The sequence below is a fragment of the Semicossyphus pulcher genome, unplaced genomic scaffold (genome assembly GCF_022749685.1).
Source record: "Semicossyphus pulcher isolate SPU_LCO1_2020_fin unplaced genomic scaffold, fSemPul1.0.p SCAF_7, whole genome shotgun sequence".
Classification (NCBI taxonomy): Eukaryota; Metazoa; Chordata; class Actinopteri; order Labriformes; family Labridae; genus Semicossyphus; species Semicossyphus pulcher.
In genome coordinates, this window is record NW_027211748.1 from 1,285,070 (window position 1) to 1,428,746 (window position 143,677).

General features: G+C 40.0%; 6 protein-coding genes across 12 annotated transcripts in view; 3 read left to right on the top strand and 3 right to left on the bottom strand.

Annotated features, from left to right (window-relative positions):
* Positions 1–5,688, top strand: part of fam151a (family with sequence similarity 151 member A) — a 10,498-nt gene extending 4,810 nt beyond the window's left edge. Inside the window, 5 exon segments of the mRNA XM_069685564.1 lie at positions 1–88; positions 1,521–1,691; positions 2,919–3,025; positions 3,650–3,829; positions 5,368–5,688. The exon segment at positions 1–88 is cut by the window's left edge and continues 49 nt beyond it. Of these exon segments, the coding sequence (XP_069541665.1) occupies positions 1–88; positions 1,521–1,691; positions 2,919–3,025; positions 3,650–3,829; positions 5,368–5,688 (867 nt within the window).
* Positions 5,689–9,485: 3,797 nt separating this feature from the next.
* On the bottom strand, positions 9,486–25,609 carry acot11a (acyl-CoA thioesterase 11a). Its single transcript, XM_069685460.1, has 17 exons — positions 25,571–25,609; positions 24,196–24,401; positions 23,973–24,042; positions 23,802–23,862; positions 23,108–23,212; positions 22,786–22,921; positions 22,229–22,320; positions 20,815–20,876; positions 19,643–19,762; positions 19,159–19,297; positions 12,545–12,600; positions 12,351–12,417; positions 11,071–11,154; positions 10,844–10,977; positions 10,442–10,609; positions 10,218–10,344; positions 9,486–10,137 (listed from the first exon to the last, which is right to left on the bottom strand). Exons 2-17 carry the CDS (start codon positions 24,392–24,394, stop codon positions 9,904–9,906), a joined length of 1,854 nt encoding a protein of 617 aa, XP_069541561.1. The 5' UTR covers positions 24,395–24,401; positions 25,571–25,609; the 3' UTR covers positions 9,486–9,903.
* An 8,833-nt stretch (positions 25,610–34,442) lies between these two features.
* On the top strand, positions 34,443–73,947 carry LOC138611116 (contactin-associated protein-like 2). Its single transcript, XM_069684049.1, has 25 exons — positions 34,443–34,524; positions 51,303–51,413; positions 53,157–53,350; positions 56,318–56,465; positions 57,069–57,272; positions 57,429–57,613; positions 59,037–59,180; positions 59,450–59,708; positions 60,198–60,347; positions 62,960–63,122; positions 63,246–63,352; positions 63,441–63,560; positions 64,469–64,584; positions 64,904–64,988; positions 65,444–65,600; positions 66,251–66,378; positions 66,554–66,724; positions 66,821–67,039; positions 68,820–69,056; positions 69,203–69,436; positions 70,168–70,301; positions 71,070–71,163; positions 72,498–72,728; positions 72,820–72,894; positions 73,112–73,947. The coding sequence occupies exons 1-25, from the start codon at positions 34,443–34,445 to the stop codon at positions 73,309–73,311; spliced, it is 3,948 nt and encodes a 1,315-aa protein (XP_069540150.1). The 3' UTR covers positions 73,312–73,947.
* A 4,086-nt stretch (positions 73,948–78,033) lies between these two features.
* Positions 78,034–95,840, bottom strand: tgs1 (trimethylguanosine synthase 1). The gene is made up of 15 exons (XM_069685074.1): positions 95,609–95,840; positions 95,369–95,436; positions 94,348–94,460; positions 94,161–94,248; positions 93,457–93,534; positions 92,157–92,681; positions 91,443–91,569; positions 90,871–90,957; positions 90,449–90,605; positions 88,861–89,149; positions 88,576–88,740; positions 87,128–87,274; positions 85,857–86,075; positions 83,558–83,634; positions 78,034–78,455 (listed from the first exon to the last, which is right to left on the bottom strand). Exons 1-15 carry the CDS (start codon positions 95,722–95,724, stop codon positions 78,342–78,344), a joined length of 2,370 nt encoding a protein of 789 aa, XP_069541175.1. The 5' UTR covers positions 95,725–95,840; the 3' UTR covers positions 78,034–78,341.
* Positions 95,841–96,289: 449 nt separating this feature from the next.
* tmem68 (transmembrane protein 68) lies at positions 96,290–111,901 on the top strand. The gene is made up of 9 exons (XM_069683920.1): positions 96,290–96,394; positions 96,828–97,008; positions 98,295–98,468; positions 99,933–100,032; positions 102,074–102,241; positions 105,773–105,966; positions 107,099–107,159; positions 107,834–107,973; positions 108,378–111,901. Exons 2-9 carry the CDS (start codon positions 96,949–96,951, stop codon positions 108,480–108,482), a joined length of 1,002 nt encoding a protein of 333 aa, XP_069540021.1. The 5' UTR covers positions 96,290–96,394; positions 96,828–96,948; the 3' UTR covers positions 108,483–111,901.
* A 14,601-nt stretch (positions 111,902–126,502) lies between these two features.
* On the bottom strand, positions 126,503–140,036 carry xkr4 (XK related 4). Of its 7 annotated transcripts, none has more exons than XM_069684878.1 (5): positions 139,155–140,036; positions 138,907–139,037; positions 130,435–130,634; positions 128,190–128,544; positions 126,503–127,778 (listed from the first exon to the last, which is right to left on the bottom strand). In XM_069684878.1, the coding sequence occupies exons 1-5, from the start codon at positions 139,599–139,601 to the stop codon at positions 127,178–127,180; spliced, it is 1,734 nt and encodes a 577-aa protein (XP_069540979.1). In that variant the 5' UTR covers positions 139,602–140,036; the 3' UTR covers positions 126,503–127,177. The 7 variants fall into 7 exon arrangements, with proteins under 7 accessions (XP_069540979.1, XP_069540980.1, XP_069540978.1 ...); XM_069684879.1 differs by having other exon boundaries at positions 138,907–138,993; positions 139,126–140,036; XM_069684877.1 differs by having other exon boundaries at positions 138,907–139,041; positions 139,126–140,036.
* Positions 140,037–143,677: the final 3,641 nt, after the last annotated feature.

The window sequence follows — 143,677 nt, forward strand, 5'->3', positions numbered from 1 at the left end:
CTGCTGTTCGTCCGTGACAACAGCCACCCCGCCAGAGTCTACTACGACATATACGAACCGACACTGTCTGAATTCAAACAGGCTGCAAGTAAGGAAGGAGCAGTTTAACCAACAGAAACTATATTCAGTCAGTCAGCTTGTTACAAATATCATTTAATAACAGAAAAGCTGTTCAGCACTTTAAAGAAAGAATGCAAGCCTTAACATTATTATTACTTAATAGATTAAAAAATATAGTTTGAAAGTAGTTCATTAAAAAAAGAAAGAAAAAAGTATCAATTTAAAAACAGATGGCGGTTCACAAGCCCAGTGTTTCAATTGGCTCATCTGGACTTGACAGACAGAAGATAATTCGTGAAAGGACAGGGGTCAGATCATTGGCAGTCCAAATGTTAAGTTTCAATATTCTATCTTGAATCTGGTGGTTTTTGTTTCATTAGTCAAATTTGAATGACTTGACCTTTTGATCACAAGAATACTTTGGTGCTTGGCTTTTATTGAATTAAAATACTTTTATTGTCAAGGCGTGGTCATGACCTGAGAACAAACCCCGAAGTGCTTCGGCAACGGGCCTTTTGCTGGGAGTCAACAGATCTGATGGAACAACAGGCCCTGTCCAGAAAAGATGTAGACACACAACTTCAGCAGATCGTTTTGTTTGGGCTCACAATATATAGCAAAAGTAAAAATGCAAAAATGCTAATGCAATAATGCAAATGCAAAAGTACATGCCAATAGTTTCCATCAACTACAACTCTTACAGAAAAGCAGTACAACAGGTCCTCTTTCAGGCCGTGTTGTTAATGAGCCATGTTCATCTTCCCTGTGAAGAGCATGTTTGCCTTCTGCAAATCTTTCATAATTCCATTTAATATACTGTGTAACTGGGACATTCTATTCTGTTTCACAGTGAATTCAATTATTAATATAAAGATATAATACCCATAAATGTTATGATCTGTAATACATTTGATCAGGTTTTGTTGTGGATTGTGGTGGAGGGTGGCTGTGCACCAGTTTATTTTGTAGAGTTTGGCATCTCCCAAAACTGATTCTAAGGGTTGAGGGAAACTCTGACCAAGAATGACTTAACTCTCAATAATATCCCAACTCCTGTTTATCATGTGATCTATAAGCGCTGCATTTGTACAGCATGTTTTAAAGGCTAACATGAGCATGCAGAGACAATAACGCCCTTTCAGTCGTTTGAAAAGAGAATTCTTGTGATTTGATGTGACCCTATTCGAAGAGCACATTTAAAATCCAGAAAGCTTCCGAGTAATATCTTCTGACTCTGACAGTGTGAAGGGAAAATAACATGTTAAGATAATACAACATTAACTACATTGCATTGCTCATAAAGAGTTACACCTTTAATTTGGTTCTTCATAACAGAATATTCTCATTGGCTGCCATGTTTGGTGATACAAAAGTAAAAAAGATTGTTTACACTTTTATCTGTTGACAAGGTTAAAATTGTTGTTTCTGTTGAATTATTAATGTATAGATTGTGCTTACAGAGCAGCAGGGCCGTGTGAGGAGATTCTATCCTGGAGGAGACCTGATGGACTTCCTCCATCCAATTCACAACTCGGACACCGACTTCCTGTCAACAGTCACACAGCCCAACAGCCTGGAAGTCCACTGGTTTACAGTCAGCAATCGGACCTCCTTGTTGGCTCACCTTTCAGGTATGTTGGCATATAAACTAATTTATATTTAACTAAATATAACTTGCTACATCTTATGGTTCATTCTGCTTAACTGGGAAGTTTTTGTGCTCTGAGACAAAAGGGGCCAAAATCTCATTAAATGTTTACATTCATATTTTACCTGCCTGCACTTACCTGCCTAAAGTTTGATATGTCAAACCTGTCAAATTGAAGTAATAGTAGTAAGCTGCTATTTAGGAAATACTTGTATAAGGACATTTTTATTGTTCAGAAAAGTTCACATGTAACAGTATAAAAACAGAACTTCCTTCCTACTTCCTATAATTATTATTTTCTATTCTTATCATCCATGCATCCATTATCTATGCCGCTTATCCTGTTCAGGGTCACGGTGGGGCGCTCACATTCACACCTACGGGCAATTTTAGTTAGAACCTAAAGAGCATGTCTTTGGACTGTGGGAGGAAGCCGGAGTACCCAAAGGAAACCCACGCAATGCGAGGCCCACTTCGTCCAAACCGGGATTTGAACTAGTAACCTTCTAGGAGTTAGGCATTGCTAACCACGGTACCACTGTGCAGCCCCTCTATTCTTATCAGGTCCCACTAATCCAAATACCTAGGAAAAACTAATGTACATGTAAAGCATGTACAGCCATTGCAGCCTTTGGGAAAAAGTAAAATAAGGATCATAAGATCATGATGTCTCAGACTTTCTAAAATAGAAATAAATTAAAAGAATAAATCCCTCCCATGTGTTGGTGTCTAATGTCTAAATGTGTACTTAAAACAGTCTGTACGTATGTTGCTGTATGTATGTAATGGAAAATCTATAATGGCAACAGTGGTCAGTTTTCTGTACAGTGTAAATGTATATTTTCACAGCTTCTCACTGCTCAGTCAGTCCTTTATTTTATTTTAAGATACATTTTTGGCCTTTATGCCTTTCTTGATAGAGAGGACAGTGGATTGTGTCCGAGACAGGGGGAGAGAGAATGGGGGGATGAAACGTGGCAAGGGGCCGAGGGAGGGGGCCGAGCCCAGAGCTGCTGCATTGAGGAGTATAACCTCTGTACATGGGCCACCGATTTAACCACTGAGCTAAGCTAGCGCCCCAGGATACATTTTTTAAACGAGTGTACATCTGTAGACACAGTTGTTGTGACTATAAAGTCACTGTGACAGTAATGAAGCGTCCATCCTGTTCACCTTTACTGGCTTGTGTCTAACACTTCTGTGTGTCCAGAAGGTGCAGGTGGTATGTTGGTAGTTCAGGTGTCTTTTGACAGCAACCAACCTGGAGTCCCGTTGGTGGAAGGTTCTGGACAGAGCTCAGAGGCCCTCACACTGCAGGTATTTGAATGAAAAACTGATTTTTAGAGGCTTTTCTCTGTTTTCTTTTCTTTTTTATGGGATTAGATGGAGACGTGGTAAAATACTGCTCTGTTTTATATCCACAATGTTTTATAGCTCAGACAGTGACGTTATCAGCTAACTGCTCTGTGTTGTACAATATGTGGTGCAAATGTCTTGTAGAAGTCAAATGACATGTCTTTTGTCTTTTTTCACAGTTTGGTTTAATTCTACATTTTGATAGGCCAGTTACAGAATTCTACAGTCTGTTATTTCTGAAAAGCAGAAAGCTGCTTTGAAAAACTGACCCATGCTGTGGACAGAGTTCTAATCACAGACTCTAGAGGACCACGTCTTATCATGTCAATATTTGTTGAGAAAAGTCGGGTAAAAAAAGTCTGGTAAATTAATGTCGACTCCTCAACTGTGTCAAAAAAAAAGAAAAAGAAAAAGAGAAGAAAAACAGTATTAAGAGATTAAAAGACACCTCTGTCTTTACTAAATCTTAACATAACACAGAACCCAGACATTTAACGTAATTAATTATTTACTGTACTTTTGTGCAGCTCATATTTTTATGTTCCATAGAGCACAATTGGCCTTTTTGTGTGTATGTGTTTGCAGGACATCCTGCAGCTGCTTCGGCAGAGAGCTGATATCCCCTGGGCTGTTTACCTGCGGATCCACACTCAGCAGCTTCTGGAAGCCTCTCTTAAACTACTGCACTCAGCCTACAGCAGAGAGCAGCTGTACAGGCCCATCTGGATTAGCATGGAGGCTTTACAAAGCACTGACGAAACAAAGGTATGTAGCTTCCTCCTGCCTGAGTGTTTTGCTTCCACCAACATGGGCCTCTGATAACTGTGCTTCACTTTACTGCCGTCATATCTAAATCATAGTTTGTCAGTCCATAATGAATTTCTGTCCTATGTCCATTACTCCGTCCGTTATGCAGTTGGCACAAAATACCCTATAGCTTTTGATCCTTTTAGAGCTGCATCTCTGACAGCTATTTATGAATGACCCCAAATTTCCTCAAGCTAACTCAAGACTAATCCAAAAGAGAAAAGGAGGAAACTGTTTCTCCAGTTTTCTACACCATCTCACTGCATTACACCTGTAGGAGCATGTCAAAGTGTGCTTGAAACCCAAAAGGGCTCCTGAAGGCTGTGCAATGCAAATGCTTTCTCATCCTGGTTGCAAATACTGATGGTATGTCACAACTGCTGTTTTCTTCATATATGTAGTTTATGTTAAATATTCTGCTTCGTCACATTTATGCTTCTGGGTGAAGGTCTTCAGTCGCCTCTGTCTGCCACCCCAAGTAGAATTTATGTCTTGATGAATGTCACTAAAAGAAGTTGCTCTGAGCATCTAATATTGCTGCACAAGGCTTTTCCTTTGAGTTTGTTGAAAGCCTGATGTGTTTGTTGAAGACGCAGAGGGGTGTCCCAAAGCATCAGCACCTAGGACTGAGAGCAGGCTGGTCTGTGTTTGTATGAGTTTGATTGTTTAGGATTTAGATTCAGAGCCTCTGCTATCAGTTTGTAAACAGGATATTACAAGTCCAGTCCATTCACCAAGGTCAGGAACTTTCTCTCTCTCTGAGACATGCTGAGAAGGTCTTGCCTGCTTTATTTACAAGTAGGCTCAACCACTGCAATGCACCATTCAGGGTCCCCCACAGAAAGTCTATAAATCAGTTACAACTCATTCAGAATGCCGCTACAGTTTAAACTAAAACATTTCGCTCACTTTAGATGTAAAGATACTGTATGTCCCAGGTGGACCCCGCCCACAGACTGCTGCTCACTGTACTGAGAACAAAGAGCCTCCGTGAAGCTGCTTTCTGTAGTTTTGGATCCAAACTGTGGTCAGCAACATCATTCAGACATTTAAGTGACTGTTGCTTTTACCAAAGATCTGTAATAACTGCTCTATTTCCAATTTGATATTTCAGTGTAATATTGATGAGAGTAAATGCAGTCTTGAGGCTGAGTGTGATAGATTACACAAACCATGCACCATTCAAAATATAGCCCATGATCTTAATAAGAGCCTAAGCTATTGTAAGGGAATGAAAACAAACTGCTGCCAAACAGAAGACAGAATTAAATATATAAAACTCTATTGGAAATACAAAAAGTATAAGTATATTGTTTACAGTTTAGAAACAATATTGTCAAGCCAATACAACTTAAAACTAATATGTCATACATAATCAGGGGGAGGAAGCTACAAAGCAACCTTGTTAATGTATTATTATTATTATTATTAATATGGAGTTAAGTCCATTTTCAGGTGCTTGTATTTGTGTGTCTCTTTCACTACATACATCACAGTAATGTTAATCCTCTCTGCAGGAGTTTGTATCCACAGTAGAGAGGCTGTTCCCTTACATCACCCTCGTCTTTCAGGAGCATAACTGGCCTCCTCTGATCCCTGCGACAATGACTGGCTTGTCTCAAAGGGTGGCTCTACACCTGAACACAGCATCACTGCCAAAAGGACAGGAGGCACTTAAGTCTCTTGTGGAACTGAGGGACAAATATGACCTTATAGTAGAAGGGGACACAAAAAACACTGCAGACTTCAAAGAACTTATGACCCAGCGTAAAGGAATAGCAATTACCAACCTCTACATGATATCTCACCAGTCCTAACTGAGGATGAATATGACCCCCCAGAACTACAGTACTCAAAGGATATGTGTGTCACTCAAAGGATATATGTGTTATAAAGTTCTTTTTTAATTCATTTGAATATACATATGATATTCAGTGAGGCTTAATACCCTGACTTTTATTTTGAAGGACCATCAGCTGATATAGCTTATCACTGATGTATCATTGACCATGGCTTTTATGGAGAGAAAAATCATCTAACATGGTTCTAAATGAACACACTACACTTGACATGTATAGTAATATCCTTCATACCTCTCAGGTTACAAAGAGAGAGGAGTTTTCTATTATGAAGTGACTCTATAGGAGTTGCAGAAACAAGACAGAACAGTCATTACTATGCTGTTCTTGCTAATCTTTACACTTGTGTACCACTATTATTGGCATCATAACCATAAGTATGTATTACCTGTTGTTGTTGTTGTTGTTGTTGATGTTGATGATGTTGATGATGTTGATGATGTTGATGATGTTGACGATGACGATGACGATGACGATGATGATGATGATGATGTAACAAGAACATATGTTGTTGTTGCTCTCTTTGCCTGTCTCTATCCTGCATCTCCTTCTATCCCACTTTTTGGCCAATCCAGTCGAGCCAGTCTGGTTCTGCTCGAGGTTTCTGCCTGTTAAAAAGAAGTTTTTCTGCCAATGTGCCGAATGTTGCTAATAGTGATTGATGTTGGGTCTCTCTCTAAACAACAAACAGTATGTTCTAGACCTGCTCTTTTTGTATAGTGTCTTAAGATAACTTTGATTATGATTTGGCGCTATACAAATAAATTTAGATTGATTGATAGTTTACAACCAAAGCCATTGGCATTTTAAGTTCAATTGCCCATGCTGCTTAAGTTGTTAATGTACTTGTCACCATCATCAGCCATTGGCATTTTGGTTTTAAAATAAAGTGTGGTCATGACTAATGTTAGTGCATTCAACTGGAGGCAGCAGAAACCAGAAGAAATGAATGCCTCAGTCAGGAGGATGAATAATAATTTTTGGTGATAATATTTTACATCTCACTCTCTATACGTTTCTTCTTGCACCACTATAACACAAAAAAAACATCTAGGGCCACATGCATCTCTCTTAACTCGGTTTGCTCACAGTAGATAAATCCGTAGATACAGGTTAACAAAGACTTCCCTGTGACACAATCCGCTTTACGCTACCACCACTGCTGAGGTTAAGAAATACATTTTGTGACTCCACTTATCCTATCATTTATTTTCTTTAAAGGAGCATTGCAGCCTCACAGAGCTTTTAACATGACTGATGTATGAAACATATAATAAGAACAGAACCTCCAGTTATATGCTAAACATACCAGGAATTAGGGCTTCAGAGACCAGGAACAACTTGAGGTCAGTAATGAGCAGGATCTTGCCTGATGAAGTCCACATGACCAGGAACTGCTTGGTGAAGTCAGCAATGACAATGACGATGTACCACTTCACAAAGGCAATGAACTTAACAACACTAATGAGGAAAGAAAGAATATGAGAGCACTTGTAACCATTAGCAATGACGATGTGGCAACAGAAGAAAATGAAGCAACATCAGAAAAGTTATATGCTATCTGTCAGAATGACCTATAGTCTGATACCTCCCTATAGTCTGCATTTCCCCAGAGCGTGTAGTTGCGGATCAAGATCTGAATGAAGAAGAATGTTAGGCAAAGGTGCCATGACTGGAAAAAATAAGTTGAATCAAAGAAGAGAGCGAACAGCAACAGCCAAACATAAGCATTGTAATGAATACACCACTTGGTACATGTAGTAAACAGTGTAAATGAGCGAGGAGCAGAAAGCAATAAGGACAGTTTTTCTTCTTGAACTTATGCTAAGCTTCATTTCTTCAATGTCAGCCACACTGTCTGCGCACCACTTGGTTCAGACTGAAATATTGCAGCCATTAAATTAGAGAGACATTCATGGATGTGTCCTCAATACAACCTGGCTGAGCATGCCTGTGCTTAAAAAGAGCTTGTGGTTTTGCCCATTCTACATTCCTACAACACCCAGCATGCATTTCACCCCTCCCTCTGAAAGGAATGGCCCAGCGAGAGACACTAGAGTGAAATACTACCGTTTTGCTGCAGGCAATGGTTCAGAGCATAGACTGTATAAAAAGATGGACAAGATGACAGCTCCCTAAAAGTGAAGCCAAAACATTTCGGGCGCCCCCTGCTGACTGGCTGCAGTATAGGTCATAAAGCCCGCCTCCTCCATGTTAACAGGTGGGACATGTGTCAAACTATAAAATCAAAATACACGCCCGATAAATTTTTCTGAAACATGGTTTCTGTCATTATAGTTAGTTATTATCATGCTGATTCACGTCCAAGTGTTCATTTTTCTGACAAGTTTATTTTTAATTAGTTATTTGATGCTGTCAAAATTATGATTGACAGCTCTGTTGACAAATTCAGCTCCTGCAGCCAATCAGTTCCAGTTAAGCAGAGCGGAGGACAATCCACGAGTGGAAACGTAACTAAAACAATCACTGCAGTCATTTAAGTTTCCAAACCTGTGAACGTTAACCTCAGGCCAACACAGAGAAGCCATTCTGCTGTTAAACACGCCGGCATGCGGGATCCTTGCTGTTTTTTCAGTAAGTTAAGTGTGTGTTTGGGTTAGCGGAAGTGGCTAAGGTCGCTTCACTCGCCGATCTCTACTGTGCAATCTCTGACTCAATATGACGTCGCCATCGCAAGATGGCAGCGCCTATCACAGGGGCTATTTTGGCATCAATTTCGAACAACGGGAGCAGATGGAGACGCGTTTTTCATTTATATATACAGTCATTGGTTCAGAGCGGTACAGAATCAAAAATACGATGACAATATAGCTGTAGATCGTCTAAAAAAACTTTGGGTCTGCAGTCTACATTTCAAACCTGAAATTTTGAACGAGACATGACTCAGTTATAAATGTGGAATGTCTGGGAGGGAAAACAGGAGAGCAGGCAACATTTCAAGGCACCTCACAGAACAAATTATTACATTTCACGGTATATGTTTTTTTCAACTGAACACTGCAGCTCCCTGGCCTCTGCCAGATGACGCGTTTCACGTAGTCTGGCCATTGGAGAAGCGGAAAGTGTCCTCCATAGGCACAGAGCCAAATCGCATTTTTTTCCTACCATAATGGCATTAGCTCCCCATAATAGCATGATAGGACTGTGCTTGAATATTGGCGAACTGGCTCTTTAAGGCTGTCCTCTTGTGATCCGATCACTCAGACTGCATGTTGATCCCAGATATAAACAGGGTCTGACTGACCCCTGATGTTTTCTCTTGCACCATTAGACATATTTTACATTTCCTGACAATTTATACTTACACAACTAGAGTCATGACATTTATAAATTCAGACATTTATGTTCCCCTCAGGATGAACTGTCATAAATTGATGATCCCTAGCACCACTATCAGGGCTTTATTACAGTTTTTCATAATACTTTCGCTCAGCTGTACTTATTTTACCATGTTTATATCTAATTAGCATGTTAGTGGGATTGCATGCTAAACTAAAAAGGTGAATACAGGAGCATGATTACCATGCATTAACATGTTATCATTGTAACTGTGAGCATGCTGGCCTACGTATAATAGCATAATATCTCTGAGCACTGCTAATCCTCAGCACCAAGCTGCTAACATGGCTAAAGAATCTTTGAGGCCGATTCACAAAAGGACCCCTTGAATTCCTAATGTTGAATTCACATAAAGCAAATATACATATTTTAAAAAACTGTTTATTAAAGTCCTATGAAAGCATTTAATGAACCACCAACTGTTTTAACAAAAGACAGGTGTTGCTTTGTGCAAAGTGCAGGAAGCAAATGCAGACATTTCTCTCACGTTAATGATACTCTTAGTGTTAATCAAAATGAATCCCACTCTTGACTTAAAAAAATTACACAGACATTTACCTTCAAAATGTTTCATTTGTGTCCAAACCAAGAAACTAAAAGGCTTTTATTTTAAAAATATGATTTATGTCTTACATCTGATTCTGCTTAACCATTAAAGTGAGCATTCAGTGTCTAAGTAGTTTGAAGAAGTTTAATGCAAGTTTCATCTTATGATTAGTGTGACTGAGGTAATCGTACCACGCAGTATGAACATCAGTTTGACTTCAATCCTTGTGATGTAAACTGGCCTGGAAAGTACCACTGACTACAGCATTACAGCTGGGTGCTGCAAAGGGCCACTGACAGACTGTCAGCTTCACATGTGGGACTGTCTGTACTTGAGGCCTGGTATTGGCCTGTTTGCGTCAAGGTTGTGGACTGCAGTCTGTTCCTTGTCAGGTACTGGCTGCAGGAGCAGAAGGTGTGGTAGAAAGAGGAGGAGAGGCCAGCAATATCTGTGGAGATGTAAGGAAGTACCTCTGGAGACGCCTGGTTATAGTAACTGATCTGGAAAAAAATAAATATAAGTGAAGTTTGTGAAGACATGTTAATGACTCATTGATCAGCCAAATTATTATATGTCTCACTAGTGACATGTTGTTTTCAGTCTCCAGTATGGTGAATCCAGCACACAGAACCTCTCCTCTGTTATATCCCTCAGTAGGAGGGTGAGTGGGCAGGGACACTGAACGCAGAGCAATGACATATGGATCTCTGAGGAAAGGAAAAAAATAAACAGTAAATCCTGTAGCACTGTGCCTTATGACCTCTGACCTGCCATTCAGGCCAGCCAGTGTGTCATTGTACTGACCCGCTGCCACACGGCTTCCTCTTGGAAGCCAACAAGATGAAATCCTGAAGAACCCCTTGTCCCTGACAGGCTGAGGTTGGGGAGCCTACTCCACTGTGATGCACTGATGGAGTCACCACACGATACAAGAAGTCCTCATCGTCAACCCGGTGAATCAGCTCACAGTTGCTGAATTAGAAAAGATGCGTTAAATTAATGGACAGGAATTGGAGGTACAATGACCCGGGACTTATTTGGTTACACTATAACTTGTTCTAAAAGTATTATCTTTCACAAGAGGACATGAACTCTTGAACTTTGTAGAGCAGTTTGTCAAGCTTGAATTGATTTTTACAAAGTGTATACATTTGTGTGTGTGTGTGTGCGCATGTGTGTGCATGCGTGTGTGTTTGAAAGCATTACTGATAATGTGTGTCCCAGCTAGGTCTGTCACTCAGCTCAGCCAGCAGACCAAAGGCTCTGTGTGCAGGAACATCCACCTCTGATTCCACCCTAAAACTCAACATGGACTTCTGCTCCAGGGTGTACAAACGAACCTGGGAACAAAGAATCACATGAATAGTCAGCTCCTCAGGGGGAACTGGATGAACCACTCTCATAAATAAAACATAGACTCCCTTTCACAATACCTTGTCTTTCTCAGAGCTGAGGCGCCAGTTGTTTTTAGCAGCCAACATCTTCAGAGCTGAAACATTGTTATAGCTCAGATACACCTGAAAAACACATGCATACACATGAGCAGAATATTATTTTTCAATACTAGGCAATCATGCTACTCCTTTAACTGCCATCTGATGAGAATCACAACTTTCTCTCATTTCATCCTGCAGAAAAGCGACAGCCTGATATTATTGTTAATATTAGTTGTTGGTATTATATTGGTACTAAATTAAATTGTATATTTATCATATACATTGGTTTTCATGAATCTCTGTACAGTATGAAAATCAACCTGCTGAATCTTGACACCTTCTACAAATAGTTAATCCTTCACAGTCAACATAGAGTTGTTTTTAAGTGTTGCCAAGGGGTAATGCAAATAATCCGTAAATTAATGATCTCAATAAATGTAGCATCAGGCTAATTTTTAAAATATACTTCAAGAACATCATCAATCACATTAAAATCCTGTGACATGAACCTAAACAGAATTACATGCTTTGTAAATGTTTAGTACTGTAAAGCATACATAAAAATGTACAATCTGTAGGCACGATCAGATTTTAGTAGAGGATGTGTTCTGGTTTTGGTTTGTAGTGTGTTTCTAGTCGGAGTATGCCATCAGCATGCTTTGGTGTATGCAGGAAAAACAGGCCATGTAGAGAGGAAAAGAAGGGGGAATGCAATCCAACATAATGCCATCCCTGCTGCCATCGGGGGTCATCTGACAACGATTTATTCTATAAACAGACATTTGCATGCAAGTGCAGCTAACAATCTGTTCTACGTCAAAAATTTCAACTTGAGCGACGAATTTGCTTTCCGCTGTGTCGAGACCCAATCAGCGTTTAGATTTCCCTGACTTCCCTGAATGCATCAGAAATTATGAATCCGACTTCCATTCAGCAAACATTTTCAGTTCTGAACTAAAGAAGCCTTTCGGATGAGAGGTGAAATGTCCTCAAGAACTTCAACCAAGTCCAGTTGCCTTTTGGATTAAGCTTCAAAGTACCATGACCTGGATTACTGAGAACCTTCACAGAGATGGATGAAGTGAAAGCATAAGCAGATAAAAAAAAAAATGGACCAAGACAGTCTGTAGCATTGTTGACAAGTTGGCCTAACTGAAGTCAGATGAAGTCCAACTGGCTCCATACATTCACAGGTGACCATTTGGACCAAATGAGCTGTCATTAATGGATTATTGCCAGTACATTTCGTTGGTTATAGTCCTGTGGGTTTTCCTCACCTGGTTTCTTGGATCCCAGGGTAGAGACAAAGGAACCTCGCCCTGCTTGCGGGAAATGATGTACTTTCTGAAACAAGAAAGAAAAGCAAAGTCATTTGTCATGTGATACTGCCAGATCATTTTAGCACAATCTGTATCACTTGTGAAAAGCTCACAAAGTATCAACTCTTCAAGCGAATACACAGACTGGTTACCTATCCAATCGGATCTTCTTTCTGGCGACGGCTTCTTGAAACCGCCTCTCCCCTTCCTGTGAATGAAAAACAGAGAGAGTAGGGACTTATTTAAAATGTTTTCATCTTATATATCCACCTACTGCAGCACCCATAAGTGTTTTTTCAATTACAGGTGCATTGCATTTTTATTTACATATTGTAATTTAAACCTTTTTATAGTGATTGCCAAATACAGTAAGAGTGATATTCAGGCAGTAACAACTTTTGCTGGGGTTTTTTTTTTTTTAAACATTCCTCCCACTTTGAATGGAGCTAAATCATGACAACCTAAAGTTAAGACCCACAACCTCAGTTTGTAGTGTTGAATGAATAGCAGAAGTTGCGCAGTTATAGTGTTCTGTTTCATACGTCCTTTGGACTGGCCATCTTTAGGATGGGATGGCTTCTGAAACTTGATTATTGAATCTTCATCAATAGTTGATTACAAAACAAATTGAAGAGACTAAAATAGCAAAACAAAATAATGTAAGGAGGAAATCTCCAGGAGTATTGTACCGATGCTTTAAGTCATCTGACAGGTTGACGTTACCTATATATGCTTAAAAGATTGTTTGCTCATAATAATTACTTTTTTAAATGATTTCATTTGCTTGACAACATATAATCTGCTTGGTGTGATATTAGACAAAGATAAGTTTGAACTTTTTTAAGGTTTAAGCATTTTATACTGGCAATATTATTTGGTTTGTTTTATCTTGTTACAAGATAAAAAGGGGAAAATAAGTTTTTTATAAGTTTGCATTTGTTATAATGAACATATTGTTATGCTTTTTTAAAGGCCTATGTAACTGCTGTAAGAAAGTGTGTGTGTGTGTGTGTGTGTGTGTGTGTGTGTGTGCGTGTGTGTGTGTGTGCGTGTGTGTGTGTGTGTGTGTGTGTGTGTGTGTGTGTGTAAGCAGGAAGCAACTGTAGCTGCACAGGAAGTCACACAGAAACATGCCAGTTGTGACCAAGCGGCAACCCCCGGTGTTGAAAATTGAAGCCAATGCATAAGTGCAAAAAACTGCAGTTCTTCAAGTGGCCACTTGAGGCTGGCTCCAGAAAACAAGAAAAAACATTACAGCAGGTGGGAAAATGACAATTTTTACAGCAGAAATAAACAGGTTTACAGCCTGGTACAAAAAACAGTTTTGTTATAAATAGCTAATTTTATTGTTCAAGATAACTGTACGGGGGGTGAATGTTTTTAGAACACACCCGTTTTAATTTTATTAAGCCTTAAATCATAGGGGCCGGATCACTTGATTGACAGGTGGATCCTGCTGGCTGTCTGCTAGACGTCAACACAGACTCAGACACTGAGCTTAACTTCACCTGTTTGTGTTGTTGGAGACTTTTGGGGATTTTTTCATTCAAAGTTTGGACAAATAATCTCTCTGTGGGATTTATGGAACTTTATGGCTGTGCAAGAAGTCTGAGCTCCAGCTTTACGGTGAGTTAAATGATAGTGTTACTGTACTGAAATATTTTTAGCACTAAGTAGCAGGTATACTGTGCTCCCTTTAGCTGCTTGTTAGCCTGTGCAGTGTTTATTTATTTAATCGTCGGCCAGTAAATAGGAGTCAGGAGTTGTTGGCTTTTCCCAGGAAAGATTACAGCGGGCTGCAGTGATGAGAAGATCGGTTATTTTACGTTTCCCTTTACGTGTCGGCTCGCCCCTCTCTCAACGGGCGAGCGAGCAGCGAGTCCGCTACTTCTTTACTCTGATAACTAAACACCTGCAGTCAGTCACCGACAGAATCTCCTTCTGGCAAAGTCAAACCAGCTCATTCATGATGTATACAGTCTATGGCTAATAACCGCTAGCTACGCTGAGGAGCATATAGCCTAGCTTCATAGCCGTAGCTGGCTGATTCATGCGGCCCGCCCATAGTTCTCAGCCATAGGCTGTAGCTCGGTCGCGCTCCGCCTCTTTGCCCGTCTCTCTGGATTAGCCGGCTCTGGCATTTCCAATATGGCGACCCCCAGCGCCGGTGCAATTCGGGCTTCAAAACGCTTCTTCAGAAACCAATGGGTGACGTCACTGAGACCACGTCCATTATTGATACAGTCTATGGTTGTGATGTAGACAGAGCAAGTGTTAAACTTTTGTAACCCAGACATGGAAAGTGTTAAACTTTCTGTGACCCAGAGATGGAACATGTTAAACTTTCTGTGACCCAGACATAGTAGGTGTTTAACATTTTTGTTTTTCACCGAGACACAGCTGGTGTTAAATTAGTTTTTTTTGAAACTTTTTTAGCCAGCAGGTGTTCACCCCTGTTTGACCCAGGGACTTTCCAGCTAGAGTGCAGGAGCAGGGTCCTGACACATTCTTGATACCTGCATGTGCGCAAGAACGGACTGTTCAACTGTTTTGCATGGAGAAAAAGGTCCATTGACACGCGTCATGTACAAGGACGGAATGGTTAGGTACTTCCCCTTGCAGTATAAAAGCAGCCAACCTCGTGCTGAAGTCTTCTCACAAGACTCAAACCCGATCTCAATTGGCTTGCGAAGTCATACAGCATGACCAACCACCACTGCAATGGTGTGATCAAAATCTTAGGAGGGACAGGACAATAGGAAACTAGATTAGGGAATTTTTGGTGCCCCTTCAGTTTAGAGCCCCCCGTTAATCTCTTTTATTTTTTTTCTTTTGAGACTAAATTGGTATTGACGAATCTTACGTAATAAAAACCCTTTAAAACTGTTTTTGTGAGTTGCTCACAGAAGGACACACATAACGGTTTTCTTCAAAGATCTTCGTGGCGCCCCCGAAGGTAAGCTCAAGCGCATCCACACTACCTTAGGGCACATATACACACTGAGGTCCTCCTGTCACAACTGTAGTCCTCTTCCAGTCCTCCTTCTTCTCTTGGCCTTTTAATCTTAAAGTTAGACAGTATACTGCCCTTCAGGTTTTTGGTACCATTAAACTCTCCAGCCAAATGTAACCTTGGGCCAGATGCATTAATTGTGTCTGCACAAAGAATGATATATGCCAACACGTCTTCATATATCCATGCTTCTGTTGCTACATTTGTATCTTGATTGACATTGAAGGGAGCCCTGCTTTAGACTGCAAAATAGTTACACAAGCAGCAAAACAAACAATAAATACCTATCTCCCATAAATGCCTATAAATATAACAATACCTATACACGAACAATAAATAAAACAAACAGTACCTTGTTTATGCAGATCTTAAACCTGGATGAGATGACCTCATTGTCCTTTAAATACTAAATACTTGGTCATCATTTACACAGCTGAACCCTGAATTATCAAATGTGTAGAAGATTGTTGTCTGTGTTGCTTGTGCTTGTTTTGGTACATGTAGGCACCCCGGTCAGCTGAAAATACAGTGAGTGTATCTAGTACATAACATCCTCTGCACTCATATATTAGGATGCACTTTTTGCTCTTTGATACTCAGCGAGTTTGCAATACAGTCGGAGGCTTAAAATAGAAATCCAAACTTAAAAAGCCTTTAGTTCTTCTGGGCCACCTAATCCCATCAATGAGGCCTCTGGTGCCGGCAGAACATCCGATTTTGCCACTGCACTAAACGCTTCCCTGGGTCACAGTAACATCTGAAAAAACTGCAATGTGTTTGTCACAATAAATGTAACTCGGATATATATAGATACGTTTGAAAATCGGCGAACAATCCCTTCAAATGATATTATAGTTAACCAATAAACATAGCACCTGTCACCATGCAACTGAACTCTCTTTAGTGTCATACATTTAGGAGTAGGGCACTGTTATTAGAGCTGCTTCAATAACACAAGGCCCCTCCTTCCAACATTGTTAAGTTACAGATAAGGTTTATAGCTCTGATCTTTAAACAACCAGGCCGTCAGACCTTACCAGTCCCATCTCTGAAAAAGCTTGTGTCACAGCTTTAATAGGAGTCACTTACATATCAGTTAAGTTCTGAACTGTAACAGCTTGTACATTACAAGCCATGTATACTATACTGTAGATTTTTTAGGCATTAAATTAAGCAGAATTAACTTCAGGACATTTTTTGAATGTTTTTGTTCTGACATTGTTTTGTGCCAGGAATTAAAATGTACAATTATTGATAGACGTTTAAAGAATTTAATGCAAGGGTAAAATATTAAAAGATTTGGAATGCTACAGAAAACACTGTCAGTGGTCTAAATACCATTATACAACAGTTAGTTCTGACCAAGTAATCTGATTGGACAAGAGACATTCCATAAGTGGTGATATAGAGTTCAACATCACGGGGACTTTTTACTCTGTATCACTCCGCCTCAGCCAGGTGTTCTGAATACTGTTAATTAAAACTGCAGCAGACTGTGTATGTCTACATTCATCAAGCTGGTACCTCTGGTACCAGCTGGTACACAGCAGACTCTTACTCTCACTGGTTGCATTTTAAATTAAATTAAACAGACAAATATACATCATATAAAGTAGCTGGTCTGTGGTAACCTGTAGACACAGAGTGCAGGAGAATGTTTGGGCTCAGTTTAGTTAAGTTGTGGAACTAGTTGAGTTAGGGAAGCAAAAAATAATCTGTTGTTGATTTGTACTGTTAACTACTACTTGCAGCTTGTTTAACTGTTGTATAAAAGCAATATCACGCTCAAGGTCATAATGTGGTAGTGAATATCATCACAGCTGTGATTATCTGTGACCGAATCACAGCCGTGATGATATCCAGTACAACATCACTCCCTTTCATGTGATATCTATTTATCTTTTTCTATTTAAGTCTTTTCCTTATTTTATTTTAGTTCTGTGTTAATTGTTCTGCACCAAAACCACCAAAACAAATTCCTTGTATGTGTAAACCTACTTGGCAATAAACCTGATTCTGATTCTGATATTGCTTAACTGTCTCAGATGGAATCAAGCCGGCTTCTGGCATTGATGAGACTGAGCTGGTAAGCTGGCAGGTGTCTGGTTTTAACAGTTATAATAATTACGATAGTATAGATTGTTTTTATGTGCTTTTTTAAACATAGAATTGAAGTCATTCCAAAAAAGCAACTTTAAAGGAGTAGTGTTAAAGTGCGTGTCTGGATGCTACAGTAACTGCTTCCCCGGTAAGTCTGACAGAATATCCCATAACACAGCGTTTGCACAGAATTTTCTCAGAGGAAAATACAGAGATTACACAGAAAAAGTTTTTGAAACGTATAGATGATACTCTGACGTTACTCTGTTAAGGCGGCATGGAGCTGTGCCAAAGAAACATACATGAAACACTGAAGAACAGAGTCGTTGCTATGGAAACAAAAACATCATGTAGTTAGACAGGTGTAAACTGGCAAAAAAAGTTTAAGCTCTTGGGGTATGTTTATTCTCCACTGACAGATCAAAGTACAAGTTTCCCCCATCTGAACAGAAGAGACACAACAGTAAAAGCGACATGCAACCCAGATCTTTGGCATGAAGCGAGCAAAGGTTATTACAGTTCATGCACGCACCTCCTCTGGCCAAGGCCGAAAAAGTTTTACTCTTTCGTTTCAGTTAAGGCACTCTCATCGAGGTACTTTCTAGCAGCTGTTTGCAGTGACAAAACCCACTATACCGTACACGGACAGCACAAAACAGCAGACAGACACAGAGTAACTGGTGAACAAAGTGGAGCATTTAGCAGCTGAAGTTAGCCTGTTCCTCTACACCTTAGTGCCCCAAAAGTAATACAGCTTTAACAGTCATACCAAAATAGTAGAGAAGAGAAGAACATCAGACAGTGAACACAGTGAAACATGCAATTTACTTGACCCTTATAAACCAGAGGCACCAACACAACAATAAATGTTTGCAAACAATATTTCATTAAATAATTGAATGATGTCAAATGAATTGTTTGACATAAAATGTAATTGTTGACTAAATTTTATTATGAATCTGTTGTGATGTAAATTCAAAACCATGCACTGTCAGTAGCACGAACCATGAAAGGAAGAAAACAGACATGGTTACTCAGTGTCGGCTGAAGTTGAACTTAAGTGGCAAAACTGCTGCTTTCAAGCAGAGAAAACACCTTTCTGTACAACAAGTTCACACCTCTAAAGAGTGATTTTGGTGGTTATTTTTAACGGTTACTTCTCTAATACCTGACTTAATCAATCACTTAATCTTAAACTTTTAAAGTTAATCTTGAACAAAATTCTTGGGATGTACGTTCCTCGGCTCTTTGCGTATTTATGGTGACTGGCAAACCAGCTTATGGGTGAAATGCCACCCTCTGAACTGGAAATATTTGTTGTTGGAGACAAGCTGTTGTTTGATTTAGAGCAATAAAATAACTGCAACAAGAGAGCGGAACAGACAACAGATATTGTCATTGAGTCAAAGAGATATTGCTTAGCGATATCCTTAAAAGGCTGGAAAATAAATGCAGATTGTTTATCCATCACTTTTTCACATTTGATTAGCTGATGCGATTAAATGCATCAACACATGGAAACAACAGGCTGCATTGGATCACAACTGCTGTAAATAGTTGACCAAAACCTTTGATTGGAATGATTACAATCAGAATGACAAATAGAGTCAATGTAACTGCCGCCAATGTGTCTTGTTCTGCCAGCTAACTCACCAGTGGTTCAGGTCGTATCCGTGGTAACGTACGTGCCTTCCCGTGGTCATCAAGGACCTCAAAGGTCATGAATGCAGAGTTTATGTGTCGGTTAGGTCCCTCCTCCTGATAGGCCTCTGCACGCACCCCCACCTCAATGCTGCACGACACACATCAAATCCATGTTATTCAGTCTTTCTTACAACTTTTTCTTTGCTGTATAATAATCAACTGTTATCATGATCTGTTCCTCCACACACATCACTGATCATATCTGATCATATCCCCCGGCCCCACCACTATTCAAGAATATATTTCTACTTATTACTCAGTTACTTACCTCAGTTAACATTCATGTCTTTTATTATTCTTATTCTACTTTACACTCCTTTTCTGTCAACAGAGCTTGCCATACATTTCACAATGATTAAACCAAGTATGATTCTATGTGATAATTAAAGTTGAACTCGAACTCATATTTTCTTTTGGACAAACTGATGTTGACCTGTTTTTGAAGGCGTTGTTCACTATAGCCCTCAGAAGCAGTCTGTCTCCAACCTGAGAAGGTCCTCTGAAGGTGAACATGTCGATGGTCCGCAGAGTCGGGTGAGCCTGACACAGACGACTGCATATAGAAAGAGAGGGAGATTATACCACAGGAAAATAATAAAAGAGAACATTTTAGAGATACTGTGTTTCCCAGTCACATCTGTCAAAGAAAGTGTGTATTTGTGGCTTAAATAAAAATAAATAAGTCAAGTTAGATATGGGCTCATATCAGTGCAAGAATATATAAAACCAGCATGTTTTCCACAGGATGCAAATATGAAAACAAAGAAAACGTTAAATACTGCCAACAACCAGTTAAATAGAAATGTTTTTATGTGTCTGTCAAGAAATCCATGTAAACTGTTTCAGCTCGAGGCTCAGTCATCATTATGGAGAGCTTTGTGTCGTTCTCAGTAGTTTTTGGCCCGTGCGCGGCTGGAGCAGGAATCTTCCTGAGGTGAAGCAGGTGTGTGTGTGGAGGTGAAGCAGGTGTGTGTGGAGGAGAGCTTGTCCTGTCCTTCTCAGCAGTTCGGTAACAAACCGAAAGCAGCATCATGATTTAAGGAGACGAGGGAAACCAAAGCTTGCGGTCTGTCCCTTAAACAACGTGTTTTCACTGTATCTGCAAACACACTGCTTTTCCCGGATGAGTAGAAGCGCTGCTGTGCGTCCCCGTGTGAGTGAAAAGCAGACCTGTGTTGTAAACTCTCTGATGTATGTCCATAATGCGCCCTCTATATTGCAAACACAGATTGCGCCATAGACTTTAGACTGTAGACCAGGTTTTTGTTGGTCTAAGGCGCGGCCGCTTTCTGCGTCCTCTAGATAGCAATGCGCCACCCGTTTGCCTGACCACACGTCATATCAAAACTAACACGCCCATGGGCGCTAACGGTGGCGCAAGATCACTTGCTATTTACACAACGTGGGCTCTGGGTGTGAAAATGACGACTGCGCTGGGTGGAAGATAGCAATGACACTTGCGCTGCGTGCTTTGGCGCTTTGCGCCGGGTGGACAACAGGGCCCTTTATGTCCAGTGTGTTCTTTACTATCAAGTGTTTATGTGCAAATCCTCTGTTGCCCCGGTGGTTTCAAATGAAGAATAAAAAATGTGTGTGTTTTGGTACCTGGCAGCAATTGTAGCTACATTCACCATCCAGGCCATGATCTGTCCTCCAAATGTGTTTACCTGGTGCAATAAACAGAGACGATGAAACACTCAACCCACCCCTAAACAGTGAAATGAAACAACAATGATGAACCGTAGAGAGCAATAGCAAAAGCTGTTGAAATTTGTTAATGATGTATAACAGAACCATAGCAAATGTTTTACTGTCTTTTTAAACCTGGGCCCTATTTTTTTAATACATATTTTTATACATATTCTATATACAATGGTTAACAAGTACAAAATCATTGGAATACTCCAGTCGATTGTAGTGGGATCCTTTCCATATCATTTTCAGACACTTAGGATAACAATTACAGCCTGTAGTGGGAAAAACACGAACTTCTTGAGGATGTAATTTGATCGACGCAGTTGCAGCCATTGCAGCTCAGCTTTTTCTACCTTTTAGTCATTTAGACCCCAAAAATATATATAAAATAATGTTCAGGTTTTCAAATAGCAGATTTCCCCTAAAAGTGGTAATCTCGGAGTTCTCAGTTTCATCTCTTTGGCGGCATATATGGCGATAAACCCACCCACCAAGGGACTGTTATTTTTAAGGACATTTTGGATGTATGATGTGTCTGTAAGTGCATGATGTGGGACGGGTGCTTGATAATATTGTGTCATGTCTTGTAATGTCTGCTGTTGCGCGACCTTACAGATGTTCTTTATGTTGTTTTAATGCTGTTCTGTCTGATTGTTCAGAGCATGTCACACACGAAAAATTCCTGTGAAACAGAAAATAACGTTTTTTTATTTTATCTAATCTTAAACAGTAATTGCAGGAGCACACTTCTTGAACTCTTGATTTTCCTGGCTGACGGTTGCTTTCCTTTTCAGACTGTTTGCTTCATCTGAGCGTCGAGTTTGTTTCTTTTTCTTTGGATTTTCACTTCTTGTTGAAGTTGTATCTGTAGTCATCCATCTTTTCTTTGTTTGTTCAGCCATAGTAGATTACTGTTTACTCCAACACTTGCAGAGAGCGGAAAAGCAGCCGCTTAGCTCCGCCTACCCTCTCTGGCAGACCAACCACTGCTGGCTGATGGAAAACGCGTCACTAACTGGGCGCCGCTTGTGAGTTTTTTTCCATGAAAGTCACCAGAAAGGCACCCAGTCTGTAATACTGCAAATGCAAAGTCTTTCATCAGTGGGCCATAGGCTCAATCACCATTGTGTTACGTCATTCGTAGTTAGATAGTGACTTAACAGACATTTATTTAAATGAAAATCTTGGAGATTATTACTTTAATATGTATAAACACTCTTAGTTATTATGAAAATATTGTAAATATAACAGTACCAAAAATAGAGCAGAAAATAAAGGCTGATTCCTCCGTTCATCCCTGTGATTAATAGAGAGAATGAATAACCTGATGATTAGCGTGTGGGGGTAGAACCAGCTCAACACTCTCCACCTTGGTCTTCTCTGCTGCCACTGCATTGCCTTCTGCTGAGATGTCAGCTGACACACACAAACAATTTTAAAACATGTAAGATTTTCAAGGATATGGTTGGTTTTATTCTAGATATCTTTTAAACAGATAGAGAGAATTGTTGGATTTTAAAAGATTCAAAAATGATCCTGAATAATCCCGCCTCCTCCAAGACAGATATTTGACATGTGTATTTTATTTATGAAATACATGGTCAAAAGTGGCTGTGAACAGCCCACCAAGGTCACGTCAGAAATTACTGTTAAACAACTGGCTTAGGATGAAACACATTTAAGGCCCTTGTTTATGTGCTGTATGAATAGGGACTCATACTCTTTCCTGGTTTTTCACTTTCTTAGTAGTACTCAGCATCAGGTTAAATCAGCCAACAAATCTCCATTCTCACAGCAACCTACAACATCTGCTTCATTGGGGAAAGTAGCTACTCCTAATGTCTGTTGTGTGGTGTGATGTGCTGTTTGTGTCAAACTTACCCTGCTGGATGGACCCATGGGAGAGCAGATCTTTGATGATGTCATCATGTATCATCCGTACCCGGCGTCTCTCAGCTGCCACGCTGTATTCAACTTGCTCTCTCTGAGTGTGAGGTACAATGGGCTTCAAGATCACCTGTGAGGTATAATGTCAGTAAAGTCTTCTTAGTGTGAGAAAACCTTAACCCATACCGAGATACACATACAAATACAGACTGTTCAGTGTAGATGTGCAGTTAGTGATGTAGTTGCTACCAACTATAAACGCATTCTTGAATGTCAAAAGGGTCATAATCCCTTAAAAATGCAACACACTCCTTACCTTTTTTCCTGTGTTTGTGCGCTGAGTAACAAAGGTGGCGTAGGCATGGCAAACCCTCCAGTGGCGATCAGAGAACAGGTCCTCACAGCTCACCTGCACACCAACCTGAGAAGGAACACAAACACATGGATAATTATGTTGTAAAGCATTAATGTTGATAATGAAGGTTATAAGGTAATCCATGTGTCAACACTTTACTTATTCATTACTTTACTAAAGTAACAAATAAAAGAAGCCTTCTAACAACAGAAATCAGTAACCTAAAAGATAGCAGTATTAATTTAGACAAGTCTTTCCAGTTACAGACTTTATTCACATTAAATACAGTGTTACCCCAGACAGACAACAGATGTGTCCTACTGTTGACATGTCTGTGGTGGGACAGGTGCATTTTTACATAAACTGATGCCCAGTTCTGTTGAACTTGTTTCTGTTGTAGCCAGAGTTTTAGTCACGATCAGACCCGCAGAACATTTCAGTGATTTTGTGTGATTAGCTTGTTGTATGTGACCGCAGCCTACAGGACGAGAGTGGAGTGTACTGGACTGGTGGTTTGAAGATGACATGCTGAAGGGGGTGGACACCACAAACCCGTATCTCGATCAGGTGTTTTTAGTTATCCATCTTTGGTTTGTAGAAATGCTTGAACAAAAAACATGAATGAAGCAAATATACAGTGTGTACTTGATCTGACCTCCATGCTGGTGTTAAAGGCTCTGTTGACCTTCGCCTTGATGTTCACCACCTGACCCACTCTGAAGAGAGGCATAAAGGAAGACTTAGTGAATACAGTTTAAACACACACGCACACATTAGACACTCTGATGAAGCAACCTCTCTGTATAGTGCACTCACTTCCTCTTACCTAATGGTGTGTTCAAAGTGGATGTCATCCATGGAGGCAGTGACGCAGGGACTCCCAGCATGCCTCTCAGCTGCTCATGTGAAACAGATGTACAGTATAACGTGCTTTTTGTTTAGTCAGTGGTTTCAGCATATAATGGACACTCACAAGTGATATAAGACCATTTGAACACAAAGCATTACCGGTCACTTCATCACAACACACACACACACACACAGATCACCTGAGAGGCAGGCAGTTGAGTCTATCCATTTGAGCAGTTGTCCCACACTCAACTCCTGACGGTGGTTGCTGTGACAGGGCATCACTATCTGACTCATTTTCACTTCTGTTGGGTTGACACTCTCTTCATCTTCATCCTCTTCTTCTTCCTCATCTTCCTCCCCCTCTTTTTCTGGATCACCAAACACTCTAGAAGTCATCTTCTTTCTGGGGGACAGGAAGAGTTTCTTAGGCTGAGATGGAATTCAGTTTTTGGTCAGCTTTAAGAAACACGGACTCAAATCATCATTAACGTACATATATCACTGATGCCCATGTTCTATTTTTTCACATTTTGATAACACTTTGAAGATGCATTGCATTGTTTGTGTATGCCTAAGTTTATTTAACTTAAGACAACTGTTTGCTGCTGTTGCTCACTTAAAAACTGCATTTTCACTTTGCAGAACAAGGGGGCTGTTGGTATGGTGTTGGTGTGTTGTGTTGGATAAGTGCTAACCCTTTTAATCACAAAGTCCCCTGTTGGAAACGGCTAAATCCTATGTTGTATCTCCAAACTTTGTATGTCAACTTTTGCAGCCACTGTCCTTAATCCATGACACATCAGGTTGCATAAGATTGGGACATAGTTTACTGCGACAGCTTCCTGCAAAATGATTCATTTTCAAATGAATGCATTTTGTCCTCAAAGCCAGAGTTTTAGTCACGATCAGACCCGCAGAACATTTCAGTGATTTTGTGTGATTAGCTTGTTGTATGTGACCGCAGCCTACAGGACGAGAGTGGAGTGTACTGGACTGGTGGTTTGAAGATGACATGCTGAAGGGGGTGGACACCACAAACCCGTATCTCGATCAGGTGTTTTTAGTTATCCATCTACACATTAACCACACTAAATTTGACGAATCCCCATCCCCCTGTCTCGTGTATTTAAAATGAAACCTCGGCAGCTACGCTGTCTAAATACCATTTTGTTTTGAAATTTCACATACATAACATGAAACACAGGTCCGCACAGGTCTGAGACTCGTGAAAATCACAACTCAATGCATGCACATTGAACAACAAGATAAAGTTACAGGTTAGGGAAGGTCTAAGTTACACTAACACAACTTACGTTTTACAAACCGAAACATAAGCATATGAAATAGTAAAACCATTGGTTAAAACCAGCGACATAACTAGTCTTGTTCCCATAACTTTATTGTAAACAGAATAGTTTAACGTTGCGTTTATATCAAATTGTATTTCACAGTTTCAGGTAGATGTTACGTCAACTACAAGCTAAAGCTAAAGTTAGCTGCGTGAGTAAATACTGAACGAAATAAAGCTGTAGCTGTTCTTTTTAGACAAATAAGCTTACTTTAAAAACATACCTGACCGCAAGCACTGACAGTGTCAAGCTGTATGTTGATAGGATGTAACGCAATCAGCATAGGGTGTTTCTGTAATGACTTTCAAAATAAAAGCCTTGTTAATCGAGGTTATAGATTTTCAATTGCCTGTGCCAAAAACTATTATACGAATGCATCTCAAACACACCATCTCAAAGTAAAATATTTGTGATACAGGAGGGAAAGATTCAGGGGTTATCAAATTGAAGTCATTGACTTATACAAACCGTGAACTAACAAGTTATATTTAACTGTGTGAACAATTGAAATATACAGTGCGTCTCAACAAACTAGAATACACTGCTAACGAATATACAAAGTTCAAAGAACTCGAAAGAGGAACGCAGTTAAATGTATTTACTCTCAAAACCATGAAAAGAGAGAGTTCGTCATTTCCGTTCCTGCAAGTTTACTGTTATTTTGTAGAGCAAAGGGTGATCGTGGTGCCCGGAAGTCAGTACGAACATCCACGTGAGGTGTGTGCAGAGCAGGCGGTTTGGAGCAAAAAAGATTATCAGGAGCTTTCACAGTTAAAGCATATCGAATACGATTTTATATTTTCAGCCCATCTGAATCAAATGTACATGTGCAGCATGTGGCCAAGTAAACAAAAACAGCATATTAATTGTAGATTCAGTTCTGCCAATTCGGCATAAGTTAAGAATTTTTTTCGGGTGAGTTTGGGTGGAGTTACATATTTGTTAAATATAACATTGCATCTATATCATCTTGTATCTGTTGATTTTGGATTGATGGCAAAGGCAGAGGAGGGGTGACCTAAATAAAGTATGGAAGTTTAAAAATGCCAACACATTTGAAAAATGGATTAGACAAAATTGGGAATCATACCAACTACTTTAGTATAATTGTAAGGTAGTATATGGGAAATCATACTAAATATGTATTATATTTTACTGTATTATATACAGTATGTAGTATGTGAGTTACCCATACTGTGGAAGCTCTGGGTACTGCGATTTGGTGCATCAGTGATTGTTACGTGCCGTAGTTTTGTGTTGTGTTTTCCGTGTGTGTGTGTCTTTCTCCTGTGCTCCTCAGGTGCTGATCTCCCCTTGCTGCAGCAGGTGATCAGGCTCACCTGTTACCATTCAGCAATCAGGCAGGAGTATAAAGAGCAGCAGAGAGGAGACAGCCAGGGCCAGTGGGCCATTTGGCTGTGTGTGTGACAGACGTCATGCTTACTCTTTCAGTGGAAAGAGGGCGTTTCTTCGAGGCCTTAGTGTTGTATTGTTATTTGCAGTTTTTGGTTTATGCCATGTGCTTTGTCTTATAGAACAGCTTCTCTTTTGTTTAGAAGAAGCTCGCTTTGTGTTTCCTTTTTGCTTTAGTTTGTTAATAAAAATATAAATATATATATATATATATATATATATGTGTATATATATATATATGTGTATATATATATATATGTATATATATATATATGTATATATATATATATATATGTATATATATATGTGTATATATATATATATATGTATATATATATATATATATATGTATATATATATATGGGCACTCATTTGTTATTTTGCCTTTTTTATTTTCGGGGTGAATCCTGGGTGGGGATACAATTCCCTGGTGGGGGTAGGCATTTCAGGGTTTTGGCCACTGATAGCAGCCTTTCAAGTTGCCTCGAGCCCAGCAAGCCCCAGAAGATGGGTAGGCATAGTTTGTGTTAGGCAGGATCTGAGGAAGTTTTGTATAGTTGTGTGGTCAAAGGTCAGTATATTTGCCTGTGGATGTTGTTGTGTTGCATCCAGCAACAATATTATCTAAATTCACTGGTAGAGGTGTATAAGGACGCAGTCTTAGTGTTTTATTAGCAGGTTAGCAGTTGTGTAGCCTTGTGGAAGAGGCATTGCTAGCTTTTGTCTTTGTTCTGTGGTTTCCTGGTTCATAGTTGCAGCCATGACTATGAGAGAGGGTTGCTCTTTTTCTCCAGTGGGGGAAGGGGGCCAGCCGAAGCCTGTTAGCATTACTTGTGGTTTGCAGCAGTTTGGATCGCTTTCTGTGGAGTCTTCCCTAGGTTCCAGATAAAATGCTCAATTGAAGGTGTGTTTAGCCTGTCTACAACTGAAGGAGGCTGGATAGCGTGAGTTTAAACTTAGAAGGGAGCTTAAACTAAGGAAGTTGGAGGTGGAGGCAGAGACTTCCATCAGAATTAAATAGTTGGCACTTAAGGCAAGTTCATTTTCTACTGTTGGCCCTGGTTCATGTTCAAAATCCAACACTCCGTTTCACTTTTGTAAAAATATTTCTCTGGTACCTGCATTTATTGAGTCCAAGGTTGAGTCTTTCTTTGGTGTGTTCGAGCGCATTGCCACTACTCTGTGCTGGCCAGAAGATGTATGGGTCATATTGTTACACTGCAGATTATCGGGTAAGGCTCAGGAGGCTTGGACCTCACTTTCGGTGGAGGACAGTCTCAATTACAAAAAGGTAAAGGGTGCTGTCTTACAAGCATATCACTTGGGGCCTGAGGTCTGCAGACAGAGCTTTAGAAGCCTTAGAAAGACCACTAACCAGTCTTACAGGGACTTTGCAAGGGAGAAAGGAGTCTTGTTTGAGCGTTGGTGCTCAGCCTGTAGCACTAAGGATTTAGCCTCCATGCACGAACTGATTCTTCTGGAGGAATTTAAGAACTGTTTACCTGAGCCAACTGTCATTTCTATATATTTTCTATATACATTTCTATATATATATATATATATATGGCATCAAGCTAAACATATTTTTATAATTATAAAATGAAATTTAAAAACTGTATATATTTTAAATAAGCATAATACAAACTGCAGTGATGCTGCATGTCAGGAGTTCTGTATACTGTTTCAGGTCAGGAGTAGTGAGGACATGGCACTGTTCAATTTTTAGTATTTATGCTTAATGTTGGGATGTTGGGAAGAGCATCTGCAGAAAGCCTGGTAACAAATACGTTTTGACAAACTGGTCTGCCTCAAAATGTGCCTGCAGAGTGAATGGTGTTCAACTCCCCTCACATAACAAACCTTGTTAGGTCTACTCGCATAGAATACACAGTATTCAGGAACACTTTACTTAATGGACATATACACACATCTAAACCAAGAGCATAATATAACATCATGTGAATGCATGTCACATGTCAAACTTTGTTAAACATCAGAAGCAATTTCTGTTTGTGATTACTTCTAGTTAAGTTTTCATGACTTAAATTGAGGAACAAAGACCACACCTCATTTCCTTAAGCAATTTTCCTTCCATGCCTGTATAGTAGGAAAAGTTAGGTGTGTCTTACCCTTTCTCATACAGCTCTGTAAAAAAAAAAATAAGACACTGCAAAAATCTGTTTGTCTCTGGTTTTACAATTTACAGGTCGTCAAGATGTTTGAGCTTTCAGAAATATTTAAAAGCAGAAGACATTTGGACATGTAAATTGAGAAAGAAATATTTAAATGTATTTATTATCGATCACATTTAAGCAAATTGGTTGTGTTGACCAATTTGACTCCTTTGAAAAAAGGTCAGATTTCCTTAAGTTTCCACTGAAGTACGTGTTTGACACTAAGGTGAAATTTATCTATTCTTCAGAGGCTTGTTTATGTAACTGAACCTGTAGCCAGTGTTCACCTGTTATAAATGTGCCTACCATTTACAGCAAATGTCAGATTGCTATTCTTAGCAAAGAGGGGCTTTCTCAGCATTAAATCATGGTATGAATAAAAGTTTCCAGGGGGGGCAGTGCATGGAATTCTAAAACATATTGCAGAAACTTGATCTGTAGCATGATAAGGCAGACTAAATGTGACCGTGGCATTAGAAGATCAAAACTTAAAGCCTCTCAAGAGTCATAAAAGAAACTTCTGACAGATGCAGAAAATGCTAAATAAAGAATGCAAGACTCCAATCCGCAAAAGTAAAGTCAAAGGAAGCTGTCTTGTCGAGGTCTCAGAGGAAAAGTAGCACTTTCTAAACCACTTCTCAGGAAATGAAATAAAGTTAAACTGAGTGCGGGAGAGAAGAACCAGCATTTCGCAGTTAATGACTAGAAAACCTGTGTACTGATGATTTATGGCAGTAACAGAAGGTTGTATCTAAGGAGACACATAAGAGAAAGAAAATAAAACATTGTCAGTGAAACAATCAAGTATGTGTGAGGTTATCATTCTGTCCAAGGACAGGTAACACTCCATTCTTCAGAGTCATGCTATAACCTCTGGTTTGCATCTTTGTGGAGAAGGATTCGCTGCAGCAGGATAATGACCCTAACACAGCTCAGAACCCTGCAAGAACTTAAGATCAAAACAAGGCCAAGGAGCCCTGACTGTCATGGCCCTTCCTTCACTGTCACCTGACCTGTGCCCCACTGAACATTTATGGAACCATTTGGTGAAATCTCAAGAAGCTCTTTGAGACAATGTGAAATCATGGAGCCCATGCCAGCTTTTGTCCATGCTACTGTCAAAGCAAAAGGGGTTCATAAGATATTCTAAGATTCTTGTCCACTTTTGAAAGATTTAACTTTTCACTCAAATTCTGAAGCTGATATTATAGTTTTAAATGGAGACAGTGATATTACAAGAGGACATGCAAAATAGAAGTATGGTGGTCTCAGATTTTGGACCCTACTGTGTTAGCACTTCATTTTGGGATGGCGGTCTGTAAAGACAAAGGGAGATTGGTTGCAATGCACAAGGGATCAGTCTGGCTCAGTTGGCCTGCGTCAGGTGTGCAAAGAGGCAGAACCAGAAGTGACAAGTACAGGTTCTTGGCATCTCACACCTTCTGGAAAAGGTAAACAATTTTGCAGACAAAAAGACTCTGAGACTCTTGGGAACACACATTTAACCTCAACAAAGGTCAAAGAACATGCTTGCCCAGTGGACCAAAAAAGGCTTGGAGAGGATGCAAGCTCCTTGTCTTTGACAAACTTATCACCTTGTTATTCTTTAGATGATTTTTGTTGTTATTAAGTTCCTTTAATTACCTTTTGTTACGTTCCCCTGAATGGGCTAGGGGATGAGGGGAGTAACAATAAATTAGAACCCAGGAAAAAGAAGGGATGAACTAAGTATAGGCAAAGTTGAAGGGATTTATTAACTACTAAAGCAAAAAGGAAACACAAAGCGAGCTTCTACTAAACAAAAGAGAAGCTGTTCTATAAGGCAAATCACACATAGCATAATCCAAAACCTGCAAATAACAATAAACACTAAGGCCTTGAAGAAACGCCCTCTTTCCACTGAAAGAATAACCCGAACACGCAGAGGTCTGTCACACACAAAGCCGAATGGCCCACTGGCTCTGGCTGTCTCCTCTCTGCTGCTCTTTATACTCTCTCCTGATTGCTGGAGTGGTAACAGGCGAGCCTGATCACCTGCTGCAGCAAGTGGAGATCAGCATCTGAGGAGCACAGGAGAGAGACACACACAGAAAACGCAACACAAAACTACGGCACGTAACACCTTTACATTTACATATTTCTGTCTTTATACTGCTGTAAAACCAGAATTCTCCCTCTAGGAATCCATAAAGCATTATCTTATCTTTTCTTATCTTTGTTTATGAATATTTGTGAAATACTGACCATCCTCTTTATAAGTGAGGGATTAGCTGCATCTGCTGAGCAACAGATCATGACACATCTCTTAATTGATTTTTGAACATTAATTACTAGTGATATGATGCATTATTGTGACTTGTTACTTAGAAGTTATTATATTCAATAACTAAATATACATTTCTTCTACTTATGGAGAAATCCACAATAAGTTTCTTTATAAAAAAAAACACAGAGAGAGCAGAGCACATACTGTATACATTGATATTCTCATCCACGTGTCATAAACTATGCAGTTAGAGTAGATAAGTTAGACCTCAACCCATTCTTTGAAAATGCAAGAAACTGCTTGTTCCTGTGTGCTGGAATTCAAACAGACAACTCTTAAAATAATATTGTGAGCTGCCTATTGGCCTAATGAGAACTGTGGAAATATAAAGAAATCGGTAGAACAGAAAGTATACAGTAGGCTGACTGTGGTTAAGGTATACAATCAGCAAGCAGCTAAAAGAGGAGTATTTTCCATACCAACCCGGTCAGGTTTAGTGTTCAGTATTATCAAATAAATAATAGAAGGGGGCAGCAATCTCCATGGCAATGACAAGTCCCGTTCCATTTCTCTGGAAAACTCAAGTGAACTTTGTGAGATGGCTGAGGGAGCGAATCATCATCGATGGTCACTATACAGCAAATATCCACAATGCATCACAATATGCATTTGGTGCAATAAAAATATTTCTGCGCTTAGATTGGCAGCAATATACTACAAACTCCAGTTTTATGCTGATAAAGATATTTTCAAACATTGAATGGACACAACATACTGAGTCTCCTCAATGGGCATGAAGTGTATTCTGTGGAGTCAACCCTCTAAAAAAACCCAGAGTCAATAGTTTCAGACACTGCCCCAAAATGACACGTTTATTTTGGGAAATTCACGAGTTTAAGGAACTTTCTGACAGTGACTTTCTGTTTGTTTGAAGGAAACTGATAAAAGTGTAAAATCTAAATCTAATGTTGACTTATTTAATAATTCTTTGACATCAGTTAACCGAGCACCCTAAAATAGACAAATCAAGCCAGAAATCTTAGTGTTATTACGGACCCAGACCTAAATTTCAACAGCCACATACATACAGTCACAATATCAGCCTTTTTTGATCTTAAAATGCTCCTCAACTGTGGATCCAGCTACTGGAGTAGGCTACCTGAGGCTTTCTCAGTCTGTTAGCTCTTTTAAAACAGGTCTTCAAACATTCTTATTAACTCTTATTTACTGCTGCCTTTCCATAACTTTTATCTTTTTTTGCTTAAATATTTTAGTTTAATCGATATTTCTTTGCTTTTTAATTGATCTTATATTTTAATCTATTTTGGACTTGAACTATTTACATAACAATTTTAAATAAAAGGGAAAATCGAATATTGCAACAGTAGGAGTCTTGGACTCCAAAGCCTGGGACCTAAGGGAGAAGAATTCTGGGAATTCTAAAAACTAAGGAAAATTCTAACCAAAGACTTATAATTCATAGACTTAAGCTGAAGCAAATATTGTTGCATTGTTACTTAACCCTCCATGGTACGATGTTGCCTCTAGGCAACATACCCATTTTTGGCCTTTTACACTCACACAATACATCCCAAGTTATGATGCAATACTTTGAAAAAGAGCTAGGACCATAAGGAACCAATAGCACTCTTTAAATTTGCCACATGACTCTCTGGAGGCCAGCCTGAATCCCTTTTTTGCAGACTTTCTCACAAGGATCAGCTCAGCCATTTCTCTCCACAAAAATGGTCTGAAAATGTCTTTTCCTGGCTTTTTTCAGTCTGGAAAAAAATTGATTCACAATAATAGATGAGTAAAGTTTAATTTCTAATAGTTTAATGTACTATATTTGCTAATTAAGTAATGGAAACTTGTTAAAATGCAAATGTTGCCTTGAGGCAACACCGTACCATTATGGATTCACCATGACCTTTTACTATTGTGTATTTAGGTATATATACTGTTCAAAAGCATACCAGTCATCATACTTTTCTTTTTATCTCTACAATTTAACCTAGATAAATTTGATGTAGTAAAGTAAAGTTCAGCATATTACTGTACACTGTAGGCTATAGTTTACAATTACAGAGAACTTTTTGAGTCTTTTTTGCAGAGCACAAGCTTATATTTTGTATATTTCTTTATACACAGGAGACTGACAGACACTGATGAAATTGAAAACAAGCATTCAAATGGCATGCATTGTAACCTGTTGAGGCTACTGAGTATTTTCCATGTGTTTTTAAATACATTTTGTTCAAATTTGAAACAATAACTGTTTTTCATTGCTTACCATTATGGTACAGTGTTGCCTCAAGGCAACGCACCCCAAAAAGTACCCCCAAAAAGTTTTTCTTCAAAATTTCTTCAGATTATGTCTATTTGGTCTATTTAATGACAAAAAAGCACTCATCTTGGCATCATGATGCGTACCATGGAGGGTTAAACTGATCATATATTTGAAGACAGTTTGTATTTTAATGTCTTATTTTTGCTTTATATCATATTTCTTTTAATGCTCTTAATGTTCTGTTTGACCTGTGTAAAGCACTTTGAATTGCTCTATGTATGAATGATGTTTCATAAATACACTTGCCTTGCATGGCATGTTATATGCTATATTTATATTGAGTGTTTGATATAGGGTCATCCTAATCCTTCACCAGTTATTATTTGGACCTTTCATTGACCACTAATGACAAAAACTGAGCTATGCTTTGCACCTTGCTCTTGTACATGTACGTATTTTCAGATCGTCTCGTATGGACCCTCCTACTCCCCTCTTCCCCCTCCTTTTTTGGGGAGCCCTGTATTGTTCTAAATATTGGGCCATACCAAATTCGATCGAGAGTGGGGGTGTAATGATTATTCTGGCAGTTCAACGGTTGGAAAGCTTCTGTCTGTCCGTCTGACCATGCGCTTGGAGCTCGAGGCCCGGCCCGCTGCACGATCGCGCTGTGTTCACAGGCTGGTTCCGTGGGTTGTTGGTCAAACCCCGCTGCAGTGCCGCTGGGGAGGTTGAAAGAGAGGAGCGGACAGAGAAGAAAGAAAAAACGTACAGGGCGCAGCGGGAGGACGGCCATTGCGTTTTGCTTTCACTGCTAATAAAGAAAGCAGCGTCTCGTCTGTTTATCACCGGAACGACAGACTGCCCAGCGAACAAGGAACACCGCAACGAGACCCGCCTGGACCCGTTTTATTGTCTCTCTTTGTCTCTCTGACTGTGGGGAATTTCTGTGAACATGTCTTATGTGACGGTGCTGTTGTTGCTGCCAGTCCTGTGTAGCATCATCAGCACCTCCAGCGCTGCATCCTCAGTATCCCGTAAGTAGGCTAACACACACGCACACACACACACACACACACACACACACACACACACACACACACCAGCAACCATGGCTAATTCGGTGGTTTGCTCCTGCAGTCAGGGATGTGGACTACAGTCCGGACTCAGCGTGAGGCCGAACCTCCAGTTTATTCAGCAGGGCTTGTGATGACACAGTCGTATGGTGTGTTATTAACACTCACAGTATCTGCTTGTAGGCTAAAATCACTAGTTCTCTATCTGAAGAGGAAAACAAAACCTTAAAGAGCACCGTGTTTTCAAAGCAGGAATGGACTCAGTAGCCTAATATTAGAGTCAGACAATGACAGTAACTTTTAACCGCCCTATGTTGCAGTTATACTCTGTCTGAAACACTGCCTTTCAGCTGTAGGTAGATTTAGACCATGCTTAAGTCTTTATTATTATACTTGGTGTATAAACAGAACTGTAAGTTTCAGAACAGTGAATAAACAGGCCTTGAGGTGGGATTTTTTTCCCCAACCTTATAAACTGCTTAATAATAATGATAATAATAATGATAATGTTTAATGATTTATGACTCTACAGTAACAATTAGTTGGATTGTGTTATTAAGCATATATTAATTGCAAATGCACAACAATCATTTAGGGAGGCTTTAAAATATTTTAGGACTGTGTAAGGAGGGACTAATGATTAAACACTTTTCATTGTATGAAATCAAGCATTCATTAAATGTTTGTAAACCAGTTCCTAACTGTTCGATACAGGACTTTGGTTTCAGTTTGCCCTCTGCCGGGTTTGGTATGCAATGTAATTCAAACATATACTCTCGATATAATCTTTTTATGTCTTCTACATGCATGCATGGAGCAATTATTCTAGACCACAAGTTTTATCTGGTAAAGTTTTGGCATTACACTAGTTGTTGTCTAGCAGCTGTAACATGCTATAAGTTGGCACGAGTAAGTCAGGTCAGACACGCTCAGGTAGGGTCGCTGCTTCTGAGTGGTAAACTCAATGAGACACCAGTGCTGGGGGATCTGACTGTGAGTATATGAGGATTGGATGTAGCAACTGTGAAGTAATTTATTGGTTTTTGGACAGCTGTTTTAAAGCATAGAATTTGGCATTATCAACCACCAATATTTTGTTTTGTTTTTTTGGAGCCAGGACCATATTTGTATCAAAGAGGTGAAGCTGGAGAGTAGTGAGGACAATGACAATGTTATGTTATCAAAGCTATACAGTTATTGCCCAAGCCTTATTCATTAGTTGGCTAATTAGATACTTAACTGCAGTTTTTCCCACAGAATTCAGTGGTAGCTGACCAGAAATGTTTAGAGCTTGCACACATCTTGGGTGGGAGACCAAACAAAACTAACCGGGTTACGTGATAGAACCGTTCTTCCCATCTCTACAGTCATGTCTGCAGGGAAACCGACAATAATGCGTACGCCTTTGCATGGGACACCACAAATAAATCACTATAATACACTGAATGATCTAACAAGCCAGATATAATTAGCCCAGACACTAATACCTGCTAATTAGTGCTTACATACAGATAAAATGATACCAGAATTTCACTCACCAAAAAAGATGGAGCACAGATCTTTTGGGGTCAGGGTTAGGGTTACAAACAAACGCACATCAAACTGTATTATTTGTATGAAAACAGAGAGACATTGCATTGCAACCAAAAAAACAGCATTGCTACTGACTCAATTTTATACAAAAAAAAGGCATTGTTATATATTTTAGGGTCTCGACCTCACACAATGCTTGCATTTGACTGAGAGCCATACACCACTGCACCAATGTACGAGCGTTGAATTGTTCTTCAGTGATGATTTGGAGGGATTCTTTTAGTATGCTGTTGAAAAATGTTGAGGGACAGACATATAGCTCTCTCCCCAATATCGAAATAACATGCAGGACCACTGAGTCAATTTTATGCATAGTACTTTGGTTCTTCATAATCCGTTTCAGCATGTCCATGTTGGTTTGAAAATTATGTGCTTTTGTTCCAGACCTGCCAAAAGCTTTTGCTCTATGTTTCAGCACCATGGACAGAGAGCAAAGGTTTAGTTACCATTAGTAATTTGTTTAAACTTCACAGAAAAACAATTTTAATTTAATGAAAGGTTGTATTTATTGTCATATTTATTGTCATTTTGCGATGACAACGAAAATGCACTTTATTGTGTAGCCTTACTTTTGTGTTTTTGACAAAAAATACTTGAATTTTCATTTACCTGTTTATTGTAATGACGACTAGTTCTCGCACTGTTTCTGTTACACTGTAACAAAAACCTGTTAAATTACAGTCAACTTCTGGCAGCTACAGTTGCCGGCATTTAACTTATTTTTTATACAAGTCATTTTATAGTGTACAATCTACAGTTTAAAAACAGATGACTACTGTAAAAAACATTACTTTTCTGTAGAAAAAAAGTTGCTATTATACTGTTGTGGTCCGACTATAATCTCCTTGCACAGTTTATTACTGTAAAATGTGATTGTGTCTTTATTATTATTTTTAAATCCTCTGAAATAACTTGGATATAAATTGCTTAGACAAGAGTTGGCCTTACTAAAATGCTCTTATTAAATGCAGCATCAAACACATTCAATGACTGACTATTTTAGGGTAATTAATATAATTCATGAAAAGATGACTCCTTATACTGAAAAGGTTTTCAGTCTGCATGTCCTAATGCATACAATTAATAAGATTATTCATTATGTCAACCATGTTCTCACAAAATCAGTATTCAACTTTCTTATCATTCTTATGTACCCAGCCTTCAGTAGCCCTCTTTAATGAGTTATTATAACATGCAATAGAAAGCAAATGAAACATGGAACTGCACAATTCTGATAACTAAGCTGAACAGAACACAATACTGAGACTTGTTACCTTAACATGACAAAGTGAGCATCTGGTTGCAGTGGGGGCTATTCTATGTAAAAAAGGAGGTCCTGTGTTATGGTGTGGATTGGGCAGATTGTATGTTGCAAAAGTCCATCTGGATTCACAGTTGCTGCCATTTTCTAGACCAACTTCCCTATCCTCTGGGACATCTTGTCCTGGTTGGCCTTTATTGTGCCTAAAATGTAATAACAGAGGAAGGATATTAGCAATTAACACCTTACTGGTAACTTGATTCAACAGAAAGATTTTAAATTGTGTCCACTCAGCAGCAAAAGTGGTGTATGTTAGCTACAGTTAGCCTGAAAACATTAGCATGCATGCTTGTTATATGTGGTTCAGAGTAAGGTCAAGCTGTTATTTTGACTTTGTTAATATTGGCCAGCACAACGTAGATTCACCTTAACTTGACACAACTGCCTTTGATAAGATTGAATTCATTTATTAAGAGCAGGATGGATGTCCGGTGGTTTTAGTCCAGGTGCAGGCGGTATTATCAGAATGCTTCGTTCACATGCTGGCAAGCTCATGTCATGGTGAACATACAGCACACAAATTCTATATATGCCATGCCCATAGTGTAATATCGTCTAGACTATGTGCTAAATGAGGTGGTGGGTGGACTCAAGCGACAATACGTACTGTATTTTACTGTCGTATTTTACAGTATCTTGCTGTAAGTATTAAAAGGCAGCAATATTAACAGTATTCAAATTTATTTACTATCAACAGTACATGACTGTACAAAATTCTCTGTATTTTTTACAGCAATATAGACCTTATTCAATTGTGTTTTCTTGTAGCTATTTAGTGTACACAACACATTCACAGATGGCTTTGTGTTTTAAGAAAGTCAGCACTTCTCTGCAGCTGTCATTGGGCTTATCACAGACCAGATGGTCAGTTTTTTAGGTGCTGAACATCCATTAAAATGGTGTAATACATGAAAGAAAGACTACAGATTGCGTAGTTGCAAACACCGGCCTCACATTAAAACCTGTATCGTTTAAATATAGTGTCAGTGGCAAACAGTCTCTGTTAGCAGGAGTGGCACAGTGTTTAGCAAGAAACATTTCACTTGGTTGATCCTCTTTTAAACAGGATCCAAATGACACATCTTTTGGACATTTCGCAGTGCCATCTGCACTAAAACAGATGATTGGCATGAAACACCAATTAGAGTATGACCCGCACTTGGTTACTGTGACACTCTGCATTTATAAATTCCAACTGATGCTGCCTTTTTTTGCCTTAATGTTTTACCATAAGACCCAAGTTGGAAGTGGCAGCAAAGGCCATAGTGGAGTTGCTTTGATTCTCTGCTTTGACAATCCCTTGAAGCAAGGACTCTCATTTCATACATTTGTTCGGTAGTGAAATGTGATCATACTGAGGTATGTGTGTCACAGTGTCTTTTTTTTGCAGTGAAAGAGAAAGGACAGGACACAACAGAAGGTGAATTTTCCCTGCCTCTACTCAAATAAGAATTTTGTCTGTTGAATCAGATTTGGCTGTTCAATAAAAAGATTCAACTTGTTCTTTGTTCTATATTAGCCAACTGTTTCTTGTTTCGTCACAGTTTTACAATCTACAATTTAACCGGAAGAACAATTTTGGTCAGCTAGTTAGCTTAAAATAGCTGCAGCTCAGCAGACAGCACCAAAGCCCAGTGGGAAAGTGCCCAAGATGGAGTAATTTTACCGTGAAAATCTGCTTTATATAGCTTTGATCACCGGGTCTGTTTGTTTAGGAAAAGGGGAAGAAAAAACCTTGTCAGCAGTGAAGACTCAAGGGTCATTTTTTTATACTGAGGCGCTACTTTATAAAGCTTACAGCCTGCAATGTTGTGGCTCCTGCATTGCTCTTTGTACAATGTCGTATTTTCAAAAGAGCAAAACAAAAGTTGAGACATTCCGCTGCCAAATGCCTGATGATTCAAATCGTTGACTATTTCATAAAAGAAAAAATGTTATGTGGCTTATAGAAACTTTTGCTAACTTTCTTATATTACAAAAAGGACATGAAGACCTGAACAAACATATTTAAAGACCGACAGTCAAAATATCCGATGGATCAATAACAAGAGAGAGCGCCACTGTCTTGCATTCCGGTCGTATTTTTTATAAACACATGAACAAAACTCATCAGTCCCATTGTTCAGCCAGTGGGGTCATTCTCCACAGGAAGGTTCCTTAGAGGTCCCTTTGTCACTTTTTTCTTTATTATGTTTTCTGCCATGTTGGGGCACTGTAGAGGGCCAATGTGGGAATGATAAAATACCTTTTATACATCAACACCTGTCAAGGGACAAGGGCTGCTTTTGGGTTGGGGCTTGTAGTTCATGTCAACGTAATAAGTGGCTTGGGAGAGCGTGAGTTGTTGGCTTTCCTTGTTAACTTTACTTACATCTTTATCTTAGTCACTTGCACCAGTGTAGTCTGATTCTATCTCAAAAGCTTTATTTCCAGGCTAAACACAATACTGCCTGTCTAGCATATCATACTATTTATTTATCACAATATATACACTACCAGTCAAAAGTTTGGACACACTTTCCCATTCACTTGTATGAGAAAATGTGTCCAAACTTTTGACTGGTAGTGTAGTTCTTATTTTTTCTGTGTGCACATGCTATTTTGACTAGCACTCTCACCACGTGTTGTAGAATTGACACATAGACTTAACAAGGATTTTCTTTTGTTGTCTTAGAGGGTTAAAGCAGCAATCATTTGGGACTGGCTAGAAGCTGAATAAGCCTGGGAAAGCTGCTTGAATCCTTCTGTCTTGACTGAAACCTTTTGTCACTTCCTCCTGCTACAGCCACCTGATCATGTCTCTCGAGGCTGGGAGATATGGACAAAAGAAAGAGTTTTATACACCACATCTGATCCATGTTTTAATGCTGGGATTAATGAGTTGTGCTGCTGACACAAACGTACTATGTCAACCTTTCAAGTGGACATTTCTGTGCATGTGGTTGTATGCTTCATACCAAACCACTTTCAGACAACTTACAACATTTTTATGAACTTCTCACTTTTGGTAGTACTTTCCACAATTTCCCAGTTTGGGATCAGTAAAGTATATCTACCTACCTACCTTGGCATCAATCAATCAATCAGTCAAATTTTGTATAGCGCCAAATCATAACCAGAGTTATCTCAAGACACCTTACAAAAAGAGCAGGTCTAGACCGTACTCTTTGTTATGTTATTTAGAGAGAGACCCAACATGAATCCACCATGAGCAGCACTTAGCAATATTCGGCACATTGGCAAGGAAAAACGTATTTTTAAAAGGCAGAAACCTAGTATGTGGCTGACAGCATTAGGTCAATGTTCGCTTTTGTGGGCAACACTGGAAGCATGGCGTGTGCGTGACGGCTGCATGAAAACAAGTCTTCACAATGCTGGCATGACACATGCGTATCTCGTGCGACTCACGCTCCGAAAATTTATAGAATAGGAATAGGAGGACCGCGAGCCATGCACGGTTCTCGGTCTAAATACATGGTGAAAATGTGTATTTTCAAGTCTTGACCTACTTTACTCTTCATACCTGTGACTTTTACTACAGTAAGAAATGTCAATATTGCTGTCAGAGATCAATAGGACTCATCACAATTCACTATAATTTCACATACAGACCCCATGTGTAGGGCTGACCCTGGCGGTCATCCAAAATTAGCAAGAACAGCATAGTGATGATAAAGGCTGGTAATAGTAATTGTAACAGTCAGCAGGTCTATTATTAGCATTAGCAACAATGATAATGATACTATGGAGAAGACTGATTGTAGGAACTATTTTCAATTGTCGAGTATTATTTGTAATTTGGTATCTTTGTGGGCGTGGGAGGGTGCTGAGCATGTGCCAGTCGTTGACTGGATTCACGTAAAGGTAGTAGGTGTGTCACTGTGGGGTCATGCACACAGGTTTTTACCAGGTCAGTGAGAGGCAACATAAAAAATGTTTGTTTGCATTGAACTGGAATAAATCAACTCAATGATATATATTTGACTGGACATTGAACTTCTTGTGACCTGAGTAAGACCAAACTGGAATGGTGCATCAGTGGCCTTTTGGTTGTGAGCACATGCTTGTGTGGGGTGCAGCGAGGGAGAGATTAAGAGATCAATATATGGCCAAGGTGGCGCCGTGTGAGTGGCAGCCACTTACAGCAGCTCTTCCCAAATTTCTGTCATTTAGTGTATTCATGCGTACTTTGTGATTTTTTCTTTGTTTCTTTTTTGTGACTAGTATCACATGTGCACAATACAAACATGGATGTGCAACTGGTGAGATTACTGGTATGCCTTCTACTTATTTTGGGACTACTGAAGTCTACATCAGGGGACCCGTTCAGGCGCAGCTCCATTGCTTACTCCTGCAAACAGCTGTTGGCGATGTGCCAAGCCAGGATTTTACCCTCTTGGGAGAGACCGGACATCCCTGCTGAATTACGGAGGAGAAAGAGGGGATGCAGTGTTGGAGTGAAGCGTCAGGAGGAGAAAAGACGGTACAAACCATCCGTACCATCTTTATTCATGGGAAATGTGAGGTCTCTCTCTAATAAGATGGAAGAATTAACAGCGATTACCAGGCTGCAGTTGGATCGGGAATGCAGCATCATGCACTTCTCAGAGACGTGGCTGAATGTTCCCACTCCGGACTTGCTCGTTACTTTGGAAGGATTTCACCTCATCAGGGCAGACCGGAGCGCGAGGGAGAGTGCTAAGAGGAAGAGCGGGGGACTCGCAATGTATGTGAATGAGAGATGGTGTAACGCGGGGCACGTCAGCGCTGCACTAAAGATGGTGAACTGCTGGCAGTCAGTATTCGGCCGTATTACCTGCCGAGGGACTTTTCGCACGTCATTGTGCTCACTGTTTACATCCCCCCTCAGCCGATGCTGCTGCAGCCTGTGAGCTCATCCACAGTGTAGTGTCCCAGCTAGGGCTGAACGATTTTAGGAAAATATCTAATTGCGATTTTTCTGGCAGATATTGCGATTTCGATTTGATTCACGATTTTCTTCAAATCAAGCTTCAGTGCAATATTCACAATGTACAGTAACATTTGCAAACATGACAGAAAATTACATCATACCATTAAAACATTAAATGCCATTACTCTAATGCAAGAATGAAAACTAAAGTTAAGAATTGATTTCAAATGTATTTATTAACAAGAAACATGCATGTACATTCTATAAAGTCCTTGACCAATGGCAGTTATTACAACTGAAGAAGTAAAAGAGCCATCTTTGACTGTCTTAACTTAAAGTAGTGCAAAAAATCCTTAATTGTGTTAAGTTAAAAAAGTTAAATAAAATACAAAACAATCCCCCCCCCCCAAAAAAAAACAATGTTAATAAGTAATAAGAAAACCAAAATTCAACAATTACCAAATGATCTTGCCCAACAGCCTTACACTCAAGTAGGTATAGGTCAAGGTCAGTCTTTTATGGCTCAAGGGAGCTAGCTTATCAACATCTATAGCAGCAGTTAAAGGACTTTATTCAACCCTATATTAAGAAACCTGGACTATCTTTTTACAGTAAGTGAAATTGTAAAGTAATGGTAATAAAATAAAACTTACTAAAATAAAATGACCCTACCTCTTCCCTTCTGAAAAATATGTCAGATATTAAAATAGGTGGGTCATTCATTTATGGCTCAGCAGCACCCAAATATTGCACATCTATTCTGTAAACAATATAGCATGAAACATTATAGCAAACATAGCCAATATCTTTTTAAACAAAGGATGACACCACAAGTCAGGGTGAAGTGCAGAATCTCAAAAGTACTAAATCAACAATATTACTTGCTTCAAGAGAACAAAGTAAATCCAAGAAAGCCATATTACAGACAACAGTAAGGAAATCAATGATCAAAAGCACATAACACAGTATGCAAGATGCAGCCTGTGTCCAAAACATTGAAGTCTGGTCAATTGATTAAGTTCCATAGCTTTGATGACGTTTGCTGCATTGTCTGTTCCTCTTCTTTCAGACTCCAGCTTGACAGACTCTCTCAATCCCAGGGCAATATTCTCTCCGGTGTGGTCAGTGGGAAAGTATGCTGTCCGACTTTTCAACTCAAAGTTGTCATTTACGAAATGCACAGTCAAACTAAGATACGGCTCGGTCGTTCTGCTTGACCACATATCAGTAGTTGTGGCATAATACTCCACATTTTTCAGCTCTGTTACCACTTTTTCTTTACACTCTGCATACAGCTGTGGGATGGCAACCTGGTTGAAGTAGGTGCTGGAGGGAATCACATATCTTCTATCCAGCGAGGTTTTGAAATCCTTCTTTGGTGACCGTGTTAACAGACACCATGTCCTTGGCAATGTAGTGTGTTATGGCAGTCGTTATCTCCCGGTGTCTTCGGCTGCTCTTATCATACGGAGTTAGACTGGCAAAAGATGCTGTTATTGTAGTCTGTTTGCTACTATGGGCCTGCGTATCATTTTCGCTAGACTTTTCACCTGACTTTTTGGTCATGCACTCGTCATGCAAGTGCCCGTTGTGATTTTTACAAGTGCTGGTATAAATTGGTTGTGTTTCTGCTGGATGTTGCAACTTTAGCACGACAGGTTTTGCACAGTACCTGTTTCTGGTGCACGTCTGCAGCCTCAAACCCGAAATACTCCCAAATGACTGAAGTGCTGTCTTTCTTGGGGATTAAATCCGCTAACTCCGCTTCTGGTCCACCTGAAGCCATTTCAGAAATTAAGGAGCAGGTTATACTGATTGGTTAGCGTGACCTGTCCACAAGCAGCATGCCGCTGCTGATTGGTGAGCTTGGCAGGATGGTAGGGAGATGGCATGTATGTGTAAAATAGTTGACACAACAGATCCTGGGTCAGTCAGGAGCACTGCAAAAAAACGCAACTTTGGCGATCACGTGATCGTGTTGTCTGAAATCGCAATTTCGATCAGAAAACAATAAATCTTTCAGCCCTAGTCCCAGCTGCAAACATCGCACCCTCAGGCCCTCGTCCTCATATCAGGGGACTTTAATCATGCATCGCTGTCTGCCACTCTCCCCACATTCACCCAGTATGTTGACTGCCACACCAGAGACAATAGAACTTTGGACTTATCGTATGCAAACACCAAGGATGCATACAGCTCTTCACCCCTCCCCCCACTGGGCTGCTCAGATCACAACCTGGTGAGGCTGCAGGCCATTTACATACCTATGGTGAAGAAAACAACCCCCCACCAAAAGGTATGTGAAGAAGTGGTCTCAGGAAACCACTGAGGCGCTGCAGGACTGCTTCGACACCACTGACTTGGGGGTGTTAAAAAAGAAAATCAGGGTATGCAAGGCCAGCTACAAGGCTACAATTGAGGAGCAGCTCCAGCAGAACAACACAAGGGAGGTCTGGAGAGGACTAAAAACCATCGCAGGTCACAGCAAAGGCCATGACAGGGGGCCTGAAGCAGGAGACCGGGAATGGGCAAGCCAACTCAATCTGTTTTTCAACAGATTTGACTCTGCTCCCACTCCTCGCCCCACCATCAGAGCACAGACCAGCCAGACTCCCAGTCACTTCATCTCTGCCCACAGCCCCCGCTCTTCTCCTTCTCCTCCAACCCCGGTCTCTCCATAACAGCTGATCAGGTGAGAAGTGAGCTGAGGAAGATCAAGGCGAGAAATGCAGCAGGTCCTGATGGCATCAGCTCCAGACTCTCAAAGGACTGTGCAGACAAGCTCTGTCAGGTGCTTCTGCGACATTTTTAACCTGAGTCTGAAGAGGTTCAACTCTGTGGAAGGATTATTGCATGGTTCCAGTCCTGAAGACTACACATCCCAGGGAGCCCAACCACTCAGACCTGTGGCCCTCACTTCTCACCTAATGAAGACCACGGAGAGGATCAACAACCTCGGCCCCCTGGTGAGCTCAAATCTGGACCCCCTGCAGTTTGCATATCAGCCCGGCATTGGAGTGGATGACGCAGTCATCTACCTTCTTCACAGATCCCTGACTCACCTGGAAAACATTGACAGCACTGTGAGGGTCATGTTCTTTTACTTCTCCAGTGCCTTCAACAGAATCCAGCCTTCACTGCTCAGGGGGAAGCTAGAAAGAGCGGGAGTAGACTGTCACCTGACTGCATGGACTATCAACTACCTCACCAACAGACCACAGCATGTGAGGTTTCAGGACTGTGTGTCTGACATGGTGGTCTGCAGCACAGGAGCCCCACAGGGGACAGTGCTCTCCCCCTTTTTTTTTACCCCTGTACACATCGGATTACAGTTACTACTCTGTCACCTCCAGAAGTTCTCCGATGATACAGCCATCGTCGGATGTGTATCTGAGGGGAACGAACAGGATTACAGGGAGGTCATTACAGACTTTGTTGACTGGTGTGAGCTTAACCATCTTCAGCTCAACGCCGGCAAGGTGAAGAAGATGGTGATCGACTTCCGCAGGAAAAACCCCAGACTGCACCGGTGAACATCCAGGGATTGGATATTGAGAGGGTGGAGACCTACAAATACCTGGGTGTTCACCTTAATAACAAACTGGACTGGTCACACAACACAGATATCTTGTAAAGAAGGGCAAAAGTCGTCTGCACCTGCTGAGGAGACTGAGGTCCTTTGGGTTGTGCAGGACTCTGTTATGGACATTTTATGACACTGTTGTGGCTCCTGCAGTCTTCTATGCAGTGGTCTGCTGGGGAGGAGGGAGCACAGAGAGGGACAGGAAGAGACTGAACAAACTGGTCAGGAGAGCCGGTTCAGTCCTTGACTGTCCTCTGGACTCAATTGAGGAGGTGGGTGAGAGGAGGATGTTAGCCAAGCTGACATCTATCATAGACAACCCCTCTCACCCCCTGCATGAGACTGTTGGGGCCTTAGGGCTAGTTCACACATGAAACGTGGCGTGTGCGTGATGTCTGCACGCGGCTCTCGGCCAAAATAGATGGTGAAAATGAATTGTGATGAGTCCTATTGATCTCTGACAGCATTATTAACATCTCTTTCTGCAGTAAAGGTCACAGGCATGGAGAGTAAAGTATGTCAACAATGCACAATGCAGCAGTACACAATGCTTTTATTTTGAAGTGTTTTATTTGTAACTTTTCCAGGAAGTTATTTGATCGATAAAGTCACTCACAGGCTCCTTATTGCGGTTCCTGCTTAATATTCTTTGAAATAAAAACGTAGTCATAAGTCTCCTGCAGGCCATAAGTATATATGTTAATAAAGATAATTCAGGTGCGATCTCTCCCTCTTTCTCCCTCGCTCGCTCTCTGTTTCTCCGCCTTGGCTCATACGGTTGTTTTTGCTTTGTGTTAATGGATTTCCCGTTTCTAAAGTAAATAAGATCGTTTTCTTTTAAGACCAACCCACGGAAACATTTAAAACAAAGACCCGAAACTATCCCAGGATATGCCAAACAGCCATATAAAGTGAAGAGTGATTAATGTATATTTCTATAAGCCTTATTATTATTTACAGTTGCACAGATGCCTCTTCGTTGTATATATATTCCTGTATATAATCAATCTAAATTACATTTATAAAGCGAACATATTTATATTGTTTATGGCCTTTATTAATGTAAAACTCATGTAGAAAGACAGGGCTGGCAGGATCAGCCCAGCTGAGACCCGCAGCCGACACGCAGCCGACACGCAGCCGACACGCAGCCGACACGCAGCCGACACGCAGCCGACACGCAGCCTTGTGAACAACCTGACGGCGCGAGTCACGCATACACCATGCTTAATGTGTGAATTAACCGTTCAGCAGCTCCTTCAGCAGCAGAATGAGACACCCATCCTGCAAAAAGGAGCGCTATCGCAGGTCATTCAGCCCATCTGCAGTCAGACTCCATAACATCAGCATCACAGTCTGATCACAATACTCTGTAACTCATCCACATGGCACTACATGGCAGCTACTTAGTTTTCCTATAGCATATCCATTGTAACATATTACAGTGTAATATCATTACTTTGGTACATATACTTCTGCATTTTTAGTGCATTTTGAATGTGAAGAGAATTCCCCCCAATGAGGGATCAATAAAGTCTATCTTATCTTATCTTATAAACAGGTAGATTGAGAAATATTTTGCCATTTAATATATGGCAAAAAAAAAGAAAGAAAAAACACAATTTATTTTTATTGATTGTATTTTTATTGAAATATTTGCTTTGATTAAATAAATCTTGTCATTAGTAGTTTTAATTTGATATTCTAAGCTGATTAGCGCTAGTGTTAGGAAGTTAAACATCATAATTCTCTGACATCCTGTCAGAATTATGATGATGATATGATAAGCGGTCAGGTAGAGGCACAGGGAAAGAAAAATGTCATTGCACAGAATAACTTGGTTATTTTTTTGCATATGACAATAAAGCCTTTGAATCCTTGAATCCTTGAATTATGAGGGGCCATCGTGGTGCTTAAGTTAAACTAAAATCTAAACTAAAAACTAAAACCGCACCTCATTCAATGCAGAGAGAGTTTCAGAGCGAGAGCCATAGAAACTCATTACAATTGAACTCCCACTGCTGCGGCGAGCGAGCTGCCCGACTGGCATCATCCTCTTCTTGCCTGCTGCCCCAGGCAAGCCCTGCCGGCTCCTGACTGCCTGCGCATGAGACAAGAGAAGAGATAGCAACTCAGAGCTGTTGGCAGAGGAGCCGCGAACTGCAATTACTCTGAGCAGCACACATGGGAATAATATATTTCACTGGTCTAAGAAAGTCCCAAAAGTTGTTGCTAGTTGTGTTTTTTGAAACAATCACTAACTGTATATGAAAGGTGGCTGTACAAGACTGTAACATTTTTCCATTATGGAAGATTTCATAGTATAAAGAAAGTATCCACACATCCAAAGAGATTTCTTTGATGCATGCTAAGTTTGCTGAACACACTTTGAACTCGCATAATGATATCTAAATACAATTTCGTCACTGAATTCATAACAGCTGTGGCAGGAGGCATTCTTTTGGGTTGCCTGTACGTATGTCTGTCCGTCTGTCCCATTCCAACATGAAACCTCGGAAGCCTGAAGGGAATTTCTTTAAATCTGGCCCAAATGTCCTCTTGAACTCAATTATGATCTAATTATGATTTTGTGCTTAAAGGTCAGCGGTCCCCATGACCCCTTACATTTTTGGCCATACCGTAAAACTCATTCATACATTAATTATGACACAATTTCACACAAATATCTAACAGGATAAAATCATGAAGTGACGACATTTTATACACAAAAGCTGAAATATCCACCGTGACATAATGTCCTGGCATTTTCCCAATTACCTTCTGTTCAGTCAGATATCAGGAACACCTGAAGGAAATATTGAGTTAGGCACCAACGTCCACTTGGACCCTGTGATGAACTGATTATGTTTTGAGTGTCAAAGGTCATTGTCACCTAAAGTCCTCTCAAGGAGCCTCTGCTGGGGTGTATACTACGAAGCCGGATTTGTGGTTATTGAGGTAACTTCAGTGTTAACACCGAGTTTTCAGTACTACGAAGGTGATTCACTTCTTCCTGAGTTAGATCACCATGGTGATCACCTAACCTGCACCAGAGCAGGTTATGTTCGAGAGAAGAGATCAACCTGTATTAATCACCACCTACTGACCAATCAGGTCTCTTGATTCAGGAGCTCTGTGAGCAGATGGTGAATGGGAAGAGGGAGAGAGAGTGGTGCAACATTTCTGCTTTACTGTCTGATTTTATGAAATATAGTTATTAAAGATATTCATCGAGCTTTACTGATATACAGCAACATACATTGATCCCAGCACTGAAGCCTTGTACTTGTTATATTTATAAGACATGAAAGTAAGCTTTAAAACACTTTCAATTGTGGTTTTATATTTATTTTTATTTGCTCTATAAGTCTGTTTGATACAGCTGAGAGAATAAGTCTAAATATGTCATAAACGCCTCATAAATACATCTGTGCAAGATTGTTATTGTAGTCAATATATCGTAATGATGGAGCAGTGATATTATAGACTTAATTCAGCAGCTGCATCTGAGTGGAGTATAGTCTGAATTACATGTAACTTCTTCGTATTTTTCTAATATCATGTTTGTAAATATGCCGATCAGCTGACGGCAGACTGTCCCTATGTCTGATTGGTCTTACACTGCAAATAGCTGCCCTTTATGTGGACACGCTCATGGAAACCCTGGGTTGATTTATCCAATTGATAACCAGCGTCCTGTGACCACTTGTGCCATCTCCTTTGTCAGGGTTACTGAAGCCAGATCACCAAAAGATACCCTGGGTATGTTGAACTGGTTTCGTAGGCCCCTGTTTAATGTAGGCTTACACATGCCATTGTTTTGCTTTAAGCTTTACACTGATCCATGTAAACTGTAAGCTGGTTTACAACCGCAAAGTGATGATTTGATTTGATTTCTTTTTTTTAATTGAATAACAAAAGAAATAAACCTCGAAATCAACTTCAATATTTTGGATTCTGTCCTTCTTGTTCCATTAAACTGCTTTAAACGTGCTTGGCTTGTTGTTTTGTAATGCATATGAGGGAGCTCATTACCATGCCCTGCACCTGTCACACATACACACACACACACACACACACACACACACACACACACACACACACACACACACACGCACACACAGCTGTGACCCCTCCCCCACCCTGAACTCCATCTCATATTATTTCTTGTGAATGTGTCGAGAACAAAGGCCGATCTATAGAATCATACAAACACACATAGGCTGCTTTAGAAAATGAATATTTGCAATAACAAGGAAACAGAGTAGATGTTTTATCTGTTTCAGGACAAACTGAAGATTAGTCTTGTTGTAAAGATGATTTTTTAAAGACTATTTTGTCCGTTATCAATTTGTTACCACTAATGATACACAGTTATTCAGCAGCATTAACATGATCATTATAGACACATAAACAACTTAAGAAGTGTTACATTAGTCTGATGGTACAGTATGATTTTGTAAGTTTATGTTTTAAGCTGCCTTTTTACATGTCTGCCTGAGAATGTCCTACCCAGAAAAACAACTTCGTTGAAAAATAACTGTGTTTACATTTTCTTGAGAAGAGACACATTGTGGTCGTGTCATCTACAGGCGCACTTTGTGTGGTGCAATTTGGTGACTACTTTCGAAGTGCCACTTCACCCTTACAGAAGTGAAATTTACTGAGGGTACAACGGCCAAAGAATTACTTGAACTTAAAGTTTAAGAGCAGGTTTGACACAGCCACCACCGAAAAATGTAAGCCCCTACCAAAACACTAGCACAGCACTGTAGATAGATATGGACCTAAAGATGTTAAATTAGCCCACGTAAGTGTGCACACAATGACCAGTGTCAATCATTACTTTGCTAATGACTTCATATCATTGTTTTCTCTTTCTGTTTTAACCAGTGCTTAAAAGAAATAAATCAATATGTTGGTGTCCTGGGGGCCCAAATAAGTCTATGCAGTTTTTGTAAATGGAACAATTTATTGAATTCATATTTGCCAAGAGTTCTAATTTTATGTTTCACAAACTCTCAGGGGGCTGAGATTCTCGCAAGCTTTGTTTCTACAATAAATAACTAGTTATGTTTTTAGAAGAAAGGAGTTAAAACTTTGCAGTGATTGTTGTGTCTTACAGTACTTTATTCTTGTTTCCCCCAGGGACACCAGTCAGTAGTCCTTTTATGTTTAATATGTTTACAGGAAGATTGTTCAACAAAAGTGTTGTCCGCCCTGCTGGTGTTGCTACAGGAAAAGTTGTGGGCTCAGCAAAGTCAGTGCGCTTCTGCAGACTGAGCTAATAATTGATAATCATCTGTGTCTTGTTTTTTTCTCTTGTTCAGGGAAGTGTGAGGACAGTTTGGCCACTCCTCTTCCCTTCAGCACCTTTACCTCTTCATCAGTGTTTGCCCGAGGATATGAAGCTGGCCACGCCAAACTCAGTCGTAAACAAGGTATGCTTTTGTATTGTATAGAGCTGTATATTTCCAACACTTTTCATTATTGTTCAAATTCAGAAGTTTGAGTTTTTGTTGGGTATATTAAGTACTTAAAATTAATAAACTTAAAATGTTTGATATTTCATGTATTTTCTGCCAAATTGATGTCAAATATCATGATTTATGTTCTAAGTCATTCTCCCAGGTCTTCTCCAAGGAAGTATTCATATTATTATTCACACCATTTAAAATCTTGTAGATTTTACTGTCTATATGTTTTTTCTTTTTCATTATTGTTATTAGTTTATTTTCCTTATTAGTTATCTCAGGAAGGTTTATTTCTCCAAGAAACTTGGGAGTTGGGATCTGATCTGTAGAATCGTCATCGTCGTTCTCAAGTTAGGTTTAGCATCGCGGTGAAGCAAGTTTCAGATTGGATTTTTGATTGACTTTGGTGAGCGTCAGTCGAATACCCAACTTTAAACTGACTTCCCAACGCGGTCTTGCAGCAGCCACTCCATGAACTCTTTTCCCTCTTTCCACCAAATGCGTGCCGAACCGTGGGGAGCGATCTGTGCGGATGACGGATGATCCAGTAGTATTTCATAATTTATGACCAAGTCCAAATTCTTCCAAGTCCAAGTTCTAAATAGATATTTCTCGTTAATGTGGTAAAACGCTTTCTCAGCATCTGTGGGGTAGAATATTAGTTTGCGCATATTATCACCGACTAATCTGTTTTTAACAAAACCTTTCTGATCTTTGTGTACCAGATGAGGAAAACATTCATGAAAGTGTCATACTTATCAAACATGAGAGAATCACTACAATGGGCAATTCCTGGAGAAATTGCAGTGTGAGAGCTGGAAGCCGTGAGCTGCTGCTGCTGCAGCTGCACCATCTGCAACCTGCAACTGCTGCAGTTTTCAAAATCTTTTATAACCACCTTAAAGTTGTTGACTTGTTCAGCATCTCTGTCTGTAAAACTTAGCTTAATTTGATGGCACATGTTAAGATTAGACATTACAGACTTTGAATGTACAGGGAGGATGGTGGCAGTCTTGAATTGGGTTTGAACGGTCTTCTGTGGCAGGGATGTGTGAAAAGGAAAGGAGCCCTCCAAGAGGGCTTTCGTTAAAAGTGGACCAGTCAAGTGGAAGTCATTGAGTGAAACACCATAAACTTAGCTGCTGATTTTCTTGAATTTGGACTGATTTTCTTAGGTCATCAGCAGAGAGGCCACACTTGTGCAGTTTATTTCCAGTATCCTGTGAAATGCTTTTTCATTTCGTGTTTTTCCTTCTAATGGATTATTGTAGTGAAAAGGCATGAGTAGTAAAGGATATCCTCATTCTGTTGGGGTGGCTGTGGCTCAGTGGTAGAGATGGTCATCTCTCTATTGGAAGGTCGAGGGTTTGATCTCTTACTGTTACAATCCACATGTCGAAGTGTCTGTGGGCGCTAGATAAGTTACCATTTACAAACCGCACAGTTACAGTGCCTAGATTGATGAAACTGGGTAGGCTCCCTGTGAGGACCATGGACCTCTTAAAGAAACAACAATACATATTGTTATGTATGTATATGTTTTGTTTCTGTACACAATACAGAAACAATACATTCTCACCTGTGCTTTAAACTGAGGAAACTTATGATAATTTTTGCTCCAAATCCTCCAGATCCAATTTTCCCCATCTTCTTCCCTTTCTCTTCCTCCCATCATTCATCCTGTCAATCCTACCACACCGGCAAAACTAGGTGCTGGAGGCTGGTCGCCCTTGGAAACAGACCATCAACAGTGGTTACAGGTGGACTTGGGTTCAAGAAAGCAGGTGGTTGCTATAGCCACACAGGGTCGCTACAGTAGCTCTGACTGGACCAGCAAGTATCGGCTGCTTTACAGTGACACCCAGAAAAACTGGAGGCCCTATCTACAGGATGGAAACATCTGGGTAAGAAAAAGTCTTATGCTTTGTAATGTCATCTTTTCTTTTACCTCTGTAAAACCACATAATACTCAACATATTTTTGACAGTTCTTCAACATAGTTTTTATAACTCAGACACAGACACTTTCTTCTGCCCATTTCAACACATTTACATGTATGCTTTTCAGAATAATCATTTAAAACAAAAAAATAAACACAAACATAGGAAAATGTGACATTATTAAATGAAGCCTGCACAAAGCATTAATAATAAAATACAATTAAAAAACTTGCACAGTAGTACAGCATTAATCAGTAACAGTATGTATAATAGTTATGTTAAGTGCAATCTTGGATCCCATCAGCTACAGTCTGAGACGATATAGCCTCTGGGGACATCGGTGAATGTGCCCGGCGGTAAGCGATAATCGACTTCCTGCCAAGACTTCCTTTCCCGCGTGCTGCATTGTTACAGAAAGACAAAACGTTTTCTTGTGATGTACTTGTTATTAGCGGGTCTTACCTTCACTGAAATTTCAACATCATGATGCAGATTTGTAAGAAATACAAATTCAAGCTTTGTCAGGTCTGTCGTCAAGAGGAGAAGAAAACTTTTAAAATGCTCTTTGTTGATCTGAGGTCAGATCGATCTGATGCATTCGTAGAAGTCGCTGAACAGTGACACAGCGTCAAGGGAATTCATCTCAAATTAAATTTTAGCTCTAGAACACATTGTTAGCTGAACTTATATGCAGATGTCTGTTTATAAAGATTAATAAAGAGTAAACCGCCGTCGGATCTCGCTGATGGGAGCTGGGATGGCATTACGGAGGATTACGTTCCGCCTGCTTTTGCTCTCCTCACGGACTGTTTTTGTTGCATACGCCGCAGCCTGCTGATATGTGATTGGTCATTATTACTCGGACTACAAGCGTAGTTCAAACAGAAACCAGAACACTTCCCTTTTTGGAAATCTATGTCCCTGCCCCTAAATAGAGATAATGTTAAGTGTAATCCTCACTGGATGTCCCGTTTACCCTTTGGTATAAAGGAAGAAATTGGGCTTCATAGTTTAGCCAACACTACTTGCCATATACCAGAGAACAAAATCCCTTTAAAATTCCAGTGAAACTTTCAGTCTCATCACTTTAAATGGACCTTGTATATCTTTGTACTCCTGCAATAAAGTTGTTAAACGTTGTCATTTCACAGCAGACAATGGCACCTAGATTCTCTTATATTCCTCAAATATCTTTATGTAAATGCAAACAAACACAAGTCATGAAAATATGTCTGTCTCTTGCTCACATGCAGGGAGAACAACCGTTGGAGTTTATCTTACCAAGAAATGTTGGTGTTCACCGCAATCTATAGATAATGACAGGTACTCTGTAGATACAATAAACAAACATTGCTTAATGACAATGACAAGCAATCAATGACATGAGATTATCATTTTTTCTGAGTAGCCTGCATTGAATAAATGATGGCAAGCTCAGATATCAAGTTATGCAACAAGCTTGTGAACACTGCATTTCTACCTAAAATGTTTTTTTATTGTCATGTAATCAAGCAAATCATTCCGGAAGTGGAGTGTCTGTGTTACGCTGATCAGTTACTTTTTACTTATGAACAATCAATGGCAGAAGATTGAACATTTAATTCAGATAGCAGCACAATGTCAGAGCAAATCCTGGAAGCTCGGGAGGTTTGGGGAAATTTCTTCAAGTCAGTAGGCATCTGCACTTCTGTGGAAGGAGGAATTTCTCTGAAGTTTTGCAGTTGATGGAGGTTTGACTGAGAGATTTGGCTAAAAAAACCTGCAACAATCACCTCATTAGATCGACCTTGATCTTCTAAGTTGTCGGTGTGAGAATGACACAAATCAGACAGAAATCCAACCCGTTCAACCAGTCACACATGTTGAGTTGGATCCTTACAGCCAAACCTTTCAGTCAAGCAAAGGTACTGAAAGAAGTAAAAGGTGTTTCCTGTTTTTATTTCTGTTTTACTATCCAACAGTCCATTAAAGAAAATTGTGAAAAATATATTTCAAAATCTTTATTATCTTTTAAGTGATGATTGAAAAACATACATTTGGCAAATTATTTATATATATATTTTTACTCTCATTGCTTTTTGGCTGGATTGCAGCCATGGGGAATGTTAGTTACAAACCGTGACTCAAGATTCCACATAAAGGTTCAGCTGCAATGAGATCAAAATTGGGTTTATCCTCTGTTTGCTCACACACAGCATGGTGAACTTTCAGTCTCCGCCCACAATCAGCTACCGAAACAGCTCAGATACTCATAGGAACCAGCCGAGCCCATAGCTCAGAGGGCTAAACTAAGTTAGGCTACTTTACCAAGATTTCGTTTGTATCTACTTTTCTGTCCTATACCTAAAAGCACAAACACACCCACCTCATTGGAAACAATAGCCTGTCTATACTCTGTATAGTATAGACATGTATGCTTCCATGCTCTGAGAGGCATGAGGGAGAGTGAATGATTAAAACCTCCTTAATAACGATCTAAACAATCTATCTAATCTTATCTCTCTGAAAAAAACAGAGTGAACTAGATAAACCAGAAACCAGAGACATCTCACAGATAGAAAAAGCAGGGGAAGTTCTTAGATAGTTGAAATAGGATAACTATAATTATAATTTGAGTTCTCTTTCAAATCAAACATCTAGCTTGTGTATTGTTGTGTCTGTGTTTACAACATTTTTTGACTCAAATGCAGCTTTAATTCATGTGATTTTCTGCTGCACGCACAACAACAAATATTTGTGGGAAATATTAGTGAAATTATAGACACTACCCCACACAATCTGTGTAACAACTGGCCACAAAAAAGCACAGTGATACTGTCCAGTCATATTCGAGACTTTGACCTACTCTTGTTGTATGGAAATTTGAATTGTTAGGAGTAACACAGACCATGTGAAGCACCACCTGCAGCGTGTTTGTATTCTGTGTTTCAGACGTTTGAGGGGAACGTTAACAGTGAGGGTGTGGTTCGGTATGAGCTGCAGCACACTGTTCTGGCTCGCTATATTCGCTTCATCCCAGTGGACTGGAGCCGAGAGGGACGCATTGGATTACGCCTGGAGCTCTACGGCTGCTCATACTGTGAGTACATGTGGACAACAGAGGGACAACTGATTATGGAACAATGATCTTTGGTGTCAGACAGAACATTAACTCCAAATCCAACTGCTTGCCATCAAATGAATGATAAAGAACATGAACTTTTTCATGTTATTATGTGTTACTTCTTTGCTTTATGTTTACATTGCTTTATGTTTAATAGAAGGAGACTTGACTTATCATTTATTCGGTCTTTCAGGATTGTTTGTCCTTTTACGTTTGTATGAAACCACCTTAAAAACAAGATGATTAATCACTACTGGTTTATCCTGACAAAATAGGTTCCATGATGTTGACCTCCTTACTTGTCAAACCATCAGTCACGCACTTCTTACAGCTGTGATGATCACGAAAAAAAAAAGAAACTAATTACACATTATCCTGAGGAGGTCACAGCCACCAGCTGACAAATGCCTTGGGCTGAAACGTGTTTGTTTCTTTCAGCTGCTGTTTTTTTTTTATTAAAACTCATATGCTTCTTTGCAAGTGCTGAAGTCTTTATACTTACTGCCACCACATTTAACTGTCCCGGATCTCTCGTCTGTTGGCAGAAAATAGAATCTCCTTGTTGTGTTTTTTTTACAGGGGCAGATGTGATCAGTTTTGATGGTCACGGCATCATCTCCCACCGCTTCAGGAGTAGGAAGATAAAGATTGTAAAGGATGTCATCACTCTGAAGTTCAGAACCACAGCTGGAGATGGAGTACTGCTCCACGGAGAGGGACAGCAGGGAGACTACATCTCCCTGGAGCTCCGCAGGGCCAGACTACAGCTCAGCATCAACCTAGGTAGCCCCATAAAGTCTGTGTGGTTTCAAGGACAGCAAAGCCCTGTAAAAGTGTTCTCCAGAGACAATCTCATCTATTCTGTTAAAATTAAAAGCTGTATTATCCCCTGCTGTCAGAAACAACATGATGAACGTGTGATTTGTTGCTTTTCCTCAGGCAGCAACCAGTATGGTTCCATTCAGGGTCACACCTCTGTGACCAGTGGGAGCTTACTGGATGATGACCACTGGCACTCAGTTGTTATAGAGCGTTACCGTAGAAACGTCAACTTCACCCTGGACCATCACACTCAACAGTTCAGGACCAATGGAGAATTTGACCACCTGGATCTCGACCACGAGGTAAAGAGTCTGTGGGTGTTGTTGTCTGATGTTTATGTCACAGTTTGGGATGTGGCTCCCAGTTAAAAGCTCTGTGCACCATGGTGGTCCTTTTAAGCACATACCAACGGTGTAGACTGCTTTTTTGTTTTTCTGCACCTGAGTCCTGGAACAAGATACAGCACCTTCTTGAATGCATGCATTTTTACCTTTTGAGAAACCTGATTTTAAACCTCCCAACCTCTATTTGTAAGTGTTTTACTTAAATGAACCTTATTTAATTTTCCCATTTTAATCACTGAACTTTCTTAAATTTATACTAATATACTAATAATATTTTAGTACATTTTAGGCTTTGTCTAACACACACATTTTAGTTTACCTTTTAATTGTCTTTAACTTTAATGTCAGAATATTACCCATGTTTGTGATTTTAATGGCCTTTCTATCAATGTGTCGTCTGGTTCTTCTAATGCTTTGTTGTTTGTCATTTTAATCTGTATCTGTTATTAACTCGATATCATTGTAAATGAGGGTTGCGCCTCAATGATCTCTCGAGTATAAATAAGGCTTGATTGATTGAACTTGATATGGATAGATCTAGATCTAGACATTAACATTTTCCCAGTCCACTACTTTCTAACTGTGCAGGACAGGTCCCTGTGAACCTGAAAAACCTGCAATGAGAGCAATGAACCTGTTTTATTCAGGTGTTAATCTCTGGGTCCTTTTGTTTTTGGAGAGAAGTACACAGCTACTTGTACAAACCTGGTGAACGATGAACAGTGAAGGAATCCAAACCTTAAAGCTGAGATAACAACATCAGCGGCTCTTGGCTGGCAGCCCAGCCTGATGTCATGTTCACTGAAGAAGGTTGCATAAACATTGATTATTAATGCTCTTTATTCAGTGTTTGTACCAGGTTTAATTATCTTTACTTTACAAATACAAGAATACAGCATTCAAAATGTGCCTTTGAAAAGTTAAGTGTATGTTAAACTATAACATTCTATTCTGAAGTGTAATAATGAAGTGTCATGTTTCTACAGGCTTCCAACAAAAAACTTCGTACATCTGTTTCATAGGACAGGTGCGCAGGAGAGGAAAAAATCTGTCCAACTTGCAGAAAAGACATTTATTTCAGCTACTGAAACATTGCAAGCAAATAAATGTATTTTATGCAAGTTGGACAGTGTGCGGGAGTTTACTTGCTGTTCTCAAACATTCAGCATTATTAAATACAAATTGTGACAAATACAAATACTGACTTATATATAGGAGATGCCATATATAATCTGCCATATTGCAGAGCCATACAATACAGTATGTAAGTAGTATAGGAATTTTGATTTAAGCGACTGTTAAATAAAGAAAGAATAAAATTATGAAGTCCTAACTGAAAGCTGATTCAGTCCATATTGTCCTATCTGCTGTCTGTCCTCAGATCAGTTTTGGAGGGCTGCCGGTATCAATGAAGCCAATTTCAGGAGGAAGAGACAACTTTAAGGGCTGCATGGAGGGAATGACCTACAACGGAGACAACATCACTAACCTGGTCCGCAGGAAGAAGGTGGACGTCTCCAGCTTTGTAAGGCAACTCTCTGGCTCTGTGTGTGTGTGTGTGATGCCAGATCCTCTTGTGTTTTTATTTACCTTTATTTGTCTGTCTTTATAGTAAATTATTACATAACTAATAACTAATTACTGTTTTGTGCCTTAATTTCTTTTTCTTAAAACATTTTCCAGGTAGTAAAAAATATCTACCTTTAAGGGTGCAGTTAAGGCTCAAAGGTTTTTAAACGTGGAGATCTATATCACTTCTTAAATTCCTCTCTGTTTCTTTTTCTCCCTCTATAGCGTAACCTGACTTTCTCATGTGCTGAGTCCAACTCATTCTCCGTCTTCTTCAACTCCACATCCTTCCTGCGGCTGCCAGGTCAGAGTGACAGCGACACCCTGTCAGTCAGCCTGTCTTTCAGGACCTGGAACCCCAATGGGCTACTGATGTTCACAACACTGGCTTATGGCTGGGTGGAGGTGGGACTGACAGAGGGGAAGGTGACTGTCCATGTGAATGTGACACAGAGGATGAACACACGCATTGACATCTCATCAGGTGAGCTCAGCAAATTGATCATCAAAATGGAAGTTGAAGCTCATTTATTTCATTTCGTCAATATCATGTTAATGTGAGTTCAGATCAAAAGCAAAGCCAATTTTTTGCCTACATACAAAATCAGTGCAAAGATGAATATAGACTGGAATTTGTGTCTGAAGCCTACTAGTGATTCTCCTGACATCCTGAGATCATCAGAAAGGGTTGATCCAAAAAGAAAACAAGCAGTTTGAAATATGCTTAAATGTTTTGTCTTGTAACATACAAAGCACGAGTTTTTACTTTTTACAAATCTGCATCATGATAGTAGTTATTTCGGTTTACTTTGGACCAGTCTGTTGCATTAAATCACAACAAAATCTTTTTCTATTGGGACAAACTGTTGGAGTAAACTGCCCCTCACCAGAGACAATTAGGTGAAAATTATCTTTGGTTTTGGTCTGAACAAAGCGTTAAATTGTATTAAGTGGAGCCTGTTTTATGTTGCAGGCTCAGGACTGAATGATGGCCAGTGGCACAGCGTACATCTGCATGCATTAGAATACTATGCTATGCTGACAGTCGATGGGGATGAGGCATCCACAGTCAGAACAGCCATTCCTATCCAGATCCAGACTGGAGGGACCTACTTCTTTGGAGGTGATTACCTGAAAAATAAGTGTGTTTAAAGAGGGTGTAGTATGCTGTATCACATTTTAAGACATATATAATTTTACAATGTTGAATGTTCAGACTAAACGGGGGTGAAGTTTCAAACCTGTAGGTAAAAGTATGTTGGAGTAATCCCCAGGCTTCTCAGCTCAGTCTGCAGGCTGCTGTGAACGCCAGGTTTCACAGTTTTTTCTACATGCTGCACTTTGTAACGTCACAAAGTACCAGTGCTTTTTAACTGTAAATTATGCTAAGCTAGTCCACAGGTATCACAGAATGGATTATGAGCTTGAAATGAGCATAATGCCTGCCCTTTAATTAAGTGATGGCAATGGCCTATTTTTATTTTCAGGAATTAAATAATTGAATCAGATTAACATTAACATTTATAAAGAAGTTTGTCGTCAAACCAAGATTTCCCTACCATACAATAAAAACATGATAAAGCAGCATTTATAGAGTTTAAAATGAAAAGGAATAAGAAAAACATTATTTTGACTTTATGAGAAAGCCAGTGATAACCTGTTAAATCTGTTTGTAGTGTTAGATGCAGGTATGGAGCAGAAGCACATATTGCATGTGCATTATCAATGTGCATTAAATCTGTGAGCAGAGGTTAATATAAACATACGATAACTTTGCCCTTATTATTATCATGACCCTTTATATACTCCGACCAGCCATAACATTTTGACCACTGACAGCTGAATTGATAAACATTGAATATCTCCATACAATGGCACCTGTCAGTAAGTGGGATATGTTAGGCAGCAAGTGAACATTTTGTTCATCAAAGTTGATGTGTTGGCAGTTGCTGAAAGTTAATGCTGGTTCTGATAGAAAGGTGTCAGAACACACAGTGCATCACAGTTTGTTGTGTATGGGGCTGCATAGCTGCAGACCGGTCAGGATGCCCATGCTGACCCCGGTCCATCGTGAAAGCACCTACAATGGGCACGTGAGCATCAGAACTGGACTACGGAGCGATGGAAGAAGGAGGCCTGGTCTGATGAATCACATTTTCTTTTACATCATGTGCATGGCCAGGTGCATGTGCGTCTCTTACCTAGGGAAGACATGGCACCAGGATGCACTATGAAAAGAAAGCAAGCCGGCGGAGGCAGTGAGATGCTTTGGGCAATGTTCTGCTGGGAAACCTTGGGTCCTGCCATTCATGTGGATGTTACACGTTTTACCACCAATGTAAACATTGTTGCAGACCAAGCCCACCCCTTCATGGACAAGATATTCCCTGATGGCAGTGGCCTCGTTCAGCAGGATAATGCCCCCTGCCCCACTGCAAACATAGTTCAGGAATGGTTTGAGGAACACGAGTTCTAGGTGTTGACTTGAACTTGTTGTCTGATCCATGGAGGCCCCACCTCGCAACTTACAGGATTTAAAGTATCTGCTGCTCACGTCTTGGTGCCAGATACCTCAGCACGCTTTCAGAGGTCTAGTGGAGTCCACTCCTCAACGGGTCATGGCTGTTTTGGTGGCAAAATGGGGACCTACACAATATTAGGCAGGTGGTCATAATAGTATGGCAGTATATATGACCAATTTAAGTTACAAAGCAGTCTACTGTGAAACATCCAGGGCTGTAGTACTAGTACAATGTAGTCATGCCAACTGTATTTTGAGGGAAACCAGGAGGGATGTTAATATTCTACTACAAAAAACACTGATGGATACTAAGCTGATATTTTGTGGGCTGACTCCAATATTTTTTAAAAACTCTACATATTTCACTCAGAAGAGACAAGTAAAAGAAGTAAAGATTGACAGGTCATGAGAACAGCTGATGACTACAGGCAAATATTAGTGAGCGTGCCTGAGGGGAGTGTATGCAGAATGATAAGAGAGCATGGTGCTAAGTGATTCAGGGCGTGTCTGATGCACTATTGCTAGTTACACGGCGCACAAGCTGGGTGCAAACTGAGGCGCAAGGTGCAAAGAGGTTGACTTAAGTCCCTGGATTATTCATAGGCGTGTTTTCAGCATAACATGAATCAGAGTGTCAGCTCTCATTCCCTTTAAGAGCCCGGTGCGTGTTGCTATTTACACGGCAGATTTCAGGCATTCTTCTTATATAAACTGGGCTCGGATGGCATATTTAACTTCTCTCTTTCCACTGTGCCCCTGCACACGCAGAACACACACAGGTCACTGTACAATACATGATGAAGATGTTTGCACTGAATGTTTACGCACAAGGCACAGCAGCGTAACTTGATTAATGTTTGGAATCTCCAGACACGCCGTCAGGATCGGACAGGATCTTCTGTTTGTTGAAGTTCTGTGTGATGACCATCAAAGAAGGATCGGCTGTAAATATCTATTTACTTATTGTTGCTGCTTTTTCCTTATGAGTAGAAGTGCTGTGTGTGAGTGACAAGCAAAGACTTGCGTTGTGGACTCGCCGATGTATGTCCATAATGCGCCCTTTAAATAGCAGAGACAGACTGCGCCATAGACTTTAGACTTCAGGGGAGTGAAAGAAAGGTGCAGCACAGGCAAACTGCTAAATGTCAAAAGAATCAAAGAGTCAGTATTTTGCAGTGTTTTTATGGCTTTTGACCTCGTCTGCTTTTCTCCAGGTTACTTCCTGCCCTCCAACACCCGGTCACTGCAGCGCTCCTTCCAGGGCTGCATGCAGATGATCCACGTTGACGACCATCTGGCTGACCTCAGGGCTGTGGAGCAGGGCCTCATTGGAACCTTTGAAAATGTCAGCCTGGATATGTGTGCCATTATAGACAGGTATACAGCATATAGAATGATAAAGATTGTCATAGAAGGAGGTCCACTTAATGCAGTGGTAGTTCTCTGTGAGATCTCCGTCTGCTGTGTTCACATGCGTTTCCTCCTCCGTCCTTCTGTCAGGTGTGTTCCTAACCACTGTGAGCATGGCGGTCGCTGTTCACAGACGTGGGATGCATTCAGCTGCAACTGTAGCAGCACTGGCTATACTGGAGCTACCTGCCATACCTGTAAGTGCACACACCAACCCGGACACACACACTCAAGGACACACACTGCTTTCTATCAGCTGAACTGTGTGCTGTGTCTCCTCTGTAGCGATGTATCAGCAGTCCTGTGAGGAGTATAAGCACCAGGGGAAGAGCTCAGGAAGCTACTGGATTGACACAGACGGCAGTGGACCTATCGCCCCCTTCAGAGTCAGTTGTGACATGACAGGTGAGATGTCACTGTGAGAAGAATGCAGGCTTGATGAATTTAATATTTCCATGCAACCCTGGGTAAGACAGTGTTCCAAGGCAAGGTACTGAACCCTTAAATGCTCCAGGAGGCAATGTGTGTGTTTATGGGCCAATGTTGACCTGTACAATGATCGCGCTTTGAATGGTAATGGTAAATTGACTGTACTTGTATAGCGTTCAGTGTCTTGCCCAAGGAAACTTCGACATGTAGACTGTAGCAGTCACGAATCGAACCCCCAACCTTCTGATTGAGACGTGACCATCTCTACGGCTGAGCCACATCCGCCCTCGTGGTCAGAAGACTAGAAAGGTGCTTTATAAATATAAAGCAGCAGTACAACCTGAATGCAATACACAAGCAGCATCAAATGTTACACCTCTTCTGGACATACAGCAAAGGAGCGAAATTTTAGCAAATGTTACATGAATCAGTGTCCAGATAAACAACGGGGCAGGTTAGGACATCCTCAATAAGTAAACTGTAAAGGGATGAGTATCGGTAAGAAAACAATTCAGATCTTGTAATTTGGGGCAAATCCTCAAGAATTAATTCTAAAACGTTTTTGGGATAACATCTTACAACATAAAGGTCAAAGGTCAACTATGAAATCATTCAACCTTGAAAAACACTTTCTGGCTATTCTTGTAAATGCTATATCTTAACAACGCCTGGAAGGAATATATTGAAAATGATCACAGAATGTGACTTCAACTCAAGGATGAACTGATTAGATTTTGGTGATCTTCAAAGGTCAAGGTCACTGTGACTGTGCCTTGAGTTTAGTAATAAAGTATTTGCACTTAGTTACCTCAAAACTCTGAGTTTCTGTACTTGTTGTGTCTGCTTTGGGAAAACTATTGATGGAACGCTTTCCTGTCTCACAGAGGAGAAGGTTTGGACCACAATGAAGAACAACCTGTCCCCTCAGACATCAGTGAGCAGTGCAGACCAGAACGGGAAGGCAGCTCTGCAGATTACTTACAATGTGACTGATGAACAGGTACACAATAGCTACGCACTTACTTTGACCTAAATCACCTGCTGCACAGTTTGCTTGTTGGTGGCCATAGTTGAACACTATCTGTCTTTTTTTTGTAGTTCAAATCAGTAAGGCACACGTTGAAGTAAATAAGTAAAGTCTTATTATTTCATACTACAATTACACTTTTAATTGACCATTTAGTTCCGGTTGCTTCTACTTACTGGTTTTTCAGCAAAGATCAAAGAGTTTAAAATGAAACTTTTTTTAAAAATGAAACTTTTGTTGGATGTAATAAAGGAACACATACAAATAAGTTCTCCTTTCTGTGTGTGACCAGGTTTTGTCAGTCACCAACAGTGCAGGTTACTGTGAACAGTATGTAGCATATGCCTGCCGAATGTCTCGACTGCTCAACACTCCAGGTAAATATCTAAAGTGAACTCTCCTAGCAGACACATCTGTGAACGGTCAGTCACTAATACAAGAACCTTTTCACTCCAGTACAAGATTTGGGGGGGGGGGCATTTCATTTCATTAACACAAAGTTTTATTGACATTGTGAAAAGCGAGCTTCTGATGCTTGTTGCAACAATCCAGTTAATATTTGCATTTAACTCAGATATTCTGAAGAATTTTTACATTTGCAAAGACATGAGCTTCTTCCCACTAAACAGAAGCCATGTTCATTGTTACCACTACATTACCGGACCATTTAAGCCCATTACAGATACAGTTATTTGCTTTATTAGAGTATGTATTATTAAAACAAGATCACCATTTCAAAGCCTTTAATCTGAGCAGGATATAATCAAATTAAGGTCTATTGTTCAAATGAAATCGAAAGTAAACTCAATCCAGTCTGTTTGTTGATCTGCAGAAGGCGCCCCGTTTACGTGGTGGGTAGGAAGAGCCAATGAGAGGCATTCTTATTGGGGGGGTTCAGGACCAGGAATACAGAAGTGTTCCTGCGGTATTGAACGAAACTGCACTGACCCCAAATACTTCTGCAACTGTGATGCTGACCTGCGCACCTGGTGAGTGAACCACTGCTCAGCAGGATAAAGCGCTATGTGTTTAAATAGCTTTGGTTAGCTAAAAGTCCTCTGTGTATATGGTAAACGGACTTCACTTATATAGCGCTTTTCTAGTCTTTGCGACCACTCAAAGCTGCTTTTACACTACATATCATATTCACCCATTCATACACTAATGGCATAGGCTGCTACATAAAGTGCCCAATCAGTTATCACATTCATACCCGTTGGCTATGCAAGTGTCTTGCAAGTGTCAGTGTCTTGCCCAAGGACACATAGGACATGTAGCCAGAGGAAGCTGGGGATCGAACTTCCGACCTTCTGATTGAAAGACAACCGGCTGTACCACTGAGCCACAGCCGCCCCTAAACATATCAGCTAATCCAGTGAGGAGTTACATTATTATATAACAAAGAATCAGAACTCTCTGTTGGATAATAAGGCTGAAGAGCAAAATACAATTCATTGAATTTCTTCTGTTCTGTTTACTTTGTTAGTCAGTTTAATGTTGACGACAATGTCAGGTGATTTCAGCTCTGTTGTACTTGCAAATTAATGGTTATATTTGTGGACATATCTACCCTCATCCTTCATTTGTGTGTGTGTGTGTGTGCGTGTGTGTGTGTGTGTGTGTGTGTGTGTGTGTGCAGGAGGGAGGATGCAGGCCTGCTGGTGTACAAAGACCATTTGCCGGTCAGTCAGGTTGTTGTTGGGGACACAAGCAGAGCTGGATCTGAAGCTAAACTAACGATAGGACCACTTAGATGCCAAGGGGACCGTGAGTATTTGTTTTCTCATGCACACACACACACACACACACACACACACACACACACACACACACACACACACACACACACACACACACAATGCACTTAACTCTTACACCAGAGACTATGAAATATTTTATATGATCAGAGAAACAGTATTTCACTCATGTCTATGTTCTGAAGGGAACTACTGGAACGCAGCGTCCTTCAGCAGCCCCGCCTCCTACCTGCATTTCCCTTCCTTCAGAGGAGAAACCAGCACTGACATCTCCTTCTACTTTAAGACTTCCTCCACCCATGGAGTCTTTCTGGAGAACCTTGGAACCACCAACTTCCTTCACATTGAACTCAGAGGTGTGTCTGTGTGTACACTCGCAAGCTGTTGGAGTTTTACATATATCATCATGACCTCTATAAATTATATTAAATGTTTTATCCTGGTCTGTCCAGGAGGCTCGGTGGTCGTTTTCTCTTTTGACGTGGGCAGTGAGCGGGTGGAGCTCAGTGTTCGCTCACCTGTGCCTCTAAATGATGACCAATGGCATCGTGTGGAGGCTGAAAAGAACATCAAGGAGGCTGTGCTGCAGCTCAATGGGCAGTACAGGGAGGTCAGACCCACCCCCCCCCAGGGACATACAAAACTGGAGTTCTACAGTGAGCTTTATGTTGGTAAGACTCACACACACACACACACACACACACCTGATGCACTATAAAGTTCTCTGCAGCTGTCACGTGATGTCTTGTCGTCAGGGAAGGCCTATTTAATTCTTTTTTTAGAGGGGCCATATTTGAAAGGAAATAAAAGTCCACAGTGCCAGACCTCTACACCTGACCAGGGTTTTACGTTAGAAAAAATCAGTGCCGTTCCACCTGTCCTGGAAGCTTTCAACATTCCGGACTAATGCGTGAAATTACCAATTACCCATTAGTCATCATTTTCCCGCCCAGCGCCTACGTTGCGTAAATAGCAAGTGATCTTGCGCCACCGTTAGCGCCCGTGGTCGTGCTGGTTTTGATATGAGGTGTGGTCAGGCAAACGGGTGGAGCGTTGCTATCTAGAGGACGCAGAAAGCGACCACGCCTTAGACCAACAAAAACCTGGTCTAAAGTCTACAGCGCAATCTGTGTTGGCTATGTAGGGGGCACACTATGGACATACATCGGAGAGTTTACAACACGAGTCTGTGATTTTCACTCACACGGGGACGCACAGCGTCTCCTTAAATCATGATGCTGCTTTCGGTTTGTTACTGATCTGCTGAGAAGGGCAGGAAGACGTGGACAAGCTCACCGTTGCCTCCACACTCACCTGCTTCACCTCAGGGGGAGTCCTGTTCGAGCGGCGCACGGGCCAAAAACTACTGAGACAGACACAAAGCTCTCTACGCGCTCATTCAGACGCACGCTACAGCGGTACTGTGGAAACCAACACACTCACACTCGCTGTGCGCCTTCCGCCGTCTAGATAAGGCCCAATGTATTTCACCAAGGTGGTTAAAAACTTGTATTAACCTAGGATTTATTTTGTAGACTCTAGCATTCATCATTTGACTCTTCAGTCAAACAAAATGAAGGGGGGGATTGTGGACCGTCTCTCTGTCAGGTTGTTTTAATGAACAGTTAAAAATATCTTTTAAAATGAGCAAAAGCCTCCTGATGTTGCAAATAAGGCAAAAGAATGATTCTTGCAGTGACTTCATCAGTTTGTCAGTATGTAGATGATACGCTGTGTGAAATTTAAAGTGTTACAACACCTTAAAGCAAAAAGAAAAAAAATGAGGGGAGGACTGGTGGGGGTTCTGCATCACCAGCTGAATGCATGCAGTTTCCCTTAGTACAAACACACATGTATAACGAATAATACGATTCCCTCAGCTGAGAATATCTATATCGCTCATGGGGAATATCGTCAGGATAAGAATGAATAAAAGGGCTGTGCTTTACAGCTGATTTAAATTTGACAATCTGAACATAATCTGCTCCAGAGCAGCTCAATTGTGCAGCATAAGTTACCAATGGTGATCTAGTCGGGATAAAAGAAAGCCACCTTTGTGACACTGAAGTCTCTTGCTTTAGGTTCACCACATGCCTTGCTTACCCATAAATCTCTTTGTTGTACATCCCCAGAGTTTATCGCAAAAGCACCCATTTGTTCTCTTATGGTACTAAATCAAGTAAGTCAGGTCAAGGTGATTACCATTCATGGCAAGTAGTTTGATTTGGTGGATACGGCTCTGCTGTGTGAGGGACCTCTCGAAGCATTTGAGCAGAAACAAGGATTCTCTTGAAGAACTGACCCCTGTATTAACAAACATTCATGACCATCAGATATTAGTTATATCAATAATTCTAAAATATTGCAATATTGCAGGTTGGTGAAACTGTTGGCATGAGTGCAGCGATAGTGTGTTAGTGTGAGCTGTCTAATTCATATCTTATCTGCCAGGGGCCTCGAGTGGTCAGAGAGGTTTCCTGGGCTGCATGCGGGCTCTGAAGATAAATGGTGTGACCTTTGACCTGGAGGAGAGGGCAATGATGACTCCAGGGGTTAACCCAGGTTGCCAGGGCCACTGCAGCAGCTATGGGATGCACTGCAGGAATGGAGGGAAGTGTGTGGAGCAGTACAATGGATATTCCTGTGACTGCTCCCTTACTGCATATGATGGAGCATTCTGCACTGATGGTACGTCCATCAACAACTGGATTAGATAAATTCAGATTAGATCATATCTTCTTAAGATCAGAATTAATGCAGCAACAAAGAGTGATCCACATGTGGTGTTTATACTACCTTTCCTTCTCCTGCTGCTGTTTCTCTTTGTGTGTTAGATGTTGGCGGTTACTTTGAGACAGGAACCCTGGTACGCTATGACTTCCTGCCTGAGGCGGGAACTTTTCCGTTGCCGGAGCTGAGGGGCCTATCAGGTGTTGGAATTCCAAGTGAGGCCAACCTGACACAGGAGGAGCTGGTGTTTAGCTTCAGCACCTCCAGTGCTCCCAGCATCCTGGTCTACATCAGCTCAAGAACTCAGGACTACATGGCTGTGGTGCTCAGGCACAACGGTGAGCTTATAAACATCGTACTGGAACTGTTTTTTAATTTGCAATTATTTGATGTACCAAATTTACTGAAATAATGACCAGGGCCTCTTTTTACCACAACTAAAGGTACCAGGCCTTTACTTTAGTATTTAGTGCTAGCTATCAGCTCAGTTAGTATTCCTTATTGCCTCTGTTTGATCACAATGAACTATCATCTATAATTGCATGGCCTGGTTTACATTAGCTCATGTTTGCTCAGTTGAAATACCTGTATCACGCTGTTAGTACAAACTCACATTAAATGTGTTTCAGTCACTTCAGTCTCTTCATATCCTAACAAAACTTTTATTCTTAAATATTTGTTTCAGAGTTGTGGAAAATTCTAATTTGTCCAGTTTTTAGAAGTTAATTATGATTGTCAGCAAAATTTGGTAACCCTTGTACGTTACGCTACAGTTAGGCATGTTACATGAAAATTGGCAAATGGCATTATTAATATGTTGAATTTAAAGCATAAGACCAATGGAAATTAACTTTATCCTTAGTTGGCATGGACCTTCAGAGGTTAATCAACCCTTGTCTTCCCAGGCTCGTTTTTGGCCTTAAATTGTTTGTTTCGGACACACATCCAGCCATTATTCTAGACTGGCTTTTATACCCACTATTATATGAAGAAATACAGTTAAAAGATACATTTTATGAATTGCTGTTACATCATCATCCCTTGTTAATGTCTGTTCTTTTGTGTTCAGGCACTCTCCAGATCCGCTACAGTCTTGGGGGGCTAACAGAACCTTACACCATAGATGTTGACCATCGGAACATGGCCAACGGACAGCCACACTCTGTCAACATAACTAGAAACTTAAGGGAGATTCGACTACAGGTTAGTGCCTCCTGCCGCTACAGTAGTGCCAATAGACGGTGTGACAAATACTGTATGCTGCAAAAAAGGATGTCAGTTTTATTTTAAGTTATTATTCAACATTTGGGGAAATTGGCTTATTTTGTCTTTTATGAGTGACGAATGATCTCATTGCATCTTGTAAAGGGCTATTTACTTGAAGAATGTTATCTCACTCAAAAAGGAAAAATGCAAGTCTCCTGTGAAAAACACTCCGGGCACACTGTGAGATCTGTGCAAAAATAAAATGCCCTTTTTTACATGGCAATATATTTTTAGAATAGCAGACACATTCTGACCAACAAACCAGAGTTTTCGTGACAAACAAATGAGTTGAGTGGGAGGATGATTCTCCATGAATGTGAAAACCTATTTGTCAAAAACAAAGAAGTGATGTATCATCGATAGAAGGGTAAACCTTGGTGTAAATGTAAGCATTTAGGTTTACAGACGATAGATTCTGTATAATCTAGATACCACGTCAAGGTGGACCTGCTCCTTTTTCTTCTGGAGGCTTCACCTGATCAACAATTCTCTGTTCATGAAGTATCAATCTCCTGTCTTGGTGTCAATTGTTTAATTCTTTAGAGGTAAAACGGATTTATGCCTGGATTTATGCAGCTAGAGAAAAGCCTTTTGCCTTTTAGAGTTCGTACTGGAAGGTGAACAGATCTTGGTTATGGAAACGGATCATAATGAAGTTATCATTTAAATTAGTCACTGTCCCTTTGCTCTGTCTATATTCTCCAGCTTGACCACTATCCAGTGTCTACATACACGCTACCTGAGGCCTCCGACACCCATTTTAACTTGATCAAAAGTATCTTTCTTGGAAAAGTATTCGGTAAGTATTCTGATGAGCAGAGGTGTGTGTGCGGCTTAGACATGATTGATTTTGATAAGGCTGGTATTTTGGGGGGCCTCCTGTAGCCTCCAGTCACCTGGGAAGAGCATAGTGCATATAATACTCCACCCTACTCAAAAATATTTGATTATTTGAATATTGATGCCTATCACTCCCCAAAACGAGCAGTAGTAACTAGAAGTGTTAAAGGATTGAGCTGCCCATCTCTGAAATGCATTTCAAAGATGCAAGAGGTTGGATAGTAGAATAATGAGAAACCCCTGCTTGAATTGTTTGTACTCACGAGTACAAAGCATCGTACTTCTTATTGTATTCACATGTCTTTTCCTGCCCTTCGTGGTACTGTCCATCATTGTAGTGAAAAAATTGTTGGGTTGTGTAGCCAGCAAATTACAGGTTTGTAATGTCCAGCTGTGTGAGGAATATACTTTGTAGTGATATAAATATAGAGAGGGAGAATGTAGCCTGCATACAAATTCAAGGTCTATGGAATAGGGTTCTTTTAAAAATATAAACTGTATTTCAAGCATATTTTTATAACTCAAAAGAATTTGGGGGAAAAATACTTTATTATCTAAAAATTGTCCTCAGTCACCTAAAGTCAAGACTGCATTTATTGGTTTCTGAACACTAGAGGTAAAAGGTTGTCTTGTTACGAGCAGGGGTGGACAGTAACAAAGTAAATTGCTTGAGTACTGTACTTAAGTACACGTTTTGAGTATCGGTACCTTACATGAGTATTATTCTTTTGTGAAACTTAGAACTTTTACTCCGCTACATTGGAAGACAGATATCGTACTTTTGACTCCACTACATTTCGAGGAATGTTCTCGTTACTCGCTACTTTTGCTCTGAAGTCAGCTGATGAATTTTATTTTCTCTTCTGAAATCCGAAAGACAATAAACTGTGTTCGTGTAGTTCTGCGTGTGGTTTGTCCAAGTGGTGTTGCCCCACCTGCACCTCGTGTCTCCATGGTTGGGCATAGAGCAAACGCAGAGCAAATGTTACTCAAACAATGTTTTGAAATGTTGTTAGAATACTTAAGTACATTTAAAAGCAAGTACTCCAGTACTTCAACTCACGTAATAATTTGACTGAGCAACTTTCACTTGTATTGGAGTAATATTTGACCAGTATCTCTACTTTGACTCAAGTAATGAAGTTGTGTTCTTTGTCCACCACTGATTACTACACACAATCTTTCTTCAGGTAACATTGAGTCCTGAAAAGTCTCAATAGTGTTGCTTCTGGAGAGTTTTGTAGAGGTCTTAAAGTGTTTGAGCAGAAAAAACCTTGTTGTGTCTACTTGCAGAAACTGGGCAGATTGACCCCATCCTGATAGAGCGCTACAACACACCGGGCTTCGTGGGCTGTCTGTCAAGAGTTCAGCTGAACAGCGTGGCACCACTGAAAGCTGCACTGCGCTCGGGCATGGCAGCCCCCGTCAGCACCCATGGGATTCTGGTGCCATCCAACTGTGGAGCTTCTCCCTTGACCATCTCCCCAATGGCCTCGGCTAGTGACCCCTGGCACATAGAAGCTGGTAGATACAGATAGAAAGATGATGATTAAAGGGACATGTCAAATCTAGTTTTTGTCTTTGACAAATGTTTGTTCAAATGCTTTGTTCACAGCTGGAGCTGTTTTCCCCTTCAATGAAGACAAGGCCAGTGGTGATGAAGTGGATCGCAACTCTGCCATAATTGGAGGTAAATCTTGTTACAGTTAAAAGTCCACTTCTAAAATAAAAATAAAAACCTCCATCAAAGTTATCGACTACATATTCGGTTTAACAGTAAGGCTGTGTAACAAGCAGAGTAAAAGATATGGATGCTTAGCAGGTAGGAAAGGTTGATTATTGGAATTAGAATTACATTCAATTTTACAACCTGTTGGTATAAATATGCACATTTGTTTTGTTTGCAGGCATCATCTCCATGGTTATCTTCACTGTCCTCGGCATCCTGGTGTTTGTGATCCGCCATCTGTTCCGTCATAAAGGCTCCTACCACACCAATGAAGCTAAGGGGGCAGAGTCAGCAGACTGTGCTGATGCAGCAATCATCGTCAATGACCCCGCCTTCACCGAAACCATCGAAGAGAGCAAGAAGGAGTGGTTCATCTGAAGCCCTCTCAACAACATGGACTCATGACGTTAGGATGTATGTAGTTTTCTAAGCATAGGGAGTAGTAGTGAGGTGACCACCTGTGAAACCTCAAGGATGTAGTGAGCGGTTTATTCTTTAAAACTTTATGGACTCCATGGCGTTACAGCGTGGGTATTAAAGCACAGGGCACAGTGCTGCCGGGCAGAGACTGTGGAGATGTGGAGCATGTGGAGTTTAACTTTTTTGCAAAGGACAGCCTTCAGATGGAGAGAGGATGGTGCCATGAAGTTACAGGCCTTGAATGAGTGAATGTGTTCACAACTTTTACTTTTGTATTATTTTTAATTTGATTTCAGTTCTATTTATTTATTCATATTTAAGTAATATATTTTTTCATAAAAGTTCTAATTTATTTGTTTTCATTTATATTCAAAGATGAATATCCTTATGCCTTTGTGTAATGTGCTGGTATACTGTATCATTGCAGCATTAATCGTAATGATCATCAATCCATTACCCCAATAATCCTCAACGCCTGTAGCAGTGCTCAGATATTCCTCTTGTAAAATTATGACACCTTATTTTCAGCCTTATTTTACATTTCATTTTAGCCTTAAGACAGATAAATCTTGTGTGTGTGTGTGTGTGTGTGTGTGTGTGTGTCGGGGGGGGGGGGGGGTTAGTTGGGGTTCGTGTACTGACTGGCTTGCTTGTCTGTAAAGGAGATGTAGCCATGACTTTGGACTGAGAACGAGGAAAAAGGAAATGTCATACTACTATTTATTTTTGCATCTACATAGCTGAGAATGTCTCTTAATGACTTTTAAGCATCTGTTGTTCAAACTCTTTTTGATCGCATCTTTTACTTTTACTTCTTTAGTGCCAAATGAGTTCAGGACTGAGTTCAGCTTCTGTAGAATGAACTGTTTCCTGTCTGGAGCTTGACTCACTGGTTTGTTTGTCAGACATGAGGCAGATGTTGTCTTTTGTTAGCAATGACACAATAATACAAAAACATTTGTCCTAAAGTGATACCACATATTACCATGTGTCTTAACATAATTTGTGTTAAAGAAATATTGGAACAGTTTGATTAGATCAAGTTCAATATCAGAGCATCCAGTACAGAGACTGGTGGGGGGTGGGTTAGCATAGCTTAAAACAAAGATTGGAAGCAGGTGGAAACTGCTAGCCTAGCTCGATCAAACGTGAGCAATTATATCCTCAGAATACTTTTTTGTTTCACTCAGTATATGTTGTTAGCTCACAGCTCCTTTGTTCACAGTGCAACAAAGATAAGACAGGGCTGTAGCCTGACCGCCACACGATGAAGACAAGACTTTTTAGTGGATTTGGTTGGTTAAGAAACAAGTATATCTTGTTAATGTAGTAAGTGATACAGCCTTAATCACTTACATCAGTCCTCTGCTTTTAGAAAGGTCTGAAATATATTAGAGACAGGAAGTCCAACTCCTTCAGGAACATCTCTGTGCAAAGTTAAAAAAATCTGGATCAAACATGGTTGTTGCAGTGTTACAAGATAACTATGAAAATCTGATATTTTGGCTTTTCTATGGTGAATACAAACTTTGGAAAATACCTGCACATGTGTAAAAATATTTAAATGTATATACTGTGTGATGTTCCTGACTTCTGCATCTTTTCATTTGTCTCAGCACGGTTGTGACAAAAGACAAGGTGAGACAGGAGGCTGAGATTGAGGACAGGGAAAAGTCTGGGATAAAGGAAGAACATAACAGCCCTGGTGTTAAGGTTTTTTTTCACTGTTGATTGAGACAGATGAGCAGTTTCCCGTTGATGGTATCTCTGTGCTGGATGAAATATGAACCTGATACTGATCATCATCATCATTGAATTCTGTGCAAGACGCAAAGCAAAGTAAATAACCGGAGAACTTGTTGCTCTTCTCTTTAAAGGGACTCAAAGAAACTGCTCTCTTTTTACCTGCATGTCACAAATGACAAATTACAGGTTCTCATGTCTTAGGGATGATTTCTGATAGGCTCTGTGAATACGGGGGTGTATGGCAGGTGTGGCCATGCTGAGGACGAAGGCCAGCTCCTTCCTGATCGGGGATGGCTTCACTAACTCTTGGCTACCTCTTCAGATGGGCTGAAAGGACTCTCACATTAGGATTCTTGTCAAATCTGTCCCATGAAAACCTGAGCTATGTGTTTGATTTGATGATTTTCTGCAAATGAATGTTTGTTGTCCACATACAAAACTATGGCTTACATCCTGACATTTGATTGTATTGCATTTGTATTAATTTGACTGCACTGCAGTGTAATGGCATGCTATTTGACACGGAATGATACACATTTCTTACCATAAGCCGCTGTAGCATCACATTCTTTTTCTTCATGTTACATGTAAAAAAAAAACTTTGCTTAACCGTTTATTCTTTTATAAGTGATTTCTCATTCTTTGTGCTTTCTTGACTCTAAGACATTGTGATGCTTCCTGTTGGAAAGATCAGTAAAATATGACTACAAATCTTACATTTGCTAATAATAGACTTTTAAAAAAAAACATAGCTGGATCAAGTTGGCTGATTCCTGAAAGAGAACAAACCGTAGGATTTCCCCAAGGTCAATACAATTCATTGAAATGTTATGTAGTAATGTTAGTTATCTAACATCTGAAACATAGACATTTTAAAAATCGAGACCTTGGAAGATCGCCCGATCCAGGCCAGAAACCTTTAAAAAACAAAAGCAGACCCAGACAAAGGATTGGCTGTCAAGTACAACATTTCTTTAAAAGGACTAAACAAACTAACTTTAGAAAAAAGTACTGATGAGATGTTGGTGATGGTCAACATGCAGCTGGTGGCAACATGAAGCTTTTTGCTTGCATATCATACAATACACGTTACGCATTAAAACACAGTACATTTTTACATAAGGCAGTACAGGATGGACTATCTATCAATCAATCAATCAATCGCTTTTTATTTATATAGAGCCGAATCATAACCAAAGTTATCTCAAGACACTTCTACACCTATTTTTTAAATTATTTAGAGAGAGACCCAACATGAATCCACCATGAACCACACTTGCAACATTCGGCACATTGGCAGAAAAACTTCCTTTCAACAGGAAGAAACCTCGAGCAGAACCAGACTCATGTTGAACAGACATCTGCCTCGACTGGATGGGCCGAGAATGGGATAGAAGGAGATGCGGTAAGAGAGATGGATAGAGACAAACAGAGAAACAACAGCAGATAATACAGACTTATGGTCACAATGCCAATAAAAATGGTAAACAGGTCTAAAATGAGCAAGAACAGCATAGTAATGATAACAGACTGATAATATAATCATAGCAGTTGGAGCCGAGCAGCTTTAAGATTAATCAGAATTATTAATGACGATAAAAGTAAGACTGATATCAATAGTTGTAGCAGTCTGAGTCGAGCAGGTCCACAGCAGCAGGTGGTCTGCAGCAACGACCCCCAGGAACCTACGAGACAAGGGAGCTCAAAATCTCCCAGGAAGATATGTGGTCAGTACAATAATAGGACAAAATGGACTGTGCTTACATAGCTCTTTTCTAGTCTTTGCGACCACTCAAAGCTTCTTTTACACAACATATCACATCATTGGCTATGCCACCGGGAGCAATTTGGGGTTCAGTGTCTTGCCCAAGGACACTTCAAGGAGCTGGGGATCGAACCTTCAACTTTCTGATTGAAAAATGATCAACTCTACCACTGAGCTACAGCCGCCCCCAAGAAGATATAAAGTTAGTAACATGTATTAATATCATTTGAATGCATACAGATAGAGGGAGAGAGAGGGGAGCTTGGTGTGTTCACCTTTCTTCATTGACACATGCACAGTATCCCAACAGGAGCATGTTTGGATGGACGGTTGTCTTGAGTCATGGATCCAACAAACATAGTTTTCACATGCAACGTATAGGATGTATAGTAAAGAGCTTTTGATGAGTAGCTTAAGGGAAACAACAATCCAGGGAAGCTGCCTGCAGACAGACAGTCGAGCTGTAAGGGGATACAATGCTGCGACCTGTACACATATAGAAAAAAACGTATTTCTCTTTGAAAATCACAAGATGAATTGACTCACACTGCAGTCTGACACAGGTGGAGATAAACAGTAAGTGAAGCCATGCAAGCACAAGCGTTTTAAAGCATGGAGAGTTACCAGGCAAGCCATTGTTTGAAATATCCACACAGCAGGGGCATCATTCTGCATACACACAAAGTATGTAACAGAGTGGACAGGTAGTCTCAATTCCTCCAACAGATCCCATGCAAAACAAGAAGTCTTTCGTGGGGCTGGCTCTGATCTCTCTGAACTGTAACAGTGTAATAAAATGCACCCTTTAAAATATGCACTTTTATGGAGTTAGCCTCTTGAGTTGTGATTTAGATAGAATCAATCAAATTCACATTGACTGTTAAATTACAGTTGTATTAAAAATGTTTACATTTCACATTTGGCTGAATTGACTTACTCTACAAGATGATGTAGCACTTATAAAATATATAACTTTAATTTTAGAAATCACATGTCTATTTGTGATGTGAAACAAGGCCTTAAATGTTTCAGCAATGAACGTGAGCACTAGTGGTCATATTTAATCTACTATTAAACTGTGTTCGATCCAGTACTTCTACAGTCATGTGATCATTTTATACAACTTAACATGACCAGGCATGAAAATAAATAGTGTAATTAAAATTTGTTTTATTAACAATGAGGATGATTACAAAGAACATTCTGAAAAAAAAAAACATTAGCTCCTATGTACAATTAAAACATATTAAAATATAAATTGTTGTAAAACTCATAAACCCTCACTCTGAGGGTTTCATAAAAACCTGCAGTAACTCAAACATCTAGGAAGGTCAGAAACTGTGACTTGTGATCATCAGATTCATTTTGAATATAAACTTGCATTTAACAAAATCTCAACAAAATAATTGTGAATCAACTGATTTGATCGAGTCCAGCTGACGACGAAATCCTTCTTCTTCACAGTTTTGGTGGGTTCTTAAATGTCTGTCTTTATCAAATTGCCAAAGTAAGCAGTCACAGTCTTCAGTTTGTTGTTGAGGAGGTTCTGCTCCACCTCCACCTTACCTCCAGGACCAGCCAGAGAGGCTATCTGTGGAGAGATGGCATGGAGGTTATATATTATCAAAAAGGGGTTGATTGAGAGACCAGAATAGAAAGAGAAGAAACACGCTGTTGCATTGTGGTTGCAGATCCAGTCTGTAATTCAGTTATCTTCTGATTAATGGTATGTTCAGACCATGTTGTCTTTTGCAACAATTTTTAACTGGAGTCAGAAATGTGCACAACACTATCAGGTAAAGAACTATCATGAACGACTATGTGTGTGAGATTAAATAAAAATGAGTCCATCTGAAAACAAGTTGATTGTCTGGTTGTTCACATCTTCATTATGATTTAGTTGTTTAGCATCCACTGGACCCGGTTAATTGCAAATAGATCACAGCAAAATCTGTGTATTCTGGGCTCATTGCGCTGTTGTAAGCCGGATCACAGCTAACTGTGACTTGCTAAATACAGTTAAACTGCCACTCACAGGAAACAGATTGACATGCGCTCCACAGCTTTAATTGAACAGCTGTAGTTGGCTCTCATTCGAGAAATCCTGATCAGATCTTTGCTGACCTAGCTAAAAGGTCGTCAAACTGGGCACTGGTCAGCCTCAGGTAATTTTATCCAGACACAGTTCCTGAAGAAAGCTGTGAAATTAACTGGACAATTTGCAGGTGCAGAGAAGTAAGGAAAACTTCCTGTGACGTGATGCAAACAGTCTGCTCTAATGTGACTGCAACAATTCTTTCTGTGGCATTTCTTATGCACTGTTCAGGACATTTTAATATCATGATTTACGCTCACCGGCCACTTCATAGGTACACCTGTACAATCAGTTCAATACAACAGCACTGCCATGGCTTCTGCTTTTATGAAGAAGTTTTTGTTGACTTTTGTTTTGTTGAGGGTCAGCAGTGTATACATTCAGTGATGTTTATTACTGAGGCTGGAGTTATAGGTGGTGTTGTACTGAACTCAATTATATTGAGTGTCTCTATTGTGTCTCTAATTTTTGTCCCCCCATTTACATACATGAGGGGGACAGAGTATTAGGAACACAGGTCTGAATATAATGCAGCTAAGTACAGCCCCACCACCAATTATGACCGTGACACTGAAATATTATTGAATTAACACCTCTATGATAGCTTAGAAAAAAGCCTGTACATTACAGGCAACATAAAAGCAAATCTTATGGCTGAGCTGGTGTACTGGATTACATTCACACTATTTAGTAACATTCCAGTCCTATTAACCGACTACTCTCCAGTTAACAAAAATGTACTCACAAGATGTTTGTCTGATAGGACTGTAGCTAAATTTAAGGAAACAATTCCAGCTGCTTTTAATTCTTTACCACATCTGTTTACTACAGAAAGCTCTTATGCTAATGTTAGTCCCTCTCAGCTTGATCAGTTTGTTGATAGTACTGCAGGTTTGCTGAGAAGTACTCTAGACTCGATTGCCCCCTTAAAAAAGAAGATTATTAAACGACAGAGGCTAGCTCCATGGTATGACTCAGAAACTCGTAACTTGAAGCAAATGTCGCGTAAATTTGAAAGAATGTGGCGATCCGCCAAAACAGAAGAGTCTCGTTTACTCTGGCAAAATAGTCTTAATAAATACAGGAAGGCCCTACGGCATGCTCGAGGTGTCTACTATTCCTCCCTCATAGAAGAACATAAAAACAATCCCAGGTACCTTTTCAGCACTGTAGCCAGGCTGACAGAGAGTCACAGCTCCACTGAGCCAAGTATTCCTATAGGCCTCAGCAGTGATGATTTCATGAGCTTCTTTAATGACAAAATCCTAAAGATTAGAGACAAAAATTGTAACCTCCTGCCGTTAAGTGGTGCAGATGTATCTTTGGAAACTGCACAAAAACCTGATGTTTACCTTGACTGTTTTTCTCCAATTGACCTTCCTGAGCTAAATTCTCTGATATCTTCGTCTAAACCATCAACCTGTCTTTTAGACCCGATTCCAACCAAGCTGCTTAAGGAAGTCTTTCCCTCAATTAGCACTTCTTTACTAGATATGATCAATATGTCTTTATCGACTGGCTATGTACCCCAGTCTTTTAAACTAGCTGTAATTAAGCCACTTCTTAAAAAGCCTACCCTAGATTCAGGCACCTTAGCTAACTATAGACCTATATCTAACCTTCCTTTTATCTCAAAGATCCTTGAGAAAGCAGTCGCTAATCAATTATGTGACTTTCTTCATAACAACAGTTTATTTGAGGACTTTCAGTCAGGATTTAGAGTCCACCATAGCACTGAGACAGCACTTGTGCGAGTTTCAAATCATCTACTTATTGCTTCAGACAGAGGACTTCTCTCTGTACTCGTCCTGTTAGATCTTAGTGCCGCTTTCGACAAGATAGACCATCACATCCTGTTACAGAGATTAGAACATTTAATTGGCATGACAGGATCTGCACTAAGTTGGTTTAAATCTTATTTATCAGATCGATCTCAGTTTGTTAATGTTCATGATGTGTCCTCTATGCAAACCAAAGTTAGTCATGGAGTTCCACAAGGTTCTGTGCTCGGACCGATTCTTTTTACCTTATACAGTGGGGCAAAAAAGTATTTAGTCAGCCACCAATTGTGCAAGTTCTCCCACTTAAAAAGATGAGAGATGCCTGTAATTTTCATCATAGGTACACTTCAACTATGAGAGACAGAATGGGGGGAAAGAATCCAGGAAATCACATTGTAGGATTTTTAATGAATTAATTGGTAAATTCCTCGGTAAAATAAGTATTTGGTCACCTACAAACAAGCAAGATTTCTGGCTCTCACAGACCTGTAACTTCTTCTTTAAGAGGCTCCTCTGTCCTCCACTCGTTACCTGTATTAATGGCACCTGTTTGAACTCGTTATCAGTATAAAAGACACCTGTCCACAACCTCAAACAGCCACACTCCAAACTCCACTATGGCTAAGACCAAAGAGCTGTCAAAGGACACCAGAAACAAAATTGTAGACCTGCACCAGGCTGGGAAGACTGAATCTGCAATAGGTAAGCAGCTTGGTGTGAAGAAATCAACTCTGGGAGCAATTATTAGAAAATGGAAGACATACAAGACCACTGATAATCTCCCTTGATCTGGGGCTCCACGCAAGATCTCACCCCGTGGGGTCAAAATGATCATAAGAACGGTGAACAAAAATCCCAGAACCACACGGGGGGACCTAGTGAATGACCTGCAGAGAGCTGGGACCAAAGTAACAAAGGCTACCATCAGTAACACACTACGCCGCCAGGGACTCAAATCCTGAAGTGCCAGACGTGTCCCCCTGCTTAAGCCAGTACATGTCCAGGCCCGTCTGAAGTTTGCTAGAGAGCATTTGGATGATCCAGAAGAGGATTGGGAGAATGTCATATGGTCAGATGAAACCAAAATAGAACTTTTTGGTAAAAACTCAACTTGTCGTGTTTGGAGGAGAAAGAATGCCGAGTTGCATCCAAAGAACACCATACCTACTGTGAAGCATGGGGGTGGAAACATCATGCTTTGGGGCTGTTTTTCTGCAAGGGGACCAGGACGACTGATCCGTGTAAAGGAAAGAATGAATGGGGCCATGTATCGTGAGATTTTAAGTGAAAACCTCCTTCCATCAGCAAGGGCATTGAAGATGAAACGTGGCTGGGTCTTTCAGCATGACAATGATCCCAAACACACCGCCCGGGCAACGAAGGAGTGGCTTCGTAAGAAGCATTTCAAGGTCCTGGAGTGGCCTAGCTAATCTCCAGATCTCAACCCCATAGAAAATCTGTGGAGGGAGTTGAAAGTCCATGTTGCCCAGCGACAGGCCCAAAACATCACTGCTCTAGAGGAGATCTGCATGGAGGAATGGGCCAAAATACCAGCAACAGTGTGTGAAAACCTTGTGAAGACTTACAGAAAACGTTTGACCTCTGTCATTGCCAACACTTATTTTCCACCATAATTTGCAAATAAATTCTTTAAAAATCAGACAATGTGATTTTCTAGATTTTTTTTTCTCATTTTGTCTCTCATAGTTGAGGTATACCTATGATGAAAATTACAGGCCTCTCTCATCTTTTTAAGTGGGAGAACTTGCACAATTGGTGGCTGACTAAATACTTTTTTGCCCCACTGTATATGCTTCCTCTGGGTAATATCATGAGGAAACACTCCATTAATTTTCATTGTTACGCAGATGATACTCAATTATACTTATCAATGAAGCCAGACGAAACCAATCAGCTATCTAAACTAGAAGCATGCCTTAAGGACATAAAGGTCTGGATGACTAGAAACTTTCTGCTACTTAATTCAGACAAAACCGAAGTTATTGTGCTCGGCCCAAAACACCTTAGAGATTCTTTCTCTAATGATATAGCTGCCCTAGATGGCATCAGCCTGGCATCCAGCACTACTGTTAGGAATCTGGGAGTTCTATTTGATCAGGATATGTCCTTCACCTGCCACATAAAACAAATATCAAGGACAGCCTTCTTTCACCTTCGCAACATAGCAAAAATCAGACACATCTTGTCTCAAAACGATGCAGAAAAACTAGTCCATACATTCGTTACTTCCAGGTTGGATTATTGTAACTCGTTACTATCAGGCTGCCCTAATAAGTCACTAAAAACTCAAGAGCTCATAGTGCCATATTACCCCTCGAGAACATTGTACCCATAAGTATGTATTACCTGTTGTTGTTGATGTAACAAGAACATATGATGTTGTGGCTCTCTTTGCCTGTCTCTATCCTGCATCTCCTTCTGTCTGGTTCTGCTCGAGGTTTCTGCCTGTTAAAAGGAAGTTTTTCTGCCAATGTGCCGAATATTGCTAAGTGCTACTCATGGTGATTCATGTTGGGCCTCTCTTTAAATAACATAACAAAGAGTCGGTCTAGACCTGCTCTTTTTGTAAAGTGTCTCGAGATAACTCTGGTTATGATTTGGCGCTATACAAATAACATTTGATTGTGTACCTAATGAAGTTGCCGGTGAGTGTATACAGTATATGTCTGTGCTCTTTGACCCTCCCTAGCAAGCAGGCAGATATTGCAGTCTAAATGATGTTAGTGTTGTTCTGCATTTACTATCAGCTTGTAAACCAAACATGCAAACACACAAGCAGACAATAAACATACTGACCTGGTCTATGTCAGCATTGCGAGGCAGGAAGTACACGATGTTGTCTGATATCAGTTTGGCCAGGCGGAAAATCTCAAATGTGTCTGGAATTAAGGAAGAAACCAAAACCACATACGAAGAAATTACACTTTAAATATCTTTAAGCTGTATTTCAGACTGATAAGAGTAGATTTAGATGTTTGCATAGATCTGTATAGAGATGACACTTTATCCTGAGGGCAGTGCTTTATTAAAGGTTAGGCCTAAAAATGTTTCCCATGTTTCCCATAGACTGGAAATTTTAATTTGTCCAATAGGACATTATATTTAGATGATGTTACTAGGGGGAAGGTAAGATGGTCAACAAAAAATAAGGATTCATCCTCTGAAGACGTCCAATCCAGCCAGTAGTTATCTGGAAGACACTCTGACCTCAGACCTCAGCGTGAGGGTGGACAGCATCACTGCAACCGTCCTGCAACAGTTATTACCTCTATGAGAGTGAAATTCTTTTCTCTTTTGTAATTTTGATGACACTATATCAAAGAGTATAGTCAGTTCATAGGCTGTATTTAGTTGCATTAAACTGATGGGTTTTTTTTAGAGATTATTATTATTGTGCTGAGCAATCACATTTTAGACTGGCTTGGGATGCTGGAAAACCCAGGAAAATTGGCACGCTTGTCAGAAGTGGTGAAAATCACACAGCCAGTGGGCTACATAGCGCCCCAAAAGCACATCGGGTCGGGAGACATCAGAGTTCCTTTTTTCTCCACAAAATTCAACAGGATACTTTTTTCACCTGTTTTGAACATATTGAACAACTCTCTTTCTGGAAGTCAGCCATGTTTAGATTTAGTGGGCTAAGTCATTTCATTCCTTTAAGAACATGTTTGAAGATTTAGGATGCAGGATTGCAGCAGTTTGGTCTTAAACCAGGTCTTTTAAATGTGATCAAGGATCAGTGGAGGGCTACGTGGTCTGCTTAGGTTCAGGTTGGACTGTTTTGCATAAAGTCCCGTCAGTTTATGTGAAAAGATCGCAGCCTTATTAAGTACCTAAATAGCATTTTTAGTTGGTTCAAAGTTGTTTTTATATGTGGGGCTGGTTCGAGGTAGATTAGTGCGGCTTGGTGGGAATTGTGAAATTTTCTTTGGGGTTTAATTTACAATAATAAAGTGCTAATCTCAAAGATTTCTGTTTCCTTCTCTCTGGCGGCACCTATGGTGAATAAATGGTAATTGCGGGAGCACACTTACAAAATAATGTGGCATGTGTGACATCCACTGTTGGCTCCGGTTGTAACTCTTGATTTTCCTGCCTGACGGTCGCTTTCCTTTTCAGACTGTTTGCTTCATCTGAGCATCGAGTTTGTTTCTTTTTCTTTGGATTTTCACTTCTTTTTTAAGTTGTATCTGTAGTCTTTGTTCAGCCATAATAGATTACTGTTTAGTTGCAAGTCTTGCAGAGAATAGAAAAAGAGCTGCTTAGCCCTTGTGATTTTTTCCCATGAAAGTCAACACAGACACCCAGTCCATAATACTGCAAATGCAAAGGCTTTCCTCAGTGAGCCATAGGCTCAATCACTATTGCGTTAGGTCATTCAGCGATAGATAGCGACTTAACAGACATTTATTTACGTGAAAATCTTCGAGATTATTACTTTAATATGTGTTACAAAAAGAAAACAAAATCAAAAAGGCAGTGTTTCAAGATTTAGCTAGTATCTCACTGGTGAGACGGTGTCGATAAGTTTTAGATTTAATAAGGAAATGAAACGCTTGCTACTCAGGTTCAACAGTGGTTTTTTAAGGTTAAACTTACTCTGTGATGATAAAGATATATTTGTACGTTATACTAAATATTGTATTGAGAAAAGGATCTCTTATTTACATGTGAAGAAAATATGTTTAGAAACTTTAAAAATGATCTTCCTTTCCATCGCCTATTGTGACTTATCCTAATGAAAGAAGTGTTGTGAATAATAATTATGTAAATAATGTTATTTTTGGTAGGAAAATGGGTCTCACAAGTACTGACAAAAAAATATAAATACATAAAATGTGGAAGACACATTAAAGAACTTAAGCAGGATTAATTGATAAGTTATTTGCTCTACAAAATAAAAAGAACATGATTAACTGGCAAGTTAGGACCAGAAATACAAATGGATAGACTGAAAGAAATGATGGCTTAAACCTTAATTGTATTAAAGAGGAATTTTGCTTTAAGGACTAGCATGTTCTGTCCCTCCTCCCACAGCAGTTTAAACAGATTGAATACAGCCCTTACATCCCCCACTGCTTCTGCATCAAAGGATATCCATCAGGCTCCATCATGGTCTTGATGTCGAACACCTCAGCAGTCAGGTAGTCTGGTCCTCCCCAAGGAGGTGAGAGAAAGACCACATCGCCACGGAGATGGGGTGCCAGCTGAAGGAAGTCCCCTTGCAGGAAGTCGATTTGGTGGGCCACATTGTAAACCACTGCGTTGTGCCGTGCCAAGTCTAAACGCACTGGGTCTATATCTATGGCCAGGACTGAGAGGATGACAAAGAAACATAAGACATACAACATAAAACTACATTCGGACTGTCTGGAGAGTTATTCCAGGGCTAAGACAGAAACATCAAAACCTTGGGGCAGTTCAGAGTTCTGAGGTCATCTTACAAACCTAAAGCTCCTGTGAGGAACTTTCAGTTTGTGTTGATTTTGGCGCACCCTGTGGACAAAGCCGTACCATACTTCTTGCCGATTTTGTCCTGTACATCCTTATGTGGTGTTTTTTAAACAAAAAATCTGATCCTGCTTTCTTTAACAGTCATAAGTATTCAAATAACTACATAGAAATAATCAATCTTGTCGCTGATGGTCTGGTTTGCTTTTGTAGCTCATACAGAGTCATCAGAATTCATTTCAGTCGGTTTCATAACCAGCGAAAAACTCCTCACAGGAGCCTTAACTAACGTAGGATAATTGCTGTCTCAAAAATAATGCTGAAAAGCTGATACATGCTTTTATTTCTAGTCACAGTTTGATTCCAGTAATTATTGTTACAGCTAGCTTATCTGACCTCTCTGGTTTTAAAAGCTTTACATAACTCAGCATCTTCCTACATCCGTGAGAGCCTTTCCTTTTGTTCCAGGAGACATACACACGGTCAGATATAGCTGAGCTATATCTTAAATAAGCCGATCTTATTGTACAATGTATAAGGGTTAACATTAGTTACTAAAACACAAAAGACATACATACAACTATGCAAGGTAATGGATTTTTCCAAATATCCCATATGTTGACATTATCCACTTATTTGGCGGCTTAACTGCAGAGATCAGCAAGTCCCTCCAGTAGTAGAGTCAACATATTATCCATCCTACTCTTATTGTATAGGCCCGATGCAAGCAACATCTTGAAAAGTTAGTCCACAAATAAAAGAAACAATAAATCTAATGTGGCTGCCAAGTACTTCATGTGTTTAGGAAGTGGCTGACATCTGAATCACTTTCACAACAAACCATGAAGTCATACAGCTTGTTCATTCTGCTGTGTATCATCAGCTGATGGGGTGATGGAAATGCAATAGGATTACCTCTTTTTCCAGTGAGGGCAAACTGGATGGCGTTTCCTCCCACACCACAGAAAGCGTCTATGACCAGCTGAGAGTCAGAGAAGCTATGCTCCACCCTCAGTGCGATGTGCTCAGCGATCCTCTCCGGTGTCACTGAGAACCAGCCCTCTGAAACACACAACAATGTTAGTGATGATGGTGAGATATAAGACCCAAGAAATCGTTTCCCACATTGTAGCTGAATTAAATCTTTGCTGTTACTGAAGTCGCGCTGTGAGGTTGTTTCTAACCTACGGAAAAGCTCTGATAATTTTAAGGGCATCCAATGACACCTGACGATCCCAACCTGTGCCAGTTTTAGATTATACTCTCAGTATGGATCTTATGAACGGCAGCAAGCACTGCAGACTAAATAAACAGCATGGCTAAAGTTACAAAGTCTGTTAGTCATTCCCATCTCTGTGTCTTCCCTGTTTAAGTATTTCATTGTTTTCCAATGTTTTCTGTCTGTGAGTGCATCACCTGCTGTTTGGAGCAAAGCTCGTGGACAACAAGTTAAAAATGTTGTGGCTTTAACATGATTTACTCACTACTTGCAACCTGAGCTAAAACAATAAAGCATCTTAAAATCACATCTACCTCAGAATCACACATTGGACAATGGACATCTGTTATCTATCCATCTGTGTGGGGAAGTTAATGTATGGAGTGCATGTGTTCATGCCACCCCATTTCTCCAGAGTCTCTCAGCTTATACGCTAACTATTCAAACTCAATAAAATAAAACTGAAAAGAATAGAACAGAATATTTTTATCCTCCTTCTCCTTGAAAAAGCAGTTGCCAATCAATTATGTGACTTTCTACAAACAAAAGTTTATTATAGGATTCTAAGTAAGGAGCAGCACAGTGCAGAGACAGCACTGGTGAGAGTTACAAATGTACTGATTGCTTTGGACTTCTCTCTGTACTTGTTCTGTTTGATCTTAGTGCAGCATTTTATACCACTGACCATCACATCCTGTTACAGAGATGGAAGTGTTAAATTGACATAAAAGAAAACACAAAGTCCTATTCATCAGAAAGATTTCAGTTTTTACAAGATAAAGATAAATCCTCAAAGTTATTCACAAAGTTCCACAATGCTAGGAGCTCGACCGATTCTTTATATCTTATATATATTCTTATACATATTTCCTTCCCCTGGCCATCAAGCACCTCTGTAATCTGTAATCTTTGATCAAGATCTGTCCTTAACTACCACATAAAACTCTTTCCAGGACTGCATATTACACACATGTGATCTGAACTGGACATAAACTGTCATATTCATTTTCAGCCCGAATTTTTATTTCTCCTGTGGCTCAGCACCACCAGGCTTGCTTTACGGAGATGAATTTGTGTGAAACATGTTTCATTGATGCTGATAGTAATTAAATAAATACAGTTAGTTAAAGGCGTGCAGACTGACCTCGGTCCAGCTTGATCCCTTCATCAAAGCGAGAGAAGAGTCTGTAGCGCTGAGCCCAGTATTTAGCTAGCTCTGGTTCAGCTGCCATCTCCGCTGGGACCTGCTGCTTCCTCCCTCGCTTACTTTTCTTCTTCGTTGGCTTCTTTACATCTTTCATACTCAATGCTACACATAAACATACACATCCCTCATCATTAGACTGAAGCAGCTGTCACCAGGATTGTCTTATTTTTCACCAAACAAAACCATATGTCAACAGAAACATTTGACGGATGCCACGCTTACCACTGCTGCCTTCAGTCGCGTCAGGCAGGAGAAAATCAGGGATTTCAGGACATACCAATTGTCTCCCGGGCTGCTCCTCCTCTTCCCTCTCACTTTCCACAGTCCCAGCAGCAGAGTTAAAGGAGAACCTGGGCTGAGTGTGCTTCCTCCTGTCAGTACCAAAACTGTCTTTTTCTACTGCCAGTAGGGGTCTATCATGTGGTTCCTTTGTGCTTCCTCCTCCCATCTCACTGTGGTCACATTGTGTCATTTGTGCCTTTTTCTGGTTCTTTTCAAGAAAGTTTCTGACCTGTGAAACAAACAGTTTTCATATAGTGAGTAATGCATGGCTGCAGCCAACCAGTGTCTTAACCATTCAAAAAGACATCAAAATTAATGTTTCCTTTCTCAAAAATTTTGAGATCATCAACCTCAGAAAAGAAATGGTCACTCCTCCGTGTGGAGCTTTTAATTTCTCAGCATGCAGATGAATAAATATGGTCTTATTAATTTCAACCAATTAACGTGCAACTTGAGATTTGTTGGAATACAATTTACATCAACAAGTGGCCATATTTAGCCGAGGGGATGGAATTTCAGATGAGCGAGACGCAACAAAAAGTTATCAGCTAACACTAAGCCTAGCTGGGTAAGCAAGATTAATCAGTAATTCGTCGTAAACGTGATATTCATTAGGATTTAAATTTCTGGATGGTGAGAAACAGGATTTAAATTAAAATGTAGTTACCAAAATAATGAACAGCTGAGTCCTCATAGTCTCTTTCAGTACAAGTTCACTTCTGAACAATACATTTTTCAGGTTACCATGGAAGAGACTTGCCAATCATAAGGTAGCCATGCCTTGAAGCATGCACTGCTTTATTGTCTATTATACTTTAATAGTGCAATCATTTACAAAATGAACATCATAACATCATGCTGTACTGAAGAAGACTCTAAGCTAGAAGTGGGGAACATAAATGCATTAGGAGTATCATGTGATAATATATAAACATCATTTTCGGCCCATCCAGTCGAGGCAGATGGCTGTTCAACATGAGTCTGGTTCTGCTCGAGGTTTCTGCCTGTTAAAAGGAAGTTTTTCTGCCAATGTGCCGAATTGCTAAGTGCTACTCGTGGTGATTCATGTTGGGCCTCTCTTTAAATAACTTAACAAAGAGTCGGTCTAGACCTGCTCTTTCTGTAAAGTGTCTCGAGATAACCCTGGTTATGATTTGGCGCTATACAAATAAAATTTGATTGATTTGATTGATAATCATAATCTTATGTACAATTTCACTTTTTCTGCAGCAGGTGGTGTTGTCCCCTGCTGGCAAGCAGAAGGAAAGCAGGTTTAGGGCATTTATGGACTCTTCAAAGTTTTTCTATTTTTAAAATGCAAACCTATCAGTTTTGATATATTTGTATTAACACTTTTCTCCGGTTTCACCAAAAACCTGAGCTCGTTTAATATCCACATACAGCCGTTGGCAAGATTTGTTAACTTACTGTTAAAGAATTACAGGTTACATCTCAACACAGATGGACAGTTTTCAGTGAAGTATTTACTCTGCACTGTAATGTGCCTTCAACACTTTTCAGGCTGTACCTTGCAGAGGGTGGTGCTAATCTGTGGCTCTGTGTTGTCCCCGTCCATCTCTGAGAATCGGGTGTGTTTGCTGATGCTGCAGACGTCTCTCTTTTTAAGCCACTTCTTCTGACCCTTCTGGTCAGCTTTTCCTTTAAATCTTAGCACACTGTCAAACCTGAGGCAGGTAGAGAGAGAGAGAGAGAGAGAGAGAGAGAGAGAGATGGATAAGAATAATGGTACAGTTAAAATAGAACACATTTCAACATGCTGTAAAACACACAAAAAGTCAATAAAAAAAACTGTGAACAACATCTGCTCCACTTTGGATATACTTCTAATAGACATTTAAGCCATCCTGAGCTGCAGACTAACTGGAGTGCAATTAAGGCGGATCCAGTGTGCAGTAAAAAAAGACAGCAGCACTAATGGATCAGACTTACAGAGGGTCTGAGTTGTGTTTGAGTCCCAGTTTACTCCAAGCTTCCTCAGCAGTCAGATGTGGGCTCTCCTCCACATCCAGCTCATGACTGAAGACAACAAGAAAGTAAGTAAAGTAAATAAATAAGTAAATATGATCGACTGGAAACAGTTTAAGATTGCAAAACATTGTATTTCCTTATGGATAAATTTTTGGTTTTGTTTGTTTATTTTACTTTTTTTTTTTTAAATAATTACACACATTTGCTCTTCAGACTTTAAAGTTTATTTCTTAATCGAAACATTCTCAATCTAAATATCTCAGAGATTTGGAATCCTCCAGAAACATGTATTATATCCTATGTACTTCTACAGACATGACTCTTACACCCTTAATATTTGTGCAATTGAATGCAGATATTTACATGAATACCAGGATTACCAGTATGTACTAGGACTGTATTTAGCCTCACATAATTTGAACATGCATCTACACTGAAAACATGCATCTAGAAACCAGATTAAATAACCTGTTTCACATTAAAGGAAACCCAAACTTTCCAGACATTAAATTTAAATACAAATACAAACTCACCTGCGTTTGACTTTAGCATGTCCTCCTCCTGGGGGTTTGTTATCATCATCATCCTCTTCTCTATCTGATGGTGACTTATTACCTGAGCCATGCTTTCTGTCAGAGCTGCAGGACACCGGCTGGGAATCTGAGTCAAATCAACGAGACATTAACCAGCAGGGCAACAACAAACACACATAGAAATAATAAGCATCATTCCAAAGCTCTCACTACAAACATAATATGTGACATTAAGTCTGGAATACATTTACGAAATGTATGCAATAAATACTGAAACTGTGTTCTGAAATATAAATAATAGTATATTGATGCATTGTAACGTCTAGAGATGTCATTTTGCATGTAAATATGACCCGAGGTAGATCTGCTGTTATCTGTTATTTAGATGAGGTATGTCCATTCTGACATTTGAGAAATTTGTATAATACAAATTATGGATTATAAGACAAACAAGGATTACATGACTCATGTTCATCTGCAGGCATACAGAAAAGCAACCAAGAGAAGGAGGAACATGTATGTACATAGGTTGGTTTATATCTGTAGCTCCAGGTTGATTCTAGGGGCCCTGTCGTCCACACAGCACACAGTACTGAGACCGACACAAAGCTCTCCATAATGCGCACTCAATTAGACGCATGCTCTCTATAATACAGCAGAAACCGAGACACACTCACACACACTCAACTAGGACAACAAACAAACAAACATTACCTTTCTGAACAGCTGTGTTTTTCTGTGAGGAGTCTGCAGGTCTCTTGCGATCATTCCCGCCATCACAGGGATCATCAGAGCCACAGATCACTGTGATATCAGCCACACTCACACGCTGTCTGTCCATCAAGTCAGTCACAGAGCTCCTGTCTGCTTCTAATGTGCAGTTCTGTCCAAACAGATCATTCAAAACCTCAACATCCTCAAGCTCCTTGTCTCCTTGTCTCTGTTGGCTCTTGGCTCCAGTCTGCCCATCCCTCCTCTCCTGTGTGCTGCTATCCATCACCCCAGCTGCTGCTTCTTCACCAGTGTTGGACTGGTCAGTGGTCCAGCCCTGTGCCACCCAATATGAGTACTGTTCCCAGTAGCAGTAGTATGTTTCCGCTGCATGTTTGTCCCAGGCAGCCTTTGTGTCTGGGTCATCCCATGGAGCAGTTTCTGTTCCTGGGTCTTCTGCAGAAAGGTTATCAGTCTCTGGATGCTTCTCCAGCCAGCTGCTCCAGAGCAGAGCTTCACCCTGTTGAGCTTCAGGAGATATACAGGAAGTCAATTCAAACAAAAAGCAATATTTTAAAAGGTTAAATGCAGTGCCTTTTAATTCATTTTAATTCCATATACAGCCACCCAGTATCATTATACCAAGGCTTCTTTTTTTAGGTTGCATAAAGACAGAAAGATCATTAGAAAGAGCCAGAAGCAATATTCTGATGAAGATGATGAGATGTGATTCAAAGCTCTGGAAAAATCTAGTAGCCCAAGGACATTGAGTCTAGATGTTTTTGAGGATTAAGTCACCTTTTAAACCTTCCAACTTAAAAAAGGCACCAAAAACTGTTTAGTGCTTTATTGAGGTGATTATAAGAGGAGAAAATTAATTATATTTGTGATAGTGATCTTCTTGTTTAAGCACTGCTGCAGCCTTTACATGAATGTGACACACTGAGCTCATACTTGTCATCTCTTCAGCTCATACGTCTGAGCTCATAAAAGTGTTTCTTGCATGCAAGTGACTCAGACACAGGCATCTTAAAAATGTCATGAACATTTTTTGTTTACATATCAGAGCTTTAAACTTGCATGACAATATTAGTTTTCAGTCCATATGAACTGATTATTAGCTGATTATTTTAATGGCACTTTAGATTTATGTTTTTACGCCTAACATGTCTAAAATGTCAGAGACAAATTTAAAATATGTCTCATGTCGTAAAACATCAAAAGAGAATGGGTTTCATATTTCAATTGTACAGTGTCCCAGTTTGTGAACTTTATTGTAATCTTAATGTCACTTTCTCTTTACCCCAATAGGTTTCCCAGCCAGCATCTTGGATCCATCTTGTTCCTTCCTCCAGGGGAACACACACTTCCTTCTGATCAGCTAGGTATAAGGTCACAAGCAAGTGTCAAATAACATCACAATACAAAGGAATATAGGAGCAGATAGAAGATAGAAGTACTGTAATAAGCAAGGGATAATGTACAGCAGTGGGTCGTGAGGGCTCACCCTGAAGCCAGCTTTGCCATCACCTGGAAAGGTACCAACCCATCAAGTCCATAAAAGCTGACTGTTGGCCAGATGGCCAGACTTAAAAACAACTTTCTGACTGTTTTAAATAAAGCCACCATTCCTTTTTCGATCTTGGGTTTTTCAACTGGGCTTAATTTTCTACCAAATGAATATTGTCGGATAATGAGATCAATTATCACAGCAACGAGCTGAAAAAATAGTAGCAGCAGCTCTGCTCATGACCAACAAAGCCTGCCACAGAGCTTTTGAAAGACACTGATTTTCTATTAATGTAATAACCAGTCAATATTCTAATAACAAATAATAAACAAAAAGTTATTAGTACATTATTACTTTTTTCAAAATGAACAAGTGAAACATGATTTTTATTGGCTGTCAATTACCAGTAGATATTACATTCTTCTTAAAGCAAGATGTTACAAGCAGCCCAGCCTGAGACACTGCTACAGAAAGTTTATATCAGTTAATTGTATTACCTGCGTCAACTTGCAGATCTTGTTCAGCTTCCTCTTCTTCAACTGGTTCTGCCCAGTATGTGCCTGGCTTTCTGTTAGACCTCCTTCCCTGTCACATGACCAAAAGAATTCAGCCACAGGATCTGCGCCAAACATTTTAGTTTACTTGTCTTTCATAAAGGTTTACCTTTAAGGTAAACTTACTAACCTCTCTCCTCTGGTCAGAGGAACTGGCAAAGGCCAGAGGCAGACCCATGCTAGCCATCAGCTGGGCCTCTTCATCCAACACCTGCTCTTCCTCCTCCTCTTCATCATCTGTTTCTGTAAGTGTTTAAAAAAACCCATCTTTTTCAGCTAATGATTTCACTCTGTTGTCTCTTTGTGCATGGACAACTTTTGTCTCACTCTCTATCGTTCACTCTCTTGACCCAGCTGGTAGTCGTAGATGCCTGCCCAATGCCCAACAATGTGTCAGGTTTAGCTTGAGGTTTCTGCCTGTTAAAAGAAGTTTTTCCCTGATGGTAAGTGCTTGCTCATTGATAGATTAAGTAAGGTTTCTGTTAATAATATTACATAGAATATGGTGTAGACCTGCTTACAGTGGGTAACTATTGTCTCCTCCACTTCTCACAGAGTAGGTTTTATGTTTTGGCTTCATTATCTCATAGTATAAACTATGTGCTGCATCTGTGCCATGTCCACATATCATTTACAGTGATGCACCACTGTGCTGTGGCTCAATGACTGAGTGTGGACTGGTTATTGTTACACAGTTAGTGGTTGTGGCCACCAAAACATTTTCAGCCTCAAGGAACTCTTCTTCTATGAGTAAGAGGTGCATCTATGGGCAGAAATATGTGTGAGTAGAAACTGAATTTGTATTATATACATTTGAATTGCTCAACTTGAATACTTGAATTAAACATTTTAATTTGAATCACATAATTTGAAATTGAATGTATTAGTTTGAAACTGAAATTCAATAAACTTGAAACTGAATGTAATAATCTGAAACTGAATTCAGATTATCAGAAGATTCAAATTCCACATTCAGTTTTTACAATTCAAATTACACTCTGGGACTCACGTATGCTACAAAAATATAACAAAATCAGCGCTGGACCAATAAAGTGTGTTACAGGGGGCCTAAAACAGCTGGAGCCCATAATATTTTTCAGTCGCAGCCCCTCAGACATCCTGAGGCTGCCACTGTGAAAAGAATAACATACCTTGGACAGTAGTGTCGGCCAGGTCAGAGGAAAACACTCTATTATCAGAGCGATACAGCTCTCGATCCCTTGACAGAGGCAGAGAACACAGACAAACAGAAAAAGGTGATTAGATCAAGAACGTCACAGCTTTACTTATAGTTATACACACTCCAGTCGCATTTCTCTTGTCTATCTTAAGTAAGCGTTGTATCACATAAAAATATGTGCAAGTGAACATAGCAGAGATGAGATGCTCACTGTACGAAGGCTCTGGAGCAGCGACAGTGAATTAACTCATCCTCTTTCAAAGAGGAGTGTCTCCGGCTAAAAAAGATATCTGCCACCATTGTAACCCTGCTCCTCTCCAGCATCATCACGTCCAGCGCACAGGTGTTAACAGCAGCACGCGCACACACACGTTCACACACTGGGTACTAGCTGTGCATGTCTGTATGAACACAAGCATGGGTTCAACGCAACATCACATTCGACTTCGGGCACAATTTTCCAGTGTTCCGGGTTGCAGGGTCGCTGCTGACACTTCCGGTCATGTCTTTTCAGAATAAACGCGTTACTGAGACAGGACTTGTGAAGCAACAAAAATTCAAATGCATTATGCATTTACAAATTATAGACAAGTTGGGTCAACATTTATTGTTTTCATTAAATAAATACTGTGTGTTTATCACATGTTGTAAGCCTAAAAAAATAATTCCTTGTAATTATTTTTAACTCTAGCCTCCCTTGTGTTCCCAAAAACAGATTGTTTTGGTTTTCATGTTTTTATATTGATGGTTTTGTCTCAAACATGAAGTTGTCCCCGGTTTTGTCGTTGCTGCTACCAAGTGGAACTAATCTAAGGTTACTGCAGTTTCCAGGGACCCTTGGGCACCTAACATCTTATTGTGTCACATTTAAAACGTTCCGGAGTCAGGGACGGTGTAGCTGGTAGCTAATAGATTTGTACGTTTGCTGGTGCAGCATTAAATATAACGTAACGCTCTCGTGTTTTAAATGGCTCTGTTTACAAAATAACCGCCAAAGGTAACGATTTCTACGTTTATTCGTGTGTTGACTGTAACTTAAGGTGACATTGAATATTGACGTTAACACTGAAGGCTTGCTGTCAACTGTCATATTTTCAATTTCTTAGTTATTTTGGGAACATTAGTTCTCTCACTGTTTATTATTGTCACATTGCAGTTTGTAAGCTGTTCCACACGAGTGTAACGTTCATCCTAACACTGTCGCTAGCTTACATAAAATCATATGCAAAATAGCTGCCATTTGATTTATAAGGACACAGAGCTGTGTGTTCTAAACATTATCAACTGATTATTTACAGAATGCAGGTTGTTCTACAAAACTTTGTTATAGAGAACCCCCCCAGGTGTATCTGTGTTTTCCCTCAGTATAAAGACAAAAATAGTATGTATGTAACATGAGTTCTTCAACTAAGTGTTTTTATCTCTTTTAGTTTAAATGTATGTTGCAGTGAAATGCTGTCCATCGATGTGATCCTTCCTAATGAAGCTGTCTCACTGATCCTGCCATCGGCTGGTTGAACCACATTTCTGTGACTGACAGGCCTGAGCAGGATGTCAGACAGTGGAAATCAGTCCTGTCTGATGGGAGCAGAGGACACCCTGTCCTTCTTGGTATGCACCTTTTCCATTTAGTACTAACATTTACAATTTTTCAGATGTACAGTAATGTGCAAAAGTTTTAGGCAGGTGGGAAAAATGCTGTAAACTAAGAATGCTTGCAAAAATATAAATAATTGTTTGTTTTTATCAATTTACAAAATTGTTCTTTTGTTCGCTCACTTATCATTTTGTAAATTGATCGAAATTAAATGCGCATTATTTACATTTTTGAAAGCATTCTTAGTTTAAAGCATTTTTTTCAAACCTGCCTAAAACTTATGCACAGTAGTGTATGTTTATATATTTTAATGTTTTCAATAAGTGATTTAGTGTATTTACTTACTTAGGAATTGGTTAATAACTCAATTACATATGGTTAATTTGATCATGTCAGGGGTTTGACTACAGTTAGCTAATACTGGAGCTCTTTGGTCGGACAATTTGGCTATTAATAGCTGAGCAAGTTTCCATGTATCCACATGTTGAAGTCTTTGAGTGAGACATTGAATCCAAAGTTGTTCCCTGTGTGCGTATCCAATCATTTGCATGATGAATGTTGTATAAAGTAAATCAAAAGACCAAAAAACTTGGCTTATTGTTTACTGTAAGACATGGCTACATTGGTTCAAAGAACCTACACCAGGAAACAGTTGGGAAGAACATAAGGAAAAGGACTCTCAGGGCACTGTAATTTTTGTATTAAGAGCTGAAAAGATTGGTCAGTTTGTCAGTAAAATGTTTGATAATCTGTTTTTGACAGAAATTATTATAGAGGTGATGAATATAAATGTCAGCTGCAGCCCAAAGCATATTTTAAGAATAATATTTGTTTGGGGGGCACAAGAGAAATGACACACTTACTGTTGTGTTCTGCCTTAGTAGCTTAAACCCAAATGACAGTAAATACATATTGTTGTCATGGAACACTGCTGCTACTGTTGGTTTAGAACAATGCACCTCTCTTTTATGTTTTTCAGACTTCCATCTCTGAAACTTTCTTGGCAATCCACCAAAATTGGGGTGCAAAGTCATCTGTGCTGCTCAAATCATTTGAAAATAAGATGTGAAATAGATTGAATAAGAGCTTACAGCTATGTTTGCAGATCTTTGCCAAACATGTGGAACTGCTGGTGGTGCTATATTAAAAGTAAAGGGTTGACCAAAGTATTAGGGATTCATAATCTCCAATTTGTCCATAATGCAATTAATCAAAGAATTATAACAAAAAATAGTTGGTGATGTTTCTGTGTAGACCAGATATCATGATCTCATTACTTACCTGTCTGTCTGGTGCATAGGTGTGTGTGTTTCATGCATTGGAGGACTGGGCAGGTCTGGGTCAGGTGGAGGACTATCTGAGTGTTTTGGAGTACCTGCTGTGGGTCTTTACCCCTTTGGCCATCGTCTTCATCCTGCCCTTCCTCATCGTCATCCTGCTTTACCTCTCTATACTCTTCCTTCATGTCTATAAGGTAAACCTTCTGCAGGGCTCAAACATCGAAACAGTTCATCGATTATCATTAAGATAAGATAAAACTTTATTAATCCTGAAGGAAATTACAGTGCCAGATAGCTCCAAAAGTACAGTACAATACTAATACAAAATGCAAACAACAACTCAAATATAAGTGAAAATATAAAATGTATGGGTTAATGCAAAAGAGACGGTGCCTAACAGAATAAACAGTATTACAATAGTCATCTATAAAAGTAGGCAGGAAGTAATGGTTGCAGTTAAATTGACAGTAGTCTTGACAGTTATTACAAAGTAAGAGCTTCTATTGCAAGATTATGAGTTATTAAGAAAATATAATATTGCACCTGATACTGCACATGGTACTAATCCATAGGCGAAAGTATTGCACAAGATATGCATTCTATAAATATCAACATTAATACAAATCTAAATAACATTGGAACTGTTAGTATAATACTGTATCAATCACAGCCTAACATATCATAATGCTAACGGAATGTGGTTGTAATCTATAACAGTCCGCACAATCAGCCGATCAACCATTAACTGGCATTGCAAAAAGTCGAATCTAAATAAGAGTCACAGCTCAGTCCTGCTCAGGCGTGCTGTGTGGCAGCTCTGAACCTGGGCAGAAGGTTCGGTGATGCACATGAACTGCTTACGCGTGCAGTGTGGCTCAGGCCTTGATGATTTTATTAAGATATTATAACTTGTTACTTGTTATTGAGATTTTATCAGTGGTTCGGTTAACCTAATGCTTGAAACTACAATAAGCAGTATTATAAAGCTATTTGATAAAAACTGACAAATAACTACAGATAAAGACAAAATGGAATTCACTATTATATTGTCCATCTTACTCCACAAAACAACAAACATATTCCTGTAGACACACAGTACACTTTGTATATGGGAGGAACACCATGAGTTATTTAAACTGTTGTACAATTGTGTTACTTCCCCAAAATAGTAATTTACTTGTACATACGTTTGGCCAAGAATGTGTACCTGATATGTATTTAAGCAAGCCAATCTAATTTTGTACATTTAGTCAGGATTGCTTATTTTAAGAACAAAATGCTGTTTTTCTCTGTGAATTCTAGGGTATTTATATCATTGTTTTAAGACAATTGCATCGCATTGGATGCTTAAGTTAAGCAAAATTCCCTCAATATACAAAAACATTTTTTATCCTGACCGCACTAGGTTTAAGAAACCTGCCCGTTCTTTGAGACAATTCTACTTTATTTTAAAAATCTTGGCTAGCGTTTTATTTTTTGTTTTGTTTTGTTTTCAAGCCTGAATCAAGCCAGTCAAGAAAAATGAAGCTTAAACAAATATTAGGAACAAGAGTTATGAACAAAATTATTTAAATACTGTAAGACTCAGGTTGGAAACATTTAGCATTTTATTCCTCTAAACCTTATATTTTCTGTTTGTTTATTTGTTTTTTTAATAGAGGAAGAATCAACTGAGGGAAGCATACTGCAACAACCTGTGGGATGGAGCTAGGAAGACCTTGGCTACTCTGTGGGATGGACACGGGGCCATCTGGCATGGTAAGCTACCCTGGGGCTTTATTGATTGCTTTTTTAAAGCTGTCTATTCAGAAGGCATTTATTTAACTGTTATCACCATCAAAGCATTACTCATACCCATAGACTGTATTAAAGAAGTGAACTTAGCCCCAGTTACATCACCCATTGGTTTTTGAACAGCAGTTTTGAAGCCACAAGAGTAGGAGAGCGAGCTGTGGCTGAACAAACGGGAGGGTTACCAAAATAAACTTCTCATCATTAGTTCCACACGTGTTCTATACGGGGAAAAACCCACAACAATTCTGACCACCTGTATGTCCGCCAAAAATATGTATCATGTTCAGGAAACACTGAATGAGCTAACAGCAGACATGATACTTGATAATTAGTCTAATAAGTGCTAATATATTAATACTAGAATTTACTATCTGAGAAGGCTGAAGCACAGGATGTTTGCATGGTCATGGCTCGTGACCAATTCGCCTTTATATCGCGTGTGCCCTGCACAGCTTGCTGCTTGTGGCCGTGAGTGGAGTAGGCCAGCCAATCCGACCAACCCCCACAATTATTATTGTTACTGATTTATGAAAAATCATTCATACAAAAATGTTGTAGTTCAGAACATTGATAATGACATAATGAAGTAAAAAAAAAAAAAGCTGTTAAAAAGTGGAGGCTGTTCAGGAAGTGGTTTCTGGATAAAGTGACAGTTCAAGCTCCAGCATTTGTGTAGTTAGGTTGAATTTACTTTGCCTACAAATTCGGAGGGGCAAATATTTGCTTCAGTTTTGGTCTGAACACACCTTTAGGCGCTATGGTATCAAGTACAGTTACATACATTTTAAGACCATAGTTTCACAATTTTTAATAAAGTTGTGAAACTATGGTCTTTAAATTTAGTAATTATTATGAAACAGTGTTTTGTTTTTGTTTACTTCATGTACTGTTTGAGGGTATTTGCAAAAATGATGGAGGAGCGAGGATACAGAACAGATGAAAAAAACAATAAGGATCGGATCAGCATGCTTACTAAATACTGGAAGTAACAACAGTTTGTCAGATGCATTGGCTTAGGAATATTTATGGTGACTGTACACAAGTAAACACTCTGTTGCAAGGACAGGTGCATGGAGGTCAATAACTAAATGAAATAACAACATATGACTGCAAAAACTGACAAAACAACCAAATATCAAAGAGCGCTGCAAAAGCACAAAACCTTATACTGACAAGCATAAACATAAATCACAGGGGACCCAGGTAGCTGACCTGGAAGAGTAGATGCCATTATGTGCAGCCTGGGTTGGATGCCAAAAGCACTGACAAACAAGAGAGCACAGACAGAGAGTGCAATAACAGAAAGCCTAACCAAATTAAAATAAGTGTAAGGGGAACATGCCATAAAAACAGAAAATATAACTGAATACTGAAACACGCTCCAAAAGCAGAAAAAACAGCCAAATACTGAAATGTGCTGCTCAAACACAAAACGCAAACATGAATAGCATCTAAATCAATGAAATGACCTGTTAGTTTGATGGTCTTTTAAACTCTTCATCGCAACGCAATCAAACACAAGGAAATGTTTTTTCCACCACTTGTCTACAGTCTGTCTGATATATTAGTGCAGCTCTTCAGCAGAGAGCTGCTGCTACTGTCACACGTGATGTTAGCTGGTTGAGCAAAGCTTTCAGCTACGCGATGCAACTTATGTGAGTGTATTCCTGTTATCAGCGACACCTCACCGCGGTGCTGATTAGCGCTGTGGCCACATAAACGGACCGTTTACGGAGTGGACGTGCCGCACAGTGTTTACTTTTAGCGGCTTCACCAGTGAAATGGGGGGGCTGTAAAAAGCTAATACGTGGAGGCACACTAACACAGTGTGCTCTCTCTCTCTCGATTACTCACTGTTGTACAGGTGAAGCCGAGGGAGAGATCTGGTAGTTGTGATGTGTAGATTTATTGTCAGCCTTACATTTACCTGGCAGTCCAACAACATGCATGCATCATATCCCTGTGTACCTGTGCACCTGTGAACCATCATGTACCTGTGTACCAGGCTATGAGATCCATGGAATGGAGAAGATCCCAGACAAAGGACCAGCACTGATCGTGTACTATCATGGAGCCATTCCAATAGACTACTATTACTTTCTGGCTAATGTTATCATCCAGAAGGGACGGACCTGCCACTCCGTAGCAGACCACTTCCTCTTCAAGATCCCAGGTACTGTCACACATGTAAACATACAGGAATGTGTACACTTAAAATAACTAACAGCTGTCTTCTTTAAATCAGCAGTTTACCTTTTCCTTTACTTTTCATTCTGCTTTTAGTTTCTTCTTTAAAAACAAATCGGGCTAAGCTAAGACTAAATAGTACACTGTTTTAGTTGCGGATTTGTGTCAGGGTGGGTTCACACCAGCCTTGTTTGGTCTGATTGAACCGAACCCTGGAGCGTTTGTCCCCTTGGTGCGGTTCGTTAAGGTTGGTGTGAACGCCAGAATTGAACTCTGATGGACCAAACTCTGGTGTGGACCATGGTCCGCTAGAAAAGACGGGACTCGATCCGTTTCAAAACAAACCACGGTCTGGTTCGATTTAGGTGAGAACATAAATGGACTCAAAGTAGGACCTAATATAGGAAGCAAACCTAAACACTGTGCTTCGCGGGTTGTTAACAGATGCTTACAGTCGCAGAGACAGGCAGCAAGATGAGTAGAGGACAGACATGGGGTAGCGATGAGGAAATAGAAATATGACCAACCAATTTCACAAATGCCTATGGAAACGCACAAGAACACGGAGGTATTCAAACTGTTGAGGGAGAAACTAATGGATGGAACTGATCGAGCTGTAGAACGATGTCGGTTACAAGTTAAAAAAATAATTCAGAAAAAGAAACATTAATGTCCGCGATGGTGTTGAATGTGATTGAGGAGTGTGATCCCTCTGTTTACTTCAGGGAGTTTTCCCACGTGAGAATTCTGACCAATCAGAAAGCCGCTTCACCGTGCATCAAAAGCACACTTATATTTCTAAATTAGTACTGGAAAAACACATCATCCTCAAGACAATCCTATCTGGGTCCATTTATATAGTTCTATACAAACCAGAGCATGTGTGTAACCTATATGCTAATATCTATTGGGTGTCATGAACAAAAAATAACAGTCAGGCCAACCTGTTACCCAACCTGTGTCATCTCCCTGTGCATACATCCTTATATTAACTCTTTCTACTAACGGGTAGGAAATAGGAAGAAAACCAGAAGCCAAGAGTACAAAAATCCAGGGGATGAAAAGAACAACATGTCATCCACACAATAGGAGTTATAGTGGAGGAAAAAATGTTGTTGTTCAGACGTTTCATTGAAAGATCAGCAAAGCATTGATTCACAACCAAAGATGATTGTCACGTCACCACTTGTTTGTGTTACCAATCAGGCCATCTGTAGCTTCACTCAGCCTGGTTTTAATTAATGAAGGTTTCCAAATAATAGGAAAAAGAAATGTATTGAAGCCCAAATATCACTGAGAAGGAGCAGAAGGCTGAGTACTTGGGGATTCTGCAAAACTATGGCTATCATTTATTCTAAGACTCTGCGACTACAGATGTACCCTGAAAGCAGAACATTAACCCTCTGGACCACTTAGCTAGCAGCCCCGAAGTGGCTGCTGGACATGAGCAGACCAAAGCCAGGCTTAAACTGACATGGGGGCTCTGAGTTGTTGGGGATGATCCTGTGTTTTCTTAATCTTCTGTGAGAGTTGTTTTTGCCAATTTTGCCAATTTTTTGCATTCCTGCTGCCAGTCATATTCTTCAGACTACAAAGAGGTTGGAAGTCGGACAGTGTTAGGGATGATAGGACATAAGGATAGAATAGTCTAATTTGTAACTCATTTTAATGTAGCTAGATTGCATATATAACCTTTAATTGATATCATTCATACTTTACTGCTGTAAGCTTTTTTTTAAATTAAATAATAGTGCCCTGTCTGCAGTTAAAGTAAGAGCCTCCTGGTACTTCTTGCAATTTGTTAGAGGATTTCTTTGAATAATCCTCTCCCCAGTGAAGTAATCCCAGTCTGTGTGTGACTAAACCATAGAAAGAAACATTGAACAAAGTAACATTTCCCTAGCACCAAATGAACACTGAAAGATGAAACCATTTCCAAAAACATTTAGCTATTTAGCAGGGAGCTGTTGTAAACTGAAGTGTTTTCACATTGTATTCTTTAAGTCGGTCCACGGGTGGTGGTGAAAAGGTAGTGGGAATGGCTTCAGGAAGAGCAGACTTAATGGGTGGATGAGTCTCCTCTTCACCAGCCTTTTGTGAATGGAAACTTGCTAAAAGAAAATAGCCGGCCATTCTGAAAAAGTTCATTTTTGACCGTTCTTTTGGACTCGAGAGGAGAGGAGTGTCAGGGTAAGATTTTTGGTTCCCAACATAGTGCCATGCAAATATCCTGACCTAAAGGGAAATCTTCATAGTCAGCAGAAGGGGAATTAACATTTTTCTGGAGATTTCTGGTCAATGCCAGGTATACAGGTGGTATGCAGGTATACATTTCATCCATGCTAAATCCTCTGTGACCTCATGTCCATTCTATTCTTGTGAATCTTAGGAATGCCTGGAGAATTTCTTCAGATTTGGCACAACTGTTCACTTGCAGTCAAGGGTGTACTGATAAGATTTTGGTGGTCTAAGGTCAAGGTCACTGTGATCTCCCAAAACACGTTTCTGGTTTCTGGTTATATATAGTCTTGCGATCACTCAAAGCTGCTTTTACATGTCACATTCACCAATTCACACACTGATGGCAAAGGCCAGGTGCCAATCTTGATGGCTATGCCATTGGGAGAAATCTGGGGTTCAGTGCGCAAGGACACTTCGACATGTGACTGTGGCAGTCAGGGATTGAACCCCCAACCTTTCGATTGAGAGACGACCGACTCTACCACTGAGCCACAGCTGCCTCATTCTTTAGACTCCAAAGAGGTTGTGAGTAGTAGCCAGTGTTTGGGAAAATAGAAAAGGGGTAGAATTATCTGATTTCTTTAAACAATTGATTGAAGTTTGATTACATACTGTATATTACCTTTACATGATATTATTCATACTATAGTGTTGTAAACCTCTGCTTGACTAAACAAAATACACTCTCTGCAGTGAAAGTTAGAGCCTCAAGGTACTTCTGAAAGAGCTGCTAAATAATTACATACCCTCTCCTCTGTGATCCATAGACAAAAGCTCTTTGTCAGTTGGTCTAGACTCAAAAACTTGCATCACTGAGGATGATATATTGGGAATGTAGTTAGGAAGGCTTAAAGAAAATGACCGCTAATAACTGGATTTCCTCACCAGGGGACCTCTGGTAGCTCCATTGGTAGAGCCTGCATCCCTATACAGAGGTGCAACTTTGGTGCATATCATCCCTACACCCTCTTTCCTATATTTCCTGTTAACCTTTAGCTGTCATGTCAAATAAATGCAAAAAACAAACAAACAAACAAAATAGTACTATGAGAAAATAAACAAGCTTTGCCACTTTAGTGTTAGGGCTGTTCTGGACTGGAATGTAGTGTAATGTTGAGAATTTTACGTAATGCATTTTGGAATCCATGAAATGCAGCTGGGTGTGTATGTATATATATATATATATATATATATATCTGCTTGTATTTTCTCTTCCCCTTGACTCTCTCTTTACTTTTGAATTGTTACCCTTTCTCAATCCGTACCTTTGCTCCAGGTTTCAAGTTACTGTTGGAGGTGTTCAGTGTGATTCATGGTCCTCAGGAGGAGTGTGTGCGTGCTCTCAGAAATGGTCACCTGTTGGGGATTTCTCCAGGAGGAGTGCGGGAGGCTCTCTTCAGTGATGAGACATACCCTCTTCTCTGGGGCAAACGCAAAGGCTTTGCCCAGGTCGCCATTGACTCTCAAGTGGTGTGTTACTGTTTCCAAAACCTACTGCCATTGTTTTTACAAGCTTTTGTTAAAGCTTCAGCCTGGAGTGCATGATATTGTAGATTACTTCAATATTATATATTTAATTTAACATTTCATTACACTTCAGTTTATAGTACAATTGCTTTAAATGAATGATTATTACTCATGGCCAATCCATCAAATTTTGTTACAAAATATATTTATTAATAGATTAATGCTCTGCTATAGTACATGATATAATCAACATGCATTTACCGTTTTAATGTGTTATATTCCTTTTTAGTTTTGATCATTGACAAGGAGCACATCTGTAATTGAAGTTTATGCTTATGAAAATAGTCAATATGGATCATAATAATAATAACTTGTAATATATACTTACTATATATATATATACACACATATATACATTTATATATACGTATATATATATATATATATACACACCTATAGGACCTTGCCACAGTGCTTTGACAGACAAAGAATAAGCAGGATACAAGAATACAAAAGATGTAAAAACAGTGTATAATTTCTAAAATGTTGATATTTATAAAAAAAAAAAAAAAAAAGAATAAAACTAATTAAAATGAGCAGTAATTTAAGAAGTAATTTAAAAGAAGTTTCTGATTTTGCAAGCTTTTAAAGAAAACTGTAGGTCACACAAGTTTAGGAAGGAATTTATCAATGTCAGTGTATTATCATGGGGTTACGTTTTCACACAGTACAGCCAGTTAGAAAGTCATGAATATCTCACAGTAAGAGTCAAGTCACCATCCTTCTATGTTATTGTTAGCATAATGTATGTGCATGAAATAAAAATCTCAATCGTAGTCTGTCATGAGGTTATGTCAAACAAACGAGAGATTAGTTTCACTGTGTCACCATTTTGAAACCGTAAAGGTATTTTAACATTGTCAGCATGTGTGGTTTGTATTCAGCCCCATGGCTGTAGAAAAAAGTATTTTATGTTTTATTTTATTTTTTAAATCAAGGCCAATTTTACACCTAGTTAACTGAATTAGTACTTGAGGTTTCCCTCCTACAGTAAACCAACAACTTTAATATTGCAATCTGAGAAGAAAGCCTTCCTCTTTAATCTTTTCTTTTTCTTACTTGCTTTGTCTTTCAGCCAGTAATTCCAATGTTTACTCAGAATGTGCGGGAAGGCTTCAGATCTCTGGGAACCCTCAGTAAGTGTAGAAGACACAGTCACACACAAAGCACACCGTATGTCTCATTTCATACACATGTTGTGTTTTGTGTTGTTGGAGAATGTAGTGACAGGTTGGATGTGTCCTCCATAATCCAATGAGAAACACTGGTCCTGAGTAGAGTAGTATAGTCATTGAGTATTTCTGGTGTATGTAGCATTGAGTCAAAATAAGTGTTTATGGTAAAGAAGGAAAAGTGTGGCACATTGATGTGTTTAGAGATAGAAAGTTTGGAGGTGGAGTGTGTGGACCACAGCCTCTATATACAGTTAGGTCCATAAATATTTGGACAATGACACTATTTTCATCATTTTGGTTCTGTACACCACCACAATGGAATTGAAATGAAACAATCAAGATGTGCTTGAATTTCAGACTTTCAGCTTTAATTTGAGGGTATTTACATCCAAGTCGAGTGAATGGTGTAGGAATTACTGATTTTATACGTGATACTAACAGAACTAACTGTATTTGCCATATCACTAGAAGTAAATACAATCAAACTCCTTTTTGGGGGATTTGCCCCCTGCTGGCCATCCCTAACTCATGGAAATATGAATCTGATGGAAGCCATTTCATTTGCCTTTTCTTAATCCTGTCTTTGTATTTCTCCATGTAACGTGCTCTCTCTCTCTCTTTGTTTTACAATCCAGGATTTTATCGCTGGGTGTATGAGAGATTTCGTCTCCCTGCAGCTCCTGTTTATGGGGGATTTCCTGTGAAGTTTCGAACCTTCCTAGGTGATCCTATCCCATATGATCCCAACATCAGTGCTGCAGAGCTGGCAGAGAAGGTGAGTGAGCTGAAGCTACTCCAGTGCTGGGAAATGTCTTTCTAGCTTCAGTTTGAGCTTTTAAATCTCTTACTCTTGAAAGAAAATTAAATTATTTTGTTTCTTACAGTCTTGACAGAAACTTAAATAATCATCTGTGAACCAAACAACAGTTAAAAAGAATCAGCATTTTATCATGTGTTCAAGTTACACTGCACACGACTAAGAATTTTGTGAGCTCAATCTAATTTGGCTGTTTGGTATGAAGTTTCGACTCTTTGCTACTTTTAGTTTCCCTTCATCACTACTAGATTACTCTGATTAAATTCAAGTGGGGTTTTGGAGAACAGCTCATTATTGCAAACACTGTACAGAATACCAATCATTCATACGCAGGGCTGCTGACTATGCTTTTGGCTCTGAAGGTGCAGAAGGCAGTCCAGTCTCTCATAGACCAGCACCAGCGGATCCCAGGGAACATACTAAGGGCCTTGTTGGAGAGATTTCACTCCAAACTCAAAGACCATTAACACCAGAAGCACAACAACAGACTGTCCAGAGTGAGACCCAAACAACGTGAAGGTCAGATGGCTTCAGTGTGCACAGGTTCAGTGGCCTGACATGTTGGGATATTTGCACAACCCCTGAGTGCAGCTGCTGAGGTTCTTTTGCACGCATCTTCTTTTTATTGCATCGTACTGATATATATTCTTCAACCCTTAGATTTTGTTTTCATCTGCTCGTTCCCAGGATTTATTTGTTAAGGCTAGAATTCCTGAAGTTGTGTTGAATCATACCTCAAAATGTTACATGAAAAAAGGATTTTCCAATACACACGTGCACAATATCTTGTGTTCTGAAAATCAAGGTTGTGATTGATTACAGTATGATCCATTGAAGATGGACTTTTTACTCAACTCTTGGCTGATTGGTTTGTTGGACTTCTGGTTAAATGACACTGGTTGTCATATATGTTATAGGTTAAATTAAAAAAAACCTTTAATGACATTTTTTTTACATGTAAAGCAGCCCTGACAGACAGGTAAGGGACAAAAAAATCTGTAAACCCATTTTCCAAGTCTGGTCCAATTAATTTTCTCTTTTGGGTTTATGACATAAGAACAGACTCTTTTGGAAATAATTTAAGATAGATTTTCATTGATACATTTATAGCACAGACATGATAGTAAGCTAATAAAAATATATACAGTGTATAATGACATGGTGTTTAGAGTGCATGGAGTAATACAAACTCTCCTGGAAGAAAACGGATTGCTTAGTACTTTTGAGGATAAATATTCTACACATGCTAATTTTTGTCCTAAAAAAATAAGTGAAAAATTATCCAAGCCAACTTTTCTGTCCTCTTTTCAAATTTTTCTTTTCAAATCACAAATGAAAAGATTTTTTCCCCAGTTTCTTTAGGTCATAAAAACTGAAGAGAACATAAATTAGATGGAACTTAGAGAAGGATCACCAGTATATTTTTCTCACTTCTGTCTAAGGGCTTCTGCAGATGTACGTGCATTACGTCATCTTCAGGTCTCTTTCCAAGAAATAGTCCCAATAATTAAAGAAAAAAGGAGTCTGATGTGTCACTGTTAATTCTGATGATATTTCTAAGAGAGAGAAATATATTTTGGTGGTTTTATTATGTAAATACCACATCAGTTTCTAAACATTCAAATAAGCAGGTATTTCCAAACATCAACCTCAAAACCTTCTCCATTTTACCCTCTTATTAGTATTTTATTAGGTGCTTACCGGCGCATTACTTTATAAAGCTAATTCACCTGCAATTATGTGTTATAGCTTGCTTAAATTCGGCCTCCATGATTAAAAAAAAATCTCACAATTATTTTAACAATTGTTGTCCCTTTGGTAAGCTAAGTTGTCTTCACACTAAAGTACCTTCTGATTCATTGAATCTTGGTACACTGCCAGTGACTGTGACAATTTATTTAACTTAAGTCCATATACACAGAGGCTGGAAAAACATAACTAGAACTCCATCCAAAATACCAACTCTGTATTTGTTTAATGAATAGTGGTGTAACAGACAGTAGTTGATCCTTGATCCGTACAGACTGACCCATGCGATACAGCACACATGTGAACCGTGAAATGATTGCAAAATAAACATTCATGGCATAAAATAAATTTCTTCAGTCTCTGATGCATCCTGATGCAGAAGTCGTTAAAGGTTGAATATTGGGCAGGTATTCACTCATGTTGAATATACATCCTAAAACCAACTTAAAACAGTGCTACACCAGGCGAGAGAGCAGCGTTTCATTCTTTTATTTATATTTTTATTTACATTACAGAAATGGACAAATTATCGGCTAATTTGTATCAAATAGGCCTACATCTTTGTGTCTTTATCACAGTGTCGACATGTATTTTGAAAGTCCCAGCTGGCTGTTTCTTGTGATAGAATGTGGTTGCTTAACGTTAATCCTATAGCCTACCAAAGTCTGTTGATGTGAACTTTCACAGCACTGTGCTGGGTCCGAAAACTCAAAACATAATCCCAAAAGGAAAGCTCACAACCAGGTTGTTATGCAGAAGGATTGATGTTTTATTTTTGGGATGAGTCTGAGGTGGTCACACAGATTCTGGTACTGAAAATATGCAGCTTTTTTTTTATCGTAGACTGTCGTCTGACTTTTAAAAGCACCGTCTTAACAAAAAGGGAGTTTATATTTAACTCGCTGCTGTATTCTTAGAAAAAAAATAACCATGTGCATTAATAAAGATAATTAAAGATGTGATCCTTGAACTCACCACTGTAACCCGGAGCATTATTTTTACCATCAAGACTTTAAACCAGACTCTGCAGTCAAAGGGTTCTGCTTTATACCATTGTAATCTGACCATGTAATGCTGGTCCAGTGGTTTGTTAAAACATTTAAAGACATACAAACAATATTGATATTGTATGTTATCTTTATATATAACAATTTAATTTAATTTTGTTAAAGTGTTTTAGTTAAAGCTGTGATTAGTTGCAGACCTTCAAATAGCAGTGGTCTTTCTAGAGCTGCAAGCAAACTTCTAAATCTGCCAAATTCACCTTTTTGAGGTTGTTCCTGAGAGCTGCTTATTTGTTAGACCTGATTCAGAAGATGCCTTTTATCACAAACAAATAAGTGCTGAAATCAAAGTCCCAAATATATAAAAAATATAATGATTAAATCCATTACAAGAGTTTAACAGAAGCCAGGCTTCCAACTGCTGTTGTTGTTGTTCCAATACCCCTATCAGAAAGGCTTCCTATACATCCTGAAATGAGAGAACTCCAGTTTGTAACTTTTGTTTAGAATGGTGAAGAACTGATTTCAGGTCATTTATCAAGTGACAATAACAAAAAACAACAGTGCAGTGCAAGCGCTGAATGAAACGTTATTTAGAGTTACACTTTATAACTTGAGAGAGAGAGATGTGTCAAAAAATCTCCATTGCAACTGAAATGAACCACAGCCAGGTAACAGACCACCACAGAGCCTTTCACCTACACAAACACTTCCAATGACTGCTCATTAAACCATCAGTGTCCCCTTACAAACTCCATTATCTGGTTACTGTAATATTTATGTGCTTTATTATTAGTGTTGTAAACTAATCATTTGTTGTGTACAAATTGTGCTTTGAAATGAAGTGTACTAGTGTGTGTAATGTTAGTAAGTACGAGTATGTAAATATTGTGATATAACAAATTATTTTGCACTCGTATTCATCAAAGTGTCACTGCCAACTCAGATTTTTATTTCATTTTTAAAGAGACCTTTTAAGACCAAGTGTGTGTTTGAGTGGCATCTAACTGGGTGCTTTACTTCTGTGAACTGGTTGCCTTTTCCATATTTATGTTGTTGGTTTTGAGATGATCTACAACATATTTTTTAAATTGTATCAATATAAATTAAATGTTGCACTTTTAAATATTAAGATCCACTTCAACTTGTTAATAAATCTATTTTGATTAAATGTCTCATGAGAGTTCTTCTCTTGCTTAATCTCAGTTGTTTGTATTGGTAGTTTAATATGCCAGGTGCAGGAGGGCAGAAGGAAGAGGTTAAGGATTTTTTAACCGACTATTAATTTAACAAAAAAATTATAAAATGAACAGTGATGGGGTGAAAAACGAGTTCACCTTGGGTAGAAACAGAAAATAATATCAAATTACTAATTAAAACTTAACTAGTCAGAAAAATGAACACTTGGACATAAATCAGCATGTAAAGAACTGACCATAATGACAGAAACCATGTTTGTGAAACATCAACATCTTAATAAATCCAGAATCTCATACAAAAAATGATGCATCCCCAGATCTGAAGGGGGCCCTGGAGTTCCAGATGTGCTCAATTACTACTGTATATCTCTTATAATGCTAGGTGCCTACTGTCTTGGGCATATAAGGAGCTATATCAGGTGGGGTGTTTGGAGTGGTCAACATAAGGGCATAATCCTGGAATCATTCAATCATTCAATCATTCAATCAATCAATCAATCAATCACATTTTATTTACATAGCAGCAAATTATAACCAAAGTTATCTTAAGACACAAAAGAGCAGGCCTAGACCGTACTCTTTTTATGTTTGCAGAGACCCAATATGAATCCACCATGAGCAGTAGTTAGCAGCATTTGGTAACAGTGGCCTTTCAACAGGCAGAAACCTCAAGCAGAACCAGGCTCATGTTGAACAAGCTGCCTCGACTGGATGGGCTGAGAAGGTGACATAGAGGGGGAATGGTAAAAAAGTGTAATATTAGCAAGAACAGAATACTAATGATAAAGGACTGATAGGAATCATTTTAACAGCCATCTCATTTATCACTTGATTTAATTTATCAGTTAAAAAGGTAAATTATGATTATATATGCAATTATTGTTACATGTTTACACACACACACTCAAAGAAATGAAATGTTACAATAATTTAAGTTACTTATGTCAACCAGTCGCACAAAACTGGGTTGAATAATTTGGAAGAGGACTAGATAATTTATTGTTACTACGTGCAGCTTAATAAATCTGAATCTGTATTTGGTCAAATTTAAATGACACACTTGACACACCAGGATCAAACTAACGACATTTCAATCAGGAGAGACTTAATACGTTTGAAAAATTATTTATTTACAGTTGAAATGAAATGTGCAAAGTCTTTGGCGATTAGACTCCATCGTTATGTCATCGTGTGCTGGAGGGGTGTAGAGGCCGAGAGCAGGATAGGATACTCCCCCGATGGAGTCTAGACACTGGTGGTGATGATGGTGAAGAGAGGATGCAGGATGAGCTGAGCTGACTGGACACTGATGAAAAGGATGGAGGTGACTGGGGTGGAGGAGGGTCGCAATAATCGTCTGAAACGATGAGCAGACTGCGGAAGAGAGAGGAGCAGATTTAAAGTTTGACAGCAGTAAGATGATTGGTTCACAGGCGTCGTGTCTAACTCTGGTTGGTTAATGCTTAAATGGAAACGCCCATAATCAGCTGATCACGAAACAGGAACAGAGAGGGGAAAGAGAGAGAGTGTAGCATGAATAAAGTTAATGATGAATGAATGAATGAGAACAGTCTTCCTGCTTGGACGTTCGCTAAGCTACATTACAAAAACCCAAACACCATTTTTTCCATTACTTCTTAGCAAACCAACTCCAGCATATACCGAAATGGATACACAATAACCAACCAAGCAACACATCAATTAAACATCACTCCTGTTTCAAAATCTGGACAATATCAACAACTCTGAAAGCCTGGTGGAAACTACATAAAATCACAGACTCCACCATTGCGGATCTGTCTGGTATGGCAGCTGCTCGCCTAAATGTTGAATCTCACCTCCGGAGTCTAGCATGATCTCAGTGCATCTCACAAATGAGCTTTTTAAAAGTAGTTTTCTTCTCCTCTTGAGGACAGACCTGACAAAGCTTCATTTTGACTTTTTACTAATCTGGACTCAAGAATGATCTGATCAGATTTTGGTGGTCAAAGGTCAATGGTCAAGGTCACTGTGACCTCACATCCATCCCATTCTTGTGAACACGATATCTCAGGAATACCTTGAAGGAATTTCTTAAAATTTGGCACAAACGTCTACTTGGACTCAAGGATGAAGTGAGTAGATTTTGGTGGTCAAAGGTCAAGGTCAGTAATTCTAGTTATACCTGAGTTACATTTTCTGATGTTTATAGCATTTATACCAACATTTGTTTATTTAATTATTTATGACACCGAAACTTTGTATTCACCTATCACTCTCGTCAGTAACACTTGTGTTATATGTTCTGTGTTTCTGCTGTCAGGATTACACCTCCTCAAACATGGTGGACAAATGGACCTTTTACTACCCCACTTCTACTCTTCTGCTACTGCTACTGCTGTCAGATTATATTGTCAGTTACTGTTTTATGTCAGACTATAAAACCTATATGCTCCTGCACTCTGGTGGCTGTACTGGTACACTACTTCTAATTCTGAAGATCACCAGTATAAGAAAAGAAATGCAGAACAGCTTTTAAATAATTAATTAGTCGTAGAATGCCTGCACTCTACATTAACTTGGGAAAATTAAAGTTTAACTATAATTGAAAGTTTTTCACCTATTGTAGGTATTTATCGGGGCACCATTCTATTTTGACAAAACAGGGAAAGCTTATATTTAGTTACCTAATTATTTTAATTCAGTCTCATAACCTGAAGGTTGCTACAGTCTAGAATTGAGTTCGTTTCGCGGTGTACAGAGACTTAGTACTTCACACATAGAAAACACGTAATGCAGATCTTTATAAATTAAGAATTTATTCACTAAGACTAAATATACATGAAATAAATGAATGATACTGATGAGCATTAAAACACAAAATACCAGATGAATATAATGGCAAGATGGACTGAACATGAAACCTGTAAAGGGAGCACGGTGCAGCAGCTGAGATAATGGGAAGTATCTTGCTAAAGTTCTACTCTAACCCCTAATACCCTTAATACTAGCACATCAACTCGGATATACAGCAAAGCAAAGTTAGACCTACTCTGAAGACTGACTGAAGACATCAGGCGTTCTCTCTGTCACCCCAACAAACAGGCAGAGAGACAGAGACGCAGAGACCGAAAGGAAGGAACAGAAAGAACATGTTATTGATGTCTGACTTTTCCAGAACCATTAATATTCAAAGTTCAAATTGTGAAGTAGGCAACAGCACTACCTGTTAATGCTTTCCTTTCCTTCATTGCCTACAAAATTTCTCCACTTCACTAGAAGAGTAAACAGACAACATAATCAATGCTGGGATAACAGAAATATCAGTAACACTTAAATCATATCAAATCAAATCAAATCAAATTTTATTTGTATAGCGCCAAATCATAACCAGAGTTATCTCGAGACACTTTACAGAAAGAGCAGGTCTAGACCGACTCTTTGTTATGTTATTGAAAGAGAGGCCCAACATGAATCACCATGAGTAGCACTTAGCAATATTCGGCACATTGGCAGAAAAACTTCCTTTTAACAGGCAGAAACCTCGAGCAGAACCAGACTCATGTTGAACAGCCATCTGCCTCGACTGGATGGGCCGAGAATGGGATAGAAGGAGATGCAGGATAGAGACAGGCAAAGAGAGCAACAACAACATATGTCCTTGTTACCACAACAACATATGTCCTTGTTACATGAACAACAACAGACACATACTTATGGTTACAATGCCAATAATAGTGGTAGACTAGGGTGAAGATTGGCTAAATAAATAAATAAATAAATTAGCGAGAGAAGCAGAGTAATGATAAAGGCTGAGGTAATCGTAATTGTAACAGTTGAAGTCAACAGGTCGACTATTAGCATTAGCAGCAACAATAATAATAAAAAAAAATTACTACTTCTTAATTGAACTCATATTGGTATATAGCTTATTAAGATTGTATTGTTAATTTGTGTCTGTACAGTAAATGACATAATCTAACAAGGTGTAGACCTGCAGAAAAGGCCAATATAAATCCTACTAAAAATAAAAAATGTGTCATCCACCAACATTACAAAAGAAAATCATAATGAAGTCAATTATCTGATTACACTTATTATGGGGTAAACAGACAGTAAGCTGCTTAATTAGTAGAGCTAGCGGTCTAGCTCTCTTCCTGGTGGAGGTCAAATGACCAGGTCAGGCCTGGACCAGGCACATCCTGGTGCCACGCTACACATTCAAAGCCACAGGTTTTTTTCATTAACAACAAAACCATGTTAATAAATAAGCACAACACATCAGTAATTTTTTTCCTTGTGGTAATGAGGCTGGTTAGGTGCAGTGACCAAGGATCTGTCTGTGGGAGGGATCGTAGTCTGAGATATGATGTAAAGAGGGCTACTTGTCGACAGACAGGATTAGTACTAACAACTAATAGTGTCCCTCATTAAAGCTCATTTTTACTTTGAATACATGGTTGGGATCTGAGTGTGCAGATACAGATGCACACTCAACCCATGTTGACACCGTTCATATAAGCCAGCATTCATGTGAAAAAACTCTGACGCACTTTGATGTGTTACCAAGCAGCTCCAACCTGCTGCAAGTCGTGACACTTTGCAGGTAGATTTTAAAGACTACTAAAAATAAAGGACACTTCTTTTTTACCGATCAGCCATAACATGACCTCCCGCCTAATATTGTATCTGTCCCCTTTTTGCCGCCAAACCAGCTCTGACCCATCGACATGGCATGGACTCCACTAGACCTCTGAAGGTGTGCTGAGGTATCCTGCACCAAGATCTTAGCAGCAGATCCTTTAACTTTAAGTCCTGTATGTTGTGAGGTGGGGCCTCCATGGATCGGACTTGTTTGTCCGGCACATCCCACAGATGCTTAATTGGATTGAGATCTAGCAAAATTGGAGGCCAAGTCAACACCTTGAATTATCCTACTGAACGAGGCCACTGCCATTAGGGAATACCATTTCCCTGAAGGGGTGTACTTGGTCTGCAACAATGTTTAGGTAGGTTGTATGTGTCAAACATCCACATGAATGGCAGGACATCACACTGCCTCAGCTGGCTTGCCTTCTTCCCATAGTGGATCCTGGTGCCATGTCTTCCCCAGGTAAGTGAAGCATACGCCCCCATTTATCAGACCAGGCCACCTTCTTCCATTGCTCCGTGGTTCAGTTCTGATGCTCACGCACCCATGTGGGCGCTGTCGGCAGTGGACAGGGGTCAGCATGGACATCCTGTGCAACAAACTGTGATGGTCTCTCTTCTGACACCTTCCCATCAGAATCAGCCTTTAATTTTTCAGCACTTTGAACTACAGTAGCTCTTTTGTTGGATCGGACCAGACATACAATGATCCACATCCTGGATTTTATCTTCAATCCAGTTGCTGTATCCTATTTTTAAATTCTCTTTGGGGCAAATTCATGTGCCCATCTATTCTCATTCAGGCTTCAATGGACAATGCTTACATTTTTCACTCTGAACAGGATGTAACAGGAAAATGGTGGCTGTGTGAATGTGGTCTATGGTGTCTCGTAACTCTCGTTGACTTCTTTACATTCAATACATTCCCACCAATTTATATGGCTATGAATCCAGGAGTTGCTAGAGGTTCAGTATGTTGCCCAAGGATAATTCAACTTGCAGAGTGAAGGAGCTAGGGATCGAACCGCCTACCTCACCACTGGAGGGCGTCCAAACTGTTGAACAAATTGAGTGTCAGATAATAGAGTGTCTGATTGCGGATGACCACACTTTTAGGACAGAGCTGGGAGATAGAGGGATTGTAAAGCACCTGCTGAGGGGCTCCACTGGATGGGGAACTATCCAACAGACAAGTCTGTGAAGTCACAATAAACCTGCAGAAAATCTCCAAAAAACCCAAAATAAAATAACAAAGAAATATGTCAGTTAACTTCTCCTGCATTTTCTAACCCGAAATATGTGCAGCTTTCTCCATTTGTTTACATCTTAGCACACAACAAGCAGGACTGAGGAGTGTGTGTATTATGCATTATTATCAGCATTATTTAACACAGGAATGAACCTGAAAATGAAGCAATAACATTCACCTATACATTAAACATTTATATCAGCATCATAAAGTATAAATTACGATGCCAGTATACTGGTTTTTACCTCAAACAATGATAAAAAAAAGAAAAGAAACTTGAGGCCAGAAAAATGACCACAGTGTACTTTATTAAATGAATTTTGGTAGTTTGTGTTGCATTAGATTCAAATAAAAATTTACAAAAATCCCATATATACAAAAATGTCATTTTGACAATGTCATGTTTATCGCTCTTGATTGATCTTTTTACAATAAAATGTACTTTTTCCCCATTGAACGCATTTAGCACTTCAGACTTTCATCACACAATGCAACTAGCTGAAAGGACCAGAATTTTTTTGTCTTTAACATTTGTATCTTTTTTAAAATACACCACATACACCACATGTATCATTTTTTTCTCTGTAATATATTGTCATAGTTACAGCCATCCTGGTGGCATTAAACCTCTAAAGACACCCTTCACAGTCAAAACTCAAAAGAGAGGAATGTTCTTTTTTAACGTGTACACTTTGCATACATTTATTTACAGATAAGTTTGATCAGTTCACTATCTGTGGTACTCCATGTTTAACCAACTCTCTAAACGGACATCTGTACAGAATGATTATACATGTGTGACTGCAATCCCATCACTACTGACCTGCTGGTTACTGTGCTTGTACTAAGGCTGATTGATCTTCTCTGGAACTGTTGGTGCTGCACAGATCATGTCCTGACCATCCAAAGTAAATACAGTCAGTTTTCTGTGGTTCAACACTTCAAAGTGGGCTTTCTCTTGTGATTGGCTGGTATGTCCAGACCTCTACAGCAGAGCTTTGAACAGCTGGTGAAGAGACACTCACACGGCCTGTTCACATCTCAGAGAGCCACTGAGATGTACGGGCCGTGTGAGCAGAGAGGTGTGTTTGTGGAATAGTTTTTGTCATTGCTCTCACTGTGGAGACAGTCTAAGGTCTCCTCCTACTAGTTGTCATACCTAAATGACAAAAAAGACTTTGTTTGGTTCCTTTTTAAATGACACACGAGAATAGATAAAGACTGATGCTAGCCCATCCTGTTGCCAGGCAGGGGTTTCTGTTCTCACTTCAGAGTGGTGAAATACTGCAGCTTGGTTAGTGGCCCAACGCAAATGTGACAATCTAGGTACTCCAATACTGTCATTTCTGGATGCTGTCGTCTAGTTTATTATTTTGATGAGCCATTGAAGTCAGTTGATATAGCAATAAGAGTGGAAAACTCTGCTTGTAGTGTGTTGGCCTGGGACTTTCATCCAGGAGACCTGGTTTAAATCCGATGTGAAAAAAAGTGTCAGTGTTGTATTCTTAAGGAAGTTGGCTCCTTTTGAAGTTATCTGAGGTACATTAGGGATGTAATGTCTATCACACAACATATGTGTTGTTCAGTACTTTAAAATTGTCAGTTGTGTCATCTAGTTTCGGTCCCTAAAGATAACCATGTAATTGTGTTGCTTAAATGTAACCAAACTGCATTCAGTTTGCAATGTTTACCACATTGGTGAAGAGACACTCACACGGCCTGTTCACATCTCAGAGAGCCAGTGAGATGTACAGGCTGTGTGTGAGTTTATTATTGCTGCACCTCTAAAAGTCTGAAATTGTGCAATGTTTCTCAGCTAGCTTTCTAAGCCGCCATGTTTGACCAGTTGGGAGTGAGAATATGTTGCTTGGTTCATATTATAGCCCAGGAACTCACCTCCCCTGTAAGCAACACAACTGAGCAGAGATCCCTCACTGTCTCCCTCCCAGTGAAAACGTGAAACTGAGTCATGACACAAATTAAGGCAGACTAAATAATGTACGGATAAATGTCCATGTACAATTAGAATAATAATAATATATTATTAAACGTGGCTTATGTTTTATTTTACTATTATATCCCTGATGTTTAAATGCTGTCCCTGGCGTTTGTAAATGTTGCTTATGTAAGAGAAGAGAAAATCCCGAATTTCCCCCCTGGGGATCAATAAAGGATTATCTTAAAATCAATTTCAGAACAGTTCATTTGTGAATACCAATTTATGCGATTGTCAGATAAGTTTGTAGGCTAATTTATCGAAGTTCCTGGATGCAGAAGTGCAGTGAAATCAAGCTGAGGCAGAGACACTGAAACATTTCATGAGTGTTGTGAGTATAGAGGACCATAGTTTACCTTGACCTGTGGGACAATGACTCGGTCCTAGTATAAGCACAGTAACTGCTGCTGACACATTGTGCTTGTTTAGCACACGCACGCACACACGCATGCACGCACTAACATGTCCACAAACAAATTCACACACCAGGCTAACCAGAAAACCAAGCTGTGCTTTCTTAAAGCCTCAGACAATGTCCTGGGTTATGAGCTTAAAATAAAGACAAAAATAGAAATATATTCTCTTTAAGGCAAACAAAACATAGAAAGCAGCTTCAAAGAATTCTAAGAGTGAGGAGGGAGTCTATTTATGATACACCTCCCGCAGCCAGCAGATAAACTTCACTGACAGATATGTAATCAGAGGGCCATATGTTTAAGAACTTTGCATGAGAGTCAGTGCTGCCATAAATGTGCATGATGTTTGTCAAAGTAAAAGGTCCCATTGTGATGTAAGGTTTTCTTCTGCAAAAATGAAAACAGAGTGGAATTAAAACCTTTTTTCTTGGTCATCCAGAAAACCAGTACACGATTCAACTTCAAATACAGAAACTGTTTGCAATTTCAGTTTGACACATTGCCTGCAAAGGTTTAATTGAACAGTCTGTGTCACATTAAATGTTGTCATTGTGTCAGTGTTGTGCTTTGGAGGACATGGAAACCATTTGTTAATGAAAGTTTTTGTTAATTTTGGGAATTATTTATTTTTGTTGTTGAGCAGTACTTAAGTGTTTCTTGTGCTGCAGAAAGAAAAAGTAGTGCCAGTGAGAAGGTGGAGGGTTATCTGACTGTGAAACAAACTGAGGTAGTTTTATGTTCAATATAAATCAGTAATAATCATATATTTCAGTATATATGTTAGTTCATAACATGGTAATTATTAAGCTAAGGCTACACAGGGTTTCGGAGACACTGCAAATAAACAATGTAAAATGCTTTGACTTCTCTTAAAAATAAAATGCTGCATTCACAAAGATTTAGCTACAGAGAAATGATGTGCTTTTCAACCATTTAATCACACTGTTCTCTCCCAGTCCGCTTTGATTCTGTTCGATTATTGTGTCATTTTAGCCACTGCCCGACAAGCAGGCCGAGGGAAATAGTGTTTTATTCTTTAAAATAATTGAAAGCCTTATACAACTACAGTTTGCAGATAAATCTACTGAGGAACTTTCTATTTGTTTAGTGTGACCCTCTGACTTTTTGTATTTGATGGCAGATGAGTTTAAGCTGATTTCTCCCTCTTCATCAGCCAAAGGGAAAGCTAAGCATGAGTGTGTGCGTTAAGTCAAACAGTATTGTGCCATCCTGAAACTTGTGCTTTTTCTCTTTAGGAATCCAGAACTAAACACAATGCAACTTAACAAACTAATCTCCAATGACACTGACTTCAGTGACATCACATGAGGCAATTTCAGGTAGCTTCCTCCTCAGATCTGTTGTGTCTCACTCACATAACACACTGTTTTTCATAACTCCAAAATATGTGTAAATAACTTAAGATACACCAGTTTCACTATTTTTACATTCCACAAAACACGATTCTTATAAATCCAACCTAACCCATTTATTTCTGATGAGAACATCGTGTAAAGCTTGGACTATGCCAATTAAATCCTCATGGTTCTCTTTGTATCCTGTAGATAATGGGCTGAACAAACCTTTTTATTTGTTACTTAAATGATAAGATAATCCATTTACTTTAGTTTTAGGAATCTTATTGTGTTGACCTGCAACACCTCAGAACAGCTCTTTATGCCTGGGGTTGGTTTGGTTGTGCAGGACAGAAGGTTTACAGTTTCATGCCATGATTATACTATTGACCATTCTTTTGTGCTTTTCTCTCCTCTTGCCATCCATCAAAAACACATTGCACTTATGCTGTTCCTTTTCCCTTTGTTTTTTAATGATCTGTGACCGACACAGCTGAAAAAAATTAACATTGATAATGGACCAGGAACTCCTCTTAAGCCCTTCAGATAGTGATATACATGAGGAAGAAGGCTTCACTGAATTCTCAGAGTACATTTCCCCATTTTCAACAACCAACCAGTAACCTTAGGTGCGCTCAAATATCCATATACCTTCAGTTTCAGCCTTTATTCTCCTACAACTCTGAAATTGTCTTCGCCTCCCAGTAGTTTAGGAGAAGACCCATTTGGTGTTTGAGAGACATCACATATTCCAGGTAACGTTTTACAAACCACTCAAGTGGACAGTCACTCCCTTGAAGCTCCCACTTGGAAGGCAAAACATCCTTCTTCATTCCTCTTACAACTGAGACAAACTCTATCCAGACTCTCACACAGCATTCTCCCTCTTCAAGCTTTTGGTCAGGGCACATCCCAAAGCAAAGAAGCAATGGCAGTGTCTCTGGCCTAAACCCTGTTTCTATTTTGCCCCTCTCTTGACCCATGCCTTTTTCTGCTGCCATAGAGAGAGAGGTTGAGAGAGAAAAAGATATCGAAAGGCCAAATGCCAAAGAGAGAGAAACAGCCGATGTCAAATCACTTCATGAGACCATGCTTAATAACTGGACAACAAGCATCATACTTGTAAATCATGTCTAGGCTCACCCTACCCATTACCTGTTCATCATCATCGCTTCTTGTTTTAAAAATTCAGAAGACTAGCCAGCCTCCAACGCTCTTCTGACTTCAGTCCCACCATCTTCTGCCACCATCTTCAACTGACCCCTCAGCTCTAACGTCCGGTCACCGTTTCACAAGATGTCATCCTCAATAGCTCTTCTCAGTGAACAATCCCACCTCCTTTGACAGGAGGGGATTGCTTCCAGATTACCATGCCTCCCACAGCCAATCTACCATTTCATTCTCACGATGAATTCTTTCACCATACAGGTCTACATCAGTAGAATTTACCCCCTCATAAAACTGTCCTCAGGTGCCCTGTGATTAGCTTTGTACCACTTACACATCAGCATACTTATTAAACATCTGCCCCTCACATCAGACCACCTTGCCCTCTGTATCAAAACTCTTTGCAAAGCAATCCGTCTCCACACACAGACAAATAGAATCCATCCTCTGGGGTTCCTTCTGGGGTTCTTCAGATTATGCGTAGCTAAGCGTAACAGCTTTAATCTTCAACTTCAATCCATCTCAACAAACATCTTTGTCTGACATTTGGGACACTTACATTTACCACCTCTAACTCAGCAAGACCAACCAGCCTTGTCGCCCCAACCCATTTGCTTTTTCTGATAAGACTCATACCTGACTTAGAGACAAATAAAGTGGTTTCTTTACTATTTCCACCATATCTTTACCAGTTTAAGGTAAACCCAAGCTTAACTCTGGACATTCTTTTTGAATAGGAGCCATCTCTATCACAGGGAATCCCTGATGACATAATAACATGACATTTTGCTTTCCTCCATCCATAATCTGCAATAAATTGTTCATCGTCCATATGTATATTGATGTAGTCTAACTAGGAATCTACAACGACACTAGCTTCAGGCGAACGTACATGACACATAAGCGTCACGGCACTATCTACACCGGCTGCGACTACAGCAAAGATGAGTCTCAAAGTTAGCCAATGGTAGTTGCAATTCCTGGCCATAATAGGGGTGGCAGTGCCACTAAAAACTGTGAGAATGAGAATGGATAAATAGGATCGTTAGACCCAGATGTTGATGAAATATACATTACATTTTCATTGCTCATTCAAATTAATCTTGCCTGCTCATCAATAACTTCAATAGGGAACTGAAATCGTAGAGATCACGATGTTTAACATGTATTCCTTGGTTGTGTGTCTAAGTCTCACTGACGCGCAGCAGCAGGAAAAAAGGGAATCGACGCGTAAAACCAACAGAGCAGCAGAAAATTACGGCTGCCCAGCATACGCGGCTGGTGGAGATTGCAGCATTGAATAACATTGGAGAGGTTCTGTCCTGGCACACACGTGTCAAAGATACGCTATAAATACGTTGCCTGTGTAGATTCCCTGTTAGGATAACGTTGTTACGAAGCATTGCCCTGATCTCATAAGAGAGCTGAAATTCCTGAAAATGGTGAATTTGACAAACTCAGTATGACCAGTTATATCACTGGTATCAGTGATGCTTGCAGATAGCATTGATGGCCAGTCTCTTCCACCTGTCAAACGCTTTGATAAGATCAAGGTATCTTTACAACTCCTGGTATGGATATTCATGGACTCCAAAAGATCCCTTTGTTGACCGTCGGACACCTGCTTTAATGTCACCATTCAGTTCAATATACTCTCTTGGTGCTGCTGGCACCTGAAACTCTGCAAATAAGGTAAAGTTTACTGGACAGGCCACTTTGCTAATGAATTCTAACAGCATGGACATGCTTTACAATACATGAATCCAATTTAACCTCCTGAGACCCGAGCTTTTGTTTGGTATGCATTTTTAATTTCTCCTACCTTTTGGGGATTAATAGGGCCTAATAAGTATGAAACAAAGAATTGTCTCATGTGTCCTCATGTGAATACCTTGTCGTAACGGTGTTGTAGCTTGTTGCTATTGATAAAATTAGTCAAATTTGTCTGCCACATCAAGCTACAACTGTTCATACGCATTAAATAAACAAGTTTCAATCATAAAATCTGAAGAGGTTTTGTACCTGGTTGAGTTTTCTGTAGAGACCGACTGTAACACATTTTGGTCGGGATCACGGCCATCTTGAATGTACACTGATCAATGTAATGTGCTTTTGTGACCAGTGAATGAGACCAACAGGTCTAAGTTTCGCAGAATTAAATATTATGGTGCTGTGAAGCCAAAATGTCCCTGTATGAGGACGCAGGGTCTCAGACCACTATCATCATGTTATAGGTCAGAGGCGCTGCATTGCTGAGGTCCACCTCACTCTGACAAAATGATCTCTCCTCCAGCCCCTCTCTGAGTTTACCATGCACCACTTCCTCTGAGTGTAACATCTTTCCCTTATTCCCTTCCCACAGTAATTAGAAAGGCCTTCTCTGTTTGTCTTTTTTGGTACAGGAACACACTAGGACCAATTCCAACAACCTCCCAATCAAAAAAGAGTACACTAATCAGTCTTTGATTTTCCACTTGTGTTGTTCATTACTTGTGTAATGAAAGGGACCTACATCTGTTGGAATTGTGTTTTTGTTACATCACAGTTCAAAGGGTTACCCTCTCCAGAAAATGATATGTATGGCAGCCCTGAATCATGCTTGTGGCACTTCAGTTGACCAAATTTCACTTGGTTATTAAAGCAAGTGGACACTAGCAGCACCAAGCTAACTTCTGATGTGGTGCTGAGCTTGGTGTGGATTAGCTAGAGGACAAAAACAGGAACATCTTCTAGAAGGTGATGTGTTTATCAAAGAAGCAGAACAACCTAAAGTCAAAATATCCCATGTCACTGATTACATCACAAAGCCCATTCAGGCATATAACAAGATGTCCTCCTGAGCTGATTCTCTTGTTTAACACACGCACACACATCCCACACACACAAACACACACATCACCTATTGCCAACACATACACAGTAAACCACAAAAACACAGCATAACAGTGACGTCAGTACCCTCCACATCATCTCAAAAGTAAAAAATGCTGCATTTATATCAGTACTGTACATCCTGGTGGTTTAGTTTGGCTGAGGTGGCTGCTTCTTCTCCATCTTCAACACATCTCCATTTCCTGCATCACACTCTCCTGTCATCTCCTTTAATTGCTGTCAACGGTTTGCTCATTTCTGCTGCCCTCCCCTCCTCATCCTTCTAAACAGGCAAGCAAAGATCAGTATCATTTCACAGCCACGTTTCTGAGGCTGACTGCGCATTGTTCAGTTGAGCTGCCAGAAAGATTTTGCCTTGGCATTTTGTGATTTTGACTTATATTCTTCTTGGAGAAAGGCTGTGAGCTGGTGTCTGTCCAGCTTTCAACCCTTGTTTATCTCTCGCTATCCTTCCTTTCAGACAGTTTTGGTTGATTTCATCTAAACAGAACAATAACTGAGTATAGATGTTTGACGACTTTCTGTCTGACTCGCAGTGAAGACAAGAATCTTCTGTGAGGAATTACATGCCTCGGCCAGAGATGAACTTTTTGGACTACCATACAATCTTGAAGGTTTTTCAACTCCTCAGAAGCTGGAGGAAGTTTCCAAGGAACCTTTTTGGCACTGACACCTCTTCCCAACACACAGCAAGTTAGCAAACAATAGCAGATGAAGAGAAGCAAAATGTCAAGGTATACTACAAGCGTTTTCACAGTGCAACAAGGTGATGAGTTTGTTTTTATTGTCACTTGTGATTTCTCCCTCAGAATGAAATACGAGTGTGCAATACTTAAGATACCATCATTGAGAAAGACTGAAACTGTCTGATGTCCACTTGCTTATTTGCTCCCTTATCACTCCCGGTTAGGAGTGGTATTATGTAGATATTGATGCAAATATCCAACCATCAATATCTTAGGGATCTCATCATTATAAAAACCAGACCACACACATCCAATCGATATGGAGGGAACATTTCTTTCCTTAACCCTATAAAGGAACTTTTCTGTGTCATTTAGGTTACAGTAGAATGTCTGATGATTTAGAACTCCTCTAGATGGACTTGGGGATATTCTTCTTTTGTCATTAAATGTTTCCACCATTAACCATACAGTGCATCAGCGACTTATCAGAGCAGAGTGTCAAAGCACTCTGTTGATTTGCATTGAGTTCATACCAGACAAGGTTTCCCTGATGAGTGGAAGTAAAAATAACAGCAACAACCCTACAAAGAACCTGAACACACCCGACCACAACTGCACTTGGGCCAAATCTGATGACTACCAACAGGGTGCTGATGCTGATGCTGATGAGCAGAAAAAGAAAAAAGGGCACGAGTGATGAAAAGTGATAGTGTTGGTAGTAATAAATTCCTTTTGCCACGGTCCCTATTGCCGTTTATGAGACAGTAGGAGAATCCTCAGTTGATGGCATTCCTGTATGGGTTCTGAGAGCAAAGTGGGACTATAACGTGGTCTCATATTCCAACCTCTCCTGTACCAGAGCATCATCTTTGTACTGCAGCCGTGGAGGAGTCAGGGAGCAGTCTATGGCCAGTATTGCCTTTCGTATACTGCGATCGAGGACATGGCGCTCCCAGGCTGGGTAGCGGTTCCTACAAAGATCAATCTTGATGACGGTCTCTTCAAGGCGTGGGGCACGAGACGATGGTGTGGATGGCACTGTGGGCCGGACCTGAAACACTGGCATACAGCCGTCCCGCTCCGAATACTTCCCCATGTCTCGCTCCAGTGTTGTGGTGGCACCTCGGTTGGAGCGCAGTGAGTTGGTGGCACCTTCAGATGGTAGTGTGGAGAACTGGGCAGTTGGGTCCAGATCAAGACCCTGGCCGCTCGGCGAGCGTCCAAAGCGTGGCCCATTTGGATGGAAAAAGGCATAGTACATGAGCATGAACACCACACCCGTGAGGAAACTGCTGAAGATGACACAGAGTGCTGGTACAGCAAAGGCGTCAGTAGTGGGCGGCGATCGGTACAGGTACCACAACGCACTGAGAGCAGCATTCTCCACCAGGATCACCAGATAATAGATGAAAAGCCGATACCTGAACAGAGATATGAGACATGATAGGAAGAAATTAATCAGATTCACTGAAACTAAATCACTTAGAGAAAAATGAAACAGTTTTCTCCAGTTTCAGAAGAATAGCTGAATGTGTTGTTGGAAGTGCCTATACAGTTTTTAGAAAGTGGGCTGGAAGGATGGCCAGTTAATCCATCCCTCTAAATCATCAGTTTCATCAAATATTTAAATGGTAAATAGTAAAAATGGACTGTACTTATATATATGCTTTTCTAGTCTTCTGACCACTCAAAGCTGCTTTTACACTACATATCACATTCACTCATTCACACACTCATTCACACACTGATGGCAATGACCTAAGTGCCAATTTCCAATCAACAAATTATAGCTTCTGGTCTGCATCACAATTTACGGGATTACGTGCCCTCACCTTGTCCGTCCCTCTTTGACGTTGAACCAGGAGAAGATGTAGATTATGCCCACCACCATATCAAACACTATCTCCTCCCACTTGCTGATGCAGAAGTCTGTCTCACAATGGACAATCCAGAAGGTCATGATGCACCAGTGCAGGACAATGAAGATGCCAAAGTACAGTTGGAACACAGAGGCGAACAGGGCGAAGGTGATAACTCTTGCAGCGATGGTGAAGAAGTGCCAGCAGAACTGGATGATGACAGCTAAGTAGCTGATGGGCTTCTTGTCATCCCGAGACTCACGCAGGGCTTTTTGGTAGGAGGCCAGGGCCCACGCCAGAGAGACAAGGGAGGCTGCTGCTGTCATACCTACAACAGACAGAAAAAATAGGATGGCAAAAATATCACACACTGAAATCTCCTCCTTCTCACTCATTAAAAATTCCTGAATCTGCCCACTATGCACATTAAAAACCACAACAAGTCTTTGCCATAGTTTAGTGGCAACTTGTTGATACTTAGCTAGGTTGAAATGTAGTAATTAGTAGTAACGTTAATGTTAGTAGTCAGTAGTGAGTTTGCAAAAATTATGATTAAGGTTACAGTTGGCTCGCACATCACTGAAGTGGTTGCCATAGGTTGAACAAAATGATATGCATGGCATCGGCCTGTCCATTAACGGGATTGGCTCCTTAGGTTTGTGACGTCTCAAACCTGCCAATCTGAAAACGTGTTGTTCAACCTGTCCTTGGTACACTGCAGTTCAAAAGCAGACAGGCCCAGCCATGGAGATGACTGCTCATGTTGTACCTAACCCTTCAATTCCACAGGATCCGTCTCGGGGGCGTTCCATTTGCGCCGCGACCTCCAGAGTCGATCGTGCCCATTCAAGTCAATGATCATGATTCTAGAGCAGGCGCTGCAGTCCGTCTCCGGCGCGTCCCAGAAGCGTGTCTCCGCTCTGCTCCGCTAAAGATATGCGCCGGGTCTATTTTTGACGGGGGACGCTTCAAACACACGTCAAGCTGAACAGAGCAGATCGTTCCAAACAGGAAGCCACACACGAAAGCAGCATACAGCATCCGGTCATTTAAAAACACAAAACAATGTTCAGACCGGTACAGACTCCTGTTTATTTCCATTTATTTTAAGATCAACACACTGAAACCTCGAAAGAAGAACACTCTAAATTAAGTAGTTTAATCCTCCATGGTAGAAGCACAAAAATTACGGAATGATTTCCAAATGAGCAGATAATTAACCTCGGATGTGCAAACTGAACTGTAGTTTGTGTGTTGCTCTGCTCACATTGATGTTATTGCGTGATTTCTCAATTCTCGCGCGATAATGTAGTTCTACCGCAATCTTGTGATCTTGTGAATCCAGCTGCTTGGACCAGCGCTCCGCTGTGCTGCGGACCAGACACGCTTCCTGTGGGCGAGGGCTTGCACCGCTGACGGACCAGGAAAGCGGCGCAGACGGAACACGCCGGAGACTGATCCTGTGGGATCGAGGGGTGACATGCCTTGTAGCACATGAAAAACACTACATGGAGATATTTACAAGGTTAAACACTTGATTTTACCTGGAGGGTGTCTTTAAAGCTAGAATAGACATTTTATTTAAATCAATCAATCATCGATCAATAGATCAAATGCTTTAGCAGAAAGAACAAATTCCACTATCTGTGGCTGCCAGCTAGCTTATTGCACAAGAGAAAGGTAGAGAGGTACCGACAGAGGACATGCTCCTCTCCCCAGCTCTCCTTTTGTAAGGATTCTTATGCTTTTTAAAAAGCATTTACTCTGGCTGGTTACACCAAAGTTTCCTACCCTGGCTTGAACTACTTTGACAGGATCATTCTTTTTATTTACACTGACGGCATTACTTCTTTCCTCTGTGTTTACGTCTGTTGAATTATACTTGTACATTACATTTTCTTTTCAGTTTATTTGGACACTTAACACTGTACTTTAACATCATTTTATTGTTGCACAATGTTCATTTCTTTTATTTCCACATGTTGACAGAGATGAAGTGTGTAGTTTGGGATTGTGGAAGAGTGCTAATGTGTATGTCCTTGTTGATCTCGGTGTTGATCCGACTGTTATATTTAGTAGTAATTAGTATTTAAGTACTTTATGCTCGAGGCTTCCCTAGAAAATGAGATGGGGGTTTATTCCCCATTAAACGATAGAAGAAGAAAAAACAAACGTGCCAGTGTATGCATGTACGTGTGTAAGAGAGAATAAGTGCTACCTTGAACAGCCTGGAGCTTGTGTGTCTGTATGATGATGCACAGTTGCAACACCAGTTGTGGAGCGCTTTCCAGGAAGGTTGCCAGTAGATGTAGCATGCTCACATCGGCAAACTCATAGACCATCCTCCAGTGGTACCGCCAGCGCTCCGTCTCAGCACTCTGACGACTCCGAATGCCTAGATAGATGGTGTGGAAATACCTGGAGGAAGAATGTCATGCTTTAACATCAGCCAGACAATAAAAAACATGACATGTAACAAAGAATAGTCCTGGTTATGATGTGGTTAAAGGCCCATTCAGGAACACTTCCCAATTTTAAAGTTATACTTCTTTAATTTTGTAATATTATAATAACAATATGTACCACAGTGTCCTTTGTATAAACCAAGATCATTTTATTTAGAGAGGGATGTCCATGCTATACAATAGGTTTCCACTTCAAGGAGACAAACACCTTCCTTGGTGAGGCCTTGTTAGAACTCATCAAAAAAGAGCAAAATCTTTTTGCAGGTATAGTACACGAAACAAGGACAAAGAAACAACAAATGAAGGCCCTGGACACCACAGCTGGTGCAAACTACAGAAATATGTAAACCAGCTAGCCTAAGGAGTGTAACAAGGCAGACAACACATGTATCAGCAACATGGACATATCACCAGCTGCAACTCACAGACCCACATGTGCAATAGCAGTAAGAGAGGGCCAGCACTTAGAAAAAGGTTTGCTAGTTTAATCATTCCTACCATGAAGTCAGTTTTTAAGAGTGTTGTAATGTAAGGTTTGTAATGTTCACAGTCTACCAATAGGAGGTGCAGTTTGTATGCAAACTTCAAATAAGAGTAGAGCTCCTGAAAGTGAAGCGTAAGACTCTGCCTTGAAGGTACCATCATCTTTGTTGCATCTTCTTACCTATGTCTCCTCTCACATCATTTCTCCTCTGTTTAAAAGTGCTGTCTCTGCTTAAAAGTCTTCTCTTTGACCTGGAATAGTAGGGGAGAAATTATGTCACCGTGCCACAGGAAGAGGCGAGAAGTAAAAAACCACTGGCAGCACACATACAATTTTTGCAGATATTTAGCAGTAGGCTAATGGGCCACGATATTAACTTACATTGTCAATAAAGAATTGACAATTAAATCTTGCCTGAAGACATTAAAGCAGTCTGTACATGGACATAGTGAGTCTGTGTGTGTGTGTGTGTGTGTGTGTGTGTGTTGGTGCTTGTCTATGTATGTCTGCAAATACAGATCAGACTTGTTAACCTGCCACTTGGTGACTGCCTCACTTACATGTAGAGGAGCCCGGTCATTCAGTCTCATATTCAGACTTTCAGCGAAGCCATCAAAATCAGTACCACCAGCATTACCAAGGCAATGCTACTTTTTATGTACAGTACATTTTCCCTGGCAATACAAGTGTTTAGGCAGGCACATGCAGTTATCCAGTGTTCAAATGTATGTTTAATTAGCATGATCAGCCCAGTGACAGTAACTCTATGAAACAAAAGCTCACCATCACCTACTTCCTGTCGGCACATACAACCTCACGCCGTGTGTGCTTCACTATCGCATGTCCTGCGATGTGACTATTGCACATGCGCACATCGCAATTGCGACTGTTACACGATATATCATGCAGCCCTAATCCCAGATCATTCAAACCTGATCCAATGTCATGGAGACATGATAGGACAGTCATGTCACTGTCCATATGTCCATGTTATTCAAATAGAGTATAAACCTATTCAGGATATAGTATTACATATAAATTGTCTAATCCAATAAAATGATGAAAGACACAGATGTGTTATTGTCTCTTAGTGCTTTCTGTATTTCTGTTCTATCTACAGCACTTCACAGTCCGTGCCCAAAGGTTCCTCTTAAAGATGTAAGTACCTATAACAGCGGCTGAATGGTTCAGGGTTTTCCACAGGTTCCAATCAATCAGGGGCCTTTGATGAATGATACGCCTCACCTCTCTCTTTCTCTCTCTATTTATCCCTAATTCATGTGATCTCTTTAAGGTCAAAGTATGCTTTAAATAAAACAGATCATTTACCAGGTAATCGACAACATCTGCTGGCAGAACTGATTCTAAATATTGTTGATGTCCACAATGGAAAGCCGAGCCTGTCATCATAGCCTCCTCCTGGCTGCATCCCACTGCCCTCCGGATGTCTCCAGCAAAACAATTAATTGTTCCATTTATCGTGCTTGATCTACTATAGCTGCGGCCTAATCCAATGCGAATGGATGATAACCATCATTACCAAACTGATTTTAAAAGTTTTAAAATGAGGTCCCCCCCTCATTGACCTGGCCTGGACCCCTCACTATTAAGCTGAGAAAAACATTGGACTGAATATCTCTCCCATTATGTTACTTTACTTGATAAAAATAATTTCAACTTTATAACCTCATGTGACCCACTACCACACTAAATGCCTGGATGTTTGTAGGTGATGGATGGTGTTGACTGACCTAATATAGAGCCTTTCCATCACTCAAAATTTATGCAAATACAAATTGGAGCATTAAAAACTATCCAACATGAGCACAGCAGCTTAAACAATTGACATGTGTAATTTCTTTTTCTTTTCGTGTCCCCATGTTGGCACCTCCTTTATGGATGACTGGGTGGAAAGAACTGCTTAAAGGGATAGCTTTTGATGGGGTTAACTGAGGTTTTTGTTGCTGTTTTAGCAAGCCTTTGTTTTTTACTCAAACTAGAATCTCAGTGGAATAATTGGCAGTAGATGGCTGTGAGCCAATGTGCCAATGTCTTTAATGTTTCGTGACAGCACATTCTCATTTGACCGACAGTGCCTGCTGCACTGTGGGAGGTTCTTCAGAAAGCATTCACTGTGAGTTATCAGTGTAATGAAATGTCAAATTTACAGAGGTTAAGTTTACAGATCTGCTTGCGTCAGTGCTGCTTTACCTGCAGACAGGAAACATAGAGAGAGAGAGAGAGAGAGACAGAGAGAGAGAGAGAGATTCCATTACAGACTGCTGCTCTCTCTACCCCCCCCCACTGTCCCTCTCCTACTCTGGAAGAACACTATCAATAATGCAAAATGCCTTTCTCTCTCTCTCTCTCTCTCTCTCTCTCTCTCTCACACACACACACACTATGGTTTTATGTTTAATATTAAAGCCTTCTTCATGTCAGTTCTGAGTCGAACTCATAGCCCCACCTACTGTCAACAGCAGGAACTACTGCCCATAGGAAGCGAGACATACAGTACGTGACAAGCATCTTTGCATACATTTTACATTGTGTTGATTTTTTTTTGTACATTTTGTATGTAGTGATATCTCTGGACATTGCCTTTGGCCACTGACCAGCTGCCATATTTGCCAAGTTGGGAGTGACAATGTGTATGTTTCTACATACAGCAACATATTCTGATGTTTCAGGTGGGGTCGTCATGGCAGCCTGAGAAGGCCATTCCAAACAATAAATACAGTTATACAACAGTTAGTTCCAACCAAGTCCTCTGATTGGAAGAGAGGCATACCATGATTGGTGATATAGAGTACAACATCACTGGAACTTTTCACTGTGTGTATCACTCTGCCTCTGCCAAGTGTTCTGAATACTGTTAATTAACACTACAGCAGACTGTGTATGTCTACATTCATCAAGCTGGTACCTCTGAATCACACAGCAGACTCTTATTTCACTGGTTGATGATTAATTAAAACATACAGATTAATGTACATGATAAAAAACAGCTGATCTGTGGTAACCTGGAGACACAGAGAGCAGGAGAATGTTTGGGTTGCTTGGCAACAAAATTTCAGTTTCAGTTAAGCTGTAGAACTAGTTCAGTTGGTGGAAGAAAAAATTATTTGTTGCTGATTGTTACTGTTTACTATAATTTGTCGCTTGAATAACTGTTGTATAAAGCAATATCACACTCGAGGTTGTGATGTTGGACTGAATATCACCACGTGATGATATTCCGTACAACATTAATCCCTCTCATGTGATATTGCTTAATTAACTCAGAAATGTTCACGCTGATCGGCCTTAAACCTGACCACTCGTGGTCACACCTGTCTGACATTCTCTCTAACTGGGTGTGTCATAGGGCTGTTCAAAAATATCGATACAGCAAAGTATCCCGATATTTCTTTTTCACTATAATGTATCGATTTTCCCGCCCCTCATGTCGATACATTTAATGGATTAAAGACGCCCTATTTCCCTCAAATTCCTTTGATCATAACGACCTCCACTCCTGTAGATGTCGCTGTAAAGCTAGTAGGCTGCATCAGTCACTGGTGGCATTACTTCAGAAGCAAGCAGGGTTGAAAAATAAAAGCAGACGTATGAGCGCACTTCGGTTATGCAGCCAAAACAGAGACAAACGCAACTTTGCTGTAACTGAAGTGCTGATAAATAGCCGATTGTCCCCCTGTTTCTCTATCACAATATGTCTCTGCTTTTTTTCCATAATCATGAGTTTTACAAAGTCGCCCAAAAAACGTGTGGCATTTTGGATTTTTCACCCGCGACCCCGTTTTGTGAAGGAGGCTTGCCTCTATAGACGCTGCGTATCAAAATGATCCAAAGCCGACCGGGTTCTGGATGACATCGGCACTACGCTGCAGCACCTTAAAGCTTTTAAAACAGCGCCATAACAAGGTCTATATTTAACAGGAGATGTAGAACCTCAATCAATGCATTTAGGAGGGATGTACCAGCAGACGTCTCTCTCTGTATGTGTGTGTTTGCCTAACAAGCATGTGTAGAGAGAGACCGGGTGCAGGAGGGGCACAGCACGAATGGAAGATGTTCAGTAATTAATCAATCGTGGATGAAGATCTTGGACAGATAAAATAAGAAACAATAATATACCTGGGCGACCTGCCCAGGTATTTTCTATGTGTGGGAGACACTGTCATAATATAGCAGCCATATTCATTTCAATTCAGTGGCACAAAGAAGAATTTTTATATACACTTTATTTTCATATGATGCTGCATTTTCATTGTAGCTGGTTCTTTAGTGACACAGTAAGAACACTTGTGGCATCTACATTTGAGTATAGTGACACATTAAGAATATGTTCACTTCACTTTCATATAATGTGTAACGGCATCTTTCTATTCAGTGTGTTCAGTGAAACTGCAATTCAAATATTATTCCAAAAAATTATCATGGAAATTTTGAAAGAAGTGATTTAATTAAATGTGTGCTCTACCCAGGTGGTACACAGCAAGTTGAATTCTCTGCTTCACTTTTAAATTTTTAGTAAATTATGTAGAATATTGCAAAGTATCGCAATATGCATCGTCGTGACCTATGTATCGTGTATCGTATCTTAAGGTCCTTGACAGTACCCAGCCCTCGTGTGTTGGATCAAAGGCTAATCCTCTGCTTCCCTTAGTGCCAACAGTACATGTAAAAATGTAGTTTAATTTGCGTAATGCAGGCGAGTCTTAATAATTTAGTTTAGTTTGTTTGCTGTTAGCTAGTGTGGAAAACCTAATGTTGCTCCTGTTAGCTGTCTGCCAGACGACAAAGGAAAAGCATATCGGTAATCAGAAGAGGACCATGGTTCACAACCAACCTATTCATATTAACGAGCTCTATTTTTAGACTTTTTCTCTGAACCCCTGCCAAACCTGATCAACCATGATATGTGTGGCCACATGTCAACAGCTGGCTTACAAAGCAGGTTCCAGCAAAGGATGTGGGCTTTGTAGATTATTGTTGGTTTCTCAGGGGGAGACCAGGTCTTATTAGGAGGGACTCTGGATGGAGCTGGTAACCTGACCAAGTTTATCAGTGGACCTGCAAACAAGACATCTATCTCTTACCAAGAGATACATGAAGTCTGTTTTAAGCTACATGTGTTCTCTAACTACTGTGATTAAATATAATGTGGAGAAGCTGTTTTCTCATAATAACAGATTTATATTTGAATAAGACTTGTCTCTTTGCCTGAGAGATCTCTCAACCTATATTTAGCCTACAATATGTTCAAGTTCCAGGCATCAAGAGGGACAGAATTCCTGTGTTTGGGCAAATGCTGATTGTAAAATCTAGAGGAAAAACTAATGTATGTTTGCACAAACGGAAACATGTGATCAGATGTGAATTTGCCCAGAGCAGCACAAATATGCACAAAGACATGTCAGTCTAAGTTCAAAATGTTTCAACTTGACTGATAAATTTGTGAATCTGTTTCATGAACCAGAGATGAGAGAAAAAAGAGAGAGACTGGAGAGAAAGAGCTCAACAATCAGTCAGAAGCTGCTCAGAACACAGAAAGGAACACTCTTGCAAGCTAGCTTACAGCTGACATGACCATGACTAAAAGTCTTGTTGATCCTACCAGCTCTCCAAAAGGGTGAATCTGAACAACAGTAATGTAACTAAACATACGTTGAAAAATAGTTTCCCATGCATCTGCATTCAGATGAAGCCCCTGCTAGCTGTCAACTACCCTCAGGTAAATCTCGGAAACCTACTGGCTGTCGCCTCACAACTTCATGACAATGACGCCTCTGGGAATAACAAAACATTTTCGGGGCTTTTGGTATAGTCAGCAGTTATTCAGATTAGCGATAAAGGAAAATCAGAGGCCAAGACTTCCTTTTCCATGTGCTGCACTGTTTACAGTCCAACTAGCAACTTAAGAAACTAGAATCGGGTTGAGAGACGACATCTATGAGCAGTCTGATAGCTGCAATCATATGCAGATGACTGTTTATATAGGTTAATAAAAGGCGAAATGTATGGGGTCAAATAAAGGTGAAAAAGGTTTTGAGCTCGCAAAATAATGTTCCCATATAATTTCAAAGCCCGCAGTTGTATTTCACACTTTGTGTGCATGTGGAAAACATTTGCATGCTAGTCTAAATCTGTGAATGTGGGGAAAAAAATTGTTCTCACACATTCAAGTTTGTGAATTTATAAATAAGTTTTGCAGGTATAGAAATATTATGGGCTCACATAAGATTTGCAAATGTGTAAAAAGTTTTTGTAGCTGTAGAAACTATTTGTGTTTGTGTACTTAAAATTTGTGCCACCATATTTACAACTTTGAGATTAGAAGTTATCAGTTACAAGCACAAATTTTTAACGTGTCTATAAGCCTGAGCTAACCCCCAGCTTTGGCGGCCTGAGTAGGGATACCGCACTACTGTCTCAAGTTTTGGTGGCTCCCCGGGCCGTGTCTTCCCCTGCGGGCCAGATAACGGGATAATGTCCTTAAGCTCCAATGCTAGTTAGAGGAGTTAACACCAACACTTCACTGTGCTTAGAGCCAGACACTTGGCAGAGTCATCTCAAAGTAGCGCTAGCTGCATGGCTAACTGAAATACATAGCAAACAGAAGCTACACTGGGGCGGCTGTGGCTCAGTGGTAGAGTTGGCCATCTCTCAATCGGAAGGTTTGGGGTTCGATCTTTAACTGCTACAGTCACAAGTCGCATAGCCATCGGGTATGAATGGGCATAGATCTGATTGGAGATTGGCACTTAGGCCTTTGCCATCAGTTTGTGAGTGTAAAAGGGTGAATGTGACATGCAGTATAAAAGCACTTTGAGTGGTCGGGAGAGTAGTGCTATGAATTTCAGTTACATAAACGTTTATTTATGTAACTATATTAATGTATTCATGTTTAATATGTAAATGTTTGCATGTGACAAGTTTAATCTAAAAAAGCTTCATATTTGTGCTTTCAGGGAGGCTGAAGCAAACATGCATCTGACACAAAGTTTCATGTGAATTAAAAGAATTTGATGGAAAATCACAAATGTATAAAGGAACTGTGATTGTTAACTAATGATCAATTAAGTTTGAATAATCACTGAACTCATAATGACTCTCTTTTGGTAATGTTACAAACAGAATGGTACAAACAGAACTTCATGATACATACACTGATTTATAAATCAATGTAGTTCATCATAAGCCTTGCATTAGTTTAGCAATATATTGTTTGGTGTTAACCCTACAGAGATTTTATAGATGATTGTGGGGGAGCTGCCTGTGTAGCCTATCTTGAGTGCAGATTCATTTTTACACCCATAAGCAGTTGGGCCGACAGAAAGTTCTTTCCAATGGCATCAAAAAATGTCCCCATCAGCCAAGACTGCTTGACATTAGATGTGACTGACAGGCCGGGGCGAACTCCCTTCGTTTCTTTCACAAGGTGTAAACAATTAGTCCTGTGCTGCTGCTGTTATCTTTCACGACCCATTAGTAATGTAACAGAGGAGAAATTAGCCTACCTAAAGCCTGCCACCGCAGCGTGTGAGTGGCCCTGCAGAGGGGAGCATGCTAAAGATGGCAGCTGGTAGCCATGCTGTAGGAGCTGGCATCATTCAGAGGACACCATGGTGCCAAGAGTGCCAACTACTGTCAGAGAAGCCCGCTGCTCATTCATTCATCTATTCCACACACACTGCACTCCCGATCATTGTAAACCATCGCAAGGCCTCCATCCTACCTCCATATCTGGCCCAGCTGGAGGATGTGGATGACAGACTGGCCGAACCAGACGCAGAAGGAGTAGTAGGCCGACCGTTTCCTGCTCCTACTGCCCGCTGCGGTGCTCGAGGTGCTGTTGGTCGTGGTGTTCTTGCTGGCGGTCGACGCCTGTCTCTGCGGTGTGGCCGGGTGGTGTTGAGCGGTAACATCGCCGTGTGAGGCAGAACCGCTCAGCAGCTTATTCCCATCCATGTGGGAGCAATCAGCGGCGGATTCCGCGCCGTCCTCAGTGCTGAAGTCGTGGACGAACCATCTGAAGCTAAAGAGCTGGACCGAGAAGGAGCCGAGCACCACGAAGAAAAGCGTCAGGCCGAACCACCAGTAGTCGCGGCGGAGGTAGTAGTCCACTGATAGCCACACGTCGGTGCCCACATCTGCCAAATACACGGCTACTGCGGCTACGATCCACAGGCAGTCCCACACCGTGTATCTCTGCTGCTCCTTGCCCAGTTGAAGGCACGTCGTGTTGGAGCCTCCCCCGCCGCAGCACCGCGACTCTCCGTTGGCGAAGTCACCATCCCCGGCGCCCGCAGAGTCGGGCTGGCCGCCCGGGTGGAGCCCCTGCACTGAGCCGGAGTGCTCCGAGTTCTGCAGGGGGGTAAAGGCCACGTCGCTCTTCTTTATCTTCAGGACCCCGTCCGATTTAGCAGCCATTGTTAGAAGCTTGTAATATTACTCTATTATTATTCCTCAGTTTCCCCCCCTCCTCTTCTGCTCTACCCCTCTACCCCTGCCTCTCTCAGTCGACACCCTTCTGCGCGTCTCTCCTACTCCTCCTCCCTTCTGGGCAGGACTAGCTCCTCTACCCAGTCGCCTCCTCATAATACAGAATAAAGACAAAAAAGAAGACTGGACGTAGCCCCGTGCATGCTGCGATATTTTGGTCCATATCACGTCTTCCCATTCGTTCGATGATCCGCTCAAATCCAGCTGACACGCAGCTGCCTGCTGACAGTCCACCGGAACCTATTCTGCCTCCGCGGTTGGTTATTCTAGCGCTCAATGAGTGCTGATGCTGAGGCAGATGTTGAGGAAGGAGATGAAATTAGCAGCTAAGGAAAAATGGAAAGGCTGCAGCCATCTGCTTCTTCCATGGCACCGACTAAAAACTATGACATCATCCTCCCCTCTCTTTCTCACTGACTCTCTCTCTCTCTGCCTGTCTCTCTGCTGTATGCATACCGTGTTTGCTACGTTACAGCACAAAGTAAAATTTATTCCCGTTTTTCCTTCGTTTGGTGCAAAAAGACAGTCAGTGAGTCAGCATGCTGCCCTCCATGTGAATAAAAAGCCCCAGGTGAACCAGCCTCGAGTCCTGCATGGTCCAGACTGGTTTCCAGCACCATGGACAGATCCTGCTTTACTCTGTAGCTCCAGCAGAAACTTCATTCACATACAGTGAACAGTTTAGAGTTTTAGCAGTTCTCAAAACATTAAAAGCCATCATTTAATACTGTGCAGCAAAATACCTCCTTCATTCAACAGAAGGCCGTCTCCAACTCAACTCAGCTGAATTTTGCTGCCTTAAATAGCATTGTATGACACATTAAACCAGGAAGAAAGACCCAGTACACTTAAGTTTAACACAAGCGGCAACCTCAGTGGATGGGAAATTCAACCAAAGCAGATAGTCAAATATCTGCAACTCCTAAAATGGCCACTTAAATGTTTAATCCCCATGAACCCCTGTGTAACCGCAGAGATCAACATGTCTGATCTCTATAGCTCACTCCTCATTCAAAGTGTTCAGAAGGTGAATTTTTATTTCATTTACCAGATAACATTATAATAACGAGTAAAGTTAAGCTAAGATAAGACTAAAACTAGCAGTGAAAAAAACAATTTTCTTTAACTGAAATAAAACACTAAAAAACAAAATAAGAATTGCAGGTCAAATCAGCTTTGTTTTCTTTGTGAAACCACTTTGTCCTATTCTGTTTGACGAGAGACACTGGCCTGATAAAACGAACCTGTGAAGATGACAGAATTTTTCAGCTTCTTTAAATCAAGGCATAATACCTGATAAACTAAAACTAAATAAAACCTAACTAGTAAAACTAGTCAATTTCGCAAAATGAAACTGAAACTAAAACGACTTATGAACTCGTAAAACTTACTAAAACTTAAACTGAAATCAAAAACGAAACAGAAAGACTAAATGAAAATAACACATTTTTAAACTATAATAACTCTGATCAGGGGCATTGTTGCTTTGAGTAAGGTGGGTCAATGTCTGCTAGCTGTCACTTCAAGTCACTGAACCTGAAATCTCTGCCGTGTTTGTGTTGTTGGTGCCTTTTTAGATTACCGTCAAAGATGTCTGTGCTCCAGTTTTTTGTGAATAAAGTTCTTGTAATATTTGATACGAGTGGGACCATGCATTTGAATCAGGATTGTATTTGGCTTGTCCCTGCACAGAAGATGACTGGCCATAGAGATGAGAGGTCTAGCTCTTTGAGTAACCTGCTATTCACTCGCTGTCCAGCCCCAGAGAGGGTGGGGCGGGCCTGTTACCTTTTTTTTATTAGTCTAATCAATAAACTTCTCAGGACAGCTTTCTGTGAAATGTTGTTCTATCTATCCACTCTTCCCCAGCTCCACACTTCTGATCTAAAAAAACCAAGATGGTGATGACGATGTCAAACCAGCAGGTGACGTCATGTGGCTACGTCCACTTCAAGTTGGTGGCTATACACATGACGGAAAAAGGTTCACTCTCATCAGTGTACCAAAAACAGACTCTCTGCTCTTAGTCAGCTGGACTGAATCTAGTGGGATAATTGTTTATGTATGGTCCCTGATTTAAACACAGTGAAACAGTAAATAACATGCTGCAATTCTGGCTGATAATCATATTTTATCATTCACCTTATAAACAGGAAACTCATTCACTCTAAGGTGAAAGAAATACATGGTTTGCAAGTGAAAAATTGGTTCAGCAAAGCTAATGCACTGTCCATTGTTAACATTCCCTTATAGTTGCTCAGGAAGTAACATATTTATACGTGCAAATCCTGGGAGGCCCAATTTCTCCCTGAGGCATTATGGTCCCCTTTAATGCATGTTACCGACATTAAATCTTCCCGGGAGTTTTTGTGCTCCCTTGTCTCGCAGGTTTCTGGGGATTTTTGTTGTGGATTTCCTGCTGCCATTATATTTTAATTCTCACAGTTGTTATTGCTAATATAAGAAAGGTTCTACTAGTATTTTTGGCTTTGTAACAATAAGTATGTATTATCTGATGATTTTTTTTGTCACTGTGTGTACATCTCCCTGTCTTGTCTTTGTCTGTCTGTCTGTTTGTCTCAATCTCTATGTTAACACATCTTCCTCTGTCTCCCTCGCTCAGCCCATCCAGTCGAGGCAGATAGCTGTTCAACATGAGCCTGGTTCTGTTCGAGGTTTCTGCCTGTTAAAGGTTTTTCTTTGACACTGTTGCTAAGTACTTGCTGATGATGGATATATGTTGTGTCTCTGTAAATAATAAACCAAAGAGTAAAGTTTTGACCTGCTTTTTTTGTCGTGTCCTGAGATAATGTTTATATGATTAGGACTGTAATGAGAGAACTGGTGTAATAATGCAAACTGCTGTCCATGTTCAAAGTTGTATATTTTATATGAGGCCATGATTTAAAAGCTAAATAAGCTAATACATATTTCTAAATGAAAGTGTAGACTTTTGAGGGTTTTTTTCATACCTAGTAATTTTAAGTCAACACTCAAACAAATACACTCCTTCATCTGGTGGTATTCAAGGACTTACTTTGCCAGAGACTTACTTTGCCAGAGACTTACTTTGCCAGGGACTCAACCAAGCAAAGGGAATCCAGAAGTTGTGCTGCCTGGGGGGAATTAAGACTAAGTAAGGGAAGCTATTTTTATTGGTATCATGGTGGAGCTCTGTTCCTCTTAGGCGAGCACAAACACTACCTGTTGCAAATTGGCTAGAATAGTTTGGCCTTTGTTTCCCCTTTACAGAGTCAAGACACTCACAGAAAGGTCAGCTCCCTGACCATGAGGAAATATTTCAGAATTTGACAAAAAGTGTATTTGGTTAGAATCACATACTAAGTAGATAAGTTGTAGATAAATCTTGTATAACTTCCCTTTGCAAACAAAAAGAAATGCCAAAAATGATTTTATAATCAAAGTAAAAAAATGTATTATCTGCATTTCCACATCTGGAGTGAAGTGTTTGAATACTATTAACTTATCTAGCCCATTCATGCATGGCGTATAGACAACATGTTGACAGATATTTTGAAAAAACCACCTGATGGCACACCTAGTAAGCCTGTCTACAATTCCATGTGCTTTCCATTAGCTTTGAGACTTTTCATCCCAAATTCAAAATGGCAGAGAGAAGAGGAGATGCACTAAGTACCCAGATATAACTATGAAGAACATTTATTTAACAAAAAAAAAAAAAAAAAAGGAAACCAAAATATATATACAAAATGATGAGCATGAGCACCTAATGAGCATGTCTTTGGACCGGTTTTCCTTCTTGGAGCACTTTTGGTAGGTACTGACCCCTGCTGTCCGAGAACACCCCACAGGAGCTGTAGTTTTGGAGATGCTCTGACCCAGTCGTGCAGCTATCACAATTTAGCCCTCGTCAAAGTCACTCACATCCTTATGCATCACACAACCTCCAGTGTTATGCACCAAAGGGTATATACTGCCTACTGGTCCTGTATTTGGGTTCTGCCTTACCTTTTATTTTTTTA

Excerpts from the sequence above, each read along its gene's own strand:
- acot11a (XM_069685460.1), bottom strand. The coding sequence starts at position 24,394 with ATGACTTCTAGAGTGTTTGGTGATCCAGAAAAAGAGGGGGAGGAAGAT. Across the intron at positions 11,155-12,350 it reads CCTGGGATCCAAGAAACCAG|GTGTATCTGAGCTATAACAA; the intron begins GTGAGGAAAACC and ends TGTGTTTTTCAG. Across the intron at positions 10,138-10,217 it reads CTGAAAACAACATGTCACTA|ATCAGTTACTATAACCAGGC; the intron begins GTGAGACATATA and ends ATTTTTTTCCAG.
- LOC138611116 (XM_069684049.1), top strand. The coding sequence starts at position 34,443 with ATGTCTTATGTGACGGTGCTGTTGTTGCTGCCAGTCCTGTGTAGCATC. Across the intron at positions 57,614-59,036 it reads ACCTGGATCTCGACCACGAG|ATCAGTTTTGGAGGGCTGCC; the intron begins GTAAAGAGTCTG and ends GTCTGTCCTCAG. Across the intron at positions 60,348-62,959 it reads AGGGACCTACTTCTTTGGAG|GTTACTTCCTGCCCTCCAAC; the intron begins GTGATTACCTGA and ends GCTTTTCTCCAG.
- tgs1 (XM_069685074.1), bottom strand. The coding sequence starts at position 95,724 with ATGATGCTGGAGAGGAGCAGGGTTACAATGGTGGCAGATATCTTTTTT. Across the intron at positions 94,249-94,347 it reads CCTCTGACCAGAGGAGAGAG|GGAAGGAGGTCTAACAGAAA; the intron begins GTTAGTAAGTTT and ends GTCATGTGACAG. Across the intron at positions 93,535-94,160 it reads AGATCTGCAAGTTGACGCAG|CTGATCAGAAGGAAGTGTGT; the intron begins GTAATACAATTA and ends CCTTATACCTAG.
- tmem68 (XM_069683920.1), top strand. The coding sequence starts at position 96,949 with ATGTCAGACAGTGGAAATCAGTCCTGTCTGATGGGAGCAGAGGACACC. Across the intron at positions 100,033-102,073 it reads ACACGGGGCCATCTGGCATG|GCTATGAGATCCATGGAATG; the intron begins GTAAGCTACCCT and ends CCTGTGTACCAG. Across the intron at positions 107,974-108,377 it reads CTGCAGAGCTGGCAGAGAAG|GTGCAGAAGGCAGTCCAGTC; the intron begins GTGAGTGAGCTG and ends TTGGCTCTGAAG.
- xkr4 (XM_069684874.1), bottom strand. The coding sequence starts at position 139,601 with ATGGCTGCTAAATCGGACGGGGTCCTGAAGATAAAGAAGAGCGACGTG. Across the intron at positions 130,635-138,906 it reads CAGCTGGGCCAGATATGGAG|GTATTTCCACACCATCTATC; the intron begins GTAGGATGGAGG and ends TTCTTCCTCCAG. Across the intron at positions 127,779-128,189 it reads GTCAAAGAGGGACGGACAAG|GTATCGGCTTTTCATCTATT; the intron begins GTGAGGGCACGT and ends ATCTCTGTTCAG.